Source organism: Petaurus breviceps, unplaced genomic scaffold, assembly GCF_028583685.1.
Source record: "Petaurus breviceps papuanus isolate PSGF00001 unplaced genomic scaffold, PetGlider_PUasm1.0 76, whole genome shotgun sequence".
Taxonomy (NCBI): domain Eukaryota; kingdom Metazoa; phylum Chordata; class Mammalia; order Diprotodontia; family Petauridae; genus Petaurus; species Petaurus breviceps.
Genome location: NW_027186473.1, coordinates 46,986,887 through 47,131,065, shown reverse-complemented (window position 1 = coordinate 47,131,065; position 144,179 = coordinate 46,986,887). Strand labels below are relative to the sequence as shown.

At 39.2% G+C, this 144,179-nt stretch overlaps 1 protein-coding gene and 1 pseudogene across 2 annotated transcripts; one reads left to right on the top strand and one right to left on the bottom strand.

Moving 5' to 3' along the window:
* Window positions 1-24,212: 24,212 nt before the first annotated feature.
* On the top strand, window positions 24,213-85,729 carry LOC138174659 (FRAS1-related extracellular matrix protein 2-like; annotated as a pseudogene).
* Window positions 85,730-92,942: 7,213 nt separating this feature from the next.
* SMARCA5 (SNF2 related chromatin remodeling ATPase 5) lies at window positions 92,943-142,156 on the bottom strand. Of its 2 annotated transcripts, XM_069105446.1 has the most exons (25): window positions 142,018-142,103; window positions 141,683-141,711; window positions 137,277-137,351; window positions 131,296-131,462; window positions 129,469-129,569; window positions 128,902-129,002; window positions 126,452-126,631; window positions 124,601-124,756; window positions 124,388-124,519; window positions 120,859-120,927; window positions 115,737-115,846; window positions 114,241-114,467; window positions 112,763-112,884; window positions 112,527-112,679; window positions 111,033-111,165; window positions 107,655-107,803; window positions 107,159-107,278; window positions 106,834-106,944; window positions 104,449-104,562; window positions 104,036-104,158; window positions 102,900-103,032; window positions 101,295-101,413; window positions 100,601-100,813; window positions 94,979-95,086; window positions 92,943-94,254 (listed from the first exon to the last, which is right to left on the bottom strand). In XM_069105446.1, the coding sequence occupies exons 2-25, from the start codon at window positions 141,686-141,688 to the stop codon at window positions 94,189-94,191; spliced, it is 2,988 nt and encodes a 995-aa protein (XP_068961547.1). In that variant the 5' UTR covers window positions 141,689-141,711; window positions 142,018-142,103; the 3' UTR covers window positions 92,943-94,188. The 2 variants fall into 2 exon arrangements, with proteins under 2 accessions (XP_068961547.1, XP_068961546.1); XM_069105445.1 differs by having other exon boundaries at window positions 141,683-142,156.
* Window positions 142,157-144,179: the final 2,023 nt, after the last annotated feature.

The window sequence follows — 144,179 nt, the reverse complement described above, 5'->3', positions numbered from 1 at the left end:
TTTCCATATTAGTCATGTTGTGAAAGAAAACATAGACCAAAAAAAATCAAGAAAAATAAAGTTTAAAAAGTATGCTTCAGGGGGTGGCTAGGTGGTGCAGTGAATAGAGCCCTGGAGTCGAGGACCGGAGTTCATATCCGGCCTCAGACATTTAACACTTACTGGTCGTGTGACCTTGGGCAAGTCACTTAACCCCAACTGCCCTGCCCTCTCCCCCCTCCAAAGAGCAAAAATATTTCAAAAAAAGAAAGAAAGAAAAAGAAAAGGTATGCTTCAATCTGTATTCAGACACCTTCAGTTCTTTTTCTGGGGATGAATAGTATTTTTCATCATGAGTCCTTCAGAGTTGTCTTGGATCATTGTATTGCAGAGAATAACTAAGTCATTGACAGCTAATTGTTGCACAATATTGCTGTTACTTTGTACAAAGTACATTTCACTTTGCATCAGCTCATGTAAGTCTCTCCAGGTTTTTCAGAGAGTATCCTGAACATCATTTCCAACACAATCACATATCACAATTTGTTCAGTCATTCCGCAAATGATGGATATCCCCTGACTTTCCAATTCTTTACCACCACCAAAGAGCTGCTATAAATATTTGTGTACACATAGGTCCTTTTCCTTTTTGTTTTTTCTCTCTTTTGGGATACAGACCTAGTAGTGGTATTGCTAGGTTAAAGGGTATGCATGGTTTCATAGCCTTTTGGGCATAGTTCCAAATTTCTCTCCAGAATAGTTGAATCACAACTCTACCATTAATGTTACATTTTTCCCATATCCCTTCCAACATTTCTCATTAGGCACCAGTTTTCTAAACTGCTCGATGTAGTGCTTACCTTCTTGATAAGGGACAGGGAAGAAAGGGAGAGAGAGTTTGAAATGCAAATTTTTTTAAATGTTAAAAATTGTTTTTACATGTAATTGGAAAAAAACAAAATATTAAATTAAACTGCTTGATGTGGCACAGCCTCTACCTGATACCAAGTGTCATGGAGGTATGTGAACTATATAAATAAGTGTAATATGTTCTTTAAAATTCAGCTCCAAACCTAGTGCCAGCTGCTCACCTGCACTGCACTGAATCTTCCTGGAACAAGACTTCTCAGAAGAATGCCTCTATCTGGACCCTTCCTAGCTTTCTGCCATACATCTCACTGACTTAGGAATGTAGGTGTCCCACCTGGGCCCAGGGACATCAGTCACTGGTTAGAAATGGGTTATCTCATCAGCATTTTTGAGAGAACACTGTTCCAATGTAACGTCTTGTTTGTCAGTGGTACGGAAGGGATGGTTCAAACTATTTAGCTCATTAGGGAAGCCAGGCAATCGGTTATGTGGTTCACAGGCTACTGTTTGAGATGCATCAAGTCTAAGATTCCCATCTCTTCATAAATTAAAAGAGAATGGAGTAATCTGCATGTGAAATGTCAACAGTATCACTGAGGAATATAGATTGTCATTCACTGAGGGGGAAACAAAAGCTCTGGGGAGAAAAAAGTGGCAACTTCTTCTACCATGATCAATGTAGGTCTGTGAACAAAGATTTGTATCTATCAGTCTTGGGTGGTCATTGTAAGTTTGTGGACTTTATCTTGAAGTGGTTTGATAATTTATTTCAAGGAGCATTTATTAAGCACCTGCTGTGTGCCGAGCACTGAGAATACAAAGAGAAAGGAAGGCATCCCTGACCTCAAGGATGGGGTCCGGATAGTCGACATATGCACAAGAAAGTAAATGTACAATATATGCTATTGGGTAATTTTCAGGAATGGGCTTGTGGAGGACGTTACCAACTGACAATATCAAGAAAGGCTTCTTGAAAACCTGGAAAGACTTAAGTGACTGATGCTGAGTGAAGTGAGCAGAACCAGGAGAACATTATAACAGCCACATTGTGCAATGATTGACTTTGATAGACTTAGCTCTTTCTCAGCAATGCAAGGATCTAAGAAAACTCCAAAAGACTCATGATGGAAAATGCTGCCCACATGCAGAGAAAGAAGTCTGGAGTCTGAATGCATATGGAAACATAGTATTTGTTCCCTTTTTTGTGTGTTTCTTCTTTCTCATGGCTCCTCCCGTTGGTACTAATTCTTTACAACATGACTAATGTGAAAATAAATAAGTTCAATATGTATTTGTGTATTGTATGTATGTATCAGATTGCACACCATTTTGGAGTGGGAGAAGGGGAGGGAGGGGGAGAAAATTTGAACTCAAAAATCTTATGGAAGTGAATGATGAAAACTAAAATTAAATAAATAATTTTTTAAAAAGAAAGAAAGACTTCTCGTAGGACGTAGGCCTGAAGCTGAGTTTTAAAGAGAGGAAGAGACTTCAAGCGCCATAGGTTTGGAGGGATGGCTTTCTTGGAAGAGGGGACAGCCACAAGGCAAAGGCAAAGTAGCGGGAAATAAGATTTGGGAAACAGGAAGCAAAGAGACCAGTGTGACTAAGCTGTTGAATTCAGGAGAGGGAAATGATCTAGTATGGAGCCAAACAAAAAAGGCTTTAAATATCAGACTGAGGAATTTGTGTTTTATCCTAGAGATGATAGAAAGCCAGGAAAGCTTCTTGACCAGGAAAGTGACATGGCCAGGGCTGTGCTTTGGGATTCTTGGTTTGGCAGCTGGACAATGGGTTGGAGAGGCTGGATACAGGGGGACCTGTTAGGAGGCTGTACTAGTGGTTGATGTGAGAAGTAAAAGGGGGCTTGTACTAGAGAAGTGACTATGTGAGTGGAAAGAAGGGAATGGATGCAGAGGATGTCCTCAAGCTAGAACCAATGGGACTTGGCCACAGTTTGGATGGGGGCTGGAGTAGGCATAGAGTGGAATCTTAGGTCGTGAACCTGATGGTGGTGCCCTGAGCAGAAACAGCAAAGTTGGGAAAAGGATGGGTTTGGTGTGGGAGGACGAGAATCATGAGTTTTATATTTGTTGAGTTGTAGTTACCACAATTTTCTACAACACTCACATGAATAGAACAAATGACCATATAATGGTCATAACTTGAGGGAGGAGAAGGAAACAAACATTTATTAAGCACGTACTGTGAGCTAGTTACTGGGTTGAGCCTTTTATAAATATTATCTCATTTGATTCTCACAAGAACCTTGGGAGGTGTAAGGGTTATGGGATTTAAAGATCTTCCATGCCCCATTGGACTAGCAGGAAGGGGTGGAGCAACAGGAAGAGGAAGCCAAGCTAGAGTTCCTGCAGTGGCTAGCAGTGGCGGCAACGGCGGCAGCAGCAGCAGAGGCAGCGGCAGCGGCAGCGCGAAGCCCTTTTTGAGTCAGCCAGAATTTCTGCTAAGGACTCCTGCTGAGGACTGCCAGGGGCCGGAGCTGCTGGGACGCTGGGTGGTTGCTGTGAGTGGGGAGAGGAGGATCTTTGCCTGAGGTAGCCTGTTCTGTTTTAAAGGCTTGAGAATGTGGGTGCTTTCTACTTTATCTACCTGTGCCAATGTCATAACTACTCTGATGGCTTTCACTTTCTGGTTTTGGGACTCAGTCTTTTGGTATCTTAATAAATTTTCTAGCTTATTCCTCCATATGGCAAGCATGATGTATTTTGTGATGGATAATTATATCAGCACATCTGTAATTTCCATAGGCATTGTGAATATGGCATTGCTGATACAGGAGGTAGCTGCTACTATTATCCCCATTTTACAGATGAGGAAACTGAGGCAGGCAGAGATTAAGTAATTTTCCCAGAGTCACACAGCTAGTGAGTGCCCAAGGCTGGATTTGAACTTAGGTCTGCCTGACACCAGAGCCAGCGTTCTAGAATGACTGCGTGATTCTCACTCCTGACTTTCAAAGCAGTTTCCCAGTTGTTTGCAAACTCCCTGTTTCTTCTCCCGCATTGTATCCTTAACCTGTTAATGTTCAACAAAGTTCTTTCAACATAGAACAGCTGTGGTGACTGCGCCACCTAGCGGCCTCTAGAGTGCATGAGTATTATAAGATTGGACTTGTAGGTACCAAGATTATAATCAAATTATTCTACAATATGTCCCTAAAGTCTGGACACATAGGAAATCTCATTAACTATGCATATTTTCAAGAAATAAAGTGAATGAAATTTTCAACAACATTTTATTTAATTAGCATAAATTTTAGCCATGACAATTTCATATGGAATAAAAACTTTCATTAGCTATTAGGGACTATTTTCCATATTAATAGATTAATTTAATTTAATTAATCAATAAGATTTCCTATGTGTCTCCTATGTCTTCCTGTGAAATCTCATTTATTCTAATTAAATAAAATGTTATTGAAAATTTCATTTCATTTCTTGTCCTGTCATAGAAGTAACTAATCAATTAATCAACACTTATTAAGAACTTACTATGTGCTGGATAGTATACTAAATAAATATGGGTCACTAAAATAGGGGTTATGATCCCACAACTTCTGCAACAGACACACCCAAGGGAATATGGAAGGCCTCAGAAGGTATTCTCAAAGCTGCAATTGCCACTTACCTGGGGAATCCAGCCTGCCCAGCCCTTTATGTACCTTTACACCTAAGACCATTGGCAGTTTATAGCACAGTCCAAATAACAAGACTTCCTCGGGGACACACAGATCTACAAAGCATCAATGCTGACAAACAGGGAAAACTACCCAGGTAATCAGATTCCCCAGAGCCACTTTGCTCTGTCCCAAGGAGCTCTCACATACATCTCTCATCCCCCTAACTATGCACTTTTCAATACAGTTTAAAACAAGCTTTAAGAAATTCCAGCCCAGAGACTTGAGCTGTCCCAAGTTTTTAATTATGTATAGTATGGGAGAAAGACTGATGCTCTCATTAGTGTTATTAGGAGTTTCCACAGCCTTCCTACTCCATGGATCAAATACACCTCCCTCTCTATTCACTTTCCTGATCGTGGTGACACATTGAAGCCAGTATAAATTCTAGTAGGTCCTGTCAATCTGGAAAAGCTTTGAGTATGGACAGATGACAGATTTTGTGTCTCTGTTATTCATGGACTATTCTAGCTAAGTTTTAAAAGGTTCATCACCATGAGGATGGCCACCAAGCAATTAAGCTTTTTGCTTGAGATTTTTTTTAAATGAAGATACAGCACAATCTACTAGATAGAGATCTGGTTTCAGAGTCAGGAAAGCCTCTACTCAGGAGCGGTTGGAGGGGGGGGGGGGCGGCACGGGATTCCTTCCTGGGAGCTCTCTGCACTGAAGAAATAATAGATAAAATCAAAATAAAACAAAACACACCCCAAAAACGTTTTGTTTCTAATCACAGAAGCTCATAAAAGTCATCGGCTAAGGCATATTAGCAAAGTCTGGATCTGTATTTAATGGAGGGAAGAGTGCAATATTGGTATAATAGTAGATCTTTGAAGCATGGAAACATCTACTTCATAAGCAGATTAATGATTCATATCTATGAAGTACCCATGGTATTTAGTCCATTAAAAAAGACGTGGTAATAATTGTTACAGTGTTCCTCTCTGAGAAAGAGGTAGCGCACATTCTCTCCCTCACATACATTGTCTTAGTCCATAAAAACTGTCTTGTTTCATTATGAGGGAAAGTGTTATTACCTCTCATGTCATGGCAGCAGAGAGTGGATAGGTGATTTACCCAAGGTCACACAAGAAGAGTCCATACCTGGAACCCAGATCTTACTACCTTCTAGTCTTTTGGTATCTTTCCACAAGACAGCACTCCTCATAGAAGCTGTGAATTTATTTAACCAAAGAATTCAAACAAAAATTCAGTGAAATCAGACATACAAGCATCCAGAGAGAAGTAATATTGTTCAACTGGCATATCAGCCTTTCCCAAAGAGGTGGGAGTGGAAAGAACAGAATATATACAGGAGAAGTCTGTTTTTTTAAGAATGTAGGTCTTAAAAAGTAAGGGTCTTGGGTAATAAACACTTTATGTACCAGTAAAAATTTCTCATAGAGCAGAGCTTTGTAAGCACTAATCTAAATGACCTGTGCTTCTTCTATCATTTTATTCCGTAGTAGTAATCACAACTCATACTACACACAGGTTATAACCATTCATTTCTATGACTTTGTCTTCACAATACGAACATCCAAATGACTGGGGTTTTCCTTCACCTTTGCCCTCAATGCCATATAAACACAGGCTTTGTTGGGCATCTCAGAACCATGTTTGTGATAACATTTGAACCATGTTGCAAAATAAAATTAGCCTCCCGAAATAAGAAGGATAAATAGCCTTTGAGAAACCACTATCCAGAGCTTTATCCTGAAAATACCAAGAGTCAGAAGCTCTTGTGTGCTTATATTGAGAAAATGAAATAGAAGTTAATGTTTATGAAATGTCAAAATAACCCAAAAGATGCTGAGATCAGAAGGATATGTCTTCCAGCAATGTATCTTTACAATGCATTCTCCTCATCTCTATGTCCCTTTCCCTTTCTCCCTATTTATATTACCCCTTCCCTCTCTCATTCCCTTCTCTCTTCCCCTCCCAACTCTTCTTTTCTCCTTCTCTTTTTCCCTTCCTTCTTCTCTTCCTCTCTCTTCTTTCTCCCTGTCTCCCACCTCTCCCTCTCTTCACCTTCTCTTCTAATCTCCCTTCCCTCTTGTATTCTTTATCTCTTTTTCCCTCTCTTCCTTTTTTCTCTCTCTTTCTCCTTCCCTTCTTCTCTTTCCCCCTCTTCTTTCTCCCTCTCTTATTTTCTCCTCTTTCTCTCTCCCTCTCTCTCCTTTACCCCCTCACCATTTCTTCCCTTCCTCCCCTCATCCCTTCTCTACCGACTTCTCTCCTTTTTCTTTCTTCTCCTCTCCCTTCTCTCTCCCTCCCTTCCTTCTTTCTCCCTCTCTCTCCTTTTTTCCTCCACCATCTCCTATTCTGCCTATGCTACTGCACCAAAACATAAACATTAGCATGGAATAATAACATAAACAATTACCCATCTATCAACCAACAACCAGTGATGGTTTGTGTTGGCATTTCAATCAGCTTTATGATCTGTGGCTGCTGTCCTAAATAAAGACAAGGTCCTCTGGCCCAGAATCAGAGCAGCTCACTTCCATTGCATTAAGTCCGAGTAAGGGAGTATGCAGTCATGCTAAGAGTATCTCTAAGTTAGAAAACTATACACACTGAAGAATGCTTCTTTTCTTTTTAAATTTCCTTTTGCTTTCTTTGTAGAAGAGTAGAAGGCACAAAGAGGCCAATTTCAGAATTTTAATTTTTCTACTATGCTTAAGCCATACTACTGGGATGAAGAGATCATGTATCCGAGCTCAGTGTGTAGGGTTTTCATTTGATCTTCTGGATCCAATAGACACTTCAGCCATAATTAGACTGTTCTCTTGTGTCATAAATGTACTTCAGGACTTCAGGACATATGCACTCTTATCTATATAATGAAACAAACATTTTCATAAAGGAAGTTGGCAGTAGACAGATAATATAGCTTATATATAAATGTATTAATTAAAAGAAAATATATCAGAGAGTGATTAAACTACTAGATGATAAATTTCGTTACCTTTTTCATCTTTGTGGATCCCATAGCATAGCACCAGCAGTAAATATCAAATAAATATTTGTTGGATGAATAAAAGAATATATTTTGATTCTTCCCACCTGTAAATCAGGGGAGGATCATGAGGTTCATCAGTTGTGTCTCTCCCACCAGTGTATTTTTCCGGCCAAAGAGTGGTTGCCAAAAACCTGATGAAACTGTGAGAAGAGTTGTCAAGGATTGCCTTCTTTATTGTGTGAATTCAATTTTATATTATTTTCAGTTCCAAATCTCTCCCTTCCCCTTTTACTCAATGCCCCACCCACTGAAAAGGCAAGAAAACAAAACCCATTTCAAACATGTATTTCCCCATTGTTAATGTGAAGGAAGGGGGCGGGGAGAAGGAAAGAAGGAAGGAAGGAAGGAAGGAAGGAAGGAAGGAAGGAAGGAAGGAAGGAAGGAAGGAAGGAAGGAAGGAAGGAAGGAAGAAGAGAGGAGAGGAGTTTCAATCTGCATTCTTAGTTTATTACTTCTCTATCTTAAAGAGTATAGAATTTAGGTGGTACCTAGGGGGCGCAGTGAACAGAGCACCTGCCCTAGAGTCAGAAGGACCTGAGTTCGAATCCAGCCTCAGACACTTAACACTTACTAGCATGTGGCCTTGGGCAAGTCACTTAACCCCAATTGCCCTCCAAAAAGCAAAAAAGAAAAAAAAGAGCAAAGAATGTTTCATCTTGAGTCCTTTGGAATTCTGGCTAGTCGTGATAATTATAGTTGCTGTCTTTCAAAGTTGATTATCATTAGTTGTAATCATATTGTAATAATAATTGCAATGTTTCTGTTACCATATAAATTGTTCTCCTGGTTCTGCTCACTTAATTTGCATCAGTTCATTTAAATATTTTCAGGTTTTTCTGAAATCATTCCCTTCATCATTTATTATAGCACAATTATATTCCATCACATTCATATATTATAACTTGTTCAGCCACTCCCCAATTGTTTGGGCATCCCTTCAGTTTCTAATTCTTTGCCACCACACATACACACAAAAAGCTGTTATTAATATTTTTATTCATGGATCTTTTTTCTCTTTCTTTCATCTCTTTGGGAAATAGACCTTGTAGCAATATTAAGAGGTAGTACACAGTTTAGCAACTTTGGGGGCATAGTTCCACATTGCTTTCCAAATAATTTGGACTAGTTCACAGCTCCACCAACAGTAGTACACGAATGTACTATTAATGTATCTGTTGTCCTGTACCCTGTCCAACACTTGTCATTTTCCTTTTATGACATCTTAGGTAATCTGATGGGTGTGAAATGGAACCTCAGAGTTGTTTTAATTAACATTTCTCCAATTATTAATGATTTAGAGCATTTTAATGTGACTATTGATAGCTCTGACTTCTTCATCAGCAAACTGACAATTCATAACATTTGACCATTTATCCACTGGAGAATATCTCAATCTTATATTTGATTCAATCTCCTATATATTCTAGAAATGAGATTTTTTCGGAGAAATTTGCTGCAACCATTTCCCCCAATTGTTGATTTTCTTCTCATTTTAATTGCATTGTTTTTGTTTGCATAATAATTTTTCTATTTTATGCAATTAAAATTATTCATTTTTACTTTTTGTGATCCTTTTTTTCTCTTATTTGGTCATAAACTATTCCCCTGTCAATAAATCTGACAGGCAATTTCTTCTCTGCTCCTCTGATTTGCTTATAATATTACCTTTATGTCTAAATCATATATCTACTATGTGCTTATCTTAGTATATGGTATGAGGTGTTGGTCTTTGCCTAGTATCTGCCAGACTACTTTCCAGTTTTTCCAAAAGATTTTCTCAAATCATGAGTTCTTGCCCCAGTAACAGGGATTTGGAGGGTTTTTTTTTTTTCAAATACTAAGTTATTATGTTCATATGCTTCTGTATATTGTGGAGCAAATTTGTGCCACTGATCAACCTCCAGTACCAAAATTGTTTTGATAATTACAGCTATATAGTATAGTTTGAGATCTAGTACTGCTAGGACCTTTTCCTTCCCACCTTCTTCATTAAATCCCTTGATATTTCTCCAAATGAAATTTTTTCTAGCTCTATAAAGTAATACTTTGGTAGTTTGATGGTATGATACTGAATAAGTAAATTAATTTAGGTAGAATTGTCAATTTTATTATATTGGTTAACCCATCCATGAGCAATTAATATTTCGCTTATTATTTAGGTCTGCCTTTATAGGCAGTATTTTGTAATTATATTCATACAGTTCCAATGTGTGTCTTGGCAGGTAGACTCCCAAGTATTTCATACTGTTCATAGTCATTTCAAATGGAATTTCTCTTTTTATTTCTTCCTGCTAGATTTTGTTAGAAATATATAAATGCTCATGATTTGTACAGATTTATTTTATATTATATATAACTTATACTATATTTAGCTTTGCTAACATTGTTAATTATTTTGATTAGTTTTTTAGTTGACTGTTCTATCATCTGCAAAATCATTCTATCATCTGCAAAAAAAGTGATAGTGTTGTTTCCTCATTGCCTATATTTATTCCTTGTATTTCTTTTTTCTCATCTTCTTATCTTCTCTAGTATAGTACTGAATAGTAATGGTAATGGACATCTTTGCTTCATCTCGGATCATATTGAAAAGACTTCTAGCCTACCCCCATTACAGATACTTGCCTTTGATTTTAGGTAGATACTACTTATAATATAATGAAATATTCATGTATTTCTTTGCTTTCTTGTGTTTTCAAAGGGAATGGATATTGTATTCTGTGAAAAGCTTTTTCTGCTTCTATTGAGAAAGGTCACATGACTTTTTTTCATTTTTGTTATTAATACACTTGATTATGCTTATAGGTCTAATATTGAACCAACCCTGCCTTCCTGTTATAAATCCAGCTTGGTCATAGTGGATGATCTATGTGATATAGTGTCATAGTCTTCTTGCTAGCATTTTATTTAAAATTTTTGCATGAATATTTATTAGGAAAATTAGTCTATAGGTTTCTTTCTCCATTTTAACTTTCCCTGGTTTAAGTATCAATACCATATCTGTGGCATAAGAAGAATTTGGTAGGATTCTTTCTTTACCTATTTTTTTCAGTTTTATGTAATACTGGAACAGATATCTTTCTTCTTGAAAAAGGTATTATAGGATTTACATAGCCTAAGGTGAGGGAAAAACGTTTTTTTTTCTGACTATGAGCTCTACACATGCAGTTACTGGCAGCCACATAACACTGAAACCACTCTTCTATTTGCCATTGATCAAAAGAACCTCATGGTTGCAATGTGCCCTATGATGTCAAGTCTAGCATAGTATTTTAGGGTAGAAATTGTAGATTTTTAAAAGCCACAACTTAGACAATTTGGTTCAGCTCAGTATTTGTTTAGTACCTGCTGCATATGGGACACTCTGCTAGACCCACAAAGATGAAAAATGGCAGAGTTCCTGCATTCAAGATGCTTACATTCTCTTGGGGGTTAGGGACTTAAGAATCAGTATCTACCCTTATGTGACTTGATGCAAAGGCAGCATCCTATCTCCTCCTAGTTGCTGAGTAGGTTGCCACATGACTACAGGATGTTCTTCTATGAGAGAGACATCCTTCAGTACATGACTTCTGATCAGTTGGTTGTGATGGGGTAGCAACCTGGAAATCCCTACTTCCAATGTCACAAGAAAAAAAGGCTCATTGCTTATAAAGTTGACTAGTGGGTGGTGACTGGTTTGTATCAAATTGACCACACAATCTTAAAGACTAGGGAAAAGCTTAAGTTCCAAATTCAATTCAATTCCTTTTAATGAGCATTTATTATGCCCCTATTATGTTTCAGGTAATGAAGGGAAAGGAAAGGAAATAAGCATTTATATAGTGCCTACTGTATGCCAGGCACTGGGCTAAGAGATTTTGATAAATATTGATTGTCTCATTTGATTCTCATAACAATCCTGTGAGGTAGGTGCTTTTATTATCCTCACTTTATTGTTGAGGAAGACTTAAGTGACTTGCCCAGAATCACACAGGTAGGAAGTGTCTGAAGTTGGAGTTGAACTCAGGTCTGTGTTTCCTTACTTCCTGCTGGGGAGAACCAGTGGGGAAAAGAAGAAGGGGAAACTATGTACAAACTATGTGCAAAGATATGCAAAATATATGTACAAAATAAATACAAGATAATTTGCAGAATAGTAACAACTGGAATGAATCTGGAAAGGTCTCTTGTAGGAGATAAAACTTGAACTGAACTTTAAAAAAAGAACTTGGGTCCCCAAAGGAAGAGGTAAGGTGGGAGAGCTTTCTAGGCATGAAAAGATTTTGTTGTTGTTCATTCATTTCAGTTATATCCAACTCTTCATAACCCCATTTGGAATTTTCTTGGCAAAGGTACTGGAGTGGTTTGCCATTTCCTTCTCCAGCTCATTTTATAGATGAGGAAACTGAGGCAAACAGGGTTAGGTGACTTGCCCAGGGTCACACAGCTAGTAAGTGTCTGAGGCCAGATTTGAACTCAGGAAGATGAGTCTTCCTGAATTCCAGACCTGGTACTCTATCCACAGCACCACCTCACTACCCATACATGAAAGATAGCCTACACAGAGACATAGATGGAATGTCATGTATGAAGATCACCAAGTAGGTTTGATTAGTCAGACTACTGAGTGCATGAGAAAGAGTAATATAAAAGCAGTGTGGAAAGATAGGTTGGAGTCAGATTATAATGTGTTCCAAATGCCAAAGAGAGGAGTGTGTATTTGATTCTTGAGATGATAGGGAACCACTGAAGCCTCTTGAGCAAAGGAGTGACACGGCTAGACTTTCCTTTAGGAATGTGTTCGTTGTTGACCGATTCATGATGGGTTTTTTGCTACTTTACTATTACTGACTTGCATTTGCCAAATATTCTTTATATTGTCTCATTATGCCCCTTTTCCACTCTTTCTGGGAAACCCCACTCCTCTCCTGTTAGACCACAGCTCAACACCATGTTTTCTGGCAACATAGACCATTTACCTAATATACACCCTGTTCTACCAATCACTCCCACAACCCAACATCATGTTTACACTCTCATCTGCCTGCCGATTGAACACCTATGTTGATTGCTTGATCTCCCTCATATGAGCATTTTCCATTAGTACAACGGAAAAAGCACTGAATTTGGAGCCATCAAGTCCAACCTCATCATTTTACAGATGAGGAAACTGAGTCTGAGATATATTAAGTGACTTGTCCGGGGTCACACAAGCAGTGTATGAGGGAGGTTTTGAACTGAGGTCTTCCTTGCTCCAAGCCCCAGACTCTATCCACTGTGCCATCTAACTGCCACATGGGCCGACAGCCAGGTCATTCCACGCTGGGTAACGACCCAAATACTCAAATGCAGTTTTGAAAAACAATCAGCATGGAGCTTCCTAACTTGGGAAGCATTTCACACTGCCTGACTCTCAGGAGCCTTTTTCTGGGAGTCAGATTCTCTAGAAGGCAAAGGATGTGACTTGACAAGCTCCCATTAATCTCGTTCCAGGAAAGCCTTTGACAATAGCTGGTGTCAGGCAGTAATGAAGTATGAAATGGTGAGGTGGGATCCTGTGCTTCATTAAGCCCACAGTGAGAAGTTAAAAGAAAAAAACGTATCTGTGGAGAAGGCCTAGGAAACCTGATCTGAGCACCTGGGGCAAACTGCACTGAGCTCTGGTCCTCCTTTGGACCTCAAAGAAGGTCTTCTGCTCTTTCTTGCCCTGGAAGGAGAACAAAACCCATTATCTTAGTCCTCTTGTACTGACTGTCCTAAAAGTTGTAGACTACCCAGTGATGCCTATTCACATCTCCCTGAAGGTAAGAAAAAAAGTTATCTCTTCTTTCTTTTTTTTTTTTGGAGGTAGGAAGGCAAGGCAGTTGGGGCTAAGTGACTTGCCCAAGGTCACACAGCTAGTAAGTGTCAGGTGTCTGAGGCCAGATTTGAACTTAGGTCCTCCTGACTACAGGGCTGGTGCTCTATTCACTGAGCCATCTACTGTCCCCAGTCTTTCTCTTTTTTAACAGCTAGAATTTATAGATCTCTTTAAGGTTTGCAAAGTGTTTTACAAAAATGTTCTAATTTTATATTCATAACAACCACGGAAATTAGATGCTATTATCCCCATTTTACAGATGATAAAACTGAAGCAGATAGAGGTTAAATGACTTCCCCAAGGTCACACAGAGAATGGGTATCTGGGGCTGAATTTGAACCTAGGTCTTCCCCAGCTCTTCCTTGGAGTTAGGAGACCTGGTTTCAAATCCTGCATGGCTGGTTATTAACTTTGAGACCTTGGGCAATTTGCTTTATCTTTCAGAACCTCAGTTTCCTCAGCTTTAAAATGAGATTACTAATACCATAGGCAGGTAGGCTGCACAATGGATACCATGTTGGCCCTGGAGAAAGAAAGACCTGAGTTCAAATCCCACTTCAGATGCTAGCTATATGACTCTGGTTGTCTCAGATACCTCATTTTTAAAACGGAAATACCTGTCTCCCAGGGTGGTTATGAGGATAAAGTTAAATCCTATTTGTAAAGTGTTTTGCAAACTTTAAAGCACTCTATAAATGTTGTTGTTGATGATGATAACGATGGAGAAGGGAGAAAGAGAAGGAATGAGATATGAAAGCCTAAATGTGCTATATGAAGATGAGGCAATGTTATTGCCACTTCCTTTTCAGGGTCAGAGCTTTCACAGAAACTACAACTGAAAGGGGCCTCACAGATTGTCAAATTAAACCCCTTTCACTTACCTGTGTGGCTTTACTTGTGTTCCTTAGCCAATGAACTTAGAACAGGGATATGACATAATGTCATGGCCTTCGTGTCAGAAGACCCAGATTCAAGTGCCAGCTTGGACATTTACTGTGATCTTGGTCAAATCATCTAATGTCTTAGAGACTCAGTTTCTTCATCTGGGAAATGTGGATAACATAGGATCATCATACAGAAAGCACTCTATAAATGTTACAAAAAGGAGGCAGCTAGGTGGCACAGAGAATAGAGCACCGACCCTATAGTCAGGAGGACTTGAGTTCAAATCCGGCCTCAGACACTTGACACACTTACTAGCTGTGTGACCTTGGGCAAGTCACTTAACCCCAATTGCCCTGCCTTCCCCCCTCAAAAAAAATGTTACAAAAAGTAAATCTATTAGAATGAGATGCATCTCTTGAAGGAACCAGCCTTTCTTCTGCCACTTTTGTTTTATCCAATTAGTAGATAAGCTGTCTAATGATAGAAACCATGTTGAAAGAAAAAATCCTTTACCCCTCAATAAAGTGCTCATAGAATCCTCTCTCTAGGGCTCAAAGAAACCTTGAAGACCAGTTAGTACAACACCCTCATTTAACATTGGCTTATGCTTACATTTTTTATTCAGGCATTGGAACCAAAGATGGGACAGCATAAAAGGACAAAGATTTCAAAGGAAAACCCCCAAAACAGGTTTAGTTCAATCCTGGCCAGTCTACAGCCACATGGAGAGTGAGGATCATATGAGATGCCAAATATGAGGCCTCAGAGACCCTCCAGATCATTCTTTCTGACCCTGTCATGGCCTCTCTGGAGTTCCCAAAGATGGCAGCTGTTGAAATCATTGATACCAGTGATGGTACACAGAGTTAACCAATGTGTTGTAAAGGTCTTTACTGTGTCTACCTCCAGCACCCATAATTCCCATTTAGCTCTATGATTCTCCAAGAATCATAGGTTTGGAGCTGAAAAGGATGTCAGCAGTCATCTAGTCCAGGGCCTCAGATTTTTTCCCACTCACGACCCCATTTCCCATTTCGGTAGCATTCACCAAGGTTCCATGGCCTGAGGGCATGAGCAATGCAAAGTTCACATGCTTGTGTTCAGAACCAAGGCTGCAGCAAAGTTGCCATATGAAACACAACAAGCGTTGCTGGAAATACCCCAAATTCATTAGGAATATAATTTTTTATTAATTTTTGGTCGTTGCATGTTCAGAACTTTTGTAATGACCTTCTAACTAGTCTCCTTGTCTCAAGTCTCTCCCCAGTCCAACCTATCTTCTGTTCAGCTTCCAAAGTGAATTTCTTAAAGCAAAGGGACAAAAGTCACTAAAACCTTCTCCCTAGATGAGCAGATGGGCTGCAGATCCCCCAAAACAGTGGTGTCAGACTCAAAGAGAAATGGATCCCTACGGGTATAGTAACTTGGAAAACCACAAGTTAAGATTATCTATATTTTTTTATATTTTTATTTATTTTGCTAACATTTCCCAATAATATTTTAATTTGGTTCAGCAGCACTTGAGTGGTTTGCTGGCTGGCTACCTGGGCTCTGAGTTTGATACTTCTCCCCTAATATAGATATAAATGGTGGGTGTAAGCAGTATTCAGTGTATTTCAAGTAAAGGACTATAAGAATGTCATCGGTGTTGCGTCAGCTAGGTGGTGCAGTGAACAGAGCACCAGCCCTGGAGTCAGGAGCACCTGAGTTCAAATCTGGCCTCAGACACTTAACACAAAAACTAGCCTTGTGACCTTGGGCAAGTCACTTAACCCCAATTACCCTACCTTCCCCCCTCAAAAAAAAAAAAAAAAAAGTCATTAGTGAGATGCTTGACCAGAAAAGGAAGCAAGGCACTCACATAATGAGAGCAAGGATCCTGCGTGGCCTTTTTTAATCAGCCAGTTCCTAATTTTGGCCATAGTCAGGCAGCTCGTGATTCAAGGTGCTGCTGATAGATGAATTTCTCTATCTGTACATGTAAGGCTAAGTGATGGATCAAGCCAGTTTATCATTATTATCGTTACTATTGTTCCTTATTTACTATATTTTACCTTACTATACTCAGCCTGCAAGTGTAACCCCTTTTTGGAGAGATTCTTTCTTACATAGAAGAAATTTTACATTAGGTATGGTTCATCATAGTACTTTTTTGCTTGCATGTTAAGTTAGTAGATTCAGGTACCTTCACGAATTTGCCTGTCAAAATACAAGATTTTAAATTTTTTTCCTTCCAAATTCTTCTACAAAAGGTTTTTATACTCCTACACCAAAGATAACAGTAGCTTCTGGCTAAGGTTATTCTCAGGACATTTATTATTATTACCCAATATGAACAGGCTGCCCATCCTGAGATAACTACCGCCTCTCAATATTATTGACTGTTTATCATCCATATTTTAATTGTGGGAACCAGTTCATCATAGGTTTTCCACTAGACATCGGACAGCTACCTGTGTGGATGTTGAGGGTCAGAGACCAATCACAATTTTGAAAGGAAATATCCATGATTTAGATTTGTGTGCTCTGGACAATTTACACAGAGAAAAAAACTGTCCATGAGCTAAAGCATACATTGCTTAGCCAATTAGTGCCTACCTTGATGTGTAGAGCAAAGTACCATGAGATCTTGGCTTACATCTCCAGACCGCCTAATAGGAATCAAGAGTCCCCCAATGTCCTCCTCTATTCTGTATTCTGACTCTGAAATGTAAACTGTTGACTCTAAAAAAAAGAAGAATTTTTAGCAGATTATTTCAGTTTGATAGGCTATTTTTGTGTGTGAAAGGTTATTAAGCGTATTAATGATTATACCCCTGTTCAAAGTGATTAATTATACTTAACAACAGTACTTTACTGTGTTATTTTGTCTGTGTGAAATATGGAGCCAAATAAAGCTTTTCTATACCTCGAAGACTCTCTTATGAAGCTATGGACAAAAACTTCCTCACCTGGTAGCCACCTAGATGAGGAATCTCAATTTAGCTAGGTTGGTCCTTGGCACATTAAATATAGCTTAATATAACACACCCACACCAAACACCCTCTGAATGTCCCACCACTGAAATCAAACTTTGGAAAGCAAATCAAGCAAACTCTGGTAGATCATACTAATCTGGAAAGGTTTTTGATATTGGATTTTGGGGCTGTCTTAAGATCAGCTTTCTTCAAAGAGGCTCAACCAGAAAGCTGGCTACAGGTTACTGATTTTTTTCAATAGCAGTAACTCACAGAGACATTCATTACTAGGAACTGGGAAATACTAGAAAGAAGACACAAGTCCCTGTCCCCAGTGTCCTGGAGATAATGCATGAAAGAATTTCTCCCACTAGTACTCCCTTCTCCCCACATATGGGCCCCAAGAATCAAAGGAAGTATGTTTTCTCAAAATCATAGTTCAAGGGTTGCCACAATGTTTATTTTTACCTTTAGTCGGCCAAAGGACAGAAGACTTTTGGGCTACCTCATTAGAGAAAGGGATCTGTAAATTATGGGCCAAATCCAGCCCAAACTTTTTTTTAAATTGATTTCTCATATAAGAATAGTTTTTACATTTTAAAATGCAAAAACATTTTATTAAAAATGTAAAAAACATTCTTAGTTGACTGGAAAGTAAAAAGAACAGGCTCGATTTGGCTTATAGACTATAGTTTGCTGACCTCTGTATTAGAGTATAGTGGCTGGAATCAGGCTACCAGCTCTTTAGTTATAGACATCATACTCTTCTTTTTTTTAAAGTAATTGGGGTTAAGTAACTTGCTCAAAGGATTTTCTTGGCAAATATTTTCTTGGAGTATAGGGGGTGGAGTCAAGATGGCAGAGTAGAAGCAGGGCCTCCACTGGGCTCCAGCTTCCCGTTCCCCAACCCATGTAAAAGGGGACTCTAAACAAACTTTGGAGCTGTAAAACTCACAAAATGACACAGAGAACATAACCTCCCACTGAGGACAGCCTGGCAGGCCGGCAGCAAGAGGCCAGCACAGCCCTCTAGGAGCCGAGCCCAGCCACTCACGAGCTCAGGTTTCAGCCCCATGGGGGCCTGACCAGTCAACTGTTGGAGGGACTCCAGATCACCAGCAGCTGTGACCGTTTCCAGATTCATCAACACATAGATACGAAGGACAAAGTGAGAGGTCAGTGCAGTGTGGACTTTGGGACCCAGTAGGTGGGGGTGCATCAGCTTTTGTCCCCAGGAGAGAAGCCTCTGAAATGCTGCCGAGCACCACATTGTGGCTTCAGCTCCTGGCCTGAAGAGTGTAGGGGGACCAAGTGACCAGTCTGAGAGGTAATCGCTCTTGCTTTAACCTTCTTGGATCTGGATTACAGTCTAGAGTGGAGGTCCTGGGGTGTGTGATCACCTTGCCAGAGCATGTGGAGGCCTAAGAGAGGACACCCAACCGATACCTCTGGCAGATGAGAAAACCCCAGCATTTGGGAAGAAAGCTCACCTGTCTGGTGGCAGAGTCCTACTGTGGCAAAAAGCCCAGGGGTCAACTGACTGAGGGGCGACATGACCAGACAAAGGAAGAAAAACAAACAGAAGATTACAACATTAGAATCCTATTTTGGGGACAAAAAGGAGCAAAGCATGGAACAGGAGGAAGACAGTGAAGTCAGAACTCCTGCAGCAAAAGCTTCAAAGGAAAATACGACCTGGTTAAAGGCTAGAGAGGACCTTAAGAAGCAGATAAGAGAAGGAGGAAAAATTGGGAAGAGAAATGAGAACAATGCAAGAAAATTATGAAATGAGAGTCAACAGCCTGACTGAGGAAACTCACACCTTAATAAACAGACTGACTCAATTGGCAAAAGAGGCTCAAAAAGGAAATGAGGAGAGGAATGCCTTGAAAAGCCAAATTTGCCAGATGGAAAAAGAATCTCAAAAGCTCAATGAGGAGAATTGTTCCCTTGGATTTAGATTGGAGCAAAGGGAAGCTAGTGACTTTAAGATAAATCAAGATGCTGTTAAACAGATCCAAACAAATGAAAGAATAGAAGGCAATGTGAAATATCTCATGGGAAAAACCACTGACCTGGAAAATAGATCCAGGAGAGATAATTTAAAAATTATTGGACTACCTGAAAGCCATGATCAAAGTAAGAACCTAGAAATAATGCTCCAGGAAGTTCCCAAAGAAAACTGCCCTGATGTTTTAGAACCAGAGGACAAAATAGAGGTTGAAAGAATTCACCGATCACCTCCTGGAAAAGATCCCAAAAAGAAAACTCCTAGGAATATAATAGCCAGATTCTAGAATTCCCAGATTAAGGACAGAATATTACAAGCAGCCAGGAAGAAACAATTTGAATATTGTGGAAACACAATCAGGATAACCCAGGATCTGGCAGCTTCTACACTGAGGGATTGACGGGCTTGGAATATGATATGCCGGAGGTCAAAGGAGCTGGGATTAAAACCAAGAGTCACCTACCCAGCAAAACTGAGTATCATGTTTCAGGGGAAAATATGGTCATTCAGTGGAATAGAGGACTTTCAAGCATTCTTGATGAAAAAACCAGAGTTGAATAGAAAATTTGACATTCAGATACAAGAAGCAAGAGAAGCATGAGAAGGTAAACAGGGAAAAGAAATCATAAGGAACTTATCAAAGTTGAACTATTAACATTCCTACATGGAAAAACACACATACCTTCATATATAGATTTGCGCACTTTTTCAGGTATATGTGTGTGTGTGTGTGTGTGTGTGTGTGTGTGTGTGTGTGTGTGTCTATATATGAAGGTATGTGGGCATATGAATACATATGTGAATGTGTGTATATATGTTTACAGGTATACATAGATAGAGGGCACAGGACCAATTTAACAGGAAGGGATGATACTTAAAAGGTGAAATGAAGAGGTGAGAGGGGAATATAATGAGAGGAGATGGGGAGAGAAAGAATGGGGTTAACTATTTCATATAGAAGAGGCAAGGGAAAATGGTTACAATGGAGGGGAAGAATAGGAAGGCAAAAGGGAATGGGTCAACCTTCTTCCCATTGAATTGACTTGAGGAGGGAATGAAATACACACTAAATAGGGTAGCTCACCCTACAGGAGAGTAGGGGGAAGGGGATGAGAGGGGGGATGATGGAAGGGAGGGCAGGCTGGGGGGGAGGAAAGTTGGAAGCACCCACTTTTGAAAAGAGACAGGATCAAAGTAGAGAATAGAACAAGTGGGAGGTGGGATAGGAGGGCGGGAAATATAGTCAGTCTTTTACAATATATCTACTATGTTAATGTTTTGCATTAGCTACACATGTACAACCTATACTGAAATGCTTATCTTCCCAGTAAGGGTGGGTGACAAGGAAGGAAGGGAATGAATCTGGAATTCAAAGTTTTAAAATCAAATATATACTATTATTAATACTCTTTTACATGTAATAGGGAAATAAGATATACAGGCACTGGGACATAGAGATCCACTGGAAAAGTGGAAAGGGGTATGGGAGAAAATATGGGAGAGAGCAGATTGGAGGAGGGGATATCCTGTGGGACTGCTATTTTGGGGTGGTGGGTAGGAGAAAAACTTTGTATCTCAAAATCTGGCGGAAATGAATGATGTAAATCAGAAGTTAATAAAGAATTTAAAAAAAAAAATTCCCCCCAGTTTTTTGCTTTTCTACTAATCTTGGTTGCATTAGTTTTGTTTGTGCAAAACCTTTTTTTTTTTTTGGCTTTTTGGAGGACAATTGGGATTAGGTGACTTGCCCAAGGTCACATGGCTAGTAAGTGTGTCAGGTGTCTGAAGCTGGATTTGAGCTCGGGTCCTCCTGACTCCAGGGCTGGTGCTCTATTCACTGTGCCAACTAATCACCCTACATGCAAAACTTTTTTAATTTGATACAATAAAAATATCAATTTTATATCCTAAAAAAAAATAAGGAAACTGAGGCAAACTAGGTTAAGTTACTTGCCCAGAGTCACACAGCTACTAAGTGTTTGAAGTCAGATTTGAACTCAAGGAGATGAGTCTTCCTGACCCAGGGCCTGGCCCATTATGCACTTCACCCCCTAACTGGTGCTAGTTGTTAATATTTTAAAAAATAAACAAAGAAGGTAACAGAGAAGGGGGAAATTCTAACTCCTATTACATAAACCAACATATTAAATAATGGTTTGATGATGGTCATGGGTTAAATGTACTGAGAAAGAGATTTAATGAAGATAGCTATTAGTTACTATATAGGTAACCTGATTTGGAAGTTGCTTTGGCACTTGGCCTTGAGGAGTATCATGTTCGATAGGGATTTTTTTTTCCTGTGGAAACCATATGTCAGCTAATCAGAGCCTCTGATTCCAACATTCTACATGGTCTGTGGGCAAGGAAAATAGGAAGGTTTATTCTCCACTTTATAGCCTTCCTCCCCACATTCCACTGCCTCTCCCATTTCTGAAAGTCCTTTCAAGTCTTCTGTCGCTCTTACGTTCTTTATGGTGTCATCAGGAAACCTGAATGCCTGGCAGGAATCATTTCAGACTCAGAGTTGCAGGGGTCATTTGTTCCTTAATCAGGGGGCTGTCACAGCTTAAGGCTCCTTCTGTCCTCTTCTTCCTTGTGTACTGAGACATAGAAAATCTTTGCCTCTCTGGAGTACATCGCCTAGTTTCACTCTCTGGACATTGTCTTTCTAACCATTTACCTATCCTTTTAGCAACTTAGCCTGGTTGTGTCTCTGTCCAAGGGTACTCATAAAATGATTGCTTCTGCTACTTCAATTGCAACAACCAGGCTTCATTACTATCTTTGGCCCAGAAAACTTCCCTATAGAGAGAGTGCTGTGGAACAGAGTGTCATGATGGAGGAGGGTTTCAAAGAATAGACTGACCCAAGAGAATTTTTCAAGTTTGGGGAAGAGAAGTTTGGAAGAGAAGTGGGTTTGGAAGGAAAGATAACCTGTAAAATGAGAGAATTTAATGAGATTATTTTTAAGAGCCCCTCCTGTTTTAAAGTCTAGTAGCTAGTATTTCCTGGGGTCTCTTCCAGCTTCAACATTCCATGATTCTGTTACCAAAAAAGTCCCTTTCTGGACTAGACTGGACCAAGCTGATGACATATCCTTCACCACCAAGTCTTCCTGTGGCACTTTTTTGATTGGATAAAGACCTTTGCCATCTCACTGACATACAGGGATGCCAGGACTACTGTCAGCAATGTCATCTCTGAATACAAGCAGATTTAGAAATACATTTGTGCATGTGTATGTAGATATGTTTATAAATATAGATAGATATCCCTGTAAAAGTATAAGTCATTTTCTCTGTTATAACATAAGCTTTTTGAGGACAGGGATAATTTTACTTTTAGCTTTGTATTCCCAGCCTCTGGTATAGTACCTGACACATAGTAGGCACTTAATAAATGCTTTCTGATTTATTGATACTGAAGAAAAACCTGTGACCCAGAGAGGGAAAGGGAGTTGCCCAAAGGCACACAGCTTATAAATGGTGGAATCAGGATCTGAACCCAGGTTTTCTGACTCTGAAGTTAGTACACTGTATGTTACATTTGCTTCTTTGTTCTCATCTGGTCTCTTATAGAAGTGGTGTCATAGGAAATGTTATTCATAGCATCATAGAATTTTTCAATTCTATTCAATTCAGCAAACATTTATTAAGTGCCTACTGTGTGCCAAGAACTATGATAAGCATTAAGAATACAAAAAGAGACAGAAGACAGTCCCTGCCCTCAAGGAGCTTGCAATCTAATGGAGAAGATAACATGTAGACAAATGTATACAAAGCAAGCTATATATAAGACAAATAGGAGATAATTAACAGAGGGAAGGCACTAGAATTAAGAGGAGTTGGGGAAGACTTCCTGTAGAAGGTGGGATTTTAGTTGGAACTTAAAGGAAGCCCAGGAGGTCATTCATTGGAGCAGAGGAGGCAGAGCATTCCAGGTATGAGGGAGAGCATAAGAAAATGTCTGGAACTGAGAGATGGAGAGTCTTGTTTGTGGAACAACCAGGAGGCCAGTATCACTGGTTCAAAGATTACATGTTGGTACACAGAAAGGAGGTGGCTGGGCTACAATGTGCTTTAAATACCAAATAGGCAGTTTTTATTTGCTCCCGGAGGCAGTAGGGAGCCCCAGGAGTTTATTGAGTAGGGGAGTAACATGTAGGAAAATCACTTTGGTGGCTGATGGAGGCTGGACTGGAGTGGGGAGAGACTTGAGGCAGCCAGACTCACCAGCTGCTATGCCAATAGGCCAGGTGTGGGCTGGAGAGGGCCAGCACTAGAGTAGGGGCTGTATCAGAGGAAAGGAGGGAGCATATTGGAGAGATGTTGCAAAAGAGAAATTGACAGGCTTTGGAAACAGCTTGGCTATAGGTGATGAGAGATAGTGAGGAATCCAGACTGATGTCTAGGTTGTGAGGCTGAGGGACTGGGAAGATAGCGCTGCTCTCTGCAGTAATAGGGATGGTAGAGGGAGGGAGAGTTTAGGACTTCTAAGACACAAGAAAGACCCACTGGTACAACTCCTTTATTTTATAGATGAAGAAATCAATTCCCAGAGAGGGTGAGTGACTTGTCCAAGGTCACATAGGCATCAAGGACAGTGGCAGCATTTGAGCCCAGGTCTTTGGACGCCAAATTCAGTGCTCCTTTCAATGTACTGCATTGTCCCTCATGTTTTTCAGAGATTGTTCACTAATGTACTGAGTCATATTGTACTTTTATCTGATTTGGAGGTATTTTGGTACAGCTGAAAGAGTGTTGGATCTGAAATCATAGAACCTGAACCCAAGTCGTAGAAAGGTTATTTGCTACCCATGAAACAAGTCAGATGGCATTTTGGGGCCTCAATTTCCTCAACTGTCATATAAAGGAAGTGGACAAGATGGCCCCTGAGCTCCCCTCCAATGCTGAAATCATGATCATATGATTTTCTCATTCTCTTAATGGGCAAATACTTCAATCAGAAGGATTTCACTTTTGGTAACTCTTCTTACCTTTTAACAGACCCTATTCAGTGCCTGAAAAAATTATTGACTACAAAGTGGAAACCATACTTCTACAAAAATAGCAAATGGAGGCAACAAGAAACCGGGCCTGGAGTCAGGAAGACCTGAGTTCAAATTCATCCTCAGTCCTTTAAGGGCAAGTCCTTTAACCTCTGTCTGTCTCAGGTTCCTCAACTGTAAAAATGGGATAATACTAGGAGTATTATAAGAATCAAGTGAGATAATATTTGGAAAGTGCTTAGCCCAGTGCCTTGAACGTGTTGTTAAGTTGTCTGGTCATGTCCGACTCTTCATGACACCAACTTACGGGGTTTTCTTGGCAAAGATACTGGAGGGGTTTGCCTTTTCCTTCAGAATCCCTATTTTACAGTTGATGAAACAGAAAAAAAGAGGTTAAATGATTTGTCCAGGGTCACTAAAAAGTGTCTAAGGCTAGATTTGAACTCAGGTCCTCCTGACTCCAGACCCAGCACTTTATCCACTGTACCACAAAGGTGCCCCACCTGATGCATAGAGGTGCTTAATAAATGCTTATTTCCTTCCTTCTTTTCCTTTTTTATGAAGTTGTATTGAATGTGGGCTCCCAACTGGGTCAAAGTCCATTCCATATAGTTAGAGAGTTGATATAAGGAAAACAGAATGTGAACTATAAGGTGCTATGTGAATATGTACTTTATCATTACCATCAAGATGGTAGAAACCCTGCTTTGAAGACTCACCCCATCCACCACAATTAGTGCTAGAACCCACTTACTTGGAGCATGTAGATTTTTAGGTCACATACAAACAATCTTCAGATGTGTTTGCTCTCTAACAAAGCTGTCACTGCTGGAAAACATAGTTTACAGAAACATTCAACTCACCAGTCTGGAATTCCACATCTTGCCTAAGCTAACTTCAGGATCTTTCTTCCTCATACAGCAACTGCTTCGGGGACAATTCCTTCCTCTGTCTCATCTTACTCTGACTACATCTCCTGCCCTGAAGACCACACCAGCATCCTCCATTTTGATAAGGATGAAACTGAAAAAAGATGCCGAGTTATCATTATTGATGACTCCCTTTATGAGGAGGAGACCTTCAATGTCACACTGAGCATGCTGATGGGCGGGCAAGTCGGTGTCAGATATCCCAGCACCAAAGTGGTCCTGAAGGATGCCAATGATGGTAGGATTGTTGGTGTGTGGCATTTTATCAGACTCCTTGGATTGACTGGCTTCTCCATCATATTAACCCTGTCTGTTAAAGGTAAATTGAGCTCAGGTTTTCATAGTAGCTTAGCTTTGTAACTAGAAGGGACCATTTAGAGTACAGAAGAGGAACACTGGGGCAAACACAGGCTAATTGACTTGTGTGGGATTATGCAGCAAGTGTCTGAGGCAGGGTTTGAACTCAGGTCTTCCTGACTCCAAATCCAGCTCTTACTACTGCTTAGTCATTTTTCAGTCAGGTTCTCCTCTACATGACCCCTTTTAGGGTTTTCTTGGCAAAGATACTGGAGTGATTTGGTATTTCTTTCTCCAGCTCATTTTGCAGATGAGGAAAGTAAGGCAAAAAGGTTAAATGACTTGTCCAAGGTCACACAAATAGTAAATGTCTGAGGCTATATTTGAACTCATGAAGTTGAGTCTTCCTGACTCCAGACCAGGGCTCTATGAGCACTGCACCACCTAGCTGCCTCTTATATTGAGATACTAATTGAGATACTCCATGAGGCCCCATTTCCATGCCTCATCAGGATATGAGGGCAATGCCAGACTCTCAAAGACTATGCCAACATGTTAGAAGGTCTGGCAGATCCCACCAAGCCAGCAAGACTTTGAGTAGAGGTCTAGCAATGGGCTCTGTATCCCTGCCATTCAGGAACCAGCTTAGATGAACACAGGAGGATTATTACCAGAAGGTTGGCCTTAAGTAAATGAGTTGAGCTCAGGAAGGGCTAGAAACTCATTGAATTCTCCACTGAGGTAGAAAGGTCTTTGAATTCACAGAAAGAGTCACCTACACAAATCATAAGGTCATGCAAATAGTGAGATTCAACATCAAGGGCTGGAAGGAGCCTTAGAGGCCATCAAGTCCAACTCATTAATTTTACAGAAGAGGAAACTGAAGCCCTAAGAGGTTCCATGACTTGCCCAGGGTCAAACAATTAACAAGCGTCCAAGGCAGGATTGACAGGTAGATGATAGAGAACTGCACTTGAAGTCAGGAAGATCTGAGTTCAAATGCAGCCTCATATACTTCCTAGCTATGTGACCCTGGGTAAGTTGCCTAACCCTTTTTGCCTCAGTTTCCTCATCTGTAAAATGAGCTGGAGAAGGAAATAGCAAACCATTCCAGTATCTTTGTCAAAAAAAAAAAACCCCAAATGGGGTCACGAAGAGTCGGACATGACTAAAAGCAATTAAATAACAAGATAAGATTTGAACCTAGGTGTTCCTGACTTCAAGTCCAGCACTCTATTCACTATTCCATGCTACATCCCTATGATACCAATCATAATTGTGATAATCGACACTTATATGATACTTTAAAATATGAAAATGCTTTCTATTCATTATTTCATTTTATCCTCACAGTAACTCTACAAGGTAGGGGCTGGTATTATCCCCATTTTACAGATGAGGAAACTTGGGGCTACAGGGGGTAACTTCTAGTCCCTCCAGGTACTTACTTAGAAAGGTCATTCTGTTATGCGGGCAGAGATTTCAAATTAGATGGAGACTGCAATGAGTATTAATGCTGCTCCACAGCTTTGGGGATCCTTAAATTTGTGAGAGTAGATACTTCCTCCACCAATGTAGAGTGTAACCCTTCTGATTTAGCGGATAGTCTTTAAAAGCTGATACATACACACACACGTGTTGAATCTCTCTGAGTTTACCTAGGCAGGTCCTGAGATGACAGACACAGTCTATTCCCAGGCTTGTACCAACTGTTTCCAGCTCGGTAGGACCCCCCCAGAGCTTGGCTTATTCTGGCACAAGCCTCCAAGAACCCACAATCATCTTTACAATGAGGCATTGGAGCAGAAGGGAATACCTAGCTTTAATTAAACTAAGCTTTGTACCAATAAAGTAGGAAGCCGTGCTGTGACTTTTCTGTATTAGGAAATCAAGTAGAAGTTGAGAAGTTGACATTCCCCAGCTGGGCCTGGCTAATTTATTACAAGCTAGGCTGTTCAGTATTATATCCTGTCCTTGGAAAAATTATGGTGATGGCTAAAGGGAAAGTGGCAGATTAAATGTTTCCATTTCTCTCTCTCTCTCTCTCTCTCTCTCTCTCTCTCTCTCTCTCTCTCTCTCTCTCTCCCTCTTTCCCCTACCATCTTCTTCCCTTTCTCTCCCTCCTCCTCTTAATTTTTTCCTTTCTCTTCCCTTTCCTTCTCCTCTTTCTTCTTTTTCTCTTTCTCCTCATCAATACTGCCCTCTATTTCCTACTCTCTTTCCCTTTCTTCCTCCCCTCCTTCTTTCCCTCTCTTCCTCTCTCTCTTCACTGCTCCCCTTTCAGGGTGTTCTATAAAGTGGTCATGTATCCAAGCTTGACCTTCTAGGCTGCTTGACCTATCTTGACTTCATTGCCCTTAGTAATAGGGAACTAGAACATTCATGTTATAAAGCCTTCATTTTACCATATTGATTAGAACAGTTTCACTTCGTGGAAAACATCCATCAAGGACAAAAAAGCTCATATCACTTTTTGGTGAGATTCCAATTCCCCTTCCCCTTGAAGTACACTTACCATGAATATAAATGGGATAATAGCATCATAGAATGTAAGAGCTGAAAGACACATGAGAGGACATTTGGTCCAACCCCTTCATCTTATGGATGAGGAAACTAAAGCCCACAGATATGACATGGTTGGAATTCGTTGGCCCTCATCATATCAAACAAGGACCTAGAGTCTTAGCTTTGAGTTTCCATTCCCATCAAAGCATTTGTGTGTGTGTGTCTTAAACTCAGCAGCATGCTGGAAAATGTTTAACAACCAGCTCTCCAAAAAAAAAAAAGTACACAACACACTTTTCATTTTAACCTGAATTATTAACATTTTCTCCATCATGTGTTTGAGTCTAGACAATCAGAAAAAATGAATCAATTGTTGATTTGCAGTAGTTGTGATTTCTGAGATGTAAATAGTCACACTAAAAATTTAACAATCACCTATCTCAAGGACCAGTTCAAGCTGGCTCCAGTATACCCTTGCGTGAACCCCTTTTTCACCCATCTGGTAAAACCTACGGACCCCCTTTTGGAATAATATTTGTAAATGCATAAAATAATGTAGGATTATAAAGAAGCCAACTACACGGAGTTATCAAAATATTTTTAGAATAGATTCACTGACCCCAGGTGAACCTCTTTTTTAGAGCAAAGAAACATAATATAAAAGGGGGAAAAATTTTGTCTTGTCAAGGGATGTAGGGTTGGTTCAGTGTCCACTCTATCACTTGCTGCCTTTGTGACCTTGGGCAATTCACTTGGCCAATCTAGAACTATTTTCACCTCTGTAAAGTGAATGAGGTTAGAACTAGGTGATCTTTAAGGTGACTGTGAACTCTAACATTCTATGAATTTATAGCTTCCTTGCTTGTGATTAGAAATACTGCTCACACTGCTCTTCGAGATAATGTATCAAAATTACATTTTGTTTCCTCTAGAATCTAAAAGGAGAATCTGAATGGAATGCAATTAAATGTAATGACAAATAGCTAGCTGAGAGTTGTAGGGATGTCATTCTATGGTTGCTTCCAAAGCCATCTCTGTTTGCTCAACAGTAAAGGGGACAAGTATGATTAAACACCTACTATGGACCAGGCACTACGCTAAGCTCTTTACAAGTATTATCTCATTTTATCCTCTCAAAAACTCTAGGATTAAGGTGCAATTGTAATCCCCATTTTATAGTTGAAGAAACTGAGGCAAACAGAGATTATGTGACTTGCCTAGGGTCACATAGCTAGTAAGTGATTTGATGGGGAATGGATTTGAACTCAGATCTTCCTAATAATAATAACAATAGCTAACATTTACATAGCAGTTACTTGTGCCAGGCACTCTATTAGTCTCTTTACATTTATTATTTCATTTGATCCTTACAAACAGCCCTGGGAGGTAGGTGCTATTATTATCCACATTTTATGGATGAGGAAACTGAGGAAAAGAGAGATTAAAAGACTTGTCCAGGGTCAAACAGCTAATAAGTGTCAGAGGACACATTTGAACTCATTTCTTCTTAACTTTTTCCCCATTTATTTGTTTTTAGTTTTTAGCATTCACTTTTATAAGATTTTGAGTTTTGAACTTTCTCCATCTCCTTTCCCTCCCCCCTCCCCAAGAGAGTATGCAATTTGATATAGTCCATACATGTACAACCATATTAAACATTTCCACATTAGCTATGTTGTAAAGAAGAATTATAACCAAAGGGAAAAACCACAGGGAGAAAAAAAAATTTTAAATGGCATGTTTGGATCTGCATTCAGACTCCATAGTTCTTTCTCTGGATGTGGATAGAATTTTCTTTTTTTTTTTTTAAGCAATTGGGGTTAAGTAACTTGCTCAAGGTTACACGGACAGTTATTTTGTGTGGGTGCCGAGTATCTGAGGCCAGAACCGACCCCAGGTCTCCCGACACCAGAGCCGGCACTCTCACTCACTGCACCACCTGGCTGCCCCACGTGGATACCGTGTTTCCCCGATAATAAGACCTATCCTGAAAATAAGCCCTCCCCTTACTGTGTAAGATTCCTCTAAAATAAGCCCTCCCCCGAAAATAAGCCCTATTGAGATTGCTACTGTAGTGAAGGTGATCCCCTGTGCTACACGCTACATTACGGTACCCTCTGTATGCACCGTCCCCCCCCAGGTGAAATGCACGCCGCGCTCCGAGCTGCATCCAATCAGAGCTGCAGCAGTGAGCACGTCATCCTGTTCTTCCCCAGTGATTTGCTTGCTGGTACATTTTTTTGTTCACATTTACCTGTTTATTAAAATTTCTGTCAATGTTCATTAAAATAAGCCCTCCCCTGAAAATAAGCCCTCTGGTGTTTTTCTGTCCAAAAAAATAATAAGACAGTGTCTTATTATCGGGGAAACACGGGTAGCATTTTCCATCATGAGTCTTTTGGAATTGTCTTAGATCATCACATTGCTAAGAAGAGCTAAGTCCATCAAAGTTGGTCATTGCACAGTGTTGCTGTTGTTATGTACAATGTTTTCCTGGTTCTGTTCACTTCACTCAGCATCAGTTCATGCCAGTCTTTCTAGGTTTTTTTGAAGTCCAACTGCTCATGATTTCTTATTGAACAATAGTATTCCATCACATTCATATACCACAGTTTGTTCAGCCATTCCCCAATTGGTGAGCATCCCCTCAATTTCCAATTCTTGACCATCACAAAAAGAGCTACTATAAATATTTTTGTACATGTGAGTCCTTTTCCCATTTATATGATCTCTTTGGGATATAGACCTAGAAGCAGTATTACTGGATCAAAGGGTATGCACAATTTTACAGCCCATTGAGCATAGTTCCAAATTCCTTCAGAATGGTTGGATCAGTTCACAACTCCACCAATAATGCATTAGTGTTCCAACTTTCCCACATATTCTCCAACATTCATCATCTTCCTGTTTTGTCATGTTAGCCAATCTGATAGGTATGATGTGGTACTTCACAGTTGTTCTCATTTGCATTTCTCTAATCAATAGTGATTTGGAGCATTTTTTCATGTGACTATAGAGATAGCTTTAATTTCTTCATCTGAAAACTGCCTTTTCATATCCTTTGACCATTTATCAATTGGAAAATAACTTTTATTCTTATAAATTTGACTCAGTTCTCTGTGTTTTGGAAATGAAACTTTTATTAGAGACACATACTGTAAAAATTCTTTTCCCAACTTTCTGCTTCCCTTCTAATCTTGGTCGCATTGACTTTGTGCAAGAACTTTTTTAATTTAATGTAATCAAAATTATCCATTTTGTATTTCATAATGTTCTCTATCTCTTGTTTGGTCATAAATTTTTCCATTTTCCATAGATCTGACAGGTAAACTATTCCTTACTCTCCTAATTTGTTTATAGTATCATCCTTTATGTCTAAATCATGTAGCCATTTTGAGTTTACCTTGGTATATGGAGTAAGATGTTGGTCTATGCCTAGTTTTTACCATGCTATTTTCTAGTTTTCCCAGCAGTGTTAGTCAAATAGTGAGTTCTTATGCCATCTTTTTAATTTTTATCCCAGCACTTTTTTCTACTGTACCACCTAGCTCTCTAGCTAAAAGCCCCAGTCATGCCACCATAGTTTCAACTTTGCTTATAGAGTATGCTGTAGTTGTCAAGTATAGAACTTCCCAGATCCCAACCCTAGCCAGGACTGGTCTCCTTCTAGTAACTCCTAATAGTGCTTTGTGTGTATCCCTCATATACTTCCATCCTCTTTCAAATTATGTACCCTCCTGTATTGTCTCATTTCACATTCTGTCTCATTCATCTTGGGAGAAAAGCAGTCTGGTGTACCAAAGAGAGCAAATGGATTTGGAGTCAAGACAAAGACGACTTCAGATCTCTGCCTTGCTGCTTCTTCCTGTGAGACTTTGGACAATCACTTCATTTTGGGGGGCTTCTATTTACTCATCTGTAAAATGGGGAGATTCAGAGTGCTGGACCTTCAGGGCCTTTTCTGGTCTCTCATGACAAAAGGACATTAGAGCCCCTGAACCTGGTGGGAGGGGTCCTGGTCTGATCACTGCCACCACCCACTGGTATCAGGGCTTCTAAAGTTCCTTCCTCCAAATAGCCTAAGGTTATGGTAGGAACTATTGTAGTATGGTTTAATTTTAAAAGGTTTAGGAAATATCTTATGAGCAGGACACCATGCTTAGTGCTAGGGGCCCAAAGATAGATATGGCACAGTTCTTTCTCTCAGATAGTTTCCCATCTAATGGGCTGGGGAGGGAGGGAGAGAAGAGATACGTACACTGATGACATACTTTATCATTACTATTATGACGTTGGTGGAAAACCAGGGGAGCCTCCCTTGTAGCAAGGATTTAAATAGAAAGAGGCAAAAAAGAAAAAAAAAAGCACTTCAGCAAAACTAACCAAGCCATATGCCATGTCTGACAGTTGACACGCCTTACTCATAGACTCCCACTTCTGCCCTGAAGAGAGGGAAGAACTGCATTTTCTCAACACTTCTCTGGGGCCATGCTTGGCTATTGTAATGGCATGGTGCCAGTCTCTTTATATTTTTTTTTGTTATTCTTTCTTTATGCTTATTATCACTGTCTTTCTAGTTCTGCTTATTCCATCCAGCATCAGTTCATATAAGCCTTTCCATGCTCCTCTGAATTCTTCATATTGCCCATTGCAATCTCAGCCATTTTCCATTGTACTCATCCTAATTTGTTTAGCCACCACCAGTCAATATGAACTAACTTTGTCCCCTTTTACTCCCTCATTCCATTTTCTCCTCCATTAAAACTTTTCCCTCCCTTCGTGACTAATTAGTATGTCAACTCTTCCCTTCCCTGACCATGCTTTGAGGAAAGGTCTGCTCTGTTCTTTCCCCCACAACTGGTCTCTTCTCATTTCTCATAGTACTTTACCACCACCACCATCATCATCACAGCTGACACATATAGCACCTACTATATACCAGTTACTATGCTATCTCATTTAAGCCTCATAACAACCCCTGGGAAAGAGGTGTTTTTATTATACCCATTTTACAGTTGAGGAAACTGAGTCAAGCAGAGGTTAAGTGGCTTGCCCAGCTAGTAAATATCTGAGATCATACTTGAACTCAGGTCTTCCTGACTTCAAACTGTCACTCAATCCACTGAACAATCAGTCTGTGCCTAAATTACTCTCTTATGTGAGTCCCATTTTTCCCTGAATCATTGTTATCTCTATACATGTCTCATTCTTATCCCTGCCCCCAATTAAATGAAAGTTCCCTGAGAAAAAGGATAGTACTATATCCATCTCTGTGTCCCCATGTCTAACATAGTATGCTGCTAATGAAATGCCTCCTTAAGTATTTTTTTTTAATTAAACCATGTTTCCTACCACAAACCTTAAGATAACTGGAGGAAGCAAAACTGTCTCAAGACAGCCAAGTATTGAAAAGAGCAAAAAAGTTAAATTTTCCCAGCTTGAAAGATTACTGAGCTTCTTCCCCAGTGAAGTCTTTCCAAAGCTTTTCTTGACATTCCTTGATTTAATGCAGCCTAAATGTAGAGTTGATTCAGGAGCCAAAAGATCCCCAGAAAATTACAGAAGCTGCTTTAAATTGCCTTATGGACACAAAGCCAAGTCAAGCAGGTAACTCTAGGGGCCCTGATGGGGATTATTAGCCTGGGAGAGACCTTTCCTCAAAGAATGGGCATCCACTTCCAACTGTCATAGACTGCAATAGACAAGACAGTATTGATTAAATACTGTGCCAAGGGTTCATTAATCATCCAGGCTATAATGTATCTAGAAGACCAAGGTAATCCAGGAAGATTACAAGGAAGATTACAAGGAATTACAAGGAAGGAGACAGGAAGTGGGGAGCTTGACAATGGCAAATGAAAGACAATTCTTGAGCCAATCCAAAAGTTGCAGACAAGATTAGTTTTGGGATAACTAAGCCCAATGTCTTATAAAGAGTTTACAGCAGTGTGTAGCAATTTAATACTCTCAATACCTGCACTGGAAATGCTTTCCTCCTTTAAGGATGAAAAAGATGGGAATTCCAAGGAACCTGGTTGCAAGTCTAATACCACAAGAAGTCAAAGATGATAATCCAGGAACCAGAGAATCATAATAATGCTGATTTAGAGATGGAAGAACATCAAGTTCAACTCTTCTATGTTACAAATGAGGGAACTGACACACAGAAAGGTGCCTTGGGCAAGTCCCTCTGCCTCAAGGTCCTCATCTATAAAATAGGGATAAAAATCACTGCAGCACTTAACTCACAGGGTTGTTGTGGGGATCAAATGAGATAATGCATGTAAAGGGCTTCTTACTCACCTCAAATTGCCATGGAAATGTCAGTTATGATTATGACAGAGGTAAGAGCAAAGGGCTGAGTGGACTATGTGAGTGGCAACAAGTGGCACTACAGACAGTTTCTGGTGGAATTCCACAGCAGCTTCTAGACCTTTATCTTTTCTGTTTCTCTTGTTTTTTTCTTATTCTACACACACACACACACACACACACACACACACACACACACACACACACACACACACACACACACACACATATTCTTCTCCGGGCTTCTCTCTCTTTTCCCTAACCTCAAGGAGCTTATAATCTAATAGGATTATTGTCTTCTGCATTTTGCATATACAGTAATTGAGGTTTAGAGTGGTTAAATCACTTGATCATGGTCACATAAGTAGAGTGTAAAAAAATAAAATATAATATAAAAAAGAGAGGCACAAGTGATATAGCAGATAGAAAGCTGACCCTGGAGCCAGGAAATGCTGAGTTCAAATCTTGCCTCTAATAGATACTATGTAACCCTATTACAGGTCACTTAACCACTTCATGTTCTCATGTAATAGATGACAGAGAAGGTGTTGAATTGCATGGGGGGGAGGAATTACTCATCCAGGAGTTTTCTATACCAATAAATAACAGGTCCAGTACCTATCCCTATCCCTAAAATGAAATAGAATTCTACAAGATGGTAAGCTAGGATGAATTTTTCTCCTCTTAGAAGTGGCCTTGCCAGCAGCAGCTTCATTCTAGTGTTCCAGGGTCTTTGTCCTATCCCGCCCCTCCCCACAACTGAGGACACATTTGCCCTGGCCTTGGTTTACAGCATTTAACTCAAGTTACCATTCATCACTCCATCCAGGCTCGTGTTGCATAGGTGTCTGAGGGTAGAGGGTCACTAACTAGAGTGGCTGGTCCCAAAGATGCTGGAATCATTCTTAAAGTGGGGTAGGTATCATTCCTCCTCTACTCTCACTCTCCAGCCCCCTTCACCCCACTTTTAGTCTCTTCCTATTTCCTTATAACCTCAAATTGACTATCTTGCTGAGGATTCTTCCCAGTAGCTCCCTACCACCATCCTCCAAAGGAGATAGAATGAACCATAAATATCAAATATTTGAGGGAACCAAGCTCTGTTATCATTGTTGTTAGTTGTTAGTGTTGTTTTGTTTTCCAAAGGAGAGTTAAGTAGACAAAACACCAAAAGTGGAAACAAAGAACATGGGGTTCCAAGTCCTAATTATTCTTTGTTTAGACCAGGCCAGAGTCAAGTCAGAATGATGTTCAGGTTTGAGATTAGAATGAAATAAAATTCATAGACCTTTTAACTGTTAACCAAAAGAAATCTACCTAACAATGGAATGGAAAGTATGTTCATCAACTGTATAGCATTGATTCTCTTGGCCATAGCTCCCTTGTCTCACAAATGCCATGGTGCCTCACCTGGTCAGAAGCATGAGTGCAGCCTAAGGAACTTCTGACTCACTTAGATGACCAGGAAGCTATGTCAACAGTTCAAGCCTTAGTCCCCCAGACCAATTTTATTTTCTTTTAGGGAAAAACTGTCAGTACTTAATAGACAGTTTTTCAGTCACATGCTTCTTACTATCTTGGGTTCTCTCCCGTTTTCTTTTCCATAAAATGAGGGACTTATATGTAATTATTTGTAAGATCCATTCAAGTTTTATATCCTTTATGTGCAAAATAATAGGAGAGAGATAGGAATAGGTACTGGACTTGGGATTTCATGAGTGTAGGGAGCTCCCAGATGAAAAAAGTTGCTCTACTAATGCAAACATCTTCTCTGCAAGTTAGAGTCTTAGAGAATTGCCAAGAACCCTGAGAGGTTAAGTAGCTTGTCAGTGTGTGCAAAGGCAGGATTCAAATTGTATTGTTGCTGAAACAATCTAGATGGGACAATGAGAAGAATTTCCTAATGAGCAGAATTTTGCCATATTTGAATGCATTGCCAAGGAAGGTTATAATCTTCTCAGAAGACTTTTAAGAATAGTATAATATATATGTGTGTATACATATATATATTTGTGTGTACATATATATACATATATATTTGTGTGTATATATACATATATATTTCTGGGGTGGTTTAATTACATTTTGTTTATTTTCTAATCTTTAACATTTAATTATATCCTATCTACATTTGGTTACATTCTAGTCATTTCTATAATTGTGGAAACTGAGGTCCAGAAAGCTTAAATAACTTCACCAAGGTCACACAGTTGGTGATAGAATTTATATTCTAGCCCTTATGTTTCTGGGATTATTTAATATCAAATCTTTAGAACTTTAGTTCTTCTTTTAAAGAAGTTCTAGGCTCTGGTATATGAAAACTGTCCATTTCTGATAACTGGATAAGGTTCTCATTCTCAGGATTCAAAAGAAGCTACCATCTACCTCTGTTTGACCTCATCATTAGGTAAAGGGGCTATAAGTCTTGTTAATTAAATGTTTTATTAAAAACTTAAAAATGAACATCAACTAAAACTGCTTTTCAACTACTTCCATTTAAATTCATTCATTTCAATGCAAATAGTATTTACATTTACTCCCTATAAGTACCTACAAAAGTTGTTTTTTTAATTAGCTTTATTGGTACCTTTTTACATCACAGTAAATTCTGAAAACACCCTTCCTTTCCTGCCACCATTTCCCTTATCTCTTAGAATAAAAGAAAAAGGTTCATCAAAAAATACCTGATTCACAGTGTTTGTAGCATTCTGCCCTGCAATACACCACATTTCTATTGAGATAAGAAAGAAGTATTTCATTATCTGTTCTCCAGGATCATTACTATTATTTCAGGCACTCAGAGTTCAACTTCCTTTCAGGGAGATTTTCATTTGCATTATTTTAGTCATGCATATGTCCTTCTGTTCCTATTAATTCTGCATCAGTTCGTGCAAATCCTTTCCATGTTTCTTTTAATTTTTCATGTTCATCATTCTTTAGTGTCCATCATGTTGTATTCTGTTCATATACCTTTTCTGTCATTGGGATTTTTTGCCTCTCCTATGGTCCTTTTTTTCACTTTTCATCATTTCATAATTTTTTTCAGATGCCTTTCCATCCATCCCATTTGTCTGTCTTATTTGTGCATTTGTTATTGTTCAGTCATATCAATTCTTTGTGACCCCATTTGAGATTTTCTTGGCAAAGACACTGGAGTGGTTTGTCATTTCCTTCTCCAGCTCATTTGACAGATGAGGAAACTGAGGCAAACAGGATTAAGTGACTTGCTCAGGATCATACAGCCAGTAAGTGATTTGAACTCAGGAAGATGAGTCTTCTTGACTCCAGGCCCAGCACTCTATCCATTGTGCCACCCATCTGCCATAATATTACATTCTAGAACTATGCCACAGTTCAATTTTACTATTTGACATTTAGGTTGATTCTAGTTTTTTGTAATTATGTATGATGCTACTATGAAAACCTTTGAAAAGGGGGCTCTTTTTTTTTAATGACTATCAGAGTATCATTTCCAAAAATATCATTACTGGGCCAAAGGTCATGTTTTTGTGACTTTTACTGAATACTGTGTGACTATTGCAATTCCATGACTAATGATTGAGTGTAGCTGTTTCTCTACAACCACACCAGTCTTGGGTTTTGACTACACAGTAAGCATTGTATAAATGTTAGCTATTATTATTTTAATTACTTTTAAAGGACTGAAGTCTTTTCAAGAATTCGTAAGGCAGAACTCCTATTCCACAAAGTAGTAACACTATTTAAGCAAGAAAATTTCTTGCAGAATATATGTTTATGCTGAAGAAAGTGCTAAGCCTTTGATATGGGCTCTTTCTGAGCATTCAGACAGTGAAGAAACCTTGAAGGTAAAATGGATCCTCAATCTTCTTTGAAGAACTATGGGTTCCATATCAATGTCATATTCTTTGTGGGAGCATTATCTCTGGGTGTATGGGATAGAACAAAGAATCCAGTTGTTCATGAGTAAACTTTGAAGATTACAGATGTAAGCATCTTATTGCTTCACAAGAGCTAAAATCTCAAAAAAAATTCTGTGCCATGACAGAATCCCAAATAACAAAATACATAAAAATAAAATAAATAAGCATAATATTTATTTTATTTTCATTTGTAAATAAATTTACAAAGAATCCCAAAAAGCAAAAGGGTGTAAGGAATCCATCCAAGTAAACACTTTCAAATAGGAAACACCTATCCAACAAAAATTTAATAGCATTAAGTTTGCGATGTGTTGATAGAATATGAAGTCCTTCAGTAAAGATTATCAGATACTAGGGAAGTGAAGGAAGGGGAACAGAGGCTCTATGTTTGGAGCTTTGTAGTTAGGTGGGCTGTAGTTAAACTGATAGTTCCTTTATTGGCAATACATGGAAGGAAAAGGAAGGAAGGGAAGAGAATAATCTCAAATGACTTCCTTTGTGTTCACTGTTCTCTTTATTAATCTGGTGCATTTCCAAATAGACTACTTCCATTGCATCTCTCCCTCACCCTATCCCTTCTTTGGCCCCATGTATAGGTTCCAAATAATAAAGTTACCTCAGTAAATTGTGATGGCTACTGAGACAGTCGTCATAGGGTCAATTTCATTGATGATGGTGGGGAAGGATATAAAGAGAGGAGCTTTCAGTGCCTGACAGAAAATGGTTTGCTTTGGCTCAGGGACCAAGTATAAACCAGGAAGTTATAATCTTATCCTAGGCCTCTGTCCAAAGAATATGATGGTCTGGGCTTTGGGGAAATGAATTGAAATTAACCTGTTGAAGGTATCACAGAGAGTCAAGTGCCTGGGGTTCTGGAGAGTTAAATGGTTTGCTCATGTTCATATAGTTAGTATGTCTTAAAGATAGGACTTAATCTCAGATCTGATCTTCACAATCATGAGTTTTGACAATAAGAGTTCCCCATACAAATGAAATCACAATATTTGAACCCAATAAGGTGAATCAAAATAAGGATGGGAGGTGGGAGAAGGGATGAAATTTCATGTGAGCTAGGGAGAAGAGGGTCAAGAAGGAAAGAATATTCAAAAATGTCAAATATAGAAATCAGAGACTCAAAAGAGGGGAAATGCTTAAGTTTAAGTCTCTTGGGGTCAGCTGAGTGGCACAGTAAATAGAATGCTGGGACTTGAACCTTCCTGAGTTCAGATGAAATAGCTGAGGCTCAGGGAGAGAGGACTGGCCAATGAGAACCTCAGAACTGAAAACATTTGTTTGCTAAATTCCTAGGATTGCTGTATGAGCAACCTGTTGTAGTGAATAGTCAGAAAGACCTGTGTTCACATCCTGACTCTGACATGTATACTGGCTGTGACTTGCCCTGGGTCAAACACCCAGTAAATATCTGAGGCAGAATTTGAACTCAGGTCTTCCTAACTGGGGCAGCTAGGTGGTACAGCGGATAGAGAGCTGGGCCTATGCCACTTAACCCTGCTTGCCTCAGTTTCCTTATCTTTAAAATGAGTTGGAGAAGGAAATGACAAACTATTCTAGTTTCTTTATCAAGAACACCCTATCTTTAAGTGACTTGTCACAGACCACACAAGCGAGGAAGTGTCAACCCAAGATGAACTCAGGTCATCTGATTCTAATTCCAGTTCTCTTCCCACTATACCACAATTCAAAAGCAACTATTGCTTAGATGAACAGAAGGACAGAGCATGGAAAAAGAAAAGGACATGGGACATGGGACCATGGCTATGTACATCACTACATCCTGTAGAGGTCTGAGGAAGGGATTGAAGCCAGACCCTCCCGACTCCAAGCCCAGTAGTACCCTATCCACTACATCACACTGCCTCTTATTTGGCCTGATAGACCAAACAGTCAATCAAGAATTTACTGGAAAGGGGTGGCTAGGTGGTGCAGTGAATAGAGCACTGGCCCTGGAGTCAGGAGTTCAAATCTGGCCTCAGACACTTAACACAAAAACTAGCCGTGTGACTTTGGGCAGCAGAGTTTATTCAGAAAGAAGTGGGATCAAGGTCAAGCAGTAGTTATTCTCAACACCAAAGCAGGGGCTCCCCATACTACACCTCTTCCTTTGCACCATACTGAAATTGCTTATGATTGTTGTTGTTGTTGTTGTTGTTGTTGTTTTAGTGTGAACTGAGTTGCTCTCTGCTCGGAATCTTTTAGTAACTTTTTTTAAAGGAAAAATTACATACAGTACAACTATATACATACAGTTTCTACCAGTGCCATATTGGCAGTGAGATATTTTAAACTGCTGAAATTGTGGTTTTGGTTTAGAAGCAAGTTACATATTTCCCCTTCCTCCCTTAGTTATAGAGAAAAATCAGTGCCATATCATGGTGGGTTATTCTGCACACACACTATATATAGGAATCAGCCTATTCTGTTTAGGAATATATTTCTAAAGTTTAATTTTAAAAAAAGGGGAAAGGGGGAAGAATATATTCAAATATGAAAATAGCATAAAAACATAAGAAAGCAATAAAAATAAAATTTTCCTCCCAAAATAGAAAAGTACAGAATAGAAAACTAGAAAGCACAGAATAGCAATGCCCTCTTTCCCATACCAGGTCTTTTGCTCTCCACTGCCCTCTCACCCATAGTTTGGTTTTCATGATAACTGGCACAAACATCAAGCTTCACCTTCCTCCAGAAGACTGATGAGGAAGCTACCCACCTCCTGGCAGAGATGATGAATTCAACATACAAGAATGAGACATAAATTTTTGAGGACATGGCCAATTTAGGAATTTATTTTGCTTTACCAGTCATATTTGTTACAAGGGTTTTCTTTTTTTTTTTCCAATGTGGGGGCTGGGGAAAAGAGACAGTAAAGGGGGTAAGGCCAACTTCTCTCAAGCTAATCAACTGACTTCTATGGATGTGACAGTGTCTAGGGTGTCACCATGAATTAGAGTTTTTCAACAAATTCCCAGGCCCAATTCTGGCTTTATTTTTTTTTAACACAAATCAACCCAGAGTGGGGTTGGATTCAGTCAAAGGGTGAATGAGTCCACATGTGGCCTCAAGGCCACAGGTTCCCCACCCCTGGCCAAGAGGGTCTGTTCTAAGGGTTTTATGCACTGTCCATCAGGAATTCTCAACCTGGCAAACAAGAATTTTAGGGACTTCATGAATTTGGATGGGAAAAAGTTGTATCTTTATTTTCTCTAAGCTTTCATTTCCTTTGTAATCCTACGTATCTTGTTTTATGCATTTAAAAACATTTTTTTCCTATGAAGGTATTCATGCGATTTATCAGACAGCAAAGACATCCATGACACATAGAAAAAATTATTCTCCTGCAGGTCACGACTCCATTTACCTTAAATATGAGAGTTTCTTTTTGTTTTCTTGACATGGTAGTTGATCTTATGTATGTGATTGGCTGTCATGTGCAGAAGGAGTGACATTTATTTTACTTCACCCCATTAGACAGAACCAGAAACAATTGGAGGGATTTGTAAAGGCACAAATTGAGGCTTGATTTGGGGGGAAGAAAATATTTTCTAACAATTCAAGCTTTCTAAAAATTTCCTGAGCTGACAGCAGGTGATGGGTTGCTGTGGCCATACAGATTACTGTTGTATATGAGCTAAAGTTGATGACTGCTAAGGTCCCTTCTGAGTCTCAGACACAATGATTGACAGGTGCTTACCAAAACACTTTTAAAATTCAATCATTCATGTGTCTATAAAACCCAATCAGAGCAGAGACTTTGTCTCATAGCTTGGCACCCATAATCTGCTTTTTCCTTCTTAAAAAAATAATGCATAACAGAAGACCCCTTTACTTCAAAACTCTAAATTAAAACCTCTTATGTGAATTTTCCCAATAACAAGGAGAGATTTCCCTCTTAGATATCTCTCTACATTTTTCCTCCTACAATTCTACAAGGAATTGCCAGGTTTCAAGATTTATAGCCATTTTAACAATTTCCCATAGGGACCTTTCCAGTACTTCAAGAATTATTTCTTTTCCTTAAAAGGACAAGTTCATTAAAACCAAACACAAATGGCATGTTATCTTGGCTTCATCACCTGGTGTCTTATGGAAATACAATAATAATAAGTGGATATTTTATCCATATTTTTTTAATTTCATCTAATAGTCACAGTATGTAAAACAGAACCTGGGACAGCTACTGTCAGCCTGCTTTGGGGATCAATGCTCAGAATCACCAACTGAAAGATCTAGTTCAGAGGCCACAGTAAATTTGCAGGATTGAAACATACCCATTTTCTCTCCCCTGTCTCTCCAGAACCTGTATTTTGGGAATGCTGAACATCATGTTGATGAAAGTGCTGGTTTTGTGGAAGTTTGTGTATGGAGAAAGGGGACTGACCTTTCCAAACCAGCCACAGTCACCATTCAATCAAGGAAGACAGAGCCAATGTCAGCAGAAAGTGAGAGAAATAGTCAAAGGAGAGTAGTGGTCTAGTGGAAAAAGAAAAGAAAATGGAAAAAGGTTCAATCTTTTGGATGGGCTCAACAACTTGACCGGGGGTAGCATGCTGAATCTTCATGAATAAGGCAAAGTAAAGAGGAAAGAATTAAGAACTTAGAATCAGGGTGATCTAAATTCAAAGCCAGCCTCTGACACTTACTAGCTGTATGGGGATGGTTAAGTCACCTATCCTCTAAGCTTCATATAGGAATAATGCGAACACTGTGCAGGAAAGGGTAAGTCCTGGTTCATGGTAAAGAAGGGAAGGTCAAGTTGGGAGATAAACCAGCATAAACCAGATAAATAGATAGGTAAATGAATGAATGAATAAGTTAAAAAATTAATTGAATTGAATAAATTTATGAATGAATGAAGTCAGATTGGTAATAAAGCAATTATGGAGCTGAAATAAGTATGAAAATCAAGTAAAAGAACAGATATTCAGACCAAGTCAGCAAAGATAAAAAAAAAGCAAATTCAGTGAGTGCTTTGGAATTGACCATTTGTTTGATTCATCTTGTTTTCCCAAAATATTGTCTTTTTGGTGGTGGACACTGACATTCCCCACTCCCCCATCCCTATACCAACATGCTGGTGTGGTCATGGTAGGCTATCCTGCATCAGCTACACCTGCCAGCTTGTACAGGAATATCCTTTCTAGGGCCAACTGCTTGTTCCACAGTGAGGATTTATTAATTCAGTGAGCATTTATTGAGGACCTAATAAGTGCAAACTACTATGATAGGTGCTAAGGATGCAAAGACAAAAAAAAAATGGAACAATCCCTTAACTTAAGAAGTCTAAATTCTACTGGGAAAGGGGGGGAAGTGAATGATATTTACACAAATGAGTAAATAGAAGACACATTCAGAGTAAATACTGAGTAATTATCTTGTAAGAGTGATTACCCTTTCGGGGGGGGGGCTCAGTAATTACTCTAACAAAAAGAAGATCATCGAAAACCTAGGATAAAAGATGTTCCCTGGGCTGAGCTTTGATATAGTCAGGATATACTGGAGATTATTTCAGAGGGAAGAAACTAAAATTAAGGAGAACTGGAAAAAGACTTCTTACAGAAGAGGATTTTACCTGAGTTTTGAAGAAAGACAGGAAAGTCAGAAGGTGAAGCTGAAGGGGATGAACATTCTAGGCATGGGGACACAAAGTTAACTTTTTTGGTGGTGGATGGAAGTTACCCTATTACAGGGAAATGCAAAATGTGAATTAAGCAAAGCACCCCATAGGATTGTTGAATGCAATTGAATTTAGGCAAGGATCCACAGTCATTCAAATAAAACCTTCAGTTCCTGAATCCTATAATTATTCAGCATCCCTCTAGGGATGAATTTCAATTCACAGTTTGCTTGAAAACCTGAATACAAATAATGAGACAGGAGGGAAGAAAGTCTGTTAGTATTGGTTGTCCCATAGCAAGAGTTTACATGGATAAAATTAAAGTAACTGATTTAAAGTCAGGAAGATCCAGGTTCAAATTCCACCTCAGACATTTTCTAGCTGTGTGACCACAGATGGACCACTTAATGTCTCTGTGCTTCAGTTTCCTCCTCTGTAAAATGAGAGGACTGGACTGGGCCTCTTAAGATCCCTCCTGGCTCTAAAACTATGTGAATTAAGGGAAGTAGTAGAGATTCATGGTTCTCAACTATTCATTGAGACTCATACAGATGAGGAAAGTGAGTCTAGAAGGGGTCAAGTAACTTGTTCACAATCACACAGCTAGTAAGTGGCAGAGCTGAGACCTGGTCCCACACCTTGAGACTCCAAGTCCGACATTCTGTCCAATGTATCACACAGCCTTAGAGGAACAACAGCTGGGCTGCTACGGGTTTGAGTCTGGAAATGTTTTGATGGATGATGTTTTTTGTAGTTCATTGTCTTATCACTAGGCTTTGTTTTTGTTTTGTTATTATCTGCTTCATGTGTAATGACTTGATATCTATTTTAATTACTAATAGAAAAGTTACCTAAATCAGATGGGTCAAATTACAAAATGGTTAATGACAACTTGACGGAGGGATAGTCTAGTCTTCAGAGACAGAGTCAAAATGAGTTGAATTCTGAAATATTAAGCCCATGACAAAGATGAGTGATGGAAATTCCATCAAATAAAATGCATAATAGATCATAGAAGGGTTATGAAATATCAAAGGGAAAAGCTTTTAATTTCAAATGAAAGTTGCCTGCAGAATCTCTTCTTCCATCAATAAGATGCTTGTAACATGATAGGACTTACCCACGCTGATGATGAGGCTATCTTTGTACAGTCCTTGAAAATTTTAGTTCTTGACAAAGTCTGGCAATTCACCTTACCCAGAAGATCAGGCCAATGAAATATTATTCCAAGGGAGCTGGATGAAGAAAAAAATGGTAGGCATTGGGAGGCTATTTGCCTTTCTCAGAAAGAACATTAATTTCAATAAATACTGCAACCTCACTCATGATTCTTGCTTCAGTGGTAGCTGGCATGGATTATATTGGTGTGAGCCAAAACCTCAATTTTGCTCCTGGAGTGGACATGAAGACTTTCCGTGTGATCATTCTCGATGACCTGGGGCAACCTGTCTTGGAGGGTCTAGAGAAGTTTGAATTGGTTCTCTGCATGCCCAGGGACTCAGTGCTTGGGGAGCCTAGCAAAACTACCATTATCATCAATGACACCATCACAGACAGTAAGCAGAAAACATTGTCATTGTGTTTTATTTTGTTTTTTAACAATTCATCCAAAAGTTACAGAGATATCCCCTGGGGTTAGAACAAAATATTTCTGGCAAATGGATGGACCTATTAAATTTTTTTTGTATTATGTATTTATGTTACAATATGCTAATGTGGGTGTGTATATGTATGAGCAGATACGTGTTTGTCTGTAGGTATGTTCCACAGAAATTATACCCCCATCCCTCATTGTGGCATGGACGTAACGCTGGGTTTTGAAGAGCTCTGTTGGCATATCACAAGCTCTGACAGGTCCTACCATGCTAACTTTGGGCATGGGCCCAGTGAAAGAACACATTATCCTTCTGAGAAACATATTTCCAAAATATGGAGAAGCTCATCAGCAGGTCAGCCCAGGGTAGCAAATTTTGTAGCCACAACTCCTAAAAACCATAAGATTATAGGAGCATAGTTTTAGAGCCAGAAGAGGCCATCAAGTCCAGCCCTCTTGTTTTACAGAGGAGGAAACTGAGGAATAGAGACATTAAGTGGCCCATCCACGGTCATACAGCTAGACAGTGTCTGAGGTGGGATTTGGGCCCAGGTCTTCCTGACTTGAAATCAGTTACTTTATCCAATTCAAGAAGTCATTCTTCACAGGAAATGAAAAAGATGGGCAGGTCAGAGCCATCATCTACCACAATGGAGACATTCACCACAACTCCATGGTATGCTGTTACACTCACCAGGACCCCTTACATCACTGCTATTTTGTGGCAGGTAGTAGCCCAGACAGAGACTAGGTAGCACAGTGGACAGAGCTCAGGACTTGGACTAAGGAAGACCTGAGCTCAAATACTGCAGCAGACATTAACTTACCTGTGTGACTCTTAGCAAGTTAATAAACTGCTCTTCACCTCAGTTTTCTCACCTGTAAAATGGGGATTAATAGTAGCACCAACCTAACAGAGTTATTGTGAGCATCATGAGCTAGCATATTTGTTAAAGTTCTTTATAAATTCTAGGTATTAGCATTATCATTAAGAAATTACAGGTGGGCCAGGTAGCACAGCGAGTAAGAGCACTGGCTCCAGTGTCAGGATGACCTGGAGATCGAATCCCAGGCTCAGACACTTAGCACCTACCCAGAAACACCTGGCCATGTAACCTTGAGCAAGTTACTTAACCCCAATTGCTTAGGGGCGGCCAGGTGGCTCAGCGAGTAAGAGCACCGGGTCCAGTGTTGGGATGACCGGGAGATCAAATCCCAGGCTCAGACACTCAGAATCACACCCAGAAATAACTGGCCGTGTAACCTTGAGCAAGTTACTTAAGCCTGATTGCTTAAAAAAAAATTACCTGGAGACAGGGAGTCAAGATGGTGGAGTAGAAGCAGGACCTCCCAGCATCTCCAGCTTCCACCTTCCCCAATCCATATAAAAGGGGACTCTAAACAAACTTCGGAGCTGCAGAACACATAAAATGACATAGAGAAGCTAACCTCCCGTTGAGGACAGCCCAGCAGGCTGGCAACAAGCAGCCAGCACAGCGTTCTGGGAGCTGAGCCCAGCCTCTCGAGAGCCAAGGTTTTAGCCCTAGGGTGGGCCTGACCAGCCACCGGTTGGAGGGAGTCCAGATCACCAGTAGTTGTGGCCATTTCCAGATTCATCAAAACATAGATGCGAAGGACAAAGTGAGAGATCAGTGAAGTCTGGACTTTGGGACCCAGGAGGTGGGAGTGCATCAGCTTTTGCCCCCAGGGCAAGAAGCCGCTGAGACCCAGTTCTAGTACCATGTTGCAGCTTCAGCTCCTGGCCTACAGAGTGTAGGGGGACCAAGCGACCAGTCTGAGGGGTAATCACTCTTGCTTTAACCTGCTTGGATCTGGATTGCAGTCTAGGGTAGAGGTCCTGGGGTGAGTGACCAGCTTGCCGAGCGTGTGGAGGCCTCAGAGAGGGCACCCAACTAATACCTCTGGCAGCCAAGAAAACCCCAGCATTTGGGAAGAAAGCTCCCCTGTCTGGTGGCAGAGTCCTACTGTGGCAAAAGGGTCAAGTGACTGAAGGGCAACATGACCAGGCAAAGGAAACAAAGCAGACAGAAGATTGCAACATTAGACTCCTATTTTGGGGACAAAAGAGAGCAAAGCATGGAACAGGAGGAAGACAGTGAAGTCAGAACTCCTGCACCAAAAGCTTCAAAGGAAAATACAAGCTGGTTACAGGCCATAGAGAACCTTAAGAAGCAGATAAGAGAAGTGGAGGAAAAATTGGGAAGAGAAATGAGAATGATGCAAGAAAATTATGAAAAGAGAGTCAACAGCCTGATTGAGGAAAATTACACCTTAAAAAACAGACTGACTCAATTGGCAAAAGAGGCTCAAAAAGGAAATGAGGAGAAGAATGCCTTAAAAAGCCAAATTTGCCAGATGGAAAAATAATCTCAAAAGTTCAATGAGGAGAATCATTCCCTCAGATTTAGATTGGAACAAAGGGAAGCTAGTGACTTTAAGAGAAATCAAGATGCTGTTAAACAGTTCCAAACAAATGAAAGAATAGAAGGCAATGTGAAATATCTCATGGGAAAAACCACTGACCTGAAAAATAGATCCAGTAGAGATAATTTAAAAATTATTGGACTACCTGAAAGCCATGATCAAAGTAAGAACCTAGAGATCATCCTCCAAGAAATTGTCAAGGAAAATTGCCTTGATATTTTGGAACCAGAAGGCAAAATAGAAGCTGAAAGAATCCACCGATCACCTCCTGAAAAAGATCCCCAAAACAAAACTCCTAGGAATATTATAGCCAGGTTCTGGAATTCCCAGATTAAGGAGAGAATATTACAAGCAGCCAGGAAAAAACAATTTGAATATTGTAGAAACACAATCAGGATAACCCAGGATCTGGCAGCTTCTACACTGAGGGATCGAAGGGCCTGGAATAGGATATTCCAGAGAGCAAAGGAGCTGGGATAAAAACCAAGAATCACCTACCCAGCAAAACTGAGTATCATCTTTCGGGGGAAAAAATAGTCATTCAGTGGAATAGAGGACTTTCAAGCATTCTTAATGAAAAAACAAGAGTTCAATAGAAAATTTGAAATCCAGATACAAGAAGCAAGAGAAGCTTGAGAAGGTAAACAGGGAAAAGAAATCATAAGCCACTGATCAAAGTTGAACTATTAACAGTCCTACATGGAAAAACAATAATTGTAACTGATGAAACTTTTCTCAGTATGAAAATAGTTGAAGGGAATAGAAATATATATATATATATATATATATATATATCGGAGGGCATACAGGCATATGAATACATGTGTGAATGTGTGTATATATGCTTACAGATATACATAGAGGGCACAGGACCAATTTAATAGAAAGGGATGATACTCAAAATCTGGAGGTAATTAATGATGTAAATCAGAAGTTAATAAAGCATTTGAAAAAAGTAAAAAGAAATTACCTGAAGGGGTGGCTAGGTGTCATAGTGAATAGATCACCAGCCCTAGAGTCAGGAGGACCTAAGTTCAAATCCGGCCTCAGACACTTAACACAAAAAAACTAGCCATGTGACCTTGGGCAAGTCACTTCACCCCAATTGCCCTACCTTCCCCCTTCAAAAAAGCAAAAAAAAAAGTTACTTGAACAACTATTTTAAAAAAGTATTTTTAAAAAGTTGATGAGATAACTCAAAATTTATTAACATGTTATCATGATAGACTGGGATTCTCTCAGCAATGCAAGGTTTTAAGACAATCCCAAAAGACTCATGATGGTAAGGATACCCACATCCAGAGAAAAGAAATACGGAGTTTGAATGCAGATTGAAGCAAACTACTTACTCTCTCTTTTATGTTTGGTTTTGTTTCATTCCTTCTTTCTTGTTGTTCACTTCATCGGTTATAATTCTTCTTTACAATCTAACACTTAATTCGAAGGGATTTATAGAGCCTATATAGGATTGCATGCTGCCATGGCGAGGGGCAGGGGAGGGGAAAGGAAGGAGGAAAAAAATTGGAACTCAAGGGATTGTGGAACTAAATGTTGTAAACTAAAAGTAGATAAATTTAGTAAGATAAAATTAAAAAAAAAAACGTTATCATGAGTAACTCTCAATGACATGTTATTTACCTTCCATGGCATTTCATGCAGCTGTTTCTTTATCTTCTGGCTTTGTGCAGGAGAGACAGAGAAGGCCTGTGTGGTGACCTTAGAGGATGATTCCATTTATGAAGAAGATAAAGAGTTCAGGCTTATACTTAGCACCCCAAAAAGCAGTTCTGCCTTTGGTGCCTTGGTTGGAGAGCAAAAAGAGATGCTCATCAGGGTCAAAGATTAGGAAGACAGTGAGTTTTTAACCTCTTACCACTTTTGTGTATCATGAACTTAATCATTGTCAGCCCCAGACATTAGGGTACTGCCAAGTTATAAGTATTTTAAGGTTTTTCTAAATCCAAAGGTTTTCCTAAATCCAAAAATATAATCTAAAACAGATATCATCTCCATTTTTGTTGAGGAAATTATTTCAGTTCATTCAAGGGAGCCAGAACTTCTACATATTTTCACATTGAAATGTCTCCCAACTATACCTAGCAAATTAATTTTTGTAGAAGAGGCCCCCAGTGATGTTTGAAGCTGAACAAAGCAAGTGGAACCAAACATACACAGAGATACGTTTACAATCGGTGATTTTGTCAGTCACCATGGAGTGATCCATTTGTAATCACACTTTTGTATTTGTAATCACATATTTGTATTCAATGAGGTTGCTTGAAATGGTCTAGCCTGGGTATTAGACACCTACTTCCTACAATCAATGCACTACTACTGTAGAAGTCATAGAATGATGTAGTAATAAACTGATAACTTAGATAGGTTATCACTTATGACCAGGAGGGGAGCAGGGTTATCAGGGTAGCCTTTTCCAAATGTGTTGCCTTAGTCAAAAAATGATGGCCCTTAACTCTACACAGAAGTTAGTTCAAGGGTTAGAAACTGGCAGCCTTAAATCTGATGGAAAATATCTGCAAGTACTTTGCAAAATCCCTAGGCTTAAAAACTATGATAAGAATTTAAAGAGAAGCTATTCTATTTTTATATCCTCTTTGCCTTTCTGGTGCCTAACTTTTGGATCAACCTCATGTCCTAAGTGAGCCTCTACAAGTGGGGATTAAGTGTCTTTTCATTGTCCTTCCAGAGCCAGTGATCAAGTTCTCCAAAGCCACTTAGAGTGTCCAGGAGCCGCAGCACCCCAGGGATGCTGCTGTGCTCAGAATCCCAGTGGTGCTCCTGGGGGACACCTCCAAAGTGTCTGTGGTGAGGACCCACACAAAGGATGACTCAGCCACCTCTGGGGAAGACTATAACCCTGTGTCAAAAGGTGAGAAAACAAGTCTTGAACAAGACATACCTGCTCACAAGGTATGCTTGAGTCATTAATGATACAAGGATGAACTGATTATCAGCCCCTCTGCTCCCTCAAAGGTTCAGCCACACTGGCCTACTCTGTGATTCCTCACACAAGGGCACTCCCTCTCCATCCCCATGCCTTTACACTGACACTCCCCACAACTGGCATATTCTCCCTCCTCACCTCTGCCCCTTCCATTCCCTGGCTGCCTTCAAAAAGAAGAAGAAGAATGATACCATCATAAATATATATATAGTAATATAATGATATTAATTAAATTGTCATTAATGATAAATGGTATATAATAATATAATGATAATGAATATATAATGATATACAATAATGTGATACATAATATAATTATATTAATTTATCATTAGTGATAAATTATAAAAATAGAATAACAATGATCACAATAGGATCATTGGCTCAAACATTTAAAGACCGTAAATGTCATCTAGGTCAAGGTCTTTGTTTTATCAGTGAGGACGGTGGGCCCAGAAAGGTCAAGCAAGTTTTCAAAAAGAGGCGGTTAATTAAATCAAGTCCACAGGTGACGCCAGGATTCCATTTTATACAGTGAATTTTGGCCCTAGAACTGGCAACGATTAATAATTCACATTCTAGAATACTTTAAAACTTACAAGAACACTATGAAATAGGTAGTACAAGTATCTTCCCACTTTTATAAATTCTATCTATGCTTTCAATAACATAGGGAACTCCCAAGTGAGGAAACTCCCTCCCTCTACCAATGCAGATCAGCAGCACTTGACATAGGGAACTCCCAGGTGAGGAAACTCCCTCCCTCTACCAATGTAGATCAGCAGCACCTGCTCAGAAGCTTGTTCTAGTAATTATAGAGGCACCTGAGGATCTGAGCGTTTACTCAAGGTTACACAACTAGTAGTAATAGCAATAATAGTAATAACAACAATGTTTATATAGTGCTTTAAGGGTTGCAAAGCAGATTGCAAATATCTCATTTTATCCTCAGAAGGACCCTGAGTAGGTGCTTTTATTATCCCTATTTTACAGATGAGGAAACTGAGGCAGACAGTAATTAAATGACTTGTGCAGGGTCATAAAAGCTGGAAAGTTTTTGAGGCTGCATTTGAATTTAGGTCTTCCTCATTCAGAGGTCAAGTCTCTATTCTCTACACCATGCTGCCCCTCTCTTAGTAAATGGGTAAATTTCAAAGCCAGTGAGTGTCAGAAGCAAGACTCAAGCCCAAATGTTCTGACATACAGTTCACTGCTATTTCTAAGACATCAGGCAGATAACTTATGTACTTCCTTCATGCCTGATTCCTCTCACTGCCCCTTAGTCTCTCCACCATTGCTAAGCAGCAATGAATTTCCCAAAGGAGTTGGGCAACAATAAAAAAAGGAGGAGGCGGCAGAGGCAGGCCCAGAAGGGGCCTGATCAACTCCAAGGGCAAGTCTTCCCACAAACCACAAGGTCCGCTATCAGGCCTATCACCAAAGGGCTGGGACTGGAAAGAGCAAGTTAAGAAGCAAATACAGGGGCCCCTGTCCTGGACAGCAAACACTCCTGGAGCTACCACTTCATAGCCCAGAAATTTAAAAAAAAAAAGCCCCTTTCAGGACCTCCAAAGTCCAGGATGACAGAGTGAACCTCACTTGCTCCAAACCCCCCCTCTGACCCTGAAAAACATAGTAACTCTTGCCCCCAGGGCAAAACCCTCTACAGTAAAGGCTTGGGATCCTAGAGGAAGGGCGTGGCTAGGACCTGCCTCAAAATGGGTAGAAAGCAGACTACAAAGACAAAGACTCTGGAGTCCTACTATCCTCAGAGGGAGGAACCAACCTCAGAGGGAGACAATGTGAGACTTCCACAGCTGAAACTTCCACAGGGAATGGAATTCCCAAGCACAGAAGGCTCTCTTAGATGAGATCAAAAGGAACTTTGAAAACAAAATGAGAGAGATAGAAGAAAAAATGAATAATTCTCTCAAAACCAAAATAGCAGAATTAGAAAAACATTATAATGAGGAAAATGTCTCTCTAAAAAGAAAACTGTATGATATGGAAAAGGAGCTCCAAAAATTAACCAAGGAAAATGATTTGCTAAAAACTAGAATTAACCAAATGGAAACAAATAACTCTATGAGGAACCAAGAATTAGTCAAGCAAAACAACAAGAATGAAAAATTAGAAAAAGAGGTAAAATACCTCAAAGAAAAAATAACTGACCTGGAAAATAGATCCAGGAGAGATAATCTGAGAATCATAGGCCTACCAGAAAATTATGATGAAAAAAATGAGCCTGGACAACATTCTCCAAGAGCTCGTTAAGGAAAACTGCCCTGAGATACTAGACTGAGGGTAAAATAGAAATCGAGAGAATCCACCAGGTACCTGCTGAAAGAGATCCCAAACTGAAAAGTCCTCGAAATGTTGTGGCCAAACTCCAGAACTACCAGATAAAAGAGAAAATACTTCAAGCATCCAGAAAGAAACAATTCAAATATTGGTCCACAGAGAGGATTGCACAGCATTTGGCAGCCTCTATACTGAAAAATCAGAGGCAGTGGAATACAATTTTCTGGAGGGCAAAAGAGCTCAGGTTACAACCAAGGATCACATACCAGTGAGACTGAGCATATTCTTCCAGGCAAAGAGATGGTCATTCAATGATATAACAAGTTCCAGACCTTCTTGATAAAAAAGCCAAAACTCAATGGAAAATTCAACCTCCAATTATGAGATGCAAAAGTGACATAGAAAGGTAAACACACACACACACACACACACACACACATACACACACTCTGCCATTTAATAAGAGCAAACTTTATAGACAAGTAGAGGGTATGAGTATAAAATACACAAAATGACAATTTAAAAAAATCTTATTAAGGGCTACAAAGGGACTGCAATGGAAGAAAGGGAATGGATGAAGTGGAAAAGGGTAAATTATGCCACACATGGAGGCATAAAAACTGTATTAGCAGAGGAAGAAAAGGGAGGGAGTTGGGAAGCATATGAGCTTTTCCCTCATGTAATTCTGGTACAAGGAGGGAATAACAACCAGTTAGGCATAGGACTCTATGGAGAAGAAACGCAAAAAGTATCATTCTAGAGGGAAAGAAGGGAGGGAGAGGAGCTTCCCATGAGATTTGTTCCTGTCACTCTTGGTGCGAAGAAGAAATAACATACTTCATTAAGTATAAAAATATCCTACAGGCAGTAGGAGGGGGAAAGGGTTACGAAGAGGGGTGGGAGTAGTTTGCAGGGAAGGAAGTAGTAAGGGGAAAGGGGAGGAAAAGGGAGGGGGGCTGAAAAGGGAACACTGAGAGAGGCGGTGGTCAAAAGGAAAACTATTAAGGGGGGAAGGGAGAAGGGAGGGAAAATATGAACATTAACAGGGGCAGGAATAGGGTGGAGGGAAAGAAACAGATAACAATCATAACTGTAAATGTGAATGGAATGAACTCTGCCATAAAACGGAGATGGATAGCAGAATGGATTAGAAATCATAATCCTACAATATGCTGTTTACAAGAAACACATCTGAAACAGAGGGATACACACAGGGTAAAGGTAAAAGGTTGGAATAAAATATATCACGCCTCAGCTAAAGTAAAAAAAGCAGGGGTAGCAATCCTTATCTCAGATAAAGCAAAAACAAAAATTGACCTAATTAAAAGAGATAAGGAAGGAAACTATACCCTGTTAAAAGGCACCATCAAGAATGAAGCAATATCATTACTTAACATATATGCACCAAGTGGTGTAGCATCCAAATTCCTAGAGGAGAAGGTGAAGGAATTAGAGAAAGAAATAGATAGCAAAACTATACTAGTGGGAGACCTTAATCTCCCCCTCTAGGAACTTGATAAATCCAAACTCAAAATAAACAAGAAAGAAGTTAAGGAGGTGAACAGGATTTTAGAGAGGATAGGTATGATAGATCTCTGGAGAAAACTGAATGGGGATAAAAAGGAATATACTTTCTTCTCAGCGGTTCATGGCACATACTCAAAAATTGACCATGTTCTAGGGCATAAAAACCTCACAATTCTATGCAGTAAGGCATAAATATTAAATGCATCTTTCTCAGATCATGATGCAATAAAAATTATATGCAATAAAGGGCCAGGGAAAGACAGACTAAAAACTAATTGGAAATTAAACAATTTAATTCTAAAGAATGAGTGAGTCAAACAAGAAATTATAGAAACAATCAGTAATTTCATTCAAGAGAATGATAATAATGAGACAACATAACCAAAATCTGTGGGATGCATAAAAAGGCAGTTCTTAGGGGAAGTTTTATATCCCTAAGTGCATACATGATAAAATTAGAGAAAAGGGAGCTCAAGGAATTGAGCATGCAATTAAAAAACCTAGAAAAAGAACAAGTTCAAAACCCCAATTAAATACAAAATTAAAAATATTGAAGACAAAACGACAGATTAATAAAATTGAAATTAAGAAAACTATTGAATTAATAAATAAAACCAAGAGCTGGTTTTATGAAAAAAAAATTGATAGACCCTTAGTCAATATGATAAAAAAAAAGAAAGAAGAAAACCAAATTATGAGTATCAAAAATGAAAAGGGTGAATCTACCTCCAATGAAGAGGAAATCAAAACAATAATTAGGAATTATTTTTTCCAATTGTATGCATATAAATTTGACAGTCTTAGGGAAACTGATGAATATTTACAAACATACAAGTTGCCCAGATTAACTGAAGAGGAAGTAAATTACTTAAATAATCCCATCTCAGAAAAAGAAATTGAACAAGCCATCAGTCAACTCCCTAGGAAAAATCTCCAGGGCCAGATGGATTCACTAGTGAATTCTATCAAACATTTAAAGAACAATTGATTCCAGTACTCTACAAACTATTTGGGAAAATTAGTGAAGAAGGAGTCCTACCAAATTCTTTCTATGACACAAATATGGTACTGATACCTAAATCAGGAAGAGATAAAACAGAGAAAGAAAATTATAGACCAATCTCCCTCATGAATATAGACGCAAAAATTCTAAATAAAATACTAGTAAAAAGACTACAGCAACTTATCTCAAGAATAATACACTTTGATCAGGTAGGATTTATTACAGGAATGCAAGGATGGTTTCATATTAGGAAAACCATCAGTATAACTGATCATATCAACAATAAAACTAGCAAAAATCACATGATCATCTCAATAGATGCAGAAAAGGCTTTTGACAAAATACAACATCCATTCCTATTAAAAACATTAGAAAGTATAGGAATAAATGGAGCTTTCCTTAAAATAATAGGTGGCATCTATTTAAAGCCATCAGCAAGTATTATATATAATAGGGAGAAGCTAGAATCATTTCCCATAAGATCAGGGGTGAAACAAGGGTGTCCACTATCACCCCTGTTATTCAATCTGGTACTAGAAATGTTAGCAGTACCAATCAGAGAAGAAAAAGAAATCAAAGGAATCAAATCAGGCAAAGAAGAGACCAAGCTATCACTCTTTGAAGATGATATGATGATATACTTAGAAAATCCTAGAGAATCAAGTAAAAAACTACTTGAGACAATAAATAAATTTGGCAAAGTTGCAGGATATAAAATAAACCCACATAAATCCTCACCATTCCTATGTATTTCCAATGAAATTCAACAGCAAGAGATAGAAAGAGAAATCCCATTTAAAGTTACTGTAGGCATTATAAAATATTTGGGAATTTACCTGCCAAAACAAACCCAGGACCTGTATGACCACAACTACAAAACACTTTTCACACAAATAAAGTCAGATCTAACTACCTGGAAAAATATCAATTGCTCATGGCTGGGTTGAGCTAATATAATAAAAATGACAATTTTACCTAAATTAAATTATATATTTAGTGCCATACCAATTAATTTACCAAAAAACTACATTATAGAGCTAGAAAAAATAGTAACAAATTCATTTGGAAGAATAAATGGTCCAGAATATCAAGGGAATTAATGAAAAGAAATGCTAGGGAAGGTGAACTAGCTATACCAGATTTCAATCTGTATTATAAAGCAGCAGTCATCAAAACTACCTTGTACTGGCTGAGGAATACAGGAGTGGATCAATGGAATAGATTAGGCACATGAGATTCAGAAGTCAATGACTATAGTAATCTATTGTTTGATAAACTCCCAGACCCTGGGTTTTGGGATAAGAACTCACTATTTGACAAAAACTGCTGGGAAAACTGGAATATAGTATGGCAGAAACTGGGCATAGACCATTATCTAACACCATATACCAAAATCAAGTCTAAATGGGTGCATGATCTAGGGTTGATACTGTAAGCAATCTCCTAAAACAAGGAATAGTTTACCTATCAGACTTGTGGAAAGGGAAAGACTTTATGACTAAACAAGAATTAGAGAACATTATAAAATGTAAAATGGATAATTGTGACTACATGAAATTGAAAAGTTTCTGTACAAACAAAGCCAATGTAACCAAGATTAAGAGGGAGGTGGGAAATTGGGAAAGAATCTTTACAACCTATGTCTCTGACAAAGGACTCATTTCTAAAATATACAGAGAATTCAGTCAAATTTATAAGAATACAAGTCATTCCCCAATTGATAAATGGTCAAAGGATATGAACAGGTAGTTTTCAGAGAAAGAAATCAAAGATATCTATAAGCACATGAAGAAATGCTCTAATTCACTATTGATTAGAGAAATGCAAATCAAAACAACTCTGAGGTACCACATCTCACCAGTCAGAATGTCTAAGATGACGAAATAGGAAAATGGCGAATGCTGGAGAGGATGTGGGCAAATTAGAACACTAATGCATTGCTGGTGGAGTTGTGAACTGATCTAGCCTTTCTGGAGAGCAATCTGGAATTATTCCCAAAGGGCTATAAATATGTTCATACCCTTTGATCCAGCAATACCACTCCTAGGGTTATATCCCAAAGAGATCATAGAAATGGGAGAAAGACCCTTATGTACAAAAATGTTTATAGCAGCTCTTTTTGTGGTAGCAAAGAATTGAAATTAAGGGGGTGCCCATCAATTGGGGAATGGCTGAACAAGTTGTGGTATATGCATGTTATGGAATACTATTGTGCTATAAGAAACGAGGAGCAGACGGTCTTCATATTTACCTGGAGAGGCTTAAAAGAACTGATGCTGAGTGAGAAGAGTAGAACCAGGAGAAATTTGTACACAATTATAGACACAACATATGTGTGATGACCAACTTTGATAGACTGGACTCTTCTCAGCAATGCAGTGATATAAGTCAATCCCAAAAGACTCATGATGGAGAGAAATATGTGCATCCAGAGAAAGAACTAGAAAGAACTGTTTATATCCAGGTGGAAGCAAAATACCTAATCTTTTTCCTTCTCTTATTTGGTTTTATGTCCTCTTTACCATTTTTCATTCCAGCTGGTACCATCCATTCTTATAACCTGACTATTGTATAATGTGAAAGTATTTACAGATCCTATACTTGACTATAAGCCGCCATGGGGGGAGGGGGGGAGAGAGGGGGACAAAATGTGAAACTCAAGGAATTGTGGGATTGAATCCTGTAAACTAAAAGGAAACAAACAAATTAATTTAAAAAAAGATAAAAAAATAAAAAAGTAGGAGGAAATAATAGACCTTCTATGGAACTGGGATTGGTACTGGGTCTATCTAATCTGGGAGTTTAAAGATTTGAGTTTTAGTTTCAAATCTACTATTACCTATCTGTATGAACTCAACAGACAGCTTCACTTTTCCGTTTTAAACAAATGTTTTAAACAAATTCCTATATGTTATGACTAGCCCAGGCTTATTAGAAGAGAGGGAGTTTAGAATAGAGATTAATTTTTGTTTTCTTTTTTTTTCTCCCTTTCAGATATCAAATTCCAGGAAGGAGAAACTGAACATTTCGTAGAAATTGAAGCCTTATATTATGGCATAAGGGAAAGGAGAGAAACATTGACAGTTCATCTGAAACCAGATGAAAATATGGTGGCGCAGATACAGGTTATTGCAATTTGCCGACAAAAGACACCTTCTAAAATTCTAGTTTGGCAAATCACACTAACCCTTTTGTTATTAAAATACTGAGGCATTTTTCAACTGCTGGCTTCCCCCAAACCAATCAAATTGATCCATTCATATCTGCATCCTACAAGAGAAACAGCAGCTCATGCCTTCATTACTGCCATTATAATGTCAATAGGATTGTGGGAGAATGATCATATGAAACAAAGAATGAGTGCATTGTATCTAGCAAAATTTTACTGTTGAACATTGTGATAGTAATGGCAATTAAAGATCCCCCTGTATTGTCTTGGTTTTCAAATTGATTGTGTTAAAACCCAGAGTTTGTTAATCCCACCTGTGGGATGGTCTTGTTGATGTGAAAAGAAAGTCCTGAACTGGGAGGAGCTGGTGACATAGATTTGGAGAGATAAGAGAGAGGGGGAAGATCTTTTTGGAAGCAGCACCTCCTGGAGAGAGAGAGACTAAGAGAATTGCTGGTGGCCGCTTTGAATTGCCCTGGACTTTTGAGACCTGCCCCCTGAGCTGCCAAGGACTGAGGAGACATGGCTGTTTTGCTGGTACTTTGTCTGTCTGTTTTGATGTTCTTTTGCCAGATTTGTCCACTGGTGAAAGACAGTCCTTTTGTTGAAGAAGTTCTGGAACCTGGCTGTTCGCTAAGAAGCCCTGAGACTGTCCTGCAGACAGAGCGTGAATACTGTCCACTGGTGAGGGACAGTGCTGTTGTTGCAGGGGTCTGGAGACTGTCCTGCAGACAGAATGAATACTGTCCACTGGTGAAGGACAGTGCTGTTGTTGCAGGGGTCTGGGAGCCTTTCTGTTGGTTCAGAAGCCCTGAAGAAGGATTTTCTTGTTGTATGTTTACAGAAATCCTGGGAGAGGGCTTTGCTAATGTGTTCAGGGGTTCTAGGACTGTTCTACAGACAGAGGATAAATTCATGAAGGGACTGGCAATGTATCTTATGGCCTTGCTAAGCCTTGTCTCCCCAGGAACTAAGATTGCTGAGAACTTGCCTCGAGTCAAGATGAAGAAAAGAGCTCCATTTGGGTATTAAGTGCTGTGTTTAAACTTGATGTAACTCTGAGGTAGATTCAATTGTGATCCAGGGGTGGGGAACTTTTGACCTTATTGTGCTCTGTGATTGACAAATGAATGTACTTTACTTATGATTGGAAACTAATCTCCATTTGAGAAGAGGGGCTTTGTGATGGACTAAATGAAGGTACAGCCTAGGGGTGGAGAAGTATTTAGAACTGAGACTTTGTAATTGATTGAATGATTGGAAGGTCCTGGGGTGGGGTAGTACTCGGAGATTATTTAATCACACTTAGTAAATGCTGTATTTTGAATGATGTCATGTTTTGATCTTCTCTGTTCTGGGTTTGTTACTGAATAAAATGGAGAGCACCTATGCTGGTATTCTGAACCTTGGGAAGTTGCCTTTCCTTGGCATGACATTACAAACATATATATACATACATGTGTGTAGATTGATAGATAGATAGATAGAACAGCTTTGATGTCCTGCTAAACTCCTCCCTCTCACTCATCCCAGATATCCATTCAGTTACCAAATTTTGTTATTTCTACCATCAGAAAATCTCTCCTACACATTCCTGCTCTCAAAGTATGTAACTACCACGCTTGTTCAGCCCCCCCCATCACCTGTCCCCTAGACTATTGCAACAGCCTTCTAATTGATACCTCAAATTTCTCCCGACGCCAGTCTATGTTGCACTCAGCTGCCAAAGTGATTTTCCTAAAGCTTGGATCTGATCACATCACCTCCACCTAAACTTCATTGGATAGATATCTATCAGTCAGATAAATAGATAGCATTTATTAAGCTCTTACTATGTTTTAAGTACCAAGGATACTACAAGTAAGAAAAACAGTTCCTGCTCTCATGAGCTTACATTCTGAGAAAAAATGACAGAGAAAGGGTAGCTGGGAAGGGGAGGGGGTGACCTGAAAGTGAAGTGGAGGACGAATCTAGGCAAAATAAAAAGAGAGCTCACCAGTCAGAGTCTATGGTGGCTCCACATGTAGAGTCCAAGTTTTAGGTGTGAAGGAGGTAGAGATAATGGATAGCCTGGTATAGAGAAATCAATAGCTTCCTATTACCTCCAGTCAATAAAAACCTTAAAAAAAAAAACATTTACAGCCTCATCTCTGTCTACCATTCCAGTCTAATGATTCAATCCCATACACTATGGTCCAGCCATGCTGGTCTATGTACTGTTCCTCACACAGGCTGGTCTATCTTCTATTTCTGTACCTTTGCACTGGCTGTCTCCCATCCCTGGAATCCTCTCTCCTCACTTCTGCACCTTAGCTTTCCTAGTTTCCTTCCAAACTCAATCCAAAGGCCACCTTCTACAGAAGGCATTTCCTGGTACTCCCAGCTGCTAGAGTCTTCCCCTTTAAAATGATCTTCCATCAGGGATTTAAAAAAAAAATGTTATCTCCTATCTTCTCTTTATCTTTATGTATTTATTTCTATACATCTTTTTCCTTCCGTTAGATTATAATCTCCTTGAAGGTAAAAGTTTTTTTTTTTACCTTCCTTTGTAACCCCAAAACTTAGTACAATGCCTGGTACGTTTATTAAAATATTTTTGATTGATTGCTTTGTGGGTTAGTTGATTGACCAATCTATTAACCTGAATTCCAGTTAAGATAATAGCATTCACCAATGCTTCAGGATAAAATGGAGCCTACTTTTATCCTGAACTTCAGCATAGTCTGCAGGTATATGTAAAATACCTAAGGAGAAGTTTTAGTCATATGAGAAATAAAAACTATGAGTGCAGCAGTTCCTCCTCTGCATTCTTCAGAGAATCACCAAATCAAAGGGACCTTGGCAGACCTGAACAAGAATCCTTGTACAAGACGTACAAGCTGGTTAGATCAGGCTCTTTTATACAGACTAGAAAAAAAGAAAATTAATGTGAATCCAGCTGTTGTTGTGTCTAAGTCTTTGTGACCCCATCTGGGATTTTCTTGGCAAAGAAGCAGCAATGGTTTGCCATTTCCCTGTCCAGCTCATTTTACAGGTGAGGAAACTGAGACAAACAGGGTTAAGTGACTTGGCCAGGGTCACACAGTTAGAGTCTAGGGCCACATTTGAACTCAAATCTTACTGACTGTAGACCAGATTTTCTATCCATTGGGCTTAGCTGCCCCACCGATCCAGCTAAATTGACTAAAAGACATCCTTGTGTAATGGTAATGTAATTTTGAATTTGAAGGTCTCTTTGTGTTGGCAAAAGTAGCAGGTACTTAATACTTAGTAATCGATTAAGCTTCTGATTGGGGGAACAGAAGGTATGAACTCCTGTCCCCTTGTTCCTGATGTAACAGTACTAAAGGAAGTGTAACAGGAAATTGGCTGAAGGAAGTACATAATATTGTGTATATAAGAAAAGCCCCAGAGAGGCACAGTCAGAATTTCCTTGAGACTGAGATCTGGTGGCAGAGCAGCTACAGAAGAGAGAATGGAGAACTGAGTCCTGAGAACTTGTGGTAGTGGTAGAGCTCCTTCTAAACAGGAAGCCAGGAGCTCAGGAGCCCAAGAACCCAGAATCCAGAGCCAGGAGCCCCAGAGCCCAGGAGCCAGGAGCTCAGGTGACTGAAGTATGACCAGGATGCTGAGACTTTGTTTGTTTGTGGCTTGGTTGAGCCTTGAATTCCTTGGAGCAGAAATGGTGAAGGAGCTGACATGGACCAAACCCTGTGAATGCCACTGTGGAGCAGGACCTGCCCAGAGAGCTGGTCAAGGAACTGGGAGCTGTCTGCCATTGAACCCAGGTAGAATCAGGGACCATGGAAGGGGATCCAGGGAATCTGAGGACAGGATCCAAGTCAAGATGAAAAGACCTCTCCCTGGGTACTGAGTAATTATGGAATTATAGTTTACTAATGACCTAAGGGGTGGAGGATTTTGTGTATGATACTTAGTAAGACTTTACTGAATAAGTGACTGATTGTACTTTGAGTACTGTGACTATTGTTACCTTTTAGTGACTGATTGAGTTAATCAAGACTTTTCCCCAAGAGTGGAAGACTTGACTGTGTACTGTGATACTACTGATAAGTGACTGATTGAATTAACCTAAGAGTGACTATTTTGTGACTGATTGAATTAACTTAAGAGTGACTATTTTACTTTGAGACTATGTTGTGAATATTATATTGTGATTTTCTTTGATAAGTCGAAAGAAATATGGTGAATACTGTATTTTGAATTATGCTGTACCTTGATTTTCCATGGATGTTTTGCTTTTGTTATGGAATAGAGTGATCACTATATTGAGTAATCAGAACCTTTAAAAAGCTGTTCACAGTAACAGTTCTTCTGGAAAGCTTCTGTGCATGGCATTACACCTTGCTGCTTCAATCTGTGTATTATATCTATCCCCAAACTTCTCCCTCCTAAAATAGCCCAATTCACTCTTGGTTATCTCTCATTCATAGAAAGTTTCTTCTGTCAAATCTAAATTAGCCTCTTTGTCACTTTCACTCTTTACTCTCAGTTCTGCCCATTGGGGCCAAGCAGAATGAGTCTAATCTCTCGTCCATCAATCAATTAATCAACAAGCATTTATTCAGCATTTACTATGTGCCAATCACTGTTCCATGAGACAACTCCACATCATAACCAGAATTCTTTACCAAGAGTATTATTAATCACTCAGACGGGTGACTGAGGGAACTTGTAAAATTAACATCCATGAAGATCAGTAGAGTAAGGAAGAGAGCTTATTTACAGTAGGTGCCTTAGGCATGATCTTTTTCTGGAGAAAAGTAATAAAAATAATTCCTGGGAGAAACTTCACAGTCCTCTGGTTCTCTTCTGACTAGAGGGCATAAAAATTATCTCAATTATGGTCATCTTTGGGTGGCTTTCTTGTGCCCATCCCTGATAAGCAAGAAGGAATAAATTGTATATACTGATAGCTCCAGTGAGATCCTGGGCTTCCAGGTTCTTTGATTAGCATCAAACACTTGGAGTCACCAAGTGTGGCCCCACATAGCCCACCCAAATCAGAGCGTGCAAACAAAACAGGAGGCTGAGCAATGGAGAATTAGAATGAAACACTAAGGAAAATCATTCTTGTGATTCTAGTTTTACCAACTCTGCTCTTCTGGAAAAGTCTTTCCTTTAACAGTCCTTCTTATCCTATATTTTAGATGAATAAAGCCATCGTGTACATTGAAGAAATGGACAGAGTTGCAGATGTGACTTTTCCAGCCATTCCCCAAGTGGTCTCACTCCTCGTGTATGGTGACACATCTGCCACCAAAGAGAAACCTAACCCCCCAGCTGGCTACCCTATTGTGTGTGTGATGGTAGGACCTGTTACCCTGAGCCCTGCCCTGCTCTGTGCTAAAAAACTATCAATCCACCCAAAAGGTCTCTTGAAATAATCAAATGTGATTATTAATATGCAGTACTTTGCAAATGTCAGCTATCATAAATGTTATTGTTATTAATTATTATTGCTAATTTTGCTTCCCATACTGCTCAGTGCCAGAAGTATGATGCATCAATCAGTTAAACAGACCAGCATTTATTAGGTACCTGCTATTCTCCAGGCCCTGTATTGGGCACTTGAGATACAAATACAAAGCATGAAAGAAAAAATTCCCCTCTCAAGGCTTACATTCTATTGGGAAGGTGGCAAATATATGTATAAGTATGTTCAATAAATACAAATCAAATATAAGAAAGTTAAATACAAAGGTAATAAGGGAGAGAGGGCAGTTGGGAAAATTAGGAAAGGCTTCATATTGAGGTTGTGGAAGCAGAGACTGGTTTGTTGTTTCTTTTGCCTTTATAATTTAGGCACTTTATAACTGTGGACTTGACTTGTTTAAGCTATGTTTTAATGGAAAAGAAGGCATCTGAACTGGAGGTGAAACCATGGGAAATGGGTAATACAAAGACATGGAGAGAGGCATACAGTGCCCCTGTGAGAAACAGAGAGAAGAACAGTTTGGCTGGGCTGTAGAGTGAGGAATGTCTAATGAGGCTAGAAACCTAGGATGGGGCCAAGCTGTAAAGGGTTTGAAAAGCCAAACAGAGGAGTGTTTGTTTTATCCTTGAGATGATACAGAGCCACTAGACCTGCACTTAAAAAATAAAATTTTGGCAGCTGTGCAGGAGATGAATTGGAGGGGGTAGGGATTCATTAGTATGCCATTGCAATAGGCTAAGCATCAACTACTTAAAGAAAAAGAATGTCTGTAATGTAGAATAGCTTATTATATGCACATATATGCTAATCTCAGATTTTATTACCCATGACAACTCTAATGCCTACCCCACCCCAAATTACTTTGTATTAACTTGTATATTCTTTTATTTATTTTTCTCCAATAGAACATAATCTCAATCTCCTTTCATTCTTTTGTTGTTGTTATTGTTTTGTTTTTTGGGGAGGGCAATTGAGGTTAAGTGACTTGCATGTCTAGGTTTTTTTGTGTTAAGTGTGAGGCTAGATTTGAACTCAGGTCCTCCTGACTCCAGGGCCAGTGCTCTATTCACTGCACCACCTAGCATTCATTTCATTCTTGTCTGAATGGCAAATATGCTGGAGTTCTTCTAGTTCATTTTATAGATGAGGAAACTGAGGCAAACAGGGTTATGTGATTTGCCCACAGTCATACAGTGTCTAAGACTGGATTTGAACTCAAGAAGAGAATTCTTCCTGACTCTAGACTTAGCACTCTATCCGCTACATCACCTAGCTGCCCCTCCTAGAAAATAGGGACTATCTTTTGGGGTTTTTTTCTATAGGCCCTAAACTTACCAGTTTATAATTGAATGGATGCATTCACATTAATATATAAATTCAAGATATATTGCTTCTCTCTACCCATCCTTTTTCTTTCTCATTCTAGGTATGCAACTCCAAATATTCAGACTATAATAAGACAAGGTCCATTTGCAAAGCAGAAAATATTAACGACACCTTGAGTCTGTATCGGTGGCTGGTCAGTGCTCCAGACAGCAGTAATGGAGTCACCAGTCCCATGTAAGAAATAGATGTCAATACTTTCTTCACCAACACCAAGTCTATTACCCTTGACTCCATCTACTTCCAAGCTGGGTCGAGGGTACAATGTGCTACCCGGGCTGTTAATATGAGTGGCAATGTGGGACTGGAGCTTCTGAGTTCAGTCTGTTAGCAAAGTTCTGTTAGCAAAGATGGTGAGTCACAAGATCCTAAAGGGTAATCTGTGGTACAGTAGGAAGTCCCAGGGTTCCCTTTTAAGAAGAGGAAATTATAATCCTCAAACCCTCTGTGAGCTTGTTATGTGTCAAATGGATTCTAAGTGTAGGAGATATCATAACTTCTCATTCATAAAGCATCCAGATAAAAGTCCAATAACTCAGACTTTTGTTTTTGTGCATTTGTCCATTTCGCCTCCTCTGTGCTAAGAAAGAAACCAATGACTGATAAACAAGATGTCAGGGATTTACCCACCAAAGCAATATTGGATGGATACAGATCTAAACCAATCTCACATCTTCTGTATCTACAGTATCACTCCATAACTTCAATTTTTTTTGTTTTTATATCATAATCATTTCTGGATATCCCTGAACCTTCATTTATACAGAAAAGGAAAAAAAATAAACACAACTAGTTAAGCAAAACCAGCTGATAACAGTGTAGACAGCATTCTCTATTCTCATTCTCCCACATCTCTACTAAAAGGAAAAACAGATGTTTCAGCATCTCCTCTCCAGGACCATCATGGGTCGTTACAGTTACTCAGAGTTCAACTTCCTTTTAGTTTTTTGTTTGTTTATATTGTTGTAGCACTACTGTAGATAATTCTTCTGGTTCTCTCTATTTCACCTCGAATGAGTTCACATAAGCCTTCTGATGTACTCATTTGCATAATGATAGTCTATAAGATCTTCAAGACCCTCAAGTACCCTTGAAATTGTCAAAGATTACCTTGTGCCTGCCACCTTTCTTTGAAAATGTATAGCCTATGTGCTATGGTTATTTTGTACCAGAATTGATGACTAAACAGAACATCCCCATTCTCCAATCACTTTAGATAAATGGGAGCTTATGATTATTTTTTGAAACAACCTAGTCAATCATTTGAATATCTGTCTACACACATGAGTAGAAATACAAGTGTAGAGATGATTTCATAAAGTCACAGGACTGGAAGGAATTTCAAGAGATTATTGAGTAACAGGTACCAAGATGACCTTTTGTGCTCAATTTGGCTGCCATATCAAACTGTTGACTTATACTGAGCTCAAAAGTGAACTAACCTCTCCCCACCCCCCAGATCTTTTTCAAACAAGCTGCTCTCTAGACATACTCCTTCATCTTATGCTTGTGAAGCTGATTTTTTTAACCTAACTTTGCATTTATCCCTATTGAATTTCATCTTATTAGAGCTACTCTGATGTTCTAGCCTGAACTTCAGAGCATGGATAATTGTATTTGTCTATGGTCTCCCATCATGAATTTGCCCTTTGTATTAACAGATTCCTCTGTAGTCAATAAGAGCACCTCAGAAGGTAGAGGAGAAAATGGAAAAGTAGTCCAAAGATACCAATTCTATCCAACAAACTTTCTTTGAATGTCTACCACGTACAAAGCACCACGCTACTAATAAAAGAGAGTAAACCCAAATTGGTCTTTCCATTCCCTCTTAAAAAAACTGATTGAGCCAATTCTCCATTGAAGAATCAGCAGAGCCATTATTAGCTCTAGTTTTCATCATAAACAAAGCTTCCAACTCTTCTCTCCCTCAGCTTTTCATCACAGCTGGAAATAGAACTGCAAAGATAATATTTCTTTTTTACCTGCATATATGTTCTAGCAGAGGTGCTAATGAATGATGACTTGGCCAAGAATTAAATAGAAATAGAAGTAGAGGGGTGGCCAGGTAGCACAGCGAGTAAGAGCACCAGCTCCAGTGTCGGGATGACCTGGAGATCGAATCCCGGGCTCAGACACTTAGCACCCACCCAGAAACACCTGGCCGTGTAACCTTGAGCAAGTTACTTAACCCCTATTGCTTAAAAAAAAAAGAAAGAAAGAAAAGGAGAAGGCCTAGATAATTCCCAAACTAAACCAGGAATCCTCAAGAGTGGAATGTCAATGGATTGAGTAAATCTGCATGCATTCATTTCTGTCTTCCTTTTTCCAAAATGCCCAGTCCCCTTTACATTCTCATGAGAATGTTTCTCTAGGCCTCTGTCAGCCACGTGTGCCTGGAATGGTAGGAGCTGAACCTTTCTCAGCCAGGATCCACTATACTGGGCCAGATTAACCTGATTCCCCCAACCTGATCAAGCCCACTGTGAAGATGCCTCACCTGGATGGTAAGATCCATCCCAGTGGGTAGCAGAGTCCCCACTTTACAGGCAAGAATTCCCATTCATCAGGAGCATAAGTGAATTGTTATGGGCCATGTACCAAGTCAGTAGAAAAAAATGGCAGACCACTCCAGTATCTTTGCTAAGAAAACCCCAAATGGGGTCACAAAGGGTTGAATGAAAAATGTCTGAGCAACAACATTAAGTCAGTGGCAAAACTGGGAGTCACAAACTCAGGTTACCTAATCCCTTCCTACTCAAGGCATCTCTCTCCTGAGACTCTGATTGCCCTCCCCCTCCCCATGTGCTCTCCCATTTGAGGCAGCCAGCCTTACCATGTTGTATCATGTTTCAGGAATGCTACCAGTTATCTCCACCCGACCTCTGTTCAACTTTGAGCTGACGCTGAGCCCTGATGGGACTTGGGTGGGCAACCACAAGTGTTCCAACCTCCTGGATTACAGTGAGATCCAGGCCAGGCATGGTTTCATCAAAGAATATACCAGGAGCTCAGATATAATCGGCGAGACAGTACACTTCTTTGAGGTCTGCCCAGACCCTCCGCTTTTAACACAACCTTAATCTTGATGCTTGCCTCTGGGAATTCAACAACTACTATGACATGTCAGAACTCCTATCAGCCTGTGGTGGTTCTGTTAGCACTGATGGCCAGGTATGTATTTGCTGAACCCTGGAGAGGAAGAACCAGAGAAACAGCATCATAATAATATCTTATGTCTACCTAATGCTATGAAGAGCTTTACACAGGTTACCCAACAGGATAAGCCCTATACTTATTATTATTATAATATATTTTTCCTAGACCTATAATTCATTAATGTAGGGAACTCCAAGAGTGAAAAATCCCTTCACTAGTACAGTTAGACCATTTGTCTATAGTTTATTGTCTCAGAGAGTTGTTTGGAAGAACTGAGCAGCAATGCGATTTCTTTTCCATGGTCATTTAATAGTATGTGTTAGAGGTAAGACTTAACCTAGGTCTTACTGACTCCAAGGTCAATATTGTGACCTCTATCCCATATTCCTTTTCATCCTCATTGTTCAGATAAGGAAACTGAGTCTCAGGTTAATATAACATGCAAGTGTCAGAGGGGGATTCAAACCCAGGTCTTCCTGACTCCAAGTCCAATGCTCTACCAATAAGTTGCAGAGGCCCTGAGTTACCATGGAGGATCTGAGATGTCAACATAAGTACAGTAATTCACATACAGAGGTATCTCATCTAATATGCAGAACTGACTTTGTAAGGTCCTAAATGTAAATAATCTCCAACCCCACTAGTTAATCAGTTAAAAGGGTTTTTTTATCTTTAAAAGTCTGTCATTATATCAAGAAACTTGTGCATATCCTGATAACCAAATGGAATATTACATACCACTTAGTTCTAAGCCTTCTCCTTTACCCCCTATTGTAGCAGCAACCACATAGGCATACCCAGGATGGCTGCTAGCACAGGTTCTTAGATCTGCTTTACTAGGAAAGACAGCTGTTCAAGGGGTCAACAATCTTTTTAAATTACATTCACTAGTTCAGGGGGAAAGTCAACACCCTGAACTTCAGAGAAAATCCAAACAAAGAAAATACAAGCAGAGAAATAAAGACCAATAGGCAGGGCTTCTAACTGTCTGAAAAATTGGTACAAATTCAACAGATAGATCCAACTGTCTGACCAAGGTATACATAGTTACCAGAGAGAGAAGCACCAACATCTGGGTTTTTCAAAGCCAGGGAGCTCCTTAATGGCTACCCAGTCTCATCTAGCCAGATCACAAGAACACTCTTCCAATGAGTGAGCCCCAAAGCAAAAAGCTAATGTCAGAGTATATATACCCTTTTCAGAGCCAGACAGCCCCACAACCCTCCTGACTCAGTGCCTAATTAGAAATTCACAAAAGGTGTGAAAGCCTTCCTACAATCAAGCTTCCCCTAAGCAAACTTCCCTTAATAGGCTCCAGGCCTATTAAGGACTGGGAAGATCTTATATCGAATTAACATTACAGCTACATCTATTCAACTATGAATTTTTGCCATTTTTACCTTTACAGCATTTCATATCCATCCCCTTCTTATGACTCACAACAATCATCCCTCTAACTTCCACCTGAACTATTGCAAGAACCTCAAATGGGGTCCCAGTCTTAAATCTCTCCCCACTCAAGTCTACCACACAGCTACCAAAGTATTTTCCTTAAGTGTAGGTCTGACTGTGTCACTTGCCTACTTAATAAACTCCATGGTGCCCTACTGTCTCTGGCATTTGATGCCTGTAACAACCAAATGCTGATTTTCTTTTTCTTTTTAGTTAATTTACTTATTTTTAGTATTCAAGATTCACTTTCATAAGTTTTAAATTTTCTCCCCCTCTCTCCCTTCCTCCTTTCCCAAGATAGCACACAATCTGATATAGGCTCCACATATACATTCCTATTAAACAAATGTTCGCATTAGTCATGTTGTATAGAAGAATTAGAACAAATTGGAGGAACCATGAGAAAGAAAAACAAAACGAAAAGAAAATGATCTGCTTCACTCTGCATTTAGACTCTATAGTTCTTTCTCTAGATGTGGTTGGTATTTTCCATCATGAGTCCTTTGGAATTGTTTTAGGACCTTGCATTGCCCAGCCCCGACCTTCTAAGCTAGCTTCATTATACATTCACCTCTCTTCCCACATCCCACAGTCTGGCCAAGCTTGATCTCTCTGTTCCTCACACATAACACTTCACCTCCCATTTCCATCCCTTTGTAGCAATCATCCCCCTACTTGGAAGGTATTTCCTCACTCTCTTCAGGATCCAGTTAAAGTGCCAACTTCTATACAAAGCCTTTTCTCATCAACCCAACTTAGAGTGCCCTCCCTTCCTCTTTAATTACCTTGCCTTTATCTCCTTTGTGTTTATTTGTACTTTTTTCTGTACATGCTTGCATACATACACACATATATGCTGTCTCCCCCATAGAAGGTGAGTCCAACTTAACAGCAAAGACTATTTCATCTTTTGTCACCTACCACAATGTCTGGGACATAGGAGACATTTGGTAAATGGCTATTGATTGTTTGATCAATGAAGAAAGTGGGCGCCCTAGAGATTGGGTTTCCTTGGGGAAGTCCAAGGCTATGCAGCTAGCTCTAGAACCCACATTTCTTAATCCATAGTTCAATGTTCTTTTCATTACCTCCTACTACCTCTCATGAAAAATTAAAATTCTTAGAAATAAAGGAATTTCAGAGAGGCAGCCTGGTGTGGTGAATAGAGTGCTGGACTTGATTTAGGAAGATCTAGATTCAAGTCTCATTTTAGACACTTATTAGCTCTGGGACCCTGGGTAAAATCATGTCATGTCTCCTATTTTCAGTTTCTTCATGTATTTTTTATAAAAAGGATAATAATGGTGCCTATCTCATAACATTGTTGTAAAGATCAAATGAGATAAGGTACAATGCTTTACAAACCTTAAAGGGGCTATGTAAAGGTGGACCAATAACAAAGAAGGAAATGGATTTCTCTTGAAAGGTTTTCAAACTTCACACTCTCAATCCCGAATCACAGATTCCCTGCCCTCACTTTTACACCCCCATAGAGATACCTGAGAAGTTGACAGCTGGTGTATGCTGGCAGAAGCAAGACTTCCATCGCCCACAAAAGAAAGAAAAAACCTCCCCATCATGCAGGTGGGAGGGAGCTATGAAAACAGAGAAACCATGAATGCTCAGGCACCAGTGGGAGAGAGGCTGATGAGAAGGGCTCTCTCTCTTTCTCATCGTTTGCCAGCTCCCTCCTCCTCAAGCACCAGAGTGGGTTATAAAGATACACATTGAGGGCAGCTAGGTGGCACAGTGAATAGAGCACTGGCGCTGGAGTCAGGAGGACTTGAGTTCAAATGACCTTGGGCAAGTCACTTATCCCAATTTCCCTGCCTTCCCCCCTCCAAAAAAAAAATGTACAGTGGCTAAGGTCTGACAAGGACCATGTCAAGTATCTCATGTCAAGCAAGTAATCACTAAGAAACTTAGGGGTTCCTCAGCAAGAAGGCTTGCAGACCTGGTTAAGACAGGGACCTCCGCAGTCACAGTGTTGAGAGTCATTTTCCTGCTCTCTCTGCTCATGTAAGTCAGTCCTCTGTCATCCCCAAGACCCTTCCATTCTAGGTCTGGAGGGCAATGTGTCTCTCATCTTTGTGTTTCCCAAGAGAGTTGGGATTTGAAACCTAGGCCCTGTCCGTCTGTCTCCCTCCAAGTGTGGCTAGAGGAAACTAGCTTCATTCATTCAGATGAACGGGGAGAATTCTCTGCTGATGAGACTAAGCTGGCTATCTCCCCTTCCTTCTGAAAGTTGTCATGAGAGGCCACTAAGTGCCCTGCACACTTAATCTGTTCCTTATATTTCTTGTGTGGCAAAAAGGAAATTCAAGCTCCTTTAGCAGCTCTTTTTAAGGAACTTTGCACTTTCAAAGGAGCTGTAAATGGGCAAGAATATCCAGGGCAGATGGGCACCATAACATGAGGAGACAGTGGATAGATAGGATGCTAGACTTGGAGTCTGGTTCCAGTTCTGCTTCCCATACTTGACTCACTCTGTGACCCACAGCTGAAACCTCCTTTGAGCCTGTTTTCCCATCTGTATAATGAGATGACCAATAACGCCTATAGGACCTCTCTCACAGGGTTGTGAAGATGAACACTTGTTGAGGAAGCGGTCAAAGGGATTCTTTTCAGATTTTTTTAGATTGGACTAGATGATTGCTGGAACAATAACATTCTGTGAGTCTGGTGAAGACTCAAAAGAAGCAATGTATAGAAGTGTTTGACCAACTTTATAACACTATAAATTTAAAATATTAGTACTATTATTTTTAGAATCTGAGAAATTATTAAAAATAAAAATCATCCTGGACCTAAGGGGGGAAACTATTTTTTTAAGAAATTGAAGGGGTAGATTTTTAGGAAGTTGCATGTCTGCACATATCTGTGGTGTCCACATGCATTTAATTCTTCAGTTACAAGACAAAGATAACCTGAGCTCATGTCAGCACTTTCTTTGGAGAGTTCTTTAAATTTTACATGCCATCCCAAAGCAAAAGCATCCAGGGAACAGTATACAATGAAGCATGTTATTATCATTACACCTGCTCTCTGACCAATGGGAAGAAAATAGAGTGGATAGTTGGCCTTAACTCTACATCTTGGTCACATGGCTCTCTCTACTCACATTTTCTCTTAATACAGGCTTTCACATTGAACATTTAGAACCTCCATCTTCACTATGGCACTATCCTGATTTCAATCCAAAACATTTACTATAGGCCAGGTACTTAGGGTACAAAGAAAAAGCAAAATTATGACCCTGCCCTCAAGGAGCTTATATTCTAATGGGATGGACAACATACAAATTCTTGAACATATAAGGTATGTACAGTGTAGATGGGGATGGGGGAAGAAAACAAGTATGTCTTAAGCAATTACTGTCTTCCAGGCTCTGCGCTAAGCACTTTATAATTTCATTCAATCCTTATAACAACTCTAAGGGAGCACAGTTAAGTGTCGCAGTGAGTAAATCACAGGCCCCGGAGTCAGGAGGACCTGAGTTCAGTTCCGGCCCCAGACACTTAACACCCACACAAAAAAACTAGCCGTGTAACCTTGGGCAAGTTACTTAACCCCAACTGCCCTTCAAAAGGCAAAAAAAACCAACTGTAAGGGGTGGCTAGGTGGCACAGTGAATAGAGCACCAGCCCTGGAGTCAGGAGGACCTGAGTTCAAATCTGGTCTCAGCACTTAATAACCATGTGACCTTGGGCAAGCTTCTTAACCCCAGTTGCCCTGCCTTCCCCCCCTCCAAAAAGCAAAAAACAAAACAAAAAAAAAAAACAACAACCCTGAATGGTAGATGCTATTAGTATCCCTATTTTACAATTGAGGGAACTGAGGCAGACAGAAATCAAGTGACTTGCCCAGGGTCACACAGTTAGTAAGTGTATGGTATTATATATAATACCTGATTTGTATCTATCACTCTCAAGTTTGCAAAGGGATTTGTAAATGTTTAGCATGTTCGGGCTTTATGACAACTCTGATGAGTAACACAGATTATCATACTTTTACAGGTGAGAAAACTGAGGTCTAGAAAGGTGAAGTGATTTGCTTTCAGATGCACAGTTAACAAGTCAGTACAGCTGGGGGAACTGAGGCAGACAGAACGTAAGTAACTTGCCCAGGTTTCACACAGTTAGTGAGTGTCTGAGGTCAGTACAGCTGAGGGAACTGAGGCAGACAGAAGGTAAGTGACTTGCCCAGGGTCACACATCTAGTAAGTGTCTGAGGTCAGTACAGCTGAGGGAGCTGAGCTCCTGAGGTCAGTCTTGGACTCAGGGTCTTCCTGACTCCGGGGCCCCGCACTGTATTAGCAACTGGAAGGAAAAGGAAAGGATTGGAGCTGAGTAATAACAGAGTCAGAGAAGCCAAGAAGGGCAGGTGAGAAGACAGAATATACTACAGAGTTGGGAGATGGAATGTGATGCTTGAGGAATTTCAAGTAGGCCAGTGTAGCTAAACAGTAGAGGAAATGGAGCAGAATAAGGTGTTGGAAGACTAGAAACGCAGGGGATATTTCAATCTCTTCCCCAGAGAAGCCAAATATCCTAGATGAGCAGTCACACGTTTGGATAGTGTAAAAGAAAGATACAGAATCCAGCGGGAGGTTTGCAGCACCCAATCCTATTCTCTACCTTAAAGCAAACTGCTTAACCCTCCTGCGTGGGCCTTAGCATCTCAGTGCGATACAGTATACAGCAAGCACTTATTAACTGCTTACTCAGTATGCAAGGTACTGAGGGAGTTACAAAGCTAACATTGTAATAGCTGATTTGTATCTATCACTTTTAAACAGCAAATGTTCAGCATGTTTGGGCTTTATGACAACTCTGATGAGTAACACACACATTATCACTCTTTTACAGGTGACAAAACTCAGGTCTAGAAAGGTAAAGTGATTTGCTTTCAGATGCTGAAATGTGCTGAAGGCAAGACTGATACCAATCAGTTTTCCTGCCCCCAGGTTTGGCACTCTACTGATTAGGTCATTCTGGTTCCATCAGGAATAGATCTCAGTGATAGACCAATCCCCCCCAACCCCATTTTATAGGTGAAGAAACTCAGGGTTGGAAGGATAAGCTAATGTCAGCCAGGTGGAAAAGTGGATCATGTTAAATTTGGAGTCATGAAGAAGTGAGTTCAAATCCTGCCTCCGATACTTACTAGCTATGTGACATTGAGAAAGTCACTTAACGTCCCACAGACTCAGTTTCCTCATCTGTAAAATGGAGATGGTAATAATAATACCTACCTCACAGGACTGTTAGGAGGGTCAGGTGAGAAAGATGGTTTTTCAAACCTTAAACCACTATGTAAATACTAGCTATAATGATAATTATTAGGAGGCTTGCTCACAGTCACAGAGTAAGTCAAGTGTCAGAGGTGGAATGCGGCCATTGTCTGCCTCTCTCCAGGTCCAGCAGCCCACCCACGATGTCATGCTGCTTCTTTATAAATGTCCTGAAGGGGCTTAACTGCTCTGTGGGACAGGACACCCGATCTTCATAACGTTATATGATAAGTGCATTAGAAAGTTTTTTAAAATTTAAGTGTTGTGTGAGTGGAAAAGTGACAAGGGGGAACAATGATAGCTTTTTGGATAGACCTTTGAAGTGTCTCTGTGGTAGAGTATCCAGGGTAGAGGGAATCTATTAAAAATCAGACCCAACTAGAGAGCTGGCATTCCAGGGGAAAGTATGTATGTCTGTGTGTGTGTTATCCCAACATCTCTCCATGAATATAATAAACGACATAGACCGACTAACAGGAAAATGAAAACAACTAATGATCATTCATTCAACAAGCATTTACTAGGGAGCCACTATATGCCCAAGTTAATGCACTACATGTCATTTCAATCGTGTTCGACTCTTCACAACTGCATTTGAAGTTTTCCTGGAAGAGACACTGGAGTGGTTGCCATTTCCTTCTCCAGCTCATTTTACAGATGAGGAAATTGAGGCAAATGGGGCTAAGTGATTCACCCAGGGTTACACAGCTAGTAAGTGTCTGCGGCCAGATTTGAACTCAAAGAGATGAGTCTTCCTGACTTTAGGCACAGTACTCTGTGCACTATTGTACCACACAGCAAAGACAAAAATGAATAGTGCCTGACCTCAAGGAGCTTATATCCTATTCATCAGAACAAGAGGATCTGAAAATAACAAGGGGCATTGGATGGGTTTTGATCAGTGCTTAAAACTCTGTAGGTAAGGACTGTGGGGTTTCCCACATCCCCATGTATACAGGTCCTAACTTTCTCCATTTTTCATTTTTTCAGGTTTTAAACTTAGTAAAGTCCTATGTCACACTGCTGCTGCCCCTCTTTGTCTCCTATGTCTTTCATTCCTCAGCAACAGTTGGGCACTGGACACATTTTGACTTGCAGTCTGAGCTGAGGCTTACCTTTGTGTATGACACCGCCATATTGTGGAAAGAAGGCATTGGCAGTCCCCCAGGATCAGAGCTTCAGGGTAAGTATTTATAGGACTCCTCCAGGGAAGAAGAAAGGGGGAAAAATCATATTTATATAGTGCTTCTCCTGTGAGAAACTATACCTTCACTTTGGGAGAAGAGTATGGTACAGCGGAAATCCAAATGCTGGATTTAGAGTCAAATTTTATTCTAATTGATTGACTTAATTATTCCTGCTGACTGAGGTAGTGTGACTCAGTGGATAGAGAGTTGACTTTGGAGCCAGGAAAATATTGGTTCAAGTCCTACTGCTGACCCTGTGTTGAACACTGTGTCACTGCCGCAGGTGACCCTGGCCAAGGACTTTTAACATCTCAGTGCTCTAGGTTACTCTCTGGGACTCAGGTTGCAGAGAAGATCCCAGCCAGAATTGGTAAAGGAGCTCCCTACAGTCCTGTGAAATCACAAATCCAGTCCTTAGACCCCTATTCAGGCTCATTAAGTGCTAAGCCCACTTGTTTCAGGTCTTCCAGTGTTGTCATGACCTTCTTTATCTTGGAACCCTGGAGCAAAGCCCTGGATACCCTGCCTGAGTTATTCCTCTGGTAATCAGAGTCAGCTGTGGAGACAACATGTTTTAGACATTAACTAATGCCATAACTGAGCCAAGACAACCAAGAGCGATGTCAGGAAACATTACAAAGAATAGAGGCATACAGAACTAAGCAAGTTTGCAGGAAAACCAATAGAAAGCTCTACTAGGAATAGAAAGAGCCCAAGATCAGTGGGCCCAGTCCAGTTAAAGTTGTTCCATGCAAAGCCAGGAGAATAATGAACGCCCAAAACATGAGTTGATAATCTACTTCTAAAGAAAAGTCAGCAGGAGCTCACTTTCCATAATAAACCAGGGTTCATCAGGATTCCCTCTTCCCCAGCCTAGTGCCCAGTGGACAACTGCCTCATCACCTCACCCTTGTACTACTACAGTAGCGTTCTGGTTCCCTTCCCTGCCGCAAGTGTCTCCCCATTCCAGTTGTCCTCCACCCACCTACCAGTGGCCTTCCTACAGTGCACTCCAATAACAACAACCCTCTACTCAATAACCTCGGTTAGCTCCCTATTATTACCTCCAGGATAAAATATAAAATCTGCTGTCTGAGGCAGCTGGTGACCCAGAGGATAGAGCACTGGGCCTGGAGTCAGGAAAGCCTGATTTCGATTCCACCATGTATGTCTGCATGTATTATGTTTGTGTATATGTGTGTATACACACATGCACATGCTTGTATACAGGTGTGTATACATGTTTAATATGTGTATTGGCAGCTAGGTAGCACAATGTATGGAGTACCAGGCCTGAAGTCAGGAAGACTCATCTTCCTGGGTTCAAATCTGGCCTCACACACTTAATAGCTGTGTGACCCTGGGCAAGTCACTTCACCCTGTTTGTCTCAGTTTCCTCATCTGTCAAATTATCTGGAGAAGGAAATGGCAAACCACTCCAGTATCTTTGCCAAGAAAACCTCAAATGGGGTCACAAAGTCAGACATGACTGAAAAATGACTAAACATCGAATTTGCATATATGTGTGTGTACGTGTGTGGGCATACATGCACGTAGTGTGGTGTAGCATGTACATAATTGTTTGTATGTTGACTCCCCATTAAAACGTGAGCTCAAGAGCAAGGAGCGTTTTTGCCTATCTTTGCATCCCAAACGCTTGGCGCAGACGCTTAATGAATGTTTCCTTGACTTCTTCCTCTGCCGAGGAACTCTCCACCCGCCCAGCATGCAAATCAATGAGCAAGGGCGGCTGGTGGTTCACTTCCAGACAGAAATCCGCTTTCGAGGACAATTGGTAATGTCTCACCCAGGTAAGAGATCCAGCCAGTTTGAGTTATGCCACACCATCCAAAGTAGCTGCCAATTGCAAAGAAATGATGGAAGACTGGGGTAGACCTCCAGCCATGAGAATTCATGTGATTCAGATCACAGTGATCTGAATGGGCAAGCCAGTCTTCTACCTTCCTGGAGCTTTCTGAGCTTTTTGAGGAAGAGAAAATGGAAGAACTTGGAGAATGGCTCCTCCCCTGTGGTGCTGTGGAAACAACACTGGATTTGGAAACAAAGGAAGTGGGTTTGAACCCCAGCTCTGTCGCTCACTCACTGTAACTTTGGGGAGATTGTTTTATCCTTCTGAGCCTCAGTTACCTTATTATTAAACAAAATGGCTAAATAAATAAATAAATAAATGAATTGGAGCAGTTAGGTGGTGCAGTGAATAGAGCACTGGACCTGGAGTCAGGAAGACCTGAAGTCAAATGTGACCTCAGACACTTAACACTTACTAGCCGTGTGACCTTGGGCAAATCATTTAACCCCAATTACCCTGCCTTCCCCCCTCCAAAAAGAAAAAAGAAACAAATAAGTAAATTCTGGAAAAAAAATAAAATAAGAAGGCTAGACTAGTTGATGTCTGAGTTCTCTGCTATCTCTAAATCCTGAGACTATGAGTATTTTTAGTAGCCACTACCCACAGGTCTCCATTCTTTTGTTGGTACTGTGCCACGAGTTGTTACAATAACACTGCTATTGCCTGTGACCCAGCCCTCATCCTCTCTGCCCAGGAGTATCCCTGACATCAATGGTGATGTCTGTGAATCCCTGGTCTCACCTTCACCCTAAGCCTTCTGAGGAGCGAGCCAGCCTTCTACCAGCCATGGCAGCAGTGGAGTTTCGTCTCTGACTTTGCTGTGAGTTTACGTTTACAAATCACGGTGTGAGTAGAGATTTAAAAAGAAAGGTGTTTCTGTTATTAATCCTCAAGTTTTGTGTTCAGATTCTGCTTTGGTCACTTAGAAATGAGGGGAAAGAAGAGCTTATACAGTAGGTCAGATTCCATTTGGGTGGATTGGAGGAAGAGATCAGAACAGTCTTAGGTAAGAGAGATAATATTTATTTTCTCTCTGAGTATTCGTAGCACCAAAATTATAGAGAAAAACTTTAGAACAGGTTTTGCATCTGATAGGAGAGGCCGTTTGTTACAGGGCTCTGTTTATGTAAATGAAAACATATACAAAGTTGATATAGTTGCTCAAAATTCAGGGACAACTTGGTTGTCAATTACTCATTTATCCCTTTCTTTATCTCTTAAACCCATTGTTAAAACCTCAGGCAAAATTAACCAAACCAACTTTAGACATTCATGAGATGGAGGACACCAGGTAACACAATTCCCTGAATGTGGAGTCAGAAAGACCCAAGTTCAAATATTGCCTCAGACACTTTCTTCATTGTGACCTTGGAGAAGTCACTGTCTGTGTCTGTTTCCTCATGTAAAATATGGGGCGGGGGGAGTAGACTTTGTGGCCTCTGAGGTCCCATTTGAATGGTGTATCTGAATCTATAGTCCTATAGCCTTTATCATTAAATAGGAAATATTGAACATAGTCCTTATTATGACATGGGTGTGACTGTGGATTTTCAAAGGCAATGCCAGCCAAATGCAGGCTCTGGGAGGTCCCACCCAAGCTGGAAAGGCTTGGAAGACTAGCCTAGTGAGAGACTGTATAGCTTTCAGGCAACTCATGAAGAATAAGGCCTTACTAGGCTACAATCTTAATTAATAAGGAGAATCCACAAGAAGGAAATCACGTGAACTTTAAGTATAGAAGTATAGGACACAATATCAGAGATTGTAGATGTTGTTCAGTCATGTCCATCTCTGTAATCCCATGGACCACACTGTCCATGAAGTTTTCCTGGCAAAGACACTGAAGCAGTTTGCCTTTTCCTTCTTCAGTGGATTAAGGCAATCAGGTTAAGTGACTTGCCCAGGGTCACACACTGAGGTCTTCCTGACTACAGGTTCAGCACTCTATCTACTGAACCACCTCACTGTCTCCCTAGACATCACAGATACTGGAGATATGAGCAGCCAGAAACGCTGATATCAGACAGAAAGGAGCATTTGCAAGTTGGGAGCACTACTCAGTTCCTCTTATAATCCTGATTTCCAAAAATGGGATGTGGTCATCATTCACAAATACCCAGATATGCATACACACAAGAGGCTTCAGTGGTTGATGGAATGAGGCAAGATTCTGGGCCTCCCTTTTTCAGAAGGGCCTGAAATCAGCCTGTTCATTTTTAGTGGTGTGGTAAATAGAGCAATGAATTTGGAGTCAGGAAAGTCTAAAATCCTGCTTCAGGCCCTTACCAGTTGTATGACCCTGGACAAGTCAATTAACCTTACCTAACCTCTGTTTCCTCCTCACTAAAATAACACTTAGTATTCCTTATATAGCTCACTATGGTTGGCAAAGCACTTTACAAATATTATCTCTTTTAACCTCACAATAACCCAACAAGTAAGTGGTATTCTTATCCTTGTATTACAAATAAGGAAACGAGGCAGCAGAAGTTAAAAGACTTGTCTAGGGTCACACAACTAGTGTCTGAGACTGCACTACCTGATTTCACTGTTGTATAGATCAAATGAGATAAAAACCCTAAATATATAAATGCCAGCTATTATTAGCATCATCATCAACATTAGGCTTGCCCATTCTTCTGTGCTGATGGATAAACCAGCTCACTTCCTTTCTCTCGCTGCCAACACTGGTTTTCATAGGCTTTGATCTCAGCTACAGTAGAACGAAGGCCTGTTAGCCTCCTTTTTCTAATTCAGTGTGTTTGGACAGATTCGGGACTATTCTGGGACCTGCACGATCAAGCTTATCCCATGTCTGGCTGCCCGACAACAAGAATACACTCTTCCTATAATATGTCACCCCCAGGAGCCTATCACTTTTGACCTTGACATCAGGTTACAACAGGTAAGAAATATATCTTGGGAGGGAACTGATCTTTCAAGTTTTCCATTTGGCTACTGTGATCCTCATGGTACCACATTTACTGGGGTTTATTCAAACCTTGTCCTTGCTCTGCAGCTGTGCCTCATTTTTTTAAAAAGTGACATCAGATGCAGGAGGAGATATATTTTATACCTAGAACTTTAATTTCATAAGAGTGTGGACACCCAAAGTGAAAACTCCCTTCACCAATGCAGACGGGCACCTCACCTGTAACTTACGGTCTTAGAGAATTCCCTGACAGCACTGAGATTGAACCAATCGACAAGAATATATTAATCACTTGCTATGTGCCAGGCACTATGCTAGGCACTGAGGATATAAAGAAAGACAAAAATGAAATAGTCCCTACCCCCTCAAAGGGTTTACATTGCATCAGGAAAAATAATATATACATACTTATGTAAGTACAAATATATGTATACATGGAAAGAAAGAAGGAAAGAAGAAAGAAAGAAAGAAAGAAAGAAAGAAAGAAAGAAAGAAAGAAAGAAAGAAAGAAAGAAAGAAAGAAAGAAAGAAAGAAAGAAAGAAAGGAAGGAAGGAAGGAAGGAAGGAAGGAAGGAAGGAAGGAAGGAAGGAAGGAAGGAAGGAAGGAAGAAAGGAAGAAAGGAAGGAAGGAAGATGGAGAGAAGGGGATAAGAAATGGAGAAAAAGAGAAGAGAGAAAAAAAGAGAGAGAATATAAAGTAATTTGGAAATGAGGAGACACTAGAAGCTGGTGTATTAAGAAGGTATCAGTTTTGTGGACAATGGATTGGAATAGGGAGAGATTTGAGGCATGGAGACCAATTAGGTTATTGTAGCCATCATCTATATGATGAGATCCTCCACAGAGTCTAGGACAGAGACCCAGGGTACACCTACCCTGGTGGGTGGGAGGATGATCTGGCAAAGAAGACTGAGGTGTGTTCACTCAAATAGACAAAGAAATGAGAGAGCAGTGACACAGAAACCCAGAGAGGAGAGAATACCACAAACAGATGGTGGTCAACTAAATGCTACAGAGAAGACAAGAAAGCTAAGGACTGAGGATAGACCATTGGATCTCACAAGTGAGAGATCTCTCATAACTCTGGGGAGAGCAGTTTCTAATCAGGTCAGCAGTGACTTGCCCATGGTTACACTGGTAGTATGTGTCAAAGGCAGGATTTGAACATGGGTCTTGCTGACTTAAAATACTATACCATATTGCCTCACTTACATATTAAACTGCCAAGATTACACAAATTTTTTTTTTGTTCTTTACTTTTTTGTAACACCTCTTCTATAATTTTGTCTTGAAGTTAACACCCCATGTGCTGTTTAACATTCTGTACTTTTATATCTCATTTCAACAACTAGATTGCAAGTCCCTTCAGGAAAGAAATTGTAGTCCTATGGCTCAGTGCATTATATTTGTACACTGACAGGAAATGGTCTTAGAGAGTTTATGTTATTTTTCCAAAATCACACGAACTAGTAAAGTTGGAAAAGCCAGAATTAAAACCACTGGGTTGCTCCTTATTTTTAAATATTTCTATATCCCCTACAGTGCTTTGCACATCATAAGCCCCCAGTGTTGATCTATAGTTTATTCATTGTAGAGAAAGTAGAATGCATATTTCTCTATAAAACCACATTTTGTTCACCAAGGAAGATAATGCATATTTATTTATTCATTATGTATTCCTAATCTCTGCTAACTAAATTATATTGGTAGTGATAAGAATATGAAGGATATTCATTCAATAAACATTTATTGATCACATATTACGTGATCTGAAGGCTGACTGTGAATAACCAGGACATTGAATGGTGGAAATTAATCACAAGTTCTACTCTTGTATAATTGGATGGAACTTTGTCCACCATGCTGCTGTGGAATCATCTGGGTCATTTAGATCGCCATAAAAAGTCCCTTCTGTCCTGTTTTCTGGTTCTTTTTATGTAGAAGATTGTAGTTTCATTTTGGAAATAATTCTCTAATTTTCAGTAAACACATTTCTTTTTTTTTCCCCACCCACCCTCAAGGTCAGTGACCCAGTAGCAGCTGAATTCAGTCTAAACACTCAAATGTTTCTCTTCTCCGAAAAGGAGCTCTGGATATCTGATAACTCCATGGGCTTTCTGGAAGGATCTGAAGTAGCCTTTTCTGAAGGTAAAGAATTCTAGGGCTATGATTAAGCATGTATTATTGTGCTTGGATATTTTAATGCCATTAAATCAAGGAAGGAGGAAGGGAAGGAAATAAGCTTTTTTTTTTTAAGCACCAACTATGTGTTAGGCACTATGCTACAAGCACTTTTTTACAATATTATCTCACTTTATCCTTATAACAATCCTGAGGGTAGGTGGCATTATGCCTGTTTTACAGATTGAGGAAACTTAGGCAAACAGAGGTTGGAGTGACTTGCTGAGACTCACACAGCTACTGTCTGAGGCTAGATAGAACTCAGGGGGTTAGGTCCATGGTCTATCCCCTGCGCTGTCTCACTGCTTCATAAGCAGTAAAGTATCACTAATTTCACTAATCTCAGATTAGATCTTCATAAGCAAAAGGAAATTAAAGCCTTTAATGATAAAAAAAAAATCCCAACCAAGAACTAGAATGACCTTTCAAAGGCCACTTAGTCTACTTTTCCTTCTGACAGGGTCCTATTTTTATCAATTAAGTTAAATAAGAATTTATTCTATTTTTAATACCTGTAATAAAGATTACCCCCCAATCTCAGGAACCCATTCATATAGCAGCCCTCAGAAAGTTCCAGGAAATTTCATTTGTAACATCCAAAACACAAACAAGTCTCCATGTAATAAAGAAAGGCTGTCTCTCGTTGAATGTTTCTTCTAAAATAAATGTCAAATTCAGAACCAGTACATGTCATCAGAATATGAGATAATAAGCCATTTGCTATGTTACAAAGCTGGTCTTGCTCCCTCTCCCTTAGGTTCAAAAACAAGTTATGGTGGATCTTGTTCACAATCTCGGTGACACTTTCACTTGCAACATTGAAAAAGTCTTCCTGTGCACAGGTGTTGATGGGTATGTACCCAAGTACAACCAAGAAAATAAAGATTACAGATGCCTGGCTGACTTCCCCTCTCTCCTGTACAGATTCAAGATACTGGTATGTAATTATTCATCTCTTTATCTAACAAGACCATCTGCTGTGTCCCCATAGGTAAAATGGGTGAGACACAAAATAAATGATGATTGCTAAATGGAGATAATAGCACCTACTTTACAGGGTTATTATTAGGAAGAGATAACATGCAAAGCACAACCTTTAAAGTTCGATATAATTGTTAACTGTTAAGATTATTATTCGTTAGGTAGTAAACCATTATCTTCATTTTGCTAGTGAGGTAACTGAACCCCAGACAAGTTGCAACTTGCCTTGATCCCATAGCTAGCAAAGGGAGTAGCCAGGATTAAAACCCAAGGCTCCTGACTTAAAATCAAAGGTTCTGTCACCCCACCTGAAAATTGCTATGTGCCATAAATAATTTAATCTGGGAAATAAACTGATGGGCTGACCTGTCCTTGACTGATACGTAAAACATGAAATTCTTCCTGCCTTCCTAGGACAGAGCTCAGCCAGAGACACAGGCCAGGGGATTTCAAAATGTGTGATTCAATGCTCATTTAGCCGCTGACCACATGGATGCATTGCCTTTAGTGAAATAACCAGGATCTGATGGTTTCAGCCTGTCCTTAGCAGCCCTCTTCCAGGTAGGTACATTCCTGTCAGACTTCCCACCAGATTCAGTTAACTTTCTCTTTTCAGTGCATTCACTCATGTTTTGTACTGCTTAAAAACCAATTTCTTTTTATCCTCAAAGGTGGCTGCTGGGAGAGAGTGGTATCTCCATGTTGTTCATACTGTCCGCTCAAGAGAAAATGCAAACAAAGGCATTGGGAAGAGAAGCACAGACTATCAACACATGCCTACCCCTGCCAATGGCCTGGCAGGGACCCTTTCCTTGAAACGCAGTAGAAGAGCTAACTCAGTTGCCCCCACCCCGACTCAAGATACCAGCACAGAACAAAACAAGGACACCAACATCAGTGTGCGGCCCTGGTCCATTCTACCACGGTTGTCTTCAGCCACAAGAGCTTTTTGCCACTGGGAACACATGACCAGCAACTAGGGTTAGAAATGGTGGGCATAAAGATGCTAGATAGCAGCGGGCCTGTTCTAGGGGGAGCCGTCAGCCTATTGCTATTAAGCTGCACTGTCTTAGTGGCTGCATTTCTCTTAAGACGCAGGAGATGGGCTTCAAGTAAGAAGGCCATCCCAGGCAGCAGAAAAACTCTAACCATACAGCCCAGAAGCAATGACTCCTCAGAGGTTTAGACTTGGTTTCAGGCATCCAAATCAGAGGTTTTCCTGCATTAGTGGCTCTTCATGCCTAGCAACAGAAGCTAGTATACACACAACTCAATACCAGATTAGTCATTACTCCCACACACCCCAAAATATGCATATATAAATATACACAGACACATATGTATACCTATACATGTACATAGTTTATACCTAAACATACGTGTGTGTGTATATATATACATATCCATGTGTATGCATAGCCAGAATACAAGACGTGCTAGATAGCCTATGAGATTTTTACACCACTAAAAATTGCTGTCCTAGGTAGAGTAGGCAGGTAGGTGTCAGGGGACAGTGCTGGACTTGGGGTCCAGAAGATGTGACTTCAAATCTTGCTTCAGTCACTGACCCTGGACAAATTAATCTTTCCCAGCCTTGGTTCCCTCTTCTGGAGAATGGGGATAATAGCACCTACTTCATAGGGTACTTATCAAGATGAAGTGCAGTAACATATGAAAGCCCTTTGCAAACTTTTAAGTCCTGTTTAAGTGCTAATTAGTATTATGATTACAAGGTTCTGATATTAAATTATTACTTGGGCGTGTTCAACTTGCCTAGTTATATGGGTAGGCATTTTACACATTTAGGAGGAATTCAAGAAGCATTCACTGAGCGCCTCTTAAATTCTGGGCACCAAGAAGACAAAAACCAAACAGGAGAAGTCCTCAAGTAACTTCCTTGAAGAGGAAGAGCTCACTCCCTTTCTGCTGGGAAGGGCTTGGGGAGGGACAGACATGATGAATAGACAGATATATACAAAATGTAGTGAATAAATCTGAAGCAATTTCAAGGCAGGAGATCACTAAATGAGTGGTGTCAGGGAAGACCTCACTCATGTAGGCACTGGCATCTGAGCTATGCTATTCCTAAGGAAGCTAGGAATTCTACAGAGAGAGGAGGAAGGGATCATCTCAGGGAAGAAGGGATGCATGGCATGTACAAAGACAGAGATGGCAGATCGAATGTCATCATGGGGAAAGTAATTAGTAGGCCAGTTGGGCTGGAATGTAGGGTGCCTGAAGAATAACACAGTTGGAAAGACAGGTTGGAAACAGGCTTTAAATACCAGATTAAGGGTGAAATCAGGAATCTGTAGGTTTCACATGGTCAGAAAGAAAAGAGGAAAATTAATCAATGAGGATAGCAAGGAATGGCCCAGTAATACCAGACTTGAAAATCCAGAGCAGCCAGTTTCCATCAACCCCCATTACTTTAGTATTAGAGTAACTGGTTATTGAATTGGTTCAATACACTCCAGTATTTCATTCTCCTATGCAAACAGAAATCCCTTTTTTGGAAGCAGGGATGCACCAGGGCAAAATGTTCCCCTAGGCTAATCTGGAGAGAAGGGTTATGATCTACTGTCAGGATTTCCTTAGTTTTACAGAGACAGTCAACTGTTCCAGGCAAGTGAAATTTCATTGTTTTAAAGGACATTCATGCGACTTCACCAAAGTACATATGCCACAGTTCCCCAAAACCTGAATGAAGAGAGAATAGATTAGTAGGATATATGTTAGAAATATATTTGATAGGGGCAACCAGGTGGCGCAGTAAGAGCACCGGCCCTGGCGTCAGGAGGCCTGGGATCGGTCCTGGCCTCAGATACTTGGCACCCACACAAAATAACTGGCCGTGTAACCTTGAGCAAGTTGCTTAAACCCAATTGCTTTAAAAAAAAAAAAAAGATATTTGATAGGTAGAAGCCAAAGACCTTTTGTCCTAGAAGGCAACATGAGGTCAGAGAATCACCTAGCAAGCCTAGAGTTTGGGTAGGAAAGGAGGTAGAAAGAGAAGGGGTAAAAATTTAAGAGTACCACCAATAATTACCTTGAGTGTGCCTATCACACCAGCATCAGTTGGACATTAACTCCAACTTCAAAAGCCTTCTCCTCCGTACTTCAAAATAGGTCTAGCAGGTAGAATACCTAACATCTACTATCCCTGGCTTGGATCATTTTTTATGCCCTTGCACAATGAATTCCATTCCAAATCTGTAGACATTTAAATGGAAGTGTTTAAAATAATTAAATGTTTGTATAAGCAACTCATAAGTATGTGTTATACTAATGTGATCTTTTTGCATTTATATGACTAGTGTTATCAGTGACCTGAGGTACAATCATGTTATGGGGGAAAGGGAAGGGAACAATTCTCTTGAACTCAAGTTGACAATCTGGATTTTTCTAAAAAAGAAAAAAAGAATCATGGGATCTGAAACCAGTAAGGGAGGTCTTTTTATGGGAAGAAAAAGTACTTACCTACAAGTATATGGTAGCAGAATTTAAATATTAGCGAGTCGTGCAAGACTTATACATGCTAATGACCCAGAAAACATTTTAGGTCAGATTTGAAAAATTGTAAGGATCTCTAGAATTTTCTCCCAAATGGCTAGATTAGCTTTTACTTATATGTATACAGATATATATTTATGTACGTGTATGTATGTGTGTGAGTACACACACATATAATACCCAGGATTTTTGTAGAAAGACTCAATTTCCTAAAATCAAGGAATACCAAGTATTTTGCTTGCCAGGAGTGAAAATATTCTTTTAGAAAAAATGATCTTGTCAAACTTTTAAAAGGAAATAGCGGTGATTGAATCCAACACATCTTGTTATACAAAGCATAGAAAATGCTCATGATGGCAGAGTAGAAGCAGGACATCCCAGCAGCTCCAGCTTCCTCCTTCCCCAATCCATGTAAAAAGGGGACTCTAAACAAACTTTGGAACTGCAGAACCCACAAAATGACACAGAGAAGCTAACCTTCTGCAGAGGACAGCCCGGCAGGAATTGGCCAGGGCAGTGCTTTGGGAGTCAAGCCCAGCCACACTCCAAGACTTTAAGCCCAGGGCAGGCCTGACCAGCTGCCGGCCAGAGGGACTCCAGATCAGCAGCAGCTGTGGCCATTTCCAGATTTATCAACACATAAATACGAAGGACAAGGTGAGAGGGCAGTGCAGTCTGGACTTTGGGACCCAGTAAGTGGGAGTGCGTGGCTTTTGCCCCCGGGGTGAGAAGCCGCCGAGATGCCAGCACAGCACCACATGGCAGCTTCAGCTCCTAGGCTGCAGAGTGCAGGGGGACCAAGCGACCAGTCTGAGGGGTAATTGCTGTTGCTTTAACCTTCTTGGATCTGAATTGCAGTCTAGGGTGGAGGTCCTGGGGTGTGTGTCCAGCTTGCCAGAGTGTGTGGAGACCTCATAGAGGGCACCATCTAATACCTCCGGCAGCTGAGAAAACCCCAGCATTTGGGACGAAAGCTCCCCTGTCTGGTGGCAGAATCCTACTGTGGCAAAAAGCCCAGGGGTCAAGTGACTGAGGGGCGACATGAGGAAACAAAGCAGACAGAAGATTCCAACATTAGACTCCTATTTTGGAGACAAAAAGGAGCAAAGCATGGAACAGGAGGAAGACAGTGAAGTCAGAATTCCTGCACCAAAAGCTTCAAAGAAAAATACGACTTGGTTACAGGCCATAGAGGACCTTAAGAAGCAGATAAGAGAAGTGGAGGAAAAATTGGGAAGAGAAATGAGAAAATGCAAGAAAATTACGAAATGAGAGTCAAGTCTGACTTGGAAAATCAAACCTTAAAAAATAGACTAACTCAAATGGCAAAAGAGGCTCAAAAAGGCAATGAGGAGAATCATTGCTTCGGAATTAGATTGGAGCAAATGGAAGCTAATGACTTTATGAGAAATCAAGATGCTGTTAAACAGATCCAAACAAATGAAAGAATAGAAGGCAACGTGAAATATCTCATGGGAAAAACCACTGACCTGGAAAATAGATCCAGGAGAGATAATTTAAAAATTATTGAACTACCTCTGAAAGCCATGACCAAAGTAAGAACCTAGAAAGCATCCTCCAGGAAGTTCTCAAAGAAAACTGCCCTGATGTTTTAGAACCAGAGGGCAAAATAGAGGTTGAAAGAATCCACCCATCACCTTCTGAAAAAGATCCGAAAAAGAAAACTCCTAGGAATATTATAGCCAGGTTCCGGAATTCCCAGATTAAGGAGAGAATATTACAAGCAGCCAGGAAGAAACAATTTGAATATTGTAGAAACACAATCAGGATAACCCAGGATCTGGCAGCTTCTACACTGAGGGATCGAAGGGCTTGGAATATGATATTCCAGAGGTCAAAGGAGCTGGGATTAAAACCAAGAGTCACCTACCCAGCAAAACTTGAGTATCATGTTTCAGGGGAAAATATGGTCATTCAGTGGAATAGAGGACTTTCAAGCATTCTTGATGAAAAAAACAGAGTCAAACAGGAAATTTGACATTCAGATACAAGAAGCAAGAGTAGCATGAAAAGGTAAACAGGGAAAAGAAATCATAAGGAACTTATCAAAGTTGAACTATTAACATTCCTACATGGAAAAACAATAATTGTAACTTATGAAACTTTTCTCAGTAGTTGAAGGGAATAGAAATATATATATAGTCTATATATGAGGGTATATGGGCATATAAATACATATGTGAATGTGTGTATAGATGTTTCCAGGACTACAAAGATAGAGGGCACAGGACCAATTTAACAGGAAGGGATGATACTTAAAAGGTGAAATTAAGAGGTGAGAGAATAATATGAGAGGAGATGGGGAGAGATAGAATGGGGTAGTAAACTATCTCATATAGAAGAGGCAAGGGAAAATTATTACAATGGAGGGGAAGAATAGGAAGGCAAAAAAGAATGGGTCAACCTTATTTCCATTGAATTTGGCTTGAGGAAGGAATGAAATACACACTAAATAGGGTAGCTCACCCTCCAGGAGAGTAGGGGGGAAGGGGATGACAGAAGGGATGATGGAAGGGAGGGTAGGCTGGGGGGTAGGGAAGTTGGAAGCACCCACTTTTGAAAAGGGACGGGATCAAATTAGAAAACAGAACAAGTGGGAGGTGGGATAGGAAGGAGGGAAATATAGTCAGTCTTTTACAATATATCTACTATGTTATTGTTTTGCATCAGCCACACATATACAACCTATACTGAACTGCTTATCTTTCCATTAAGAGTGGGTGACAAGGGAGGAAGGGAATAAATCTGGAATTCAAAATTTTAAAATCAAATATTCAAATATATATAATATATACACACTATTATTAATACTATTTTACATGTAATTGGGAAGTAAGATATACAGGCACTGGGGCATAGAGATCCACTGGAAAAATCGAAAGGGATATGGGAGAAAATATGGGAGAAAGCAAATTGGAGGAGGGGATATCCTGTGGGACTGTTATTCTGGGGTGGTGGTTAGGGGAAAAATGAGGAGAAAATTTGTAACTCAAAATCTGGCAGAAATGAATGCTGTAAATCAGAAGTTAATGAAGCATTTGAAAAATGTAAAAAAAAAAATGCTCATTGTAAAATTCAGTATTCATCTACTTGAATTAAAATTAAGATTTCCAAGCACAAAAATATTAAAAGGACTGATTTTATGAGTAGTCTTAACACTTTAAATATGCATCAAAGGTCAAGTCAAGAAGCATGCACCAGGCATGTTTCCAGCACTTAGCTGGAAAAAACATACCAAAGCGGTAAAAGGAAAAATGTATGATTTGAAAAGGAGCTAGGTAGAGTGAGGGAGAATAGCTGTAGCCCAAGTGATACAGGTACCCAAAGACAGCAGGAGCTAAAGAGGTCTCCACTCAGAGGCAGTGTGGTATAATGATTATACAGATTATCCACTGGTCCCTTGAATTGGGTCCAGTCCCTGGGTTCAAATTCAGCCTCAGATACTATCTGAGCCTAGGGATATTACTTCAAAATCTTCAATTATAAAATGAGGAGGTGCCACCCTCAATGGCTTCTAAAACCCTTCCAGTTCTAAATCTATGACCCTATATGCCTCTGTGGAGTATCTACAGGCAGTCATGGCCAGGGCTAATAGTGGGGAGGAGTTGCAATTAGCACTAAAGTATCTATGGGCAGTCATGGCCAGGGCTTATGGTAGGGAAGAGTTGCAATCTGCACTGAAGAGGAACATCACCTACTGAAGACCTACTCTAATCCATTTTTGTGGCATGAGAGTGACCCTGGGTTTTTAAAGCAAGCTCTAGCAAGTCTGTCCAACTTTAAAGGGCAGGTAAACAAATTCTTTTTTTCAAAGGCCAGCCCAGTTAAGGTAAGAGAACTCACCAGCAGGTGAATGGTTTTTTGCCATAATAACTTTCAAATACTGCCTACTGTAATGCCATGGGAGACCTTCCATGTACTGATCTGTCCCAAAAGAGAGTGTACTCAAGATGGAGATCTTTAAACTACTGAAGAATAGGGAGAAGTGACAAGAATGTCACAAGATAAGCTTTACAGGCCTTTAAAAAGAAATTTAATATAGTTAAGTAGTGAAACTTTATCTCCCCAACAGAACTGTATGCTATCATTGCAGCAAAGTACTGCTTTCCCTAATTACTCCCACAGCAACGAGGTCTCTGGCTAGCTCTCAAAAGGCTGCCTGGTCTCTCTCCTCACTGGTCATGCTTCCACAATCATAAACCCACCTCCATCCATCAACTATTTTCCTCTATCATAGACAAGGATGGAAAAAAGACTCTGGGGGGTGGGACTAGAAAATTTGGGAGTAATTCAGTGTCACTCTTCTCTATGAGGCCTAGCTGAAATGTATCTAACAACATTCAAACCACTAAGGTCCTAATTTACCTGTAAAATACAAAATTCTCAGGCATGAGTGAGCTGGAATTTAAAATGGGTCATGCTCCCACAGTAAGCTATTGTGGCTTCAGAGGATACCCCCTTACTTATAATTCCACTCTGCTGTATCATAAAATGCAGTGTCTTAACACTCTGGAGATAAGGCACAAAGGCAAGAAAATTTAGTAGGGGTAAAAAGGGAAGAAAAGGAAGTGAGCCAAAGGGAAGCAAGAAACGCTTCAGAAAACATGAATAAAAATGAAACCAAGAAGTAACTAAAGAAATGGAAAGAAAAGACAACTCTAAGATTATAAAAATTATATTTATTCATGTTGCTACATTTATTGCATTCTCCTAGAAAAATGGAGAACTGTGTATGTCCCCAATTTGCACATATAAAACATACAAATTATAGCACAAAGGCTTCTGGGCCTAATATCCTGACACCATATTGTTGGTACTCCTGCTTTGGCTTTTTCTAGTCTATGAAAAAACAGGAGATAAACTTATATTCAATCTTGTTTCTCACACATTTTCTTCTATTTTTAAATGGGGAATACTATATGTCAATGAAACATTTCTCAATTGCTCTGGAAATGAAGTACTAGAAATTTGGAAAGTGTGCATTATTTTGTACTACCAAATTTACCGAAGTTTGACAGTCTGAATGACCAGTTTATGCCCTATCCTGATTGTTTCTAATAAATCTCTAATATTGGGCACCAAGATGTCAACTTTCCAAATCTTGTCATTTTTATCATGTCATAGCATGTCATTTTTAAAAACTTTTACCCAATGAAACCCAATAATATTTTTAATTTAGTTTTTCTTTTACAAAATGCTACAACAGTTTAAGGTGAACCAGACAAATCCTGTCTTTGGCTACAGAACTAAAAATAGGTCATCTTTCCAACAGCAGGGCACATTTCAGCTTTTAGAAATAAGCAACTCTGGCAAGCAGACACACAACATATAAAATGTGCATAGAATTAACTAGCATGTCTAAAGTTTTGTTTCATCCTACCCACATGGTGAGTAAGTGTACCCACATGGTGAGTAAGTGTGAGTATGCATTATGTATTAGTCCCGAAATAAGACTCAGTGTAGGAAGATACCCAAATTTCAAGGTCAATTAAAATAACTTGACAACTAAGTAGAGACTGAAGATACAAATTATATTCTTTGTAATAGTCTCTTCTAGCTTAGCAAATCTAGTTTTATAAAAAAGTCTTAGTTTAGAAACCTATAGCTGAAAAACAAAACATTCACAATCTTCTCAACTAAAGCTAAAGTAGAAAAATAAATCGAATGAAGCATTTATTAATAAATGAAGCCTATTTTATTACTTCGTGTTAATGGTAAAAAAAATTTCAGCACAGCTGTTGCATTTAAAAAAGTGTAGCTACATACTATGTGTCTAGTTCAGTAAACAGATGAACCCGATGTCCTTAATGACATAATAGTTGAGCATTGTACAGTACATCTTATGAAGACCCGTAAATTAAAGAACTACTTTTTAAAATTTAGTGATTACAAAACAATTAAGCATTCATAGCTTTAGCTTCTTTTTTCTTCCTCGACCATCAGGCGCTCCATCCATTTTACGCTTCTGTGCCTAAAAACAAACAATTATTTTTTACCATGAAAACTCATTTTTACAAATACCAGCACACTAAGACAATTTTAAATCCAGCACTTAAGATGATTATAGAATGAGATATAAAGAAGAAATTATCTTGAATAACAAAAAATTCTAGATCACATTTCCTACTTCCAGAACTTGAGAAAGCTGGGCTCATTCTATAAAATTATACACTGAAACACTATTTTGGTGATAATCTTAACATTTCAAAGAATATCTAATACTGACAATTTTCTGAATTGTTAACCACTATGCCAAATAACACTGAGTATCCAAAAACAGGTCAAGAAAAGAAAAAAATCAGATGCACATAAAGTTCCTACTATAGAGTTAATTTAGTAGAACTTGATGACTTGATAGTGGTGATGGAAAGAGCCTGACACTTAGGAACAGAAAAATGTACTTTAAATTTTCATTATTATCCTTACAGAACTACTAAGCTTTGGGAATTAAAAAAAAAAAGATGCTATCTATATAAATGCCAGGTATAACAGAGATTTATACATTTATTATTTACTCAGCCAAGTAGTCAAATGACAACTTATAATGCCAAACACTATATTCTTGAAAAATACTGTGTTGCCATTTTAACTTCTGCTAGTCAACCACTCAGTAATTTTCTCCTCCTCTATTCCTTAATTACAAAGAGGGGGGGAGGGGTGGAAAAGGGGAGAATAAATTATTCATGCACACATACCGAAGGCTTTGGTCCTCGTTTCTTTTTCTCTGCCTTTTCTTTTTCTTCTAACTCCATGTTTTCTCTTTCAATCAGGGTAATTAATGTATTACACCTCCTCTGAAGTTCCTGAGTTATAAATAAATATTCATCTGGTAAATGTTACAGTTTCCATATATAAAAAACAAATTTCTAACTTTTTTTATATTAGGAAACCCAACAACCCAGTTTACACAGGCACAATTATTTTCTTCCAAAATTCTGTAGAATAAACTGTATTTAGTAGAATAAACTGCATTTAACACAAACCTAGGAGATAATCTGTTAAAAATAAAAGCAAAAGGGGTGGCGCAGTGAGTAAAGCGCCAGTCCTGGAGTCAGTTCAGTTCCGGCCTCAGACACTTAACACCCACACAAAAAAACTAGCCGTGTAACCTTGGGCAAGTTACTTAACCCCAAGTGCCCTCCAAAAAGGCAAAAATAAAAAATAAATAAAAGCAAAAAGTGTTTAATTATTATTAATAACAACTGCCCTATTGGAAACCATTCAAAGATGTTTTTGATAAAATAGTGCCACACAGTGGCCCAATGCCAAACATCACCAATTCAGCTTACTAAGAGGGTAGTGGGTGCCAGGAGTCTGAACAAACTGAGGACACAGGAAAGACCCCATTACAACAAATTTAAAAGTCTGCCCAAGTAATTTTACTGTAATTTCACATCTGTATCACAAATGTCATCATGACAGGGAACTCATGGACACTTGGCTAATAAAGTAATTTTCCCAACCTGGATGTGGGGAACAGCAGCTGAGGCATGTGAGGGCTCCCTGTGCCCAGAGCATACAGCTCTGCCCGTTTCACATGCTAGAGAGAAGATGGACACATTATCAGGACTGAAAAAAAAAAAACTTTAAGGAGGCTATTTTCACCACTAATGGCCTTGTGCATGGACTATGCCACACATCCACTTTTATAGTTTTCTTTTATGTGAACAAAGAGTGGAAAAAACCATCCACTATATTACATGATCTTACCATGGACCACCAACCAAGGTTTCAAAATTTGTTTGTACTACCTAACGGTGGCTGTTCTACTGATAAAAACAGTTCTGAACGACACAGAAAAACCTTTCATCTATGTAAGATGAGAAAAGAACAAAAACATATTTAAAAAAATGAGAGGGAAGTCCCAAAATTCTGGCAGATTCCTTTTTAAGTTGTGCCTTAAGTTATTAACAAGTCCCTTTTCCTCATGTCTCAAAAGCAACACTCCTTATGCCTCAGCCCCAGTATCCTGTCTATTCACTTCCTAAAACTTAATCTATTTCAGACACCTAGGATCATTGAACTAGATCCAGAAAAGACCTCAGAGGCTACCTAATATAACCCCTTCATTTTTCAAATGAGCAAACTGAGGCTTTAGGAGGTGAAGGAGCTTGTCTAATATTACAGGTTGTAAGTATCTGGGGCAAAATTTGAATCCAGATCCTCAGATTCCAAAGCCAGTGGTCCTGCCACTATACCATGCTGACACATGCTATTCTTTCTTAAAAACATGATAAAGCATACCACAACTTAAAAAGCTACAGAAACCCCCTATTGGTAACTAGTAATATCACCTGTCATCTGGCAGAGCCTTTTTAGCGCCCTCATACACTGTCAGTCCTACGTAGCCTGGGTTTAGGTTAGTTTAAAGATCTCTTTTAAAGATCTTCTGTGGAGGAAGACACAGAAGGGAGATTCAACTGTGGCTATCCATTCCCTAATTCCAATTTCAGGCAATTAAAGGCATAAAAAAAAAACCTATCAATGATCAAGAACAAGGTCCATGCTCACTGCTCTTTGATAACTGGAATAAAACCTATTTTTAACTTAGGTTACAAATAGGGCATTGTTAAGAACCCCTCTGAGCCTGGCTGCCTGTTCCAGAATTCCAGCACACTGGGATATACCCTCCCTGCACAAAGCAGGGGCTTTTAGAGGCAGCTGGGGGACACCACAGGACACAGAGCACAGGGTCTGGAGTCAGTAACACCAGAGTTCAAATTTGTCTTTGGACACTTAGTAGCTGTGTGATCCTGAGCAAGTGACTTAACTGATTTGCCTCAGGTTCCTCATCTGTAAAATGAGGATGATAATAATACCTACCTACCAAGGTGGTTGTGAGGATGAAAAGAGAAAATATAAAGTTCTATGTAGCTGCTAACCATAATTATCATCATGGACAACAACATTTAAAAATAAAATTTAAAGTATTCTCCTCTATACTTGATTTATTTGGTTGCAGACCCATCCAGACTTAGTATTAAAGTCTTAGAGAGTGATTGAGGCTTAAAATCACTAAGTAACTTGCCCATATCAAGCAAGTGTCCCAGAGAAGATTTGAAATCAATCTTCCTCACATCAAGTCCAGCACCAGGCCTCCTGTACGATCTCCCTCAAGACAATAGCCTCAGAAACAGACTGTAAGAGAATCATGCAGATCATTTTAGAACATGGTAATGTAGGATATGGCAACACAGGTGGTACCTCTCATATACCAGTTATTACATTCTAGAATCATTATTTTATTTATTGTATAAGCAAAAACCATCACAAGGTTCTGTTAAAAAGATGGCTCTTGGGAGTAGAAGCACGACCTTCTTGCGGCTCCAGCTTCCACCCTCCCCAATCCATGTAAAAAGGGGACTCTAAACAATCTTTGGAGCTGCAGAACCCACAAAATGACACAGAGAAGCTAACCTCCCGCTGAGGACAGCCCAGCAGGCCGGCAGGAATCGGCCGGCACAGCGCTCTGGGAGCCGAGCCCAGCCCCACTCCGAGGCTTTAGCCCCAGGGCGGGCCTGACCAGCTGCCAGCCAGAGGGACTCCAGATCAGCAGCAGCTGTGGCCATTTCCAGATTTATCAACACATAGATGCAAAGGACAAGGTGAGAGGCCAGTGCAGTCTGGACTTTGGGACCCAGTAAGTGGGAGTTCGTGGCTTTTACCCCCGGGGCGAGAAACCACTGAGAGGCCAGCACAGCCTGCCAGCGCCACATGGCGGCTTCAGCTCCTGGCCTGCAGAGTGTAGGGGGACCAAGCACCAGTCTGAGGGGTAATCGCTCTTGCTTTAACCTGCTTGGATCTGGATTGCAGTCTAGGGTGGAGGTCCTGGGGTGTGTGTACAGCTTGCCAGAGCGTGTGGAGACCTCAGAGAGGGCACCCATCTAATACCTCTGGCAGCTGAGAAAACCCCAGCGTTTGGGACAAAAACTCCCCTGGTCTGGTGGCAGAGTCCTACTGTGGCAAAAAGCCCAAAAGTCAAATAATTGAGTGGCAAAATGAGCAGGCAAAGGAAACAAAGCAGACAGAAGATTCCAACATTACACTCCTATTTTGGGGACAAGAAGGAGCAAGGCATGGAACAGGAGGAAAACAGTAAAGTCAGAACTCCTGCACCAAAAGCTTCAAAGGAAAATACAAGCTGGTTACAGGCCATAGAGGACCTTAAGAAGCAGATAAGAGAAGTGGAGGAAAAATTGGGAAGAGAAATGAGAACAATGCAACAAAATTATGAAATGAGAGTCAACAACCTGACTGAAGAAAATAATACCTTAAAAAACAGACTGACTCAAATGGCAAAGAGGCTCAAAAAGCCAATGAGGAGAAGAATGCCTTAAAAAGTCTAATTTGCCAGATGGAAAAAGAATCTCAAAAGCTCACTGAGGAGAATCATTGCTTCAGAATTAGATTGGAGCAAATGGAAGCTAATGACTTTATGAGAAATCAAGATGCTGTTAAACAGATCCAAACAAATGAAAGAATAGAAGGCAATGTGAAATATCCCATGGGAAAAACCAATGACCTGGAAAATAGATCCAGGAGAGATAATTTAAAAATTATTGAACTACCTGAAAGCCATGACCAAAGTAAGAACCTAGAAAGCATCCTCCAGGAAGTTCTCAAAGAAAACTGCCCTGATGTTTTAGCACCAGAGGGCAAAATAGAGGTTGAAAGAATCCACCCATCACCTCCTGAAAAAGATCCGAAAAAGAAAACTCCTAGGAATATTATAGCCAGGTTCCGGAATTCCCAGATTAAGGAGAGAATATTACAAGCAGCCAGGAAGAAACAATTTGAATATTGTAGAAACACAATCAGGATAACCCAGGATCTGGCAGCTTTTACACTGAGGGATCGAAGGGCTTGGAATGTGATATTCCAGAGGTCAAGGGAGCTGGGATTAAAACCAAGAGTCACCTACCCAGCAAAACTGAGTATCATGTTTCAGGGGAAAATATGGTCATTCAGTGGAATACAGGACTTTCAAGCATTCTTGCTGAAAAAACCAGAGTTGAATAGAAAATTTGACATTCAGATACAAAAAGCAAGAGAAGCATGAGAAGGTAAACAGGGAAAAGAAATCATAAGGAACTTATCAAAGTTGAACTATTAACATTCCTACATGGAAAAACAATAATTGTAACTTATGAAACTTTTCTCAGTAGTTGAAGGGATTAGAAATATATATATATATGTCTTTATATGAGGGTATGCGGCCATATGAATACATGTGTGAATGTGTGTATATATGTTTACAGGTATACACAGATAGAGGGCACGGGACCAATTTAACAGGAAGGGATGATGCTTAAAAGGTGAAATTAAGAGGTGAGAGGAATATAATGAGAGGAGATGGGGAGAGACAGATTGGGGCAAACTATCTCATACAGAAGAGGCAAGGGAGAATGGTTACAATGGAGGGGAAGAATAGGAAGGCAAAAGGGAATGGATCAACCTTATTCCTATTGAATCTGGCTTGAGGAGGGAGGGAAATACACACTAAATAGGGGATCTCACCCTCCAGGAGAATAGCGGGGGAAGGGGATGAGAGGGGGGATGATGGAAGGGAGGGCAGGCTGGGGGAGAAGGAAGTTGGAAGCACCCACTTTTGAAAAGGGACAGGATCAAAGTAGAGAATAGAACAAGTGGGAGGTGGGATAGGAGGGAGGGAAATATAGTCAGTCTTTTACAATATATCTACTGTTATTGTTTTGCATTAGCCACACATGTACAACCTATACTGAACTGCTTGTCTCCCCAGTGGGGGTGGGTGGCAGGGGGGGAAGGGAATGAATCTGGAATTGAAAGTTTTAAAATCAAATATTCAAATATATATATATATATATGTGTGTGTGTGTGTGTGTATACTATTATTAATACCATCTTACATGTAATTAAGAAATAAGATATACAGGCACTGAGGCATAGAGATCCACTGGAAAAGTCGAAACGGGTATGGGAGAAAATATGGGAGAGAGCAGATTGGAAGTGGGGATATCCTGTGGGACTGCTGTTTTGGGGGGATGGGTGGGGGAAAAACGGGGAGAAAATTTGTAACTCAAAATCTGGTGGAAACAAATGATGTAAATCAGAAGTTAATAAAGCATTTTAAAAAAATTAAAAAAGATGGCTCTCAAAAGACACATTATCTTCTCTTGAAGAATTTAATTAAAATTATATCCTTTATCCCTGTCAGGAGCATAATCTGCAGAGTAAAATTATTCTCATTATTTATGAACAGTTCTTGGAACCTAAGTGTTTAATAAATGCTTGCTGACTGATCGGCTGTTTAGATGAGAAAGGTCTCACACACTCACCATAGCTGTCCTGGACTTGAGGAACCAGTCAAATCGGAACTGAGGAGAGTTTCGAATACACTGTCGCAATTCATCATATACATTTTCCTTATCAAATCCGAGTTTGTGAAGCATACAAATGAGGAATCGATCCTCTTCCTCAGTGTAGTTCTTCCCTTTGTTAGTACCATATGATATTCTCAGTTGGTGAAAAGGTGCTTTGTATCGCCCAATCTATTGCAGGGAGATTTCACAAGTATTTTCAGTGAATAAAATTCAAGTCACAAAATAACAATTTCAAAACTCAAAATGTTTGTCAAATCAATGATGTCCTTGCACGTCAAATGGGAACTTTCCATCCCAAGCTTTTACAACTACATTTTGAACTTGCTATAAAATGCTGATTCCAAACAATAGAAACTTTCACTTTGCAAATTTGCTAACCAGGTATTTGAAGCAATAAATTTTTAGTAGAAAATCCTGCTTCAAATCTTTGAAACTAATTCCCATTGATAACCACCTAAATAAATAAATCCAAGCTGAATTCAACTAGAATTATAGCCTATAATTAAGATATACATGTATTCATTATACATTATCATATTCCTAAAATTCAGCTGCAATTGACATTTTAAAAGTTTCTCTGATTTCCTGTTCATGCATAACATTACTCATATTAAATATTATTCTTGCTTGAATAATTGTTAGGTAGTACCTTTGTATCAAGTGCCTTTTTGATACTAATTCTTCTCTGTATTCGTGCTTCTCCCCTTTCAATCTGGGCCATGATCTTCTCTATGTCTTGAAGTTCATTGCATCGTTCCCAGAACACAGCTTAAAGAAAAAAAAAAATGCAGGTGGGAACTTGTAAACTTAACTAAAATTTTTGCTAACAAAAGTTTTATTCACTGTTAATGTTTTTTAATTAATGTTTCCTTTTTTTCCTTTTGCCCAATACCAGAACTGAACATAACAATATTAACAACCCCCTAATTAATTACTGCTATAGCTGTTCCACATTATTTCATCAAATTCTGCCTCTACCTTTCACTCTGACAGATCAAGTGTAAACATTTTAAGATTTGAATAAATTTCAAGAAGAGAACAGCTAGTTGCCTTCTCAAATATGTTGTAATTAAGCAGCCTATATAAAGCATAGCTATCAAACATGTGGCCAACCCACACTTCCAAGTGCAACACAAGCCAGATTAAAATGTAATTGGTAGGGGCGGCCAGGTAGCACAGCAAGTAAGAGCAACGGCCCCAGAGTTGGGATGACCTGGGATCGCATCCGGGCTCAGACACTTAGCACCCACCCAGAAACACCTGACCGTATAACCTTGAGCAAGTTACTTAACCCCGATTGCTTAAAAAAAAAAAACTGTAATTGGGAAATATTTAACAAAATAGATAAAACATAAGACAGTAATACATTCTGAAGCTAAATCAGCATGTGGCCTGCAGGGTTCTTCCTGTAACAGTCAGTGGCCCCTGCCTCTAGTTGATACCATGGGTGTAAAGAGCACTACAGCAGGAAACTGGGAGATCTGGGCTGTAGTCTCAATCACCACTGGCAAATCATAACCTAAAGACCTCAGTTTCTTCATCTAGATAAAAACAAGAGGTGGCCCTTACAACTGTAAAATTCTTTGAGTCCATGATCCTAGGCAGATTCATGCACTGTAACTCAGATTCATAATACTTATGCGGCAAATCAAAACATTTTACTAAAAACATGCACATACAACTGAGTAGGTTACAAACAGAACATTTCTCCAAGGGTCAATATAATGGTCAATGTGGAAGTATGAGATGATAAAATTATACTTTTAAAATTGGAAAAGCATTCCACTCAGGTCAGTCTCCTCATTTTACAAGAGAAGAGTGAAACTAAAGCTCAGAGGGGTCTGTCCAGTGACTTGCCCAAAGTCAGACTTGCAATAGGTTCAGCCAGTACTGAAACCACGAATTCCCATCTCTGTTCAGCCGCATCTGAGATAAAGCCCTTCTTCTAACACTTACCACTTTGAGATCTTGAATGAGTAGCTTTAAATCTTAAAGTTTAAAGACTGACCCTCACTAACATCACCTATAAAATAGGCAAACAACTGCACCAAGAAATTTATAGGCTTTCAAGAAAAATGCTTTGGATGTTGTTATCTATAAATATCTACAAGTAAACATTATTCATTATGTTATGTTTTAAAATTTTAATTATATAGTACAATCACTCAGATGATAAGCAAAATGCCCAACTGTGGAGACAGGAAAATGTGAAAGCATCACAACAGATTCAACTGAAATACCTACACACAATTACCTGAATACTCAATAACTTCTTCTGGAGTTTTCCCTTCTACTTCTCTAGCTATGTTCTCAATATCATCACGGCCCCACTTTTCATTAGCTTTGATGAATTGGTTAAAGTCTCTCTTGTTCCAGTTGGTAAATCCCTTAAATCCAATTCAAGAAACATAATTTTTAATGTTAACTAAACATAACTTTCAAATGGAATTCACAATATTATTTTATAGGTAAAGAATTCCCGTTATACTTTCTTGAGTACAAAGTACATTAGAATAATCACTGCAGAAAGCATCTTTTTGTCAGTGCATTCTTATCTTCAGTCACTGAATTTTAGAAGTCATTTTTAAAATGATCATATACTTGTTGGCACTACTGAAATTAAGATATTAAATATAGTATTAAAATAAACTCGCAAACCATGAAATACCCATGCAAACTATTTGCAAGGAAAAGCATAAAGTATGCATCATTCATTAGCTATTTAGTCATAATATAAAGAGCAGAACTTGGAGCACTTCACAGCGCTATAATACCCTCACTTTTATACTTAGAGATAAAACATCATCATATTTAAAGCCACATGCATACACAGATATAGTCACTTAATGTCATACATTCTGTAATATAAAAATAACATGCATTTTTCAAGTCAATTCTTTACTGTGGTTAATTTTCTTGCTCTTAATTAATGAGTTTTTCATTTGTTCTCTCACTTTGCTCCTTCCCCCCCACCAAACAAAAACAAAAAAAAAACCCTCGTAAGAAACATATATAATCAAACCAAACAAATTTTCTGGCCACATGGCCTTTCCTAAAGACTAAGTATCTTCATTTACTCCTCCTAGAATATGCTAGACCTTTCTCAATCCTATCAAGACTTCATCAACTGAAATCTTGCATATTCCTGGGCTGTACTGGGCCACCCACCCTAAGGTGGCCTCCACCCCATCCCCAAGGTCTTTGAACTCTTGGTTGTCATGTTGGCAGGCACTTAAAAAAAAAAAAACAACAATAAACACCATTTCATTTGTCTGTGGTTTTGTCTCTCCTCTTCCTACCCCAAGGCCAAACCAAAAAGGTTAATTTCAGGCTGGGATCATCATCCATGCCTTGTAATCCCTAGAGTCTACCACCAATTTCCACACACACCTGGGTCAGAAGTCTCTCTTTTTCTTCCAGCTCTTCATCATTGAGGGGCTCTGCTTCATCTATTTTTAGCTGTTCTTCTTTTTGTGCCTGGGCTGCATTCGGTAGGTCAGGATTACGGGGTACCTGAAAAACATCCAGATTTTGCTAGTCCATCAGGTGATATTTTAGTTTTTATATGATGAGTTGAGAAGATAACACTGTACTTACTGAGTTTGCTTATTCAATATTAAATATATCCCTCTTTAAAGTATTAAGTTAAAAACAGTTAGTTACAAAGTTAGTATTTTTCTTTACTTACTGTCTTAAACTGAGTAATTATTTGCGAGGTCATCTATATTTAGAGAAATTTAATAAACATTTTTCTTTATGTAAAGAGAATATAGAGTCAAAAATAACTGCAAATGTCTAATTACCTTATACCCAATTGTTTTTCTGTAATATAAAATTTCTTTTTCCAATAATTCAAATAAACGTGGAGGAAAGAACTGGAAATCCTGAACATTAGGTTGTTTTGGAGGTCGAGGAGCCTAAGAGACGGAAAAAATTATAACCATTTTAAAAAGGTACTCCCAAAGCCTTCTTTTATGGTCTTCTTTTGCTCTTAAATCAGCTTTTCCCCTCCAAACAATAACTCCCTTCAGTGAAATTAAACAAGTAGTCATTAACCAAAATATTTTACATGTCCTATAAACTGGATAATAGCAGGATTGGCAAATTCATATTTATTAGTGAACTGTGCAGAAATGGTAGAAGTCTAAAGACCTGCAGGGGCTGAGTCACAACTTTTCCCTCTCTGTCTTCCCTGGTTACCAGTCTGACCGCTCCTTCTCAGTCTCCTTTGCTGTCTTATCATCTCCATCATGCCTCCCTAATAGGAGCACATTCCCCAAGGTCCCCTAAGCCCTCCTCTACAAGTTCTCTCTTGGGACTTCATCAGGCCCTATGCAAATAACTCAGATGAGTATATTCAGCCAGTGTGTCCCCTGAATTTTAGCCCCATGTCACTAATTGCCTACTAGACGTTTCAAACTCAAAATCTCAGAGACAATTTGAATCGGGAACTCCTTTCCTTCTTCAAACCCTCCCCCCTCTTCCTGTCAGAGGGATCACTGTCCCTCTAATATCCCAGTTCAGTTCATAACTCTATCCTTTCTCTCCACTTAGTTCAGACCATTTCTTGCTTAGATTATTTTAACAGGCTCCTAACTGGTTTGCCTGATTCAAGTCTCTCATCACTTCAGTCCATCCCACACACTGCTGAAAGTCATTCTGTGTATGTGTCTATGTCTGTACACACACACACACACACACACACACACAAAAACATATTTATATTTCTATGTATGCCTGTCTCCGCCATTAGCATGTAAGCTGCTTGTGACAAAAAACTGTTTCATTTATTACATGTATATCCCCAGCACCTAGCACAATACCTGGCACATAATAGGTGCTTAATAAATACTTGCTGATTGATATATTACCTTGGGTAGGTCACTTCAACTCTCAGGGCCTGCATTTCTTTACATGTAAAATGAGAGGAATGGAGGACTTCAGACTCTCTAAAATAATACCAAGTCTTCCCAAAAAATTCTATACTGATAGACTAAGACATTCCATGTATATTTTAAGAAATGTACTGGAAACAAAATCAAAGTTCATTTATTGGGGAAATGGCTAAATGATAATAACAACAATATATTAATTTAATGGACTATTTCCACAGCACCATAAGATAAATATGGAATAGAAAAGAAGCCTGGGAGGACTCACATGAACTGATGCTAAGGGAAGGAAGGAGAACTAGGAAAATAATATACACGACACTCATGTAAATGAAAAGACAACAAAAAGGAAACCAAGACTAGTAATTCTGTTGACCAAACTTGGACCCAAAGAAGAGATTAATGCGTCTTCTTCCCTTCTTTGTAAAGGAGACCGCCCATATGTCATACATGGTTGAAGTTTTGGTCAGTTTTTCTGAACTTTTTTCTTTTTTATTCTCTGTTATGCTTGGGAAGGCAGGGAGAACATATTAGAAATTAAGGCAATATAAAAAGCAAGATGTGGAAGTGACTTTGCCAGCCATTAGGCCTAACTCAGACATGAAGCAATCACCACCACTACACCATTGCTTCCACATAAATACCACTTCACACATGTGAATACAGCCATGAAGGTCCCCATAGTTCTGTTTTTCCAGACCCAAGTTCCTCTTATGTCATGACTCAAAGACCTTCACCAAGCTAGCTGCCCTCCTCTGAGAACTAACCAGATTACTGAAGTCCTTTTTGCCTTTTTTACCTCTTTACCTCCATGATAGCCAGAAATGAACACAATACTCCAAATGGGGTCTGACCAGTGTGATGAACACTTTCATTTGCCTGGAAGATGCACCCACCATCAGAATTAGCTTTTTGGCTGCCACATCACACTGCTGACTCATAATGTACATGCAGTACACTAAAAACTCCAGATTAGATCATTTTTAAAAGGACTATGTTGATATAGCTATCCATCTTATAACTGTCCATACTGAATTTTAGCTTATTAGATTCAACCCAATACTCTAGGCTAACCTACCAAGATCCTTTTGAATCCAAATTCTTGTCATCCCATGTGCTAGCTATACCCCTCTCAGCTTTGTATCATCTGCAAATCTGATAAGCATCTCACCTCCACTTTTATCTAATTCACTAATTAAAAATGTTACAACAGCACATGGCCAAGTGTAGTCCCCTGGTGTACTCCACTGTCTGGATTCAACTTGTTCCTAATCCAATCTATCACCTTGGGCTTACCTTGGGCGCTTTGGGCTCACTGACTCGAAGTGCTTCCCTGAAGTAAGCATCAACAGCATAGTTGGCTTTTCTTTCTCGCTTGGGTGGTTCAATCCACTCTGTGAACGCCATCTAATAGAGAAAAGAAACGTTTAATGGCACATTTTAAACATTAAGTTTTATACCTTTTTCTGTAACTCAAATTCTATTAAGCCGATCTTCAACACCTAACAAAAAATATATATAAATACATATTATGGATTACATATCAATGTTACATATGACAGTAAACATCCTAAAATTTCTATATGAGTCATGTCCTTCATTTAAACATAATTCAAGTTACCTTCTGTTTTTCTCTGTAGTCTTCACCTTCAAAGTTATATACACTAGACTCTGTATCCATTGTGAAATTTCTCAGTGAACTTTCACCCATCTTGGAGAGTTTTTCATTCATTTCTGCAGTCTGTGGGGAAACAAAACCAACTTCATAATAGACTGAGAACATGAAAACATCAAATCTTAAAAAAACCAAGATTCAAGTGTCTCCTATATGAAAAATCTACTTATTTATTTTTTTCAGAGGGAGGAAGGCAAGGCAACTGGGGTTAAGTGACTTGACCAAAGTCACACGGCTAGTGTGTCAAGTGTCTGAGGCCACATTTGAACTCAGGTCCTCCAGACTCCAGGGCTGGTGCTCTATTCACTGCATCACCTAGCAGCCCCTGAAAAACCTACTGATAAAATACATTTATAACAAATGCTCCAATATGAAATATTTCATTCTGAAATTTAAAGCATTCATTCGATACTGAAAGCACATTATTCAACCTATAACTCACCTTCTTTGCACCTCTTTCCAAAATACCATCAATATCTTCATCAGTAATTTCACTTTCCTTTGAGGCAAATACATGTGTTGCACCATGGCGAATCATCTGTAGCATTTCATCTTTCCCAATTTTGTTCAGATTTTGATCTACAAGTCTTCCTAAAGAAAAGAGCATGTGGTATGGTTTTAAGAAAATGGAAAAGAAAAAAACTAAGAAAAATTACTTCAGATAAACCAAAATTAGCATTCTTTTATCTTTATGAAGCACAGTAGCTACCTTATCTTATAAAGATTTAACTACCTGTTGACTGAAAGTCATGTACATTTCAGTATTAAATCAAATTATTTTCCAAATAACCAAATCTAAACTTTTATTTTAAATATGACTTGAAGACAAAAAAGGAAAGAAAGCTTTAAAAAATGTTTTTAAGTATAAGCAAATCTAATATTCAGAGGCCTGGCTTCCTATATACATTCCTTCTTACCTCTAAATGTCTTTGCTCACCTCACCTATAAGGATCTAATCTTACCCATCCCAATTCAATCCAAATCTCTTCCTTAAAAGAACCTTAATAGGGGGCAGCTAGGTGGTGCAGTGAATAGAGCACTGGCCCTGGAATCAGGAGGACCTGAGTTCAAATCTGACCTCAGACACGTAACACTTTACTATATGTGAGACCTTGGGTAAGTCACTTAACTCCAATTGCCCTGCCTTCCCCCCTACAAAAAGAAAAAAAAGAACCCTCATAATCCTCTGAATAAAAACCTCTCCTTCCTCCGAATTCACAGCACCTTCTGTCTATACTAATTTGACAATACTTCTGTCATTTTATAATTATAAATTGGAGTACATTAAACACTCCAATTACTGATGCCATATCACCCAATCAGATTTGAAAGCTCTCTCCTGGATTGCTGGGTTACATTTCCTTTTGTCTCACATAACACCTGGCATACTACCTTGAACAAAAATAGGTGGCTTAATATCTGACTGATTCAATGATTATTTCAAACCAAAAACTCAATGTGAATGAAGCACAGGTTCAACTCCCTCCAATCTCTTGCAGCCATGCAATTCCCCTTAAAAAAACATGTTCACTGAGCCATTCCCTTGCCCAAGAATCTACAATAATTGCCAGGTGCCTACCACATGAAATCTAAAGTCTGTTCTTTAATAATCTTAGCACCACTAAATCTAATTCCCCACTATCCTTCAACTCAATACTTATAGGTCATGTAGTCTAACCCTCTCATTTTGTAGATTTTGTAGAGGTTCTTAAGGCAGTGAAATGGTTTTTAATATTTTGATATTTGATTATCTCTTCATTTCTTTTAAAATCCTATGAATTTTACAAATCTAAAAAACATTCTAAGAAGGCTACAGAGGCTTCACCAGATTGCCAAAGACTGAGAATTCCTGTCTTAAATGAAAAAAACTCAGGGCGGCTAGGTGGCACAGTAAATACAGCAGCGGCCTTGGAGTCAGGAGAACCCAAGTTCAAATCTGGCCTCAGACACTTAACATTTACTAGCCGTGTGGCCTTGGACAAGTCACTTAACCCCAGTTGCCCTACCTTTCTCCCCTCCAAAAAGCAAAAAATGAAAAATGAAAAAAATCTGAGACTCAGAAATATTAGGTGCCTTGACCAATGTCACAATCTACTAAGTGTCAAAGCTAGAATTTCAAAGAAAAGTCTCTGAGAATGTTCAGTCCCAAGGGATTGCCCCTTCAACTGAGCTGAGTTTTTCTCTGACCTCAGGAATGGGAGGTCTCACCTCCACCTAGAGCAGCAAGGTCAGATTTCATTCAAGGTAACAATAAAGGAAAAGAGATCTACCTCAACCCCTACCCCACAAAACCACTTGTCTCATGGAGACCCCAAACTCCTTCATTACCTTTCCCCACTCCACACATATATACACAAACACAATTCTTAATCCTACAAAGGCTTTTTTTTAAAGTTAAGAGCCATATGACATATATGCTTTTTTTCAAGTACATGTAAATGCCTACATCTCCATTATCTTTTCTCCTAAGAACCCACTCTTCTCCTAATTTCAGATTACAATCAAGGATACTATTCAAGTCACCCATTTACAACCTGCAATTTATCCTAAATCCCTCACTCTGACTAGGTCCCATCAGATGCAAAATCTTGTCAATTCTACCTCCTGACCATCTCCTGCATTAGGATCTAGTCCCATTGTCTTCTTCCTGACCTTCAGTCTCCTATTACCAATTGTCTATTAAACTCATTATCTTTGTTGTCCAAATTCTCCCCTCTTCCATACTTCCCCATTTCTGTCAAAAGAACCATCATTCATCCAATCTCCAAATTCATTATACTTGAATTCTTACTCTCCCTCACTCCAAACATGCAATTAGTTACCAAATCTCACTTTACATTTACCTATCAAATCTGACCTCCTTCTTTCACCACCTCTTACCTTAAACTACTCCAAGTCTCCAAATTGTCACTGCTCTAGTCCACTGAACAAAATAGTACCAAAGACCACGTCACTGCCTGACTCAACCAAGCTTCCTAATGGTTCTAGGATAAAATAAAAACGTGCGCGTCTAGCTTTTATTAAAACTTTATAAAATCTGGTTCCAATTCTACTAGACACCACTCCCCCCCTCCCACTCTGAGCTAACCAAAGTGGCCTCCTCTCTAGTTGTCAAGCAGATTCTCTTCCTGTTCTTGGACATGCTTTCCAGTACCAATTGGTATTAAGGCCCCTCCTAAGTCCACCACCAGTGTAGGTTTTATCCATTCCATATTTATCTATGAACAGGTATCAATCTATGAGAATGCAAGCTCCTGAAAAGTATCAACTATCCCTTTATTTATTTGTACTTCCTGTACCTGGTACACAGCAGGTAATTAATAAGCATTTGACTAACCCCACCCCCCCTCCATCATCTCAGCACTTATAAACACCTTCATTTTGCTTTCTCTGGAATAGTCTTATTGAGTGTCCTGAAGCCTAGCACTGGGCTTTGGGGTCTGGCTCTGTCTGTACAGAGCTCTCACTCTAACTGACGTGCAAGACAGCATGACAGCACAAGACACAGAGATAAGGACTAAAGGAATTAGGAGAGGAAAGACACCAACACAGAGGAGTTACATGTACTTCCATGTCCCTCACTGTACTCTAAGCACTGAGGGAGCACAGACCACATCCTACTTTGTTTTTTTACTATTATTTCCTTCTAGCAATCAGCACACAGGGAATACTTAAGACATAACTAATACTGGCAAGTCAGCTTAACAAGTCATATGCAAATGATTAAAAATTAAACAATCCTAATAAATTTAGGAAAACATACTTCTTCCTTGCTAAACCATCAAATAAACGGTCCTAGAATTAATTCTGTAATACACACCTTGCTGAATGACTATTGAATCCAACCTGAGTTTCATCTCTGCACGTTCCACTATTCTTTCCTCCACAGTATTGTCGGTAATAAACCTGAATACTCGAACAGTCTTGGTTTGTCCAATTCTATGTGCTCGATCCTAAACAAATAAATGAACATGCACGTCATATAGCATACTGGGGAAAATGCATGTAGATAATGCTTGACTGTGTAGTTATGAGCCCTCTTCTTACATGATAAAAATTTCCTTTATAAAATCTGTAAAGGATATTTTTTCTTTTTGTGTATATATTTTTTCTTTTTTTGATCTTTATTAATTTGTTTACTTTTAGCTTACAGGATTCAATTACACAATTCCTTAAGTTTCAAATTTTTGCCCCCTCCCTCCCCTTCCCCCCCGCTATGGCGGCATACAATCAAGTATAGGATCTGCAAATAGTTTCACATTAGACATTAGTCAGGTTATAAAGAAGGACTGTATCAGATGGAATGAACAGTGGGAAAGAGGAAACAAAACCAAAAAAGAAAAAGACAGAGCAGGTAGTTTGCTTCAATCTGCATTCAAACTGTTCTTTCTAGTTCTTTCTCTGAATACAGACATCTCTCTCCATCATGAGACTTTTGGAGTTGACTTATAACCCTCCATTGCTGAGAAGAATCCAGTCTATCAAAGTTGGTCATCACACATACGTTGTGTCTGTAATAGTGTACAAATTTCTCCTGGTTCTGCTCTTCTCACTCAGCATCAGTTTGTATAAGCCTCTCCAGGTAAATGTTTAGTCCATCTGCTCCTCGTTTCTTATAGTGCAATAATATTCCATTACATTCATATACCACAACTTGTTCAGCCATTCCCCAATTGATGGGCACCCCCTTAATTTCCAATTCTTTGCCACCACAAAAAGAGCTGCTATAAATATTTTTGTACATATGGGTCTTCCTCCTACTTCTATGATCTCTTTGGGATACAATCCAAGGAGTGGTATAGCTGGGTCAAAGGGTATGAAATTACTTATAGCCCTGTCCCTCAAAAAAAAAAAAAACTAGCCCATTACTAGCTGATTTCTTAAAATAAATGTTCTAAGAGTCTTCACTGGAAAGAATAAATCTTGAGAACACACAATAAAAATTTTCTGACTCACCAAAATCATTTATAACAATAATTTTATTAAAGATCAATTAAGAATTTGACTACCTTTTTAAAAAATTTTCAAACAAAAAACTGCTTTAAACAAAAGCTTCATCCCATCTTACCCCTATTTAACTAATACTAAATTATTTCTACTGCTAAAGAGAAGTCCAAAAATTCAAAGAAAAACACAAGCTCCCAATACTTTTGTTCAAGGATTTAAGTGACGGTAGGAATATCTAACAAGTAAATCTCCCCATCATACAAGGCACTTCCCCACCAAAAAAAAATTTAAGCACCTGTACATATAATACTGTGAAGAGTATTTCTACCATTTAGTTTTAGGGAAATGGATATGTTTGAGTCTTTACCATAGCCTGAAGATCAACTTGTGGATTCCAGTCTGAATCATATAAGATCACGACATCAGCAGTAGCAAGATTTATGCCAAGACCACCAGCACGTGTACTTAACATAAAAACAAATTTGGAACTGTTTGGCTCATTGTACGCATTGATGGAATCCTATGTAAAATAGAATAAACGTCAAATAATAATCATGTCATGTAATATCCTCTCCCTCCTTTTCCCCATCAAATTTAACTCACTTGTCTCTCATCATGAGGAGTCTGTCCATCCAACCTGCAGTATTCATAATTTCTCCACATGCAGTAATCTTCCAAAATGTCTAATACTCTTGTCATCTGACTGAAGATTAGTACTCTTGAATCTGTTGAGGATTACCATAACTTCAATCAAGACCTCTTAAAAGCAGCAAAATGTTCAAATATAACATATTTTGGAACTATAACACACTATTCAAAATATAAGACTAATAGCCATGCAGCAACTAAAAGTATTCACAAAATCCATTACATCCTTAACTATAAATTTTATATTACAAATTATTAAATCCTGCCTCTGATATATACTCAAATACTATCTGTGTGACCCTGGAAAAGTTGCTTAACCACTAAATGCACCAAACAACTCTCTAAAATCTTATGTTAGGGAGCTACTGCTGATCTACATTACTAGAGGGAAGTAAATTACAGGTCTGGATCCCCTCTCCACCCAAAAAAGGATGGTTTTTATTTTTTAATTCATATAACTTTAATGTCTCTTACTAGATATGCAAGACCTTTTCTCATTCTTTGAATAGCATTTATTCAATACACAAAAGCTCAGGAGCCCTCAATGTTTCTTTGGGGTCATTCATGAATCCAGTCAGTATTTCATATCCAAACTTGTCTTCAACTGTTGAACATTCACCTATTCTTGCAAAGATCAAAAAGCCGAATACTTTTTCCCAAGGTCAGTGGTTGACCCAACTACATGATATAGGAGATACCCTATTCCACTGTTCCTCGTGTATGGACAGCTCAGTCACACTCAAGCAGTACAGGAACAGGAGAAAGCAATCTCAAGCTGTATGTGTGAATGCCTGGAGTCAGTCTCAAAGGCAAAGATAAAGAAACTGGAAAGCTCATTATCATAAAAAGAAAACAGATCCCTACATACTTACAATGTTTTCTTCCAACATCTAAAGGGAATCATATGCATACCAACTTCCAAGTATGACAGACTGCACAATGTAGAGATAACATGTGATGTGAAATACTTCTAAGACACTTGCCAAAGAAAAATGCAAGTTGAACAGAAGCCAAAAAGAAAACCTATACAAAGATCTCTACAAAATGAATCTTATAAAGTCTTTATGAAACTTCATTTAGCATAAAAGGAAAAAAAAGGGGGGGGGGGGGGGGGGGGGGAAAGAGTCATAGGACTAGTATTGGAGAAGCCCATACCTCACTTCAATTTTCCCAGTAAAAATCCTTCTCTAAATGTTACGTGCCTTCAGAGACATCCTTTCAGAACATACACATTTAATAATTTACCGAAGATCTACACACTAAGTAATCAAGTGATATTAAATAACTGTACAAATGACTCCAAGACTCACTTAAATGGAAATGTCAGTCTAAATATCTACCCACTTATACTATTCAGAAAACTTCACAAAAATAACCACAGAATTTTTACTTTAACTTTTTAACTTTAAAACAACTGTCTACAGTGTTTATACCTTGCTCTTTTAACTTAGGAAGAAGTTTGTCTAGTACAACCATTTTGCCACTATTGGTAACCAGATGCATATCTGTTGTGTAAGGTGGCCCAGGTTCGGCTCCATCAAAGAGATATGGATGATTGCAACATTTCCTTAATTGCATTAGGATATTCAACAATCTCATTTTGTCCATTTTTCCTGCCGAGTTTAATATGTCTATATCCTTCATTAGTATCCGTGTATACCTAAGGAAAAAATACTTTTCAGTAAGTTTAGTTCTCCCTAATACTTTATTATTAATCACTTATATCGATTACAATTATTCATAATTAATCTTTTATTTCTCGTAAGAAATTAGTCATTGTCAGGGCCAAACTTAGTAATTTATTACCAGTGGAATGAAATCAATTAAATCATATTCTACCAAAATATACTGGCATAATACACATTTGACTACCAGAATCTCGAACATTTTCATGATAATCTTAACTAAACCATCAACATCAATCTCTTTCATCTCCTTGTTCTTTCATATACCAACTACTTTCTTTAAACTTATACCAACTTAAACATATACCAAATATATTCTTTAAACTTAATTTTCACCATTATGTATCAAGTGCCTGACACAAAGTAGACTCAATAAATGCTCACTGATTAATAAATACTTTCTAAGTGATTATTTTGAAGGGAAAAAAAGCAAAAGTATCTTCAGAGACAGAACATTATAGAAATATAAAAAATTAAAAAGCAGGCACAGTTTTTTGTTTGGGTTTTTTGGGGAAATTGATTCAACACAAATATTAAGAGTTAGGAAAAGTACAGTTAGAAACATAAACCAAGCGAAGTTTAAATAGAATCAAGAAAAGAAGATAATATAATGACCATATTGTAAATGAAAACTCAAAAAACCACATGATGATAAATGCTGTGAAATTATAACCAAGTTCATGCCTAGGAGATAAGAAAATCACATCCCACCCTCCCATGTAGATGGCAGAAAGAAACATTGTGGGTATGGAATGTAGCGTAACTGACTATTAAAAACCCAGCTGACTGGCTGATTAGGTTTTTGCTGAAATGCATTTTTTCCCTCTCTGTTATTGTTACAAAAGATGGCTCTCTGGATAAGAAGATATATATATATATAAATGAAAGTAATGTGAAAAAGATTAATTAAATTAAACTAATCTAAAACTTGCTTTATCTGTTAAACCAAATGGACCTCTCATATATGATCCTTTAAAGGTTACTGCAACATTTAGGTACATATAGCTATATGGTGAATAAGATATAATAGAAACTGTATTTAGGTGATAGTTATATTATTTCTGTTGTCTATCTAATAACACTTATAGAATGACTGCTTTGCAAACAGGTTAAGCTCATCCTTTTTTATAAAAGTTCACAGTACCTGCTGCAACAAATCAGCAGGACATTACCTAGGAAAAGAAACACAAACAGAAATTTGTGAAGGACAATATGGAATAACAAGATTGTCTCAAATCACTTACCATTCCCTTTGCATTTTGCTCAGACCTACATAAATTTTAACTTCCTTTTTTGGAGGCAAACTTTTTTCAACATCAGCCTTAATTCGACGAAGGAGAAATGGGCGCAAAACCTGGAAAGAAATTAATAATAAAATATGTCTTCCTGACAATGTCAGTTTGACAGTTGTCCAAATATATACACTATTAGAGACAATAATTTTGAACTGGAAAAAATTAGGGGGGGAGAGGGTTTCTATTTAGGCTTTGGTCATTTTTTGTCTTACGTGAAGTGATGAATATTATCTAAATATGAGGAAGTATTTAAAAAATTTCTCTTAAAAACAGTAATAAGACACCAAAGATTAAAAAGGTAAGGAAAAATAATTTTAGAATTTGACATAAATTTTAGTAATGAAAATTAGCACCCATTCTGTGCAAGGCATCATACAAAAATCTCTAACAAGTCCCATCTAAAATGTTTTCATATACACAACCAACTATATAGGATAAAACTGTTACTCAATGATTTCAGTCGTATCCAACTCTCCATGGCCCCATTTGGGGTTTTCTTGGCAAATATACTGCAGGGGTTTGCCATTTCCTTCTCCAACTCATTTTACAGATGAGAAAACTGAGACAAATGGGGTTAAGTGACCTGCCCAGGGTCATACAGCTTGTATGTGAGGCCAGATTTGAACTCAGGAATGTAAGTCTTCCTGACTCCAGGCCCGGTGCTCTGAAAACATGTTTCAAAATTTCATTTGTAAACCACTACATCATTAAGTAACTCATTAACTTTTCTAACCCTTCTAACTTTCCTAATTTATCTCCTAACCATCCTAATAAACTAATCCCTATTTTACATTCTGAAATTGCAAATATTCAGAAAAAAGTACATTTCCTCTATACGTGCTCTTTTCTCCAGGCTATACACTCCTAATTCTTCCACCCAATTTCCACATGGTAGCTTCAAATCCCCAAAATCATCAATTTAACAATCACACTGGTAGTGTCTCCGATGTGCCAGACATTGAGCTAGACTCTGGGGACACAAAGACAAAAACAAAACCATCCCTGCTGCCCTCAAGAAGCTTACATGTTCTCTGTGGAAACAATCTCAATGTGAACATACAACATACACAAAGCAAATAGCAGACAATTTCATAAGAGGGAGAAACTAGCAGCTGAGGGATCCAGAAACAATTTGTGTCAGAGGAATTGCAGTGAGGCATTTAAGGATCATGAATTCTAAGACACAACTAAGTAGGCCTCATACACTGAAGGCCTCAGAAAGGGAAGCAGACTTCTCTGCACCAATCCCCAAACCTTTAAACACCAAGTAGAGCTTCTCAATGTCTTCCTAGTAGAATGTTTAGAACTGTACCCAAAATGTCAAGCATGACCCAACCAGTATAAAGTAGAAGAAATTTGCTGTCAACAGGTCACGTTGATCAATGCTGCTGATGCCATTTAACATCAGGTTAGCTTTCTGGTAGCCTCATCACAATAGACATTCCTGAGTGTCAGTCCTATCTATCCTACAGTCAAGTCTTTTAGGAAGACTATCTCAACAGTATCTTTCCTTTTCAAGATAACAAAACTATAGGACAGGTAATTACCTTGAAGATTTAAGATTAGCAAGAAGCACCTAATTCCCATTTCTAAGTCAACACACTAGCTACCATTTACTTCTTTTCATTCTCCACATGCAAATATACAAAAGATCTGGGAGTTTATCAACATGGAGTGACTGCCAGCGTGGGAACTCTCCCCAGTAACACAGGCCAGAACTAATCTATGACTTTCCTAAGTCTCAAGGAGTTATTTGATGTTAGTTGGGTGCTGTCCTTCACACTTGACAAAGAACAAAATGGCATCACCATGTTAGGGTGAAGGTACAATGTGTCAACTGTGGCTGATCAGACCAATACAAGCTCAGAAGGCTCTACCACAGGTTGGGCAGAGAAAGTCCAGAGGAACATTTGGAGATGAGTTGTCTCTAAATTTGAACACCTCAGTTTCTTTTGAGCTGCTGCCAATTCTGCTTCATTCACAGAACATAGTGCCTTCTTTGATGCTGGCACGTCATGCTGGGCAGTCTTATGCAAGTATCTCTCCCACGTCACACAATCAATTCTAAAGTTCTTCAGAGAGACTTTGAGAGTGCCCTTGAATTACTTCAGCTGACCTCCATGTGAGTGTTTGCCTTGTGTGAGCTATCTGTAAAATATTCTTTTAAGCAAACATACGTTTTGCATTCAAACAGCATGGCTATCCCATCAAAGTTGTGCTCTCTGCAGCAGATTTTGAATACTAAGCAATTTAGCTCAAGAAAGGACCTGTGTCCAATACCTTATCTTGTCAAGTGATCTTCAGAATCTTCCTAAGACAATTCAAATGAAAGCAATTCAGTTTCCTGGCATGGCGCTCTTAGACTATCCAGGTTTCGTATAGGTATACAAGGTCATCACAACAACTCTGTAAATCTTCCATATGGTAGGCAGCCAAATAGTTCGTCTCTCACTCTTTCCTTCACAGCCTCCCATTCTAGCAATGGCATCAACTTCATCTATATATACATCCCTATACACACAATCCTGGAAAGTATACTGCCACAGTATGCAAATTTATCCACAGCATTCAAAATTTCTTCATTTGCTATACCCAATGGTTCCAAGTATGCATGGCTGATGGAAAACCTGTTTTCTTGGTGTTAATTAGCAGGCAAAAATAAGCACAAGTGGCAGAAAATCAACTCATACATCTAAGCCTCAGAGTACACTGAGTACACAATCATCTGGGAACAAGTCACATACCAAGTCTACCTCCATTGTAGTCTTGGTGTGTAGCCTTTTCAAGTTAAATAATTTAGTGTCAGTGGGGTAGCTAGCCTTGGTGCTATTTTTATCTTCATCGAAGGCATCTGACAGCACTGAAAAATATAATGCTAAAAAGAATGGAAGCAAGCACACAGCCCTGCTTCTTTCCAATGGTGACTGGAAAAACTTGAGAGGACTGTCCATGATCCAAAACCCAAGAAAACATGCTGTCAAGAAGCTTGATGTACAATACTGATGAACTTCTCCAGGTGACCAAATTCTGCCATCATCTTCCATAAGCCCTCAATGATTGACATTATCAAAGGCCTTAGTCAGGTCATATCAATAAATGATGTGTACAGGCCTCTTTTCTGCTCCTGTAATTTCTCCTGGAGTTGTCAGGAAGCAAATATCACAAGTGTTTCTCAGCCCTTTCTGAAACCACACTGGCTCTCAGGTAGATGATCACCTTCCAGGTGAAGGATCAGCCTATTAATAACTGACAAGAATCTTGCCAGCAATGACTAAGAGAGAGAGAGAGACTCACACAAACATCCCCCAAATGACTGTCACAGGAAAACTTATTTCCCTTTTTTTTTTTTTTGGTAGAAATGCACAATGGAGACATCCTTGAACTCCTGGGGGATAATCTCCTCTCACCATATAACCTGGAAGATTTCACTCAGTTCTTTTGTTTTTTTTAAGCAATTGGGGTTAAGTAACTTGCTCAAGGTTACATGGCCAGTTATTTCTGGGTGTGGTGTTAAGTATCTGAACCCAGATTCGATCAAGTATCTGAACCCGGATTCGATCCCAGGTCATCCCGATTCTGGGACCGGTGCTCTTACCCACTCAGTTTTTATACAAGCAGTAGACCCCCCACCTTGCAAATTTCAGTTGAAACAGAATCAGCACCAGGTACTTTGTCACATGAGGGAGGCTAATGTTATCCAAAAATGTTCTCTTCAGTTGGAAGTTCATCTACAAAGGGATAGACTTCAATCTGAGGTATATGGTCAATGACTTCAGCAGTGGTTGATGAAGATCTGTTGAGAACACTATGAAATTGTTCAGTCCATCTCTCCAGGATTATGTCCTTGTCACTAATCAAGGTGGCTCCATCAGCACTGAGTAGTCTAGATATACCATAGGTCTTTGGCCCATAAATAGCCTTCAGAGCATCATAAAAGCATTTTGGATTGTTACTATCAGTGTAAAACTGAATTTCATCTGCCTTTTTATTGAGCCAAGAACCACGCCTGCATCTCTTCAAGCTTCACTTTTACTTTACTTCTGATAGAGACAGACAAATTATCCTGCTGGTAAACACTGTGGAGTTTTAGTTTTTAATTTAGCAGCTTCTGAATTTCCCCATCATTTTCATGAAACCAATCTTAAGCGTTCTGACCCAGATGAGTAAATGCAGAACTGTACACCAAATCTCTGAAAGCTGCCCACTCCTTTCTCCTCCACTCTTACCAACCACGTGTTGGCCCTGTTTTCTCTCCAAGTTAGCAACAAACTGTTTCATGCAGGAAGAAGTGCTGTATTCTATGGACAAGTCTTCTGTTAGTCATCTTACCTTGCAGCCGCTGCTTTTGCTGAATGTGAATATTTAGCTTGGAGAGGATAAGTCTCTGATCAGTCCAGCACTCTTCCACACATCTCCTTTGTTAGTCTCATACCCTGTCTCTTCTCCTTACAAAGATACAGTCTACTAAATGCCAATATTTGCTACAAGGGTATACCCATAAAGTTTTATTACATTTAGGTAAACAGAAGACAGTGTTGGTAATGAGAAAGTCATGAATTGTAGGAGTCTTCCATGGTTAAATGACTGTTACTGTTGCTATTTCCGACTCCATTCCTCCCAAGAACTCCCTGCCACATCCAATAATCCACGCCTACTCTGGCATTAAAGTAAGCCAGAACTATAAGCCTTTCCTCTTTTGGCACACTGACAAGGAAGGTCTCCAGGTCTTCATAAAGCTTTTCTTTGGCCTCATCACAGTTTGTCATGCTGAAAGCATACACAGCTGATGATGGCAGCTGAGCATTTTCCCACATTTGGTCATCGAGTTCCCATGAGCCTATCATTCACTCCTCTTGAGGGAATACAAGCTTGTTGACTGGATCAGTTTTGATTGTGAAATACACCAGACATTAAGTAAACTGCCCAGGATCAGTCATCATGAGAGGTAGAATTTGAACCTAGTTCTGACTTCTAGCCCAGCATGCTATCCATTACACCAGGTTTTCTGTTTCATTTTTTATTTCAGTTAAGTATTTATAGAACTATTATAAAACAATAATCCCCTACTTACCATATGAAGACGTTCAACTAGCTTTTGATCCCCAAGGCAGTTATTTGTATCAAACCACGAATCAAAGTCCTATTTTGACAAAACAAAGTTAGAAAAACAATCAACATGTAACCAAAAAAAGTAGCTTTTTGACCTCTCCCCCAAAATGAATAGCCCAATAATTCAGATGCATGGAATGGTAGGATTAGAAAGCAATTTAGAAGTCATTTAATCCAAAGCTTTCATTTTATATAGTAGGACCTAATTCTTAAAAACATCTATACTAAATGAATCTTCCATGGGAGATATGCTACTATCCCATTAAACATTCTGTCAGAAATGTGCTGGTGACAAGTTCCCCAATGAAAATTTCAAGAAACTGATTGTCAATCAAAACTAAATAGTATTAGAAAAGCAATACCCTAATTCGTTCCTCGGCTTCACAGGAATGAGGGGGTTGGGAAGTATAAGGGAAAATATTTCCCTATTTCATTCTTAAAGACTGCTAGTCAGATTTAAATCTAGTCATTAAAAGTGAAATTAAGACTACCAATTTTTATCTCACAGCATAAGCAGTTTCAAGATCAATACTTTTGCTGGATTTGAATAAAAAGTACTTTTCAACTAATGTAGGTTTTAAAGCAAAGATCCAAGCATAAGCCCTGAATATCAACAAAATAAATGCCTCATTAAATGCTATGTAACTCCTGACAAAAACATCAATGTGCAAAATAAAAACATAATAAAAAAAATCCAAGTAAAAAAACAAACATGATAGTTTCTAAGAAAATATTATTTCACATTCCAGATACTATACTCTTTTAAAATTCATCACTAAGCCAAATCACAATAAAATTAGTAATTTGAGATTTATGATAAAAGAGAAAAGAAACTTAGAATATGCAATAAACCCATACACAAAATAGTTTTTTAAAAAGACTGACTACATGTCTGGTCATAATAAAGTCTCAAACCTCTGTCCTAGCAAAAATTGTAATTTTTTTTGTAATACGTATCCCCAGTTATACAAAGACAAAAATGAAACAATCCCTCCCAATAGAGCTTACGTTCTATCAGAGGAAAAAAGACCAATCATGAGGCTCTTCCTCAAAACAGCTGAACTTCCTAAGAAGGAAGTAGCAGCTTATGCTCCAAACAATAATGATGTAGATCCACCAAGTGCCATCAAGAAAAATGAGATCCAGTACTTTTCAGAGGAAAATGAGTAGTGGTATTTGGTTACTACCCTAAGGAGGGTACTGAGGTAGTTTTTTGAGTCAACTTGATAATAAGATCTGCTGTCTCCTCAGGCAATATATCGAAGATATGACCCAGAGAGAATCTCCTAAGATTTGTCAAACCAGAGGGTTACTACTTATTTCTTCTGGTAACTCATGATAAAGCCAAAAGAAAATGTTAGGAAGATTATGATGTCCTGGACAAGTACCTGAAGGCTTTAAGGGGAGGTGTTATTTTCATCCCCACTGTAAATGAAAGTCAAGGGCTACCTAAAAGACAACTATGGCAAGCAGACAACCAGTTAAGAAAGTGGTTGGATTAACTGTTCACCCTTGGCAGGATTGCAGTATATCTAACAAGTGATGGAAAGAATGCATTTACCTCTTCACAAACAGAATCAAAAAGGCTTTCAACTGAAAAGGGAGAAGACAGCTGCCAATAGAAAGTAGCTACAATGGGGGAGAATAGCAGCACAGCTGCCCAGAAATTCAAAGAGACAAATCTACAAATAACCTCAGTTGTTTGTAGACAAATACAAAGTATGAGCAATAAACAAATTGAACTAGAAATCCTAAAGCAAGGAGGAAAACATAGCCACAGAAGTATTACCTGAAATTTGATAGTATATGGATTAGGTAGAGGCAGAGGGAACTGTATGCTAAGAAAGAAGATGTACTATATGAGGACTTACAACATTCATAAGAAGAAGCATGGGGGACAGCAACTTAGAAGATCTATATAAGTAGAAACTTATATGATATTCTCAAACTACTACATTTCACCTAAACAGAAAAGGGAAAAAAAGATGAGGCATTCAACAAACAGATCACTTCCTGGCACAGAAATGTAATAATGAAAGAGGACTTTGCTTATCTGAACATCTGCTATATTTAGCAACAAGTGTCCAGTCCATCTTCCAACTAATAATCTGTGACAGAAAGAAGAAAGATGGGAACAGCACACCCAAATTTTTAGAAAAGTGGGCTTCCAAAGGTTCAAAGAAAGGACAGTATCAAAAAGACTGAAATTCCACAGGGAAAGTCACCTAGTCAGCTAGAAAGCAGTCAAAAATGAAGTTCTGATGACCCAAATAAAAAACAAAAAAATTCTATAAACCTCTAAAACAATTAACGAAAAATAGTTCAATACATTTGTGCACTGAAATCAGTATTCTTCAGTTAAGATGAAAGTCCATTGATGCCCTCCTATTCCATGTGAGTCTTGCTTTTCTTCCCTTGAGATCCTCTCAAATGCTCAGTAGGTAACAGAAGTAGATGGAACACTAAAGGCAGAAATATTCAACCCTCATTTTGCCAGTATTCTCTGTCAAACAAAATGATTTTTAGGACAGAAGAAAAATGCTAATGGGGAATTGAGACTCAATAGGAAGACAGTAATAACTACTTCAACAAGTTCAGGTCACTATGCCCAGGTGAACTATATCTTCAGGTGCCAAATGGAAAGGCAGATTACCACAAGACTGCACAAAGGCCAATGTCTCAATTTTCAGAAAAGGGAAGAAAATGGAAAATATAAACTGTAGGCCAATGTTTTAATTTTGACCCCTAACAAAATTCTGGAATTCATCCAGTTCATATAGACAGTACTGGGTTAGTACTGGATGCCACATTTTAGGAAAACTATTAATAAGCTCTAGAGCATCCAGAGAAAGATAAATAGGATGTGCAAGGTCTTAAGATCAAGCCATAGAAGGATCTATTGAAAGAACTGGAGGATACTGAGCTTGAAAATTATAACAGAAGACCGTCTTCAAGAATGTAAGTATTGTCAGGTAGAGGAGTAAGAATCAAACTTGTCTGCTTGGCCCCAAAGGATAATACTCAAAAGTTGCAAAGAAAGCAAATTTAGGTTTTGTCCAAGGAGAAACTTCCTACTCAAGACGGCTATCCAAAAGTATAATGGACTATACATGAAGTAATGTTTCCTCCAAATTAAAGAGTTTTAAATAAATTAATATGTCATGGAGGGGTCAGGTATGATTTGGATTAAAATCTATCGAAGTACCTTCTGAGTCTAGCAATACCAAAATGTTTGTGGTTCAATCTGGACCTATGTTTTGTATCAGTGCAAGAAGGAAACTCCCACCGTGGAAATTCTCTTTGGATAGGAAACTCCTCTATCTTTTAATCTTAAGAGAACTGCCTGAGACACCAAGAGTGATCTGCTCATGATATCACAGTATGTGTGAGAGGAAGGACTTGAACTCAGATCTTCCTGACACAAGGCTAGTCCTCTAACCATTATATAATGCTGCCTCTCATCCCAAACATTAATTACTAGAAATATTTACATCAGCTGAGTTAAAGACATCCGGCAACAAAAAGTTGAGAAGTGCCCAGAGCTCATGCAAGTTATTCTGAAGAGGTGTTCCTGTCAGCAGTAGTCGATTTGTTGTCTTGAATTCTCTCACTATTTCTGACAACTAGAAAAAGAAAAAAATGATTATTCTCTACACTCACAAATTTCTTTATTATAACAAATGACTCTCTAAAGACTAAATTACCTTGGATTTTTCATTTTTGATTCTGTGAGCTTCATCAATGACTAAATACCTCCAATTAAACTTTTTGAAAACAGACTTCTCTTTAATGAGCATCTCATACGATGTTACACATACATCCCACTCTCCTGGTAATAACACATCTCTGACAAAGGCAGCCTATGTAGCAAGAGAAATGAAAGTTAAAACATTATACTTACAGCCAGTTTCTCCATTATTTTCATTTCTAAAACAAAGTTTAGGTGTTGCCTGGATAACACAAGAATTATCTAGGCCCTCTGCCTCTGTCCCTTTAGCATCTTCATTAATCTTCTGGGATTCTCGTGCCATTTAATAAAGAACCTTATCTAAGGCTCTACCCCTTACAGATATTCCTCCTATTCCTAAAAAATACTACAGCAGTCTCTAGGCAAGGTTGTGAGGGAAGTCATGTACTTGAGAAAATGAAAGGAAAAGTCAATTTGCAAACTGTTATTTCATAATTAAGATTTGTTTGTCTTCCAAGTTTTATTTAGGATTAAGGCACCTATAGTCTAAAGAAAGACAACTTTTAAGAGTCTTACCACAATATCAGAAACATAATGGAGGGCCTTGGAAGCCCTATGTACTCTATTTAGGGAAGATAGAAGAGTCTCAGATAAGGAAGAAGATGGGATGGATAAATGAGTGTTACTTTCTATTCTTCCCCGTAAGGGACAAACTGCTGTTCTTTTCTTAACCCTTGGCATGCTCTGGTCTGGCACATTACATTCAATAGAAGCCTCTGCTAGAAATGATGTTTTGTTTTCAAAGAAAAAAAATAGTTGGGATGGATGGGATTCAGCACAAAACTTTTTCTTGATTTTCTTCTCCCAATCAGAGCAATAAACGAAGGAGAGAGAAAAGGAAAAGTTAAATTGGCATTAAATATACAAGAGAAAAAAAAGTTTTAGAATAAGTTAAAATATTATATTTATTTACTCAGCAGGAGAGGATAATGTATATATGTAGCCTTTCCAATAAAAAAGTTCTAAGTTAAATATGAACTGCATAAATTTTAAATGATATGCACAGAAAGGAAACCAAAAGACCGTGGATAAGATCATAGATTTAGAACTAGGAAAGGAGCTAAGTTAAAGATTATTAATATTAAGTACAGTTCTCTCATTTTACAGGTGAGGAAACTAGAATTAGACAGACATTACATGACCTGCCAAGGGTCTTACATCTATCAAGTAACTGAAGCAGGTTTTAACTTTAGATCTTCCTAACTCTTGTCCAGCACTCTAACCACGATGGCACGCTGCTGCAGTTAAGTGACTTTCTCAGGGTCAAATATCTTAAGTGCCTGAAGCAAAATTGAGCCCAGATCTTCCTTACTTTAACTCCATCAGCCTATCCACGACTAGCCCATATCCTGAGCCACCAGGTCTAAAAGAGACCTAGATAAATACATCCCTTCAGTCTTTCATTTTTCAGAAGACAAAGGTCTATTTAAGAGGAAACAACTTCAGCAGTCATGGTAAAAGTTTTGATTTTGTGAAGAATACACACATCATGGGATAAATGTTGATCATCTGAAACTTTGCTTGTAAACATATGGGGAAAAAAGACTGCATTACATTATGTAAGTTTCTAGTGGCTATTCAGGTTCAATTCTGGAATCATGCTATTGCTGTCCCCATGCAGTTACTACCCAAGACTACTTACTGTTCTATGATCTCCAACAATACCTTTTCCAGAGCTGGACTATCACTTTAAGGCCCACTAATACATAAATGCTCTTAGATTAAAATTTGAGTTTTTTTCTCTTACTAGAAATAGAATTAGACAGTTGATTGACAACAAAAATTAAATACAATGCTCGATACTTACTCTCTGTTCTTTATCACCTATCAAACAAACTGATCTAAGCGTTGGTACCCATCTCTTGAATTCATTCATCCAGTTATGTAAAGTAGACTTTGGAACCAATACCATATGAGGACCAGGAATATTTCTATAGTGTTTCATATATCCAAGAAGAGAAATTGTTTGAAGTGTCTTTCCCAGGCCCTGAAAATATGCAAGATTAAGCACAAAACATCTAAAACCATATGGTACACCTTACTAGTATATATTATCCAGAACCTGGATTCCTCTCTGGTACCTCACAAATGAAATGTACCTAAGCCAAAAAGTTATGAACTACAGATAATAAAGAAAAAATGAAACTCTTATCAATTTTATTCTTTGTTAAGTATAATCATTAGGTTTGGAAATGAAAACTAAGGATTAACGGGAAATTTAGTAAACATTCATATAATTCATTTTCATATATTCTCTTTTCCTCCTTAGAAAGAATAACTGATATTTGGCTGTATTCTCCTACATATTCTCCTAGAATTTCCCAAGTTCCTCAAAACCAAAATCAAATGTTTTTAATAGAGCTTAATCTATTTATACCACATATATCCTGATACTCAAAACCTGGCTCTAGATTTGGACTACCATGCAACCATGACTTCATAGTGAAGTAATTCCTAATAAGGGTTTATTCAGCATCCTAAGATAAATTTACCTCCCAAAAGAATCGTTAAACTGTGGCTCACAGTACCAACCACTTCATTAGTTTAAATTAGGCAATCATTCCAATTATCAAAGGCCCCAAGGACTAAAATATATAAATATTTTTAATTTACTTATTTTTAAGGCAAATCATAAACAACTTTTTCTTAACTCTATATAATTAATATATATGTAATATACATAATAATATATGTTAACAGACAATTGAAATGAAGAACGTCAAAAAGAAATGGGCAAAAGGGAAAATCATAAATAAAATAAATTTACAACCAATGAAAAATGTTATCCTTCACATGTACTACTGAGCTACTATCAACAAGGCTTTATTTTTCTAGGAGGTCTATCAAAATTTGGTAATTGTTCCCCCACCTTCTCCTGTCTAGTTATTTCCTATAATCAGGAACACACATTTTTAAGTAAAGTAACATGTAATAAGACGTACATTAAGTGGATATGGAAAATAAATGACCCAACTCAAAGTTCATAATTTTTTTAATTTCTCCTAAAAAACTAGCCACTTACAATGTCTAAAACATTAATGACCTTAACTTTTTTCCCCCAAAAATTATATCATTTTTAAGGAAATCTGAAGAGTAGTAATTTTATTTTTATAATTATCAAATATTTGCATAAGCCAAAATTCCAAATATTAAATGCATGTAATTAATATTTCAAAGTAATTTCTTTACCCTGCTTTAAAACGTAGCACACCATCTTTTGAATCCTAGACAACAAGACATAATACCACGGAATTCCAATATCCATAAATAAGGTGCCACACAAGTATGGCACATTCATTAGTTTAGCACATAACTTGGCCATTATGTCTTATTCCTAAGCATCTTTGAAAGCTGTTAAGTTCTGTACCTCTCAGAACCAGCCACCCATCCGGAGCTAGCCCCCTGGAAAGTTTAGAATAGTACCAGGTTAGCTGATGTTGAAATTCCCCTTAAACAGCATTTTCAACAGAACAAAACTAACATCTAAATCTTTCTTAAAATTAGATGTAATAACATTACTGATCACAGTAATCTGATCATATTAAAGTCATCTTAAATAATGCTTAAGTACTTGGGCCAACTATTTAGTATATTTCAAAAAATGCTTTTCTTATCACTATATGATTGGCTTAAGAGAAGAACCGCAAAGTAGCTTAAAAACATAAAGGCAGGGGCAGCTAGGTGGCGAAGTGAATAGAGCACAGGCCTGGAGTCAGGAGGACCTGAGTTCAAATGTGGCCTCAGACACTTAACACAAAAACTGGCCATGTGACCTTGGGCAAGTCACTTAACCTCAAATGTCCTCCAAAAAAAAAGCCAAACCCCCCCCGCAAAGGCAGCACCCTACCAATAAGCCAGAATTAGGTAAGCCATCAGTTATAACTAACAAATTAAAAGAGCTATATCTTGGCTTAGTTCATAATAGGTAAGAAATGGTACAAATTCAATACAGAATATCCTAAGTTTATTGAAATAAATGGATTTTTTCCATCTGAATTTTCATTAAAGGATCACAAAGTTATTATCAAATAATTGTCTCACAGTTGGCTTATACCAACACAGATTTACAATTTAAATATACAATTTAAATACATTCAGTTTTGAACCAGATTCCAAACTGATTAAAAGCTTATTTGCTATCATTTTAGATTGTAATGAATATTTAACTCAAATTTTAAAACTTTATAACAATATCTTAAATTTTTAGAAATGTTTTTATCAAATTAAGGCTTTCTTTTAAAATTATCAAAAACATACCATTTCATCTGCAAGGATCCCATTGATTCCATTTTCATACAAAGATATTAACCAATTTAATCCTCGGACCTGATAATCTCTCAGTTTACCCCATTTTACATCTAAGAGGGACACACAAAAGGAAAAAATTATAACACTTAAAAAAAAAAGATATTCTAGTCTGGAGAGGTACTAATTATACCAAATTAATTCCAGTTGGGAAAATATCTACACTGACAATAGCACCATGAGATTAATTAATCAAAGGTCCACCTGGGTTGGCTTTCATGCATGTATTCTTTTATCTTGATGAAAAAGCCAAGATTGTTTCCAACTGTATATAAACACAGCCAATACTAAATACACTGAAATTTAGGAGTCCCAAATTAAACTAAATACACCAAAACTTAGTTAAAGACATTGCTATTTAATCTAAAACCTAAAGTCAAAGAGCTCACAAACTTCCTAAAAACGTAAGTGATACTTCCAAGGACATAAAATGACTAAGCGTCACTTTTCTAAAGATACAAATTTAGAACTAAAACATGTTCCCCCTAAGATGCTGGTCCCTCCTCTATCCCCACGCACATGATGGGGAGTCTTCAAATCGAGTGCACACGTTGGTGGCCTTGGAGCTTTCAGTTAACAGCTCCTCATCTTCCTCCTGTTCTGTTCGACGATGCCTATAGCTACAAAAGAAAAAAGGTGAGTTTTAAAGTAACACTAATTCACAAGAAAAACTTCCTATGTTGTTTATTCTAACAGAAAAGCTATTTTTATAATATGCATGTTTTAGGTATTCAAAAGAGATGAACCAGAAATCTGAATTCAAAAGACTGGTTAGACTCCTACATTTAACTATTAGTCAATATCCCTCCTCCCCCCTCCACCTCTAAAAAAGTCTATAACTGAAGTCTAATTAAAAAAAAATCAAGTCTAATTAAGATTTTTTAAAAACCAGAATTAAATAATTTATCACTGACTAAAGATGTTTGCTTTTCATTTTCAAAAGCTTACTGTTAGAAACATTATATAGTAATACTTAGTGTTTAATAATACCTCAGAATATCAGTTGTCTTTCAGATAAAAGAAAAAGAAGCTACCACTTTGCTATGCTAAATCACAAGCATCAAAACCATAAAACAAGGAATCAGAATGTAGGCTATGTGATGTCCAAACAAAAATTAAGGTTACAAATAAAAAGCTTTACTCTCATCAAAAATTTAATGCCACATAACAGTATCCATTAGAATTTTCTTCATTTGTCTTAAGACAAGCTAACACCTGAGCACACAGGTGTATGTAGTACATCTTACTGCTCTCCCCTATCTAACTCAGCGTACTCCACTTATTGTATTGTATAAAGATATTTTAAGTGGCAAAATACTCTATAACTTTGAAACAACTTAAGCACATCTATATTGTATCAGAATGCTCTAGTTTTTAAGATAGTACCCAAATAGTAATGTAGTGGCAATTATTTTACAGGAAATGAAAAGTTCTGAATGACCTGGGGTTTTTTAAATAATTCAGGTTCATCTAGGCAGTGACTTCATTCTAACATTTTTTGTAAAAAGATACTTCTGTATCTTCCTAAATAAATAAAAGCACAGAGAATACAATTTAACCTCTTCTTGATTTTTTTTTTTAGGGCAAGGAAAACTCTGCAGTTTGGCACTTACAGCCCACCAAAATCTTACCAAGATCCATGTTTTTGTCCTTATTTCATACTCCTCATTCCCTCCAAGGATACCATGTCCCAATAAAGCTAGCAGTCCAGAGAAAGGCAGTATCGCCTCTTCTCATTTGTGACTCTCAGAATACTCATCTTCCCTTCTTTTTAGGCTCAGAACAGAAACATTTCCTGATCCTCTCTGGATTTTCAGTCCCCAATTTACCTCCTATTATATTTAAGTACATGCTTTATCTCCCACATAATTTCCTGGAAGGATAAGAATCATTTTGCTTTAGTACCTCCAACACACATATAAGCTTATGCCTATATGGGATACTGATGTTTATAGGGTTGCTCATCCTTTTAATCAATGGCTGTACTGTTTTAATTTGTGTTTCTTCTATTTCCAAACTGCCCTAACAAGCATATCTGCTTACTTGCTAAATACTTCTAAGCTATACTGCCCTTTTCCCTCTCTGTGTGCCTTTGACTCCCACTTCTATAAACAGCCAATAAGATTATTCCTTCCTCTTAATTATACTTTGCAATTATATACCTCTTTTTAAAAAATGTACCTTGTTTTACTAACAGGGAGTAAAACTTCAAATTTAAAATCCATCCTATTTCAAAACACAGACCAGTGGACAATATTTAAAAGGTTTTTCTTTTCAGCAAGAATTAATAAAATGAAATAGTATTCACTGTAATCTTTACCAAGGGATACAATAGTTATTACTTACTCGCCAACTGACAGCAAATTCTGCTTTTCATCTTTCTTTATTCTTGGACGTCCTGGTTTCATCTTCAGTGGTGATGTTGGAGTCTTCTGAGCAGCAGGCTGGATGAAATGTGCAAACAGCTCTGTCTGCTTTAACAAATACTCAAATCTATTTGCTCGGTCTGTTTGCTGTAGACAGAATTTTTAAAATGCTTAACCCAAATAGTCAATATCCAAAGCTCAGAAACCTGTTTTAACATACCAACCACAATAAAATGAGCTTTTTCAGTAAGAACACCATACCATATAATCAGAACATGTATGTCCACAAAAATGGCTACATCATCTTAACAACTTACTTTAGGAAATAAGTATAATATTGCTCTCTAATATTTTATTTCCCTCTTGTATTATTATTTGATTTTCCAGATTTTTATATTTATTTTCTTCCCAAATCACACGAAGCTCCTTCACTAGAGGTGCCTGATACTTTTTTAGTAGGCCTCATAAGCCTCAACATGTGCCTCACAGCACAGAAGTTCAATAAATTAATAAATATCTGCTGAATGATTCAGAGCACTTTTACATACATATTTGTTTAATTTCATGTTCGAGTTAACCCTATATAATTATCCTGAGGCTGACAGGCTCCCCTTGACTACTAGTCCTCACATTTCAATCACAGCAAACACAATGTCCCACTTCAAGAAACTGCCTATACCAGGATTGGGGAACCTGCACCCTTCAAGGCCACATGTGGACCTTTAGATCCGAAAGTGAGGCCCTCTGAGTCCAAGTTTTACAGAACAAATCCTTTTATTAAGGAGATTTGTTCTATGAAGTTTGGATTCAGTCAAAGGCCTATTCTTAAGGCCCTAAAAGATCAAATGTGGCCTCCAGGTCACAGAATCCCCACCCCTGGCTATACTCTCAAATCTCTGCAACTTGTACAAAACCCTCATACTAACAAGTGGAAGTAGGTATCAGTTTAGAACATAACACCTACCAAAAGGGAACACCGCATCCTTAAATACAACCTTCATTCTAAGTGTAAAAACCAGGTTTCGGCATACTATAGTTTGCACCATTTACTTGTAAAGGGCCACAGGCAACACACTGAAAATGTACCATTAAACTTTAGGCAAATCATATCATACAACCGGGGGGGGGAGTGTGTATGGTTTAAAGAGTTATGTTTTTTTTCTTCCTATACTTTCAGAAGCCTGAGAACAAAGAACTAATCCACTTATTGCTCCTTTTAGAAAAAAAAAGATAGAAATAACAATATTCAATAAAAGATGGGTTAAACATCAGGATTTTAAAAGATGCTTTCATGTCTCAAAAGAGTTTTAGTACTGACTGCAAACTCATTTAACTCATTATTTTTCCATGGAAAAATATTAATTTATCCTCAGAGTACAGAATATGGTCCTTTGAGAAAAGACCAGTTCTCCCTAAGAAATATGCCCATATTGTAGATGTTGAGTATACTGCCATTAAAGCCCAGTATTACTTGCATACTAAACATATAAATAGATTTTAAAGGCATGATCTAAAAGCATGGAATTCAAAGTATTTTTCTCATCACTTCTAACCCACAGAACATTAAGTATACCATCAATTAATGGAGAAATATATAGTTCCACCAAAGGAAATCCACTGTAACAATCATTAGTCTTTTTCTTCACCTGCTTTTCATTTACTCACTTCTCCATTTTGATCAATGTACCCCTCCCTCTTCTTTTATGTGTTCTCCTGCACCCTTTTTTAGTTTACTTTAGAACCCCTTCCTTCCCAACTTGCTCAAATCTTCCTTCCTTCATCCTCCAACAAACCATTTCTCAAGTAAAAAAATTCTTATTGAAACTAAGTTTAGCAGGTTTACAGAAATATAACAGTCCTACCCTCATTACCAAATACTTTAAAAGCACCCAGAAAATAAGGATCATGCGCGTTCAGTAAATATTGCTTTATTCTCAATATAGATAATAAATTCTGTATTAGTTCTAGAGTTTTGGTCTTCTTAAGAATGTAGTGCAGGAATAAAAAAAAATATTTACTACTGGATAAACTTTTCAAAGACAGAGATGTACAAAATCTCAAGTAAATGACTAAAAACACACTGTAGAGTAGAAAAGTCTTATTTATCAATGAATTCAGATATACACATTCCCTAACAGCAATCCTAGCCTTCAGAGACACCCATAATCAAGGACAATCCTAGCTGTATACTCAATACAAATGACAACAAGTACACTACTACTACTCTATAAAGGTTCATAGGGATTAGCAAAGGCTCCAAGGACTATTTCCTCACTATTCCCATCAATCAACAAGCATTTATTAAGTGCTCACTGTATGCCAGAAACTGAGGAAATACAAAGAAATGAGAAAATCCCTACTCTCAAGGAACTAACATTTGATCAAAGGAGATTACAGAAAAATACACAAGTAGATCAAGAACATATGGTAGTTAAGAAGGGAAAAAGGGCATTAACAGTGGGTAATAAGGAAAGGCCTTCTCATGTAGAGAAGGTAGTGACTGATAATACCTTGAAAGAAGTGAGGGACCTGCTGAAGCAGCGGTGAGGAGGAATGGACAAAGGCACCCAAATGTAAGATGGAGAGCCATGCATTAAGAGGAAAAGGCAATGCCAGTTCCACTTTTATTATACAGATTAAGGGAAGTAACAGAATGAGGCTGGAAAGACAGGTTTGGGGCCAAGTTGTACGGACTTTAAAAGCTAAACAGAGGGATTTACATTACAGGAAGCCATGAAACTTAGTGAGGAAGTGACATGAGCAGACACATACACTTAAGGAAAATAACTCTGGCAGTATGTAGAATGATTGGGGGAATAAAAGGGGACAATGACTTAAAGGCAGGGAGATCAACGGGGATGCAACTGCCTGAGTACAGGAAAGGGGTGGGTAATTTAGAGAATGAACCAAGGTGGCAATTGTACAATTGAAAAGAAGTAGATAGAAGTCAGAGATGTTGTGAAGTTAGACACAAGAATTGAAAACTGAATGGATATATGAAGTGAGAAAAAGGAGTCAAGGATAATGCCAAGGTTACTTGTAGATCAAAAAAACTGTAATACCCTAAAGATTAAAAGGAAAGCATGATTCAGGGGGAAGGAAAAGTTCTGTTTTGGAGATGTTGAATTGGACTGTCTCCAAGATATCCAGTATGATAAGTCCAATAAGCAGCTGGTAATATTGAACTGGAGCTCAGGAAAAAGATTTGGGCTAGATTATATAAACCTGCGAATCATATGCAAAGAGATAGCTGAACAAGATAAAGAGGGTAGACCTTGTACACAGTAACAGCCACATTGTAACTCTGGCTGACTTTTCATTTACTCACTTCTCCATTCTGATGACTGACTTTGATAGTCTTAGCTCTTCTCAGCAATGAAAGAATCTAAGACAACTCCAACAGACTCACAATAAAAAACACCATCCCCACCCAGAGAAAGAACTCTGGAGTCTGCAGATGGAAGCATACTATTTGCTCTCTTTTTCTTTTGTGTTTTGTTTCCTCTTTCTCAAGGTTCCTCCCATTAGTTCTAATTCTTCTCTACATCATGACTAATGTGAAAATGTTTAATATGAATGTATATGTAAAACTCATATCAGATTGTATGCAGTCTTGAGGAGGGGTGAGGAGAGGAAGGGAGAGAAAATTTAAAACTCAAAATCTCATGGAAGTGAATGTTAAAAACGAAAATAATTATAAGGAAAAGAAAAAGAGGGTAGAGAAGAGGACTTGGACAGAGGCACAGGGAACACCCATAGTTTACAGGCATGAGATATATGACAAGTCAACAAAGATTGAGAAAGAAAAGTCAGAGAAGAAGGAGAACAACAAGGAGGGAAGAGTGTTATGAAAACCTGTAGAGGAGAGAGTCAAGTAACATCGTGGTTAACAATATCAAATGCAGCAAAAAGGTCAAGAAGGACTGAGAAGAGGCTTAGAAATTAAAATCACTGGCAACTTATGAGACAGCAGTCTCAGTTAAGCGATGTGATAAGAAGCCAAACTGAAAAATGTTGAGGAGAGAAAAGTGAAGGTAACAAGTATAGACAAGTTTTCCCTGGAATTCAACTGAGAAAAGGAGGTTAGATATAGACAAGTTTTTCTAGGAATCTGAGAAAAGGAGGATTGCTATAAAACAATGGCTAGAAGGACGGCATGATCTACAAAGGTTTGTTAAGAACAAGGAAAATATGCATGGTGAAAGGCAATAAGGGAAGGAACTGGGAGACAGGAATTAAAGTTAAATTAAAGGAGGAAAGGAAAATTTTTCTGAGGGGGCAATCTGCCAGAAAAGGAAGAGAATGGAATTCAGGGCACATGCAGAGGGATTGGCCCTGGCAAAGAGAAGGGCAGCCTCATTATCAAACTCTGGCCAAGGGAGGTGAGAGTGAGAAATGGAGAGAAAAAGAGGAAACCCATGACCAAAAAAAAAATCTCAATTTTCTTAATAGAGACCAAGCCATTAGCTCAAAAAGTAGAGCAATGAATAAGTGTAGGAGGTTAGAGAAATGAAGAGGTTTGGGACAACTCCTATGGGGAATGGGGAACTGGGCATCAATCAAGGAAGAAAATTTGCACTTGTGACTACTTAGTACCCTGCTTCTGGTAAGCTTCTTCCCGTGGCTACACAGATCTACATCCTTCTATTTTCCAGGACCTAGGTGGCAAGGACTAAATATATGATCTCAGGGGTACCACATGTACATACATACATACACACACATATACAGGGAGACAACATACAAATTTTAAAAAAACTGAAGAAATGTTTATTTTAAAACTCCACAGAAGATGCTGTGCTAGACACAGTCTCTGCTCTTGGGAAGCTTACCATTTAAAAGCAGAAAAAAATCTGTACACAAATAACTGGTACAAGGGAGAATATAATAAGCACATGGGAGATCAAGGCAAAGTGCTATGAAAAAATCCAGGGACACAAAGATCACTTTCAGTTTAGGGAATTGAGGTGTCAAACTATCAGAGGATCACAGTCAGAAATAGAAGTGAACTAAGTTATCTAGTCCAAACCCCCATCTCAAATCATACAGATGAGGAAAATGATGCCCAGAAAAATTAAATGACGTCTTCATAGTAACAAAGTTATTAAGTAGCAGAGTCCAAGATTCAAAGTCATCTGACTCCAGATCAAATGCTCATTCCCACTGCGTCACTGCCATTCCAAGACCATTTAAGTTGGAACAGGAAGAAGTCTTCTACAAGCAGAAGTGGGGTTCTGGGGTGGGTGATAATATTAGCATGATAAACTCGGTGTAAAAAATAAATGTTTCGGGAGTTCAGAGGAAGGAAAGGAAGAGTACTGTAGGCAGAAGCAGGATTTTGAATGGGCTATGCATAAAGGATGAGAAGTCTTAAGAGTTCACCTCTCGTTATTTTATTGTCTTTTGTCCCCCAATAAGACTGAGCTCTTTTTGGGGAAGAGTCAAGTATTATAGCTTTATCTCCCATAGGTCCTAAGGGAACCAAAACACTCAATATTCACATTCATACACTGCTTTAACGTTCATAAAGTCTTTTTCTCATAATAATCCCATGAAGTACTTGGTATAAATATCAAAATCATTCTCATTTTACAGATAAAGAAACCAAGGCTTAGATGTTAAGCTATTGACCCAAGGTCAAGGCCAGGATGCATGTTCAGTAGAATCCTATTAAGAGGTGATTTCTGGCACCACTCTTAATTTCCTAAAATCAAACTTATGTTCACATTTATTTTCATTACCATGCTGATGAGATAACTAGTAAAACATACATACATATTACAAGGGAGTCTTAACAGAGCATAACATAATTTAGAAAATATATCATCTACTATTATTTTATAAATCAATCGCTAAGGCTTTCAGGTGGGCCTTTCTGGTAAAATGTCTAAACTAATAGTACAACAAAGCAGAGTTGTCATAATATATACTGACACTACTCATAAGCCTACAAAAACATACCATTTTTTCTTCATAGGTAGGATCTGGTTCTTGGATTTCTTTTTGTTTCCCTGGTGATGCATCATCAAATACATCCTAGAGAGGGGAAGAAAAATGAGATGATTGTTTTTTAAGAGTAATTAGATCTACCACTTCAACACTTATACCTACATAATATATCAGTAATTTAAATCACACATTCTAATGATGAAGAAATAATTTAAAATGGCTGTCAAATAATATATTAGTTACACAGATAAAATAAAATGTAGTAACTCAGAAACTTCAATCTACTTGACCAAAACTTGAAACCTACATGTTACTAGCATAAAAGTAGAAAGTAGTTTTATCTCCCTAAAGCAAATTTCCTTTAAATGTGCTAACTTTTGTTGTTATGAGCTCATTTCCTCATACTTGAAAAATATTCTAAATATTGTTGGCCCTTAAGTTTAAAAATGAGGAAATGTTAAGTTACCAATATATTTCATTAGAAAAATCTTCTTGAAAACAGTAATGTTATCTTTTTAGCAGTACAAAGCTATCAGCTGGAAAAAAAAATTGCTATTCATTGAAGTGATGGCATTATTATAAGCAATGAGAGAATATTTTTGGTAAATTTGTTTCTCTTTTCAATGTTAAACATTTCTGAAACAAAAGGCAAGTAAGACAACCACTGAAATAAGACAACATTGAAAAAGTAGTTTATCATATCCTTTTTTTAATGTAATTTTAAAACCATTATGATTTCTCTTGGACGAATAAGAGTTTAACCCATCAGTTTAAACAAAATTGTATTTACAGGAGCACAGATTTAGATTTGGACAAGCCTTTACAGGTGATCTTGTCCAACTCCCTTATTTAACAGATGAGAGAACTTAAGCCTGATAATGACTTGTCCAAGGTCACACAGCTATTACATTTTAGAAAAGAGATTTGATCCCAGGTCTTTTGACTCCAAATCCAAATATGTTTCCACTGTACAAAACTGAAACTTCATCTACAGAATATGTATAATCAACTAAAATTTATGTTTCCAATGACTGAACTAGAAACTTTCATTTCAGTGGCAACAAGGACACTTTCCACTTGCCAATATAATAATATGGACTTCCAAAATCTAAAAATCTAAGTAATAAAATGTAGTTTTAACTCTTCTGCATCACCACATCTCTTATGCAAAATCTCCCTCTTAAAATAAATAGCAAAAAATAATTTTTGTTGATTTGTCATCAAACATATACAATGTCTCTCCTTTTACACTAGGTATACAGCTATGAAAAAAGGGGCAACATGATATAAGCAGAAAGAACACTAGATTAGGTGGATCAAAGAAATTAGGTCCTAGTTTCAATTTCACTACCTGTATGATCCTACATGTCTTTAACATCTGTGCTTCAGTTTGTACTATCGGCGAGAATGGTGATAGCATCTGCCCTACTTTTTTGAGTACAATAGGAATAAAATAAGATTGGAAAGTCCTATGAAAATAAAATGTACTATTTCAATAATAATCATTATTAAAATTAAAGTAAAACTAGGTTAAAGCCTACATACTTTTTGTGGTCAAATAAGTATTAACCAATAGAGGTCAACTGAATGGTATAGTGGAAAGATGAGGGTAGAACAATAGTTTCTGTAAAGAATAGCAACACTCTCCACACTGGAAAAAGCAACCACTGAACAGAAATAATACTGCTCCACTAGACTACAAATTCTAATGCCTATTGGGGGGTTATTACAGGAACTATGGCAGGAGCCACAGGAAAGTTTGTCCAAAAAATTTGTTAAAGTTGTTTCAGAAAATTCCAGGGTTCAAAAAAAGTTGCATTAAGCTCTCCAAAAAGAAAGAGTATCCTTTCTTTTAACAAACTGAAATAGATTCAATTCTGCAGATTTAGGGAAGATTTAGGTTATTACACAGCATGTACCTCATAAAGGACAGTACTGCTGCTCAAGCGTAACACTTTACATTTAGATCTAAAGGAGAAAATAATACACAAATTTAAAGCTGTAGAAAGAGAACCAGTTTAAACAAGGGACAACTGCCCTGTGACCCTTTAAAACACAACTGGGAAAGTAAAGAAATATAATGACTTTCAATGAAAAATGTACACTAGAAGTCTTGTAAGAAAATGTCAAAATTACTGATATCTATGGATATAAGATAAAATAATCCTAAAGTTCACAAAATTATAAAACATACCTTTTTACAAAAATATCATTATATTAACATAAGCTATTTAATTTTTATTGATACACTTAAACCATAACTCAATTTAAACTTTAATACTTTTGACTTGCAGTTTTCATTAAACTTCTTTGTTGGGATTTAAATAAACTTTCCAGTCTGCCCTAAAAATCCCCAATCTCAAAAACTTAGCTCAGTCCACCTTGAAGCTGCCTGGGTCTTATGCATTTTCATCCACTTTGATTTCCAGTATGAATGTTTAATACAATCTCTTTCCTATCCTGTAGATTTCAATAAATGGGCCTTTGTTGGTTCTGGGTTTGATGTGACTAATGCATCAGTGAATAGGAAAAATACAAAGTTTTTCATACTTCTATACCTCTCAATCACTTAATATGACTATAAAGATGTGGCAGCATGCCTGTTCTCTTCTCATATTTTCAACTAAGGAAAAGATGGAAGATAACATCATGTGAAATTCAGATACAAATAAGTCTAAATAAGAAAAGGTGAAAGCACTTTACAAGCATTAAAACACTATATAAATCTAGGCTATTATTAATAAGCTGTAAAGAGATTGAACTAGATGGCATTTGAGAAATTAATTATCAAATACCAACTACAACCTCAAAAGAACAAGCTTTTGAATAAAATGTTAAGTAACCCAAGTAACAGAAAAAATGCAGGACAAACATAAACTTCGAGATAACTACAAAGAAAAACTTGAGTGAGAAGAGAAGGTGTCATCATCAAGGACATCCATGACCAGAAAAGGAGAGGCTGGTCATATTCCAAGAGAAACAATAAATGGACAATTTAAGCAATACTTTCCTTCCCCCACTACCCAGTTATTTCAAGAACCGGAGGAAAACTTCCATCAGGGATCAGTTCGAAAAATTTATGAACAAGAATCATAAAAAATGGGGAGTACATGGAGAGGGTCTGTAATCTGCTTTAGTATGATATCTGTACCAATTAGGTTTTTAATCAAAAAAGTCTTAATATAAAATACCATTTAAAACTTTTAAAAGTTAGCATTAAAGTTTGTTCCAAAATAGATGACGATCAATTACCTAAGGGCAGTATCCATAATAACGACACAGGAAAGCAATCCTTTCCAAACTGCTCCAGATTTTATTCTATTTTATTAATCCATTCCATCTCTCACTAATTTCCAAAAACCGCCATTCTAATAACTGGCCTTCCTTTCACCTTAGGTCACTTGCTGACCAAAAAACAAATGCTGCGTTCGGACCCCGGACCAAACCTAACCTCAGCCCTAGGCCGTGTGACCCTGGGCGGCTCTCGCCAGTCGCTGCCTCAGTGTCCCCCGTCTGTAAAAGGGGGTGATAAGAGCCCCAGGGAGGCGTGAGAACCCAGCAGGGTACCGCCGATCTGCATAGCGCTGGGGCCCGCGGGGGCGCCCCAGGCGGCAGCAGCAGGAGGGCACCCAGTCAGTCCGGGTCTCGGGTTCGGGTCCGGAGCTGTCACCGGCGCAGGCTCCGGGCAACTCCACTCCCCCCCCCTCTCCCCGCGGAGAAGGGCTCGCACCGCCTCTCTTAACAGGCGAGGCTGCTCCGGACTACCACCGTGCTGGCGCTCTTGACGCCACCATCGTTCCGACAAACGCCTTGACAACTCCCCCCCCCCCCCCCCCCAGGCGGCCACGGGAAACCTCCCCGCCACGGTATGGGAGGGCCGACCCACCCGCCCCGCCGGCTCACTTTGTCGTCTCTCCCCGCAGTTGCTCCGCCCCCGCCCGCCGCGGCTCGAGGCTCCAGGCCGGGCCTACCCGCCCGCCCGTCCGCGGGCTCGGCAGCCGGCCCGGCGCTGGCGCAGCACACAAAAGGAGGGCTGAGGAGGCGGAGGGCCCGGGCCCGGCGCGTCCGTGCCCCCGGGGCTGGGGGGGGGGGGGCCGCAGGCGCGGCTGTTCCACCCGGCGGGGCCGCCCCGCGCAGCTGCTCCCCGCGGCTGGGGCCCCCGGGCCTTACCGGCTGGCTCTCCATTGTCTCGGCCGGGCTGGACCCGCCGCGCGGCGGCCCCTCGCCCAGGTTTCGAAAGAGCCAGAACTTGGTTCCAAATGACCTCCGAGCAGGGGACGCCGAAGCTCCAAAGTTAGGGAAAGGGGCACGCGTGTTCCGGACGGCGCGTGGGGAGGCCGGGGAACCTGCGGGGGTGCGTTAGCCCGGCGTCCCCGCCGGCGTTCGGGCTCCCTCCCTCCCAGGGCTGCCCCGCTTACCTCCATCTCCGCGTCGCCCGCAAGGGGGGCGGCCGGGGCCGGGGAGCTCTCCACGCAGCTTTTGTTGTGGTTGCCGCCGCCGCCGCCGCCGGTGGCGAGCACGGCCGGGGCGGGAGGCACGGTCTCCGCTGTCGGCAGCGGCGGCGGAGGTGGTGGCGGTGGCGGCTCGGCCGCGGACGACATGCCTGCGGCGCGGCCGGGCTCACTCGGGGCGAGAAGACGCCGAGACTAAGCTCTCCTCCTCCTCTTTCTCACGGGGCCCGCCGGGCCGGCCGCTCACCTCTCGGCTGGATGCCTGTCGACTGGAGCTGACGGCCAAGCTTGGGAGTCGGGGGAAGGGGAAGAAAGCCTGGGAGGAGGGGAGGGAGAAAGAGAGCGCGCGCGAGGGGTAACTGGCTGCTTTCCCTCTGCGTCCTCTCTTCTTGCAGCCGCTTCTCACCCTCCTCGCCACCAACCAGGAACCAATGCAGTATCTAACACAGACGCCGCCACCGCCGGCTTCCAGTTCTCGCGAGAATGCGGGCTCGCCGGCTGACCTGCTGATTGGCTGGCTGGTCCAACTCGCTCCCTAGCGCGCGCGCGATGGAGCTTTCCCCACCCCCGCCCTCCGCGGCACGCGGGGCGCTAGAGGGGTGAAAGGGGCGGGGCCTGGGGTGCGCGTGGAGAATGGGCGAGCCAATGGGCGCCCGCCCGTCGGCGCGAGGAGCGCACTCGCGAGGTCCCCAACAACACCCCACCCCACCCCCGTAACGGCCTCCTCCTACTGGTCACCCACTGGCCTTTCTTGCCCCAGGTCGCTTGTAGGTAGCCAGAGAGATCGGAGCGGTCCCTTTCCTCGGCCGGCCCAGGGCCCTGTACCAGAATCCCTAATGCCAGGCCCCGCAGGAGTTAGGCCCGGTCACTTAGAGCAGCCCCCTGTCGTTGTGAGCTTGGGACGTCGTCCAAAGCAATGCCACCTGTCCGTCTCCTTTCTGTGGGACCTCGAGAGCTGCCCCCGCGACCTTTTTACTACGTGGGGATAGGTGATTAAACCTGATGATTTAATTGGTGTAGGAAACTCTCCCCCTATGCAAGTCAGCGCCTGCCCTTCTCCGCATAATTTAGGAGTTTGGAGCTGTGAGAGATTAAGTGACTAGCCCAGGGTCCTGGAGTGACGAGAAACGGGATTTGAACCCAGCTTTTTCCTGTTCGGAGCCCTCTGCTCATTATGCCACACTTTCCAGGAATTACTATATAAACACTCCCTCTTCTAGGATACAAGGGTGATAGGGTAGCTGACAACTCTGGGTCCTGCGGGGCCTGAAAGCCGCGCTGCGCCCCCGCCCCGTTCCGTAGAAGGGACCTTCAGTGTCATCTAGATGAACCCAAGCTTTCGCAGGCTGCATTTTAACCCAGAGCTCTGGCTCCGTCTGCTGCACCAAGCCTTGCTTCGTTTTGCAGGTGTAATTCGGGATTACAAATTTAGCAGACCTTGGATTTTAATCCAGGGCCTCCTCAGCGGTCCAAACCCAGCATTCTTTCCACTGTATCTCACTGCTGCTTCTCGCTGTGTCTTACCCCAGGCACTGGACTAGGGTGGCTTCCAAAGATGAAGAACGGCTGTCCTCCATGTCCCAGAAGCCCTTTGTTTGGCCTGGCAGTCTCCCTAGAATGCTTATCCCAAACTAATTTCCCACTTCCTTTTTCCTCTCCTTTTAGCATCATCTAAGACCCCCCAAATAAAATGCAGCAATGGTTGTAAGTTGGAAAATGGAGCAGGTGCTGGTGAAAGGTCAAAAAGCTTAGAGGAGACAATTCTTGAAGGGGGCTGTGGAGAGGCTGAATTGATCCAGCTGGTCTGGAAAGCAACTTGGAATTATTGACTAAAATGACCATTCCCTTTGACCTAAAGATGCCATTGCTCTGCATATACTCCCAGGAGGTAAAAAATAATAATCCTCCTATGCAAATATTCATAGCATCTCTTTTTGTAGTAGCAAAGACCTTTAAAAATTGCCCTTCAATAGAGGTATAGTTAAATTGGGGTACCTGAATGTAATATCACCATGACAGATATTTACAAGTATTGTTTCATTTGATCCTCACAACAACCCCAGGAGGTAGGTACTTTGAATATTCCCATTTTACCGTTGAAGAAACTGAGGAAAAAAGAGATTGAGACTTATCCAAGGCCTTATTTGAACCCAGGTCCTCCTGACTCCAAACACATCACCCTATCCACTGGACTACTTAAGAGGTTCTAGGCCAGAGGTCTCACAAGCAGTAAGGGGCAGAGTGAGGATTCAGACTTGACCGTCTGATTCTGAGTTGTGTGTTCTTTCCATTGTTTTACACTTCAAAGAAGCACCAACTCTATAATATACACAGCTCTTTAAGGATCATAAATTTAGAGCTAGAAGGGCCTTAGATGCCATTAAGTCTAATCTTATTTTACAGATGAAGAAACCGAGGGGCAGAAATGTTAAATGGTGTACCTGAAGTAACACAGCTAGGGAGT

What these genes read in the sequence shown, in the direction of transcription:
- SMARCA5 (XM_069105445.1), bottom strand. Translation starts at nt 141,865, where the DNA reads ATGTCGTCCGCGGCCGAGCCGCCACCGCCACCACCTCCGCCGCCGCTG. An exon ending in TCAAAAATGAAAAATCCAAG is followed by an intron (nt 124,520 to 124,600) that starts GTAATTTAGTCT and finishes TTCTTTTTCTAG; the next exon opens with TTGTCAGAAATAGTGAGAGA. An exon ending in TAGTTGAACGTCTTCATATG is followed by an intron (nt 115,847 to 120,858) that starts GTAAGTAGGGGA and finishes ATTTCTTTCCAG; the next exon opens with GTTTTGCGCCCATTTCTCCT.